Here is a 111,007-nt window from a genome sequence, read left to right as displayed (position 1 = left end):
GTTATTTACCGTAAATTAAACAAACATTTTCATTTCCAAAATGTGTATATACCATAAAATTTAATTTTTACTGTATGTAGTATGGGAACTTACTGTTAACCAATTAATCGGTTTTTACTATAGTATTTTAAGTCTTTTACCACTAAATTTAAATTATAGTGTCATTGTGCCAGTAGTCTATATAAATTCTGATAAAAAAAAAGAATTATTGCAGATATATTTGTCATTTATATACATGACAATTATACAATCTTATTAAAACATGCATTTTACATCTTAGAATATTAGTGTAATAATATGCTTATATTAATAAAGGATTATTAATAGGGTTTAAGATCATTCATCTTTTATTAATAAGAGGGGTTTAGAGCAGATCTGTTTTAGCATTTTTATGCTACACTGGACATAGGCTACAATCTCATTCCACGGTTTAACAATTTGGCCATTGATTATTTTTTTAATTATTTGGTCAATATTGTGATCTTACAAGCCATTAGGTAAGGCTTTTTCCCCCATTGCAGTTGGGGATATTTTTAGAGACACATAACACAGGCTATTTAAAAACAAGCGCTCTACTGATGAGAAATAATTATTTTTTCTTTTAAAACACAGCCATTGACATAAGCTTGCTGACGGATGCTGATGCTTTCAATACCTCAGAGACCAATGATGAATTACTGCAGACACACAGTGCTGAGCATGCAAATATGTCCAGCTACTCTGATATTGCAGCAGGGGAGGGCAATGTGCTTAGATCTTTAAAAAAAGACACCCTGTTTGACTATCTCACTCTGAATTAATTTTGCTCATGATGATTAATAATTTGTCTCATTAATGTTTAATTCATCATATACACTCTATATATAGCAATTATATATATATATGTACACAAACATAGGTTTGTGTATGTGTGTGTTTGTGTGTGACCTAGGACTACAAAAAGTCTTAAGTCGCTGGGGTATATTTGTAGCAATAGCCAAAAATACATTGTCTGGGTCAAATATATAGATTTTTATCTTATGCCAAAAATCTTTAGGATATTAAGTAAAGATCATGTTGCATGAAGATATTTTGTAAATTTACTACCGTAATTATATAAAAACTTAATATCTGATTAGTAATATGCATTGCTAGAAAGTCATTTGGACAACTTTAAAGGCAATTTTATCAATATTTAGATGTTTTTGCACCCTCAGATTCCAGACTGTGTCTCAGCCAAATATTGTACCAACAAACTATATATCAATGGACAGCTTATTAATTCAGCTTTCAGTATGATTTATAAATCTTAGTTTTGAAAAATTGACACTTAAGACTGTTTTGTGGTATATATATGAGTTCTTTTTTTCTGTTTCTTGTTATCTTTCTTAACCCATTTGCTTTTTTTGTGTCTTTCGTCAATGAATATAGTCTAGAACATGAAAAGCACTTCATTTGAGAGATTATATGTAACGAAGAGCACTTCCTCTATGTTAATTCATTGCTGTAGCTCTAGGGCTATATGCAAAGCAAAACGGATCCACGTTTGTTTCTAAAATGATTAATCTAATTTCAGAAGTATTTAGCTAAAAATTTTTGTAACAAACAATTTTATTCCTTAACTTACTTTATTATGAAAAGTTATTCCTTTTAACTTTCAACTAGATTTAAAATCTAGTTGAAAGTTAAAAGGAAAAACTTTTCATAACCAAGGAAAATGTTCTTTAGCCTTGTAGTCCGTGTTTGTCTGTGTCTATGTGGCTTCCAGATGGCAGGGAAGAAAACAGACTGTAGCTGCGGTGGATGGAATCCCTGATGATCTGGAGAGCTCTTTGCCGGCAGCGACGGTTGTTGATGTCTTCGATGGCCAGTAGCCGAGTTCAGTGACGCACTGGGCAGTTTTGACTACCCGCTGAAGGGCTCTCCGGTCTGAGGATGTGCAGCTGTCATAGCAGACTGTGACTGTGACTGTGCAGCAGGTCAGAAAGCTCTCATGAAGTTCTCAAGAGTTGGGCGGGTAGATTGAGCTTGAGATGGTTATTATTTGAAGATGTACAGTAAATGGTAACTTGAATCTTTCCTGTCTTTTATTATGTAATATTATACTGACAGACCCATTACACAAGTATCTAATGTATGCTTGTGTACATTACACATAATCATATAATATGAGGTGCATGCATGTCCTTGTATATGTTTTTTTTTTAGGATTTACTAAACAGTGTTTGTGATGTATTTGTTTGTTATTGAAGAATTGATACACATTTTGTCCTGTCCGATAGCCACAAATCAAGTTAAATTGCTCCATCAGCAAAGGACACTTAATTGCTAAAATGCATTTATGTCACCGATGATGGATTTTTGGTAAAACAAGATCCTCCAAATCTTAATAAGTACACCTTTCACCTCAATCAAAACACTTAACCTTGAGCCTTCACTCAGTCTTCAGACTGGTATGAAAGACAACACAATACATTTCAGTATGCAAATTTCTAAAGCATAATGCCATAGCTCTTTTAGTTACAGGAAGAATGAGACGCACATACACTTTCTCTCATTTTCTCTCCCTCCCTGAACTATCACAGAAAACGCAGGACAGGCCTACCTAAAGATGGAGTCGATGTGTCTCAGACGTCATGTCTCCTGTCAGACACGTTAGCTGAGAGACAGGAATGGCATGGCCGGTGAAGCCCCAGTGAGCAGGAGGGGTCATCCTTCAGCTCAAAGACAGGCTGAGAGACAGCCACATGGCACACATCTCCAAATGACAGCCTGTCACTGGCAGGAGATCCACCATACGGCCCTGTCACCTCTCACCTGACTGAACTCGGCCCACTGTATTCTCACACTAAGGGGAAACTGCGTCACTGTCAAACTAATGGTGGTTAAAGGTGAAAAATTTCCATTTTTGTCATAAGCCCCATCTGTACATTTATATTTTAAGATCAAGACTTAATTATCTATTCAGAGCGGCCTATGACCATGCCTCTGCTGTCATCCTGGATAGGAAGTAGGATTAGTGGAAATGTGAATGCGGTGTGTTCATATTAATGAAACATTTCTCAATGATAACTGCATAAATTAAATCTCTTTCAATAGTGGAGACCGGGGCAAGTTGTCACAAATATAATGAATATTACATGCTGAATATTTTGCAGGCATGGATGAAAACAATATAGTTTTAAAAATCGAACAAATTTATTATAACAGTCAACATTACAAAACACTGACAATCTGTCAGCAACCGTCTTTTAAAGCATCAGACAAAACTACATTACAGCTTATAATACACAGAACTTTATCGTGTTAATGCTAGTTGTTGTGGCTGAATGGACCTTCAATTATTGGTTTCCAAGAAGGTCCAAAAGAGCATTTTCATTGTTATTGCCTAAACATGTTTTAACATTTGGTCGTACAGTTCTCGTAGTGAAACCGTTGCTGTTCAGTGTTGATCCAGGACAGTGGGCTTGTCCCAATGTGGTGCTAGAATGAGAATGTATGTAAACTCAGTGACGGGAGGGAGCACGCTATGTTGGATAATAACATCATATAAAAAGGTAAAAGTACCCTCTACAAACTATTTTTATTGAGACTTATTTATCCGCATGGTTTGCTGTAGCTAACCATGGTAAGAAACACAGGCTGAGAATGCTTTGTAACCATACTGTTTCAAATCCTGTTCACAATCGTTTGCCCAGATGATGGAAAACAACTTAGTTGAAGTGAGTGAAGTGAAGTGACATTCAGCCAAGTATGGTAACCCATACTCAGAATTTGTGCTCTGCATTTAATCCATCTGAAATGCACACACCCGGAGCAGTGGGCAGCCATTTATGCTGCGGCGCCCGGGGAGCAGTTGGGGGTTCGATGCCTTGCTCAAGGGCACCTAAGTCGTGGTATTGAAGGTGGAGAGAGAACTGTACATGCACTACCCCCACCCACAATTCCGTCCGGCCCGAGACTAGAACCCACAACCCTTCGATTGGGAGTCCAACCCTCTAACCATTAGGCCACGACTTCCCGTTACACTGTGGGGTACGTTGTCTAATTGTTGGGCATTTAATGAGGTTGTTGGGCATTTAATGAGGTTTCAGCAAAATATATTCACTAAAAAGATTAGAAAAACACCAAAAGATATAATGCACAAAACAATTGAACACACGTGACAACTTGCCCTAATATATTTGAAGTATGACTAGTTGGATGAAATCAACAATCATGTAGGAAAGTGTGTTTTTATCATGTAATTTCTTTTCACAAAGTCACATACACCTGGAATGCTTCTAGGGTGAGTAAAACATGGACAAATTTTCATTTTTGGGTGAACTAACCCTTTACGTATGAGCAGCTCAGCAACGTGATCCGAACCTGTTTCAAGCTATCACAGACAATATGATATTTTCAAACCTGTTTGATATTATCTCCACGTGATCTCGTAATGTGAGTGACAAAATGGCAAGGTGGAACTTATCCAGCCAATCACAGTGTAGATGGTATAAACAGTCTTATCATTCATCTTTATGAACAGAAACGAAAAGCCAAAAATTCACCAAATCAACTAGAAATAAACAAATTAACAAATGCGTATATTTTGTGCATATAATATCATTTTTCATTGTGCTGTTTAATTACTTCCAACTATTTCTGCAGTAGGCTGACAGTCCACGTCTTCCAAGCCATTGTTTCTGCCATAATCTCTTGTCTTGGTTTCTTCTTTCTTTCGGATAAAATAACTGCACAGACCAATTGAAGGGCCAGTTTACCGTCAATGCTTGAAGAAAGGACCTATAATTGCTGTAATTTCTTTTGAGAATTTATGTGAGAAAACGTATTTTTGCTGATGGCTGGAAAACGCCTCTTCACTGAATGTTTTGTAGTGGGTGCTCCTCGTTAGCATTGTGTTGTGTAGAATGCACGCAGCTATGACAAGACGAGGACCGATGAGAACAAATCTTGTTGCATAGTGTGAGAAACAGTGATTTGGCTAGTCTTTCAATCCTGTAGTGTGAGCCCGGCTTAAGATAGAATCTTTGTGACAACTAGCCCAGTCTTTCCTGCATGTTGCATAAATTAGACACACAGTTATGTTCCTAATGAAATGCAGATTGTTGTATTGGAGGCAATACTTATTTCATTTTATAGCCTAAAGCAGTTACACTGAATTATTGCAGGGTTAAGAATTAACATCCTGATTGTGTCACTGATTAAGGAGTGATCAACACTTCCTAGAGGAAAGGCTTGTAATCTCTTTCCCTGATCAATAACAAGTCAGAATGAATTGATAAAAGCAGTATTTGCAGATCCTTTCTCCAGTTTGTTTTAATCAACATCATCGCTTTCTCTCTGTTTTTTAACATTTATAATACACCCAGGTGCTGCCATCCCCAACACATTCACCTCACCATAGATCTCTTCAAAACAGATTTGTGAGTCTGTCCGAGACAAATAACCGGAGTTGGAGAAGGTGAGCCATGCTGTTTTGACACACTGTTAGAACATGATGTTACAGAGTCAGACACCTGACTTGGGAAAAAGGTCATCTGTTCATCATAGATCAAAGTGGAGGACAGCAGCTCTCAAAACAGTGGTGGAAAGCGGGCAGGAGGAGATAAAATGAAATCTTCACAACAGGACTGATGGACATGTGGCTCAAATACACCCTCCTGTGAGCTGTAGGGAGGGTGGGTGTCCTGCTGGCAGATGTCCCTTCTAGTTTCAGATGCTGCTAGACAAGATTGCTCTGAGGTGGAGAAGACCAAAGCGGTCTGGGTAATGAGACCTTCCTTAATGTTTGCCCTGACATCGTGCACAAGCACAAAAACGACAACACATATTTGACTAGTTACGGCCTTTTGGGGATTTTAAAGTGCTAAACAGAATAAACTTAACAAAGTAACAGACGTATTTCCAGAAATCAAACAACGAGCAATTAAATAAAATTTGCTGCTTTTAATATGTATAACAATCAGTACATTTCATAATAACAAACCGATTTCGATTATACACTATTTTCTTTAGCTCGTTTGCAACTGTGTTGTGTTTAGTGCAACATATCCATTTGCTCCTGACCTCAATCAACAAACCCTCTCCATCCCATTCAGTGAGGACCAATACAAGGATGTCACTGGCAGACCTTGCCTTGCATTTGATTTATGTTGCTCTAAAAGTAAAAATCAAAGATCCTCTCTAATGCAGCTCTGTGGCAGTGGGATGATATATGATGCAGCCGTGCAGTTAAATGAGAGCACTATGTCTCTGCCTGCGTTTTAATGGCATGGTCAGAACTCTGACCCCACATCTGAATGACTTTACAGTACTTAAAAGGACATCCTCAGACAGTGCTGATTTGTAAAAGAAAGTCTTCAGGACAAGCTTGTTTTGGCCATGCAGTTTTTATTACTCAAGAGACTCAAGAGAGTTTTCAGTAGAATTTGTGATTAAGTGGCTTAGAATAGCAAAACATTGAGAAAGAAACATATTTTTTTCATTCCTGTAGCAAATGCTTTTTTGTTGCTCATTGTTTGATTTCTGCAAACAAGTCTGTTACTGTTTAACAGGTTAACATATTCAAAAGGAAGTAATGATTCAGATTTGTCTCTTTTTTTAACATTGAAAGAAACTTTGATAAACATGATTATGGAATAATACAGATAATTATGTTGCACTCTTACAAAAGTATGAGTATAGTAATATTTAGTAGTATTAGTAGTATTTAACCTTATACACAAAACGTCAAACATAACTTTCTTAAACACTTTACAATAACTTTCAAGTCCTAAAGTAAAGCATTTTGATGTAATTTAGTCTCAGAGGGTTTCCTTAACTATATAGTAAAAGCATGAGGCTTTCTTCTGTTTTATGATTTTAGCAAATCTGCTTATCTAAACATTTCAAATATCCAATCATGGTAAAAGTGCACTTTTAAATCTGTAATAGTGATATATATTTTCAGTTTTATTCACACATCAATCAATCTCATGTAATCATGCAAGGCTAATGATAAAAAGGAAAGTCTTATTTTGATGAAAATTATTAAAGACAGTGCATAATAATAAAAAATAACCATTCACTGACATACCAACCATTTAAAATATGCTTAAACGTTGTTTAAGCATATTTAAAACAACAACAACAACAAAAAAATCTCCATTGTTTTTTCTGGGTGTGTCCATTAAGGGGTTAAGTTACATCCTTCCTTTCTGTCAGTGTAAGCGGTCTAGTTAATGCGTTCTTAAGTGACATATTGGCAGTGTCTCAAAACCTCATGAGCAGACTACCTAGACTGGATTTTGTGCATTATATGTGCCGTGGGAATTAACGATAGGACCACAGCACGCGTTTCGTCTGCTATTGTTAATTTTTTGTCAGTCCACACTTTAAACGCGGCGTCGCATCTCTACGTTTTCACCGTCTTGCGCCATCAGCGTTAAACAGCATGTAACTTCTATTAACTTCTTTAATTTCGACTTTAAACCCTCGCGGTCAGTGCCATTCCGTTGCCTTGTATCTAGCATTTTTTAACAACGACAGACGTGTCAAACGCCCCCATACTTTCTGCGCGCGGAAGAATCAGTTGCCGCGGACTTTTGAGTGACGTGACGAACTCGTAGCGAGCGGCTAGACGTTTACTGTCCTGCCGCTGTTTTCCTCATTACTCCAGCAGACGGGCTTTAAACAAAGACTACCGGTTAAAACGGAGCACCTGGCTTTCTCCTATGCCTAATGGGAAGTGTCGTAGCTTTTGTGACTGCGCCGTGCTGTTGTTAAATTGTGATTGGTCTGGTTGGGAGCATATATTGTAAAATATCGTTTCAGGTTGCGTTATAGACACACAATCTGCGCGCAAGTATGCCGAGGAGAAAACAGCAGGCGCCCAAACGAGCGGCAGGTAAGTTTATTAAAGATGATTTCATTAGAGAGGCTACTCTTGTACATCTGTGCAAGTTTTTTTGTCTGTTAAAACGGTTATGTAGTCTACATTTGGTTTATATTGCCTTGCATTTACGAACTACCATAAGGAGCGTTTAATTGTGTGGATTATTATTTTCGCGCATAACTAATTTTCCTTATTCTAATTTAAGTCATACCTTGTTTTTCATGTTAATGGATAGGCTACTTTTAAAAAATGACCATGCTTTTAATATTCAACTAAAATTAATTAGATGGAATTTATGTGGCTTCAAGACAATTAAAAATTGTCTAAGTGGTGTGACTGTCTGAATATTGTAAAAACAAAATATAAACAAATAAATAAAACAAAAAAAATATCTCTAAAAGGAATATATTCGTCAAGACATAATCATGTTTCTGTTTATTCTTTCTTCCTTTTTTAAGGGGTGAAGCAGTTTTTTTTAAGTATTAATATTTAAAAAACTTTGTGGCATAACAAACAGTCAGGAAGCCATTTTGTTGTCATGTGACAACAAAACCATAAACTAGAAAGGACCAAATTACACCCTCATCTGTATATCAAGGTCATTAATTAGTTGTTATTTTGGATATTTATTATTATTATTAAAAGGCTAATTGGTTGTACTACAGTACAAATAGGTGAACCCTAGTGGAACTTGACACTTGTAACTCAAAATGCATGATATATTTTTTTTTTAATTATTAAAAGAAGTATTATTAAAATTATTTTAAAAATATATATTGCATTAAAAGCATTTTTAAAATGTTTTCAAATGTTGATTAAAATGTACATTATATTCAGGGTAAAAGAAAAGTGCTTTAGTAAAAATTTTATGTTTAGTATAAACCACAAGCATTTTTAACTATATTATTATTATTTTAAATGTCTTTTTTTTTTATCAGCTCAGACCTTATGTCCTTATGAAACATTGACACATACATGGGATATGTGTACATTTTCCAGACTATCTTAACTTCTCTGAAGAGTTGGGAACCACTGAAACTGCCTTAATGTAAACTCAAACATTATCTGTCTGCTTAATAGAATAGATCCTATCCTATTATTTAAAAGAGGAGGAGTTCTAGGGCATTTTTATATTTATAGCAGAGCTCTTTGAAACAGAGATACAAAGCCATTATTATATAGCCTTCACTGTTTGTGTGTGTGTGTTTGAGGCAGAGATGATGTGGAGTTTAATGGAGGGGTATGGCTTGCTCTGTTAGACTGGCCTGTCAGAACAGCTTTGTCTCATGTTGGATTTAATTGTTATCCTTGTGACAGCCTCATCCATCAAAGGCTTTAATGGTCAATCAGACCAAGGCCATGTGAGTGCTCTCCTTCTTTTTCCCATAAGCTTGCCTAGGCTTTTATTTCATCAGTATGCTCATCCAAACTTCACTCATAGGCGCTGTGCAGAGCGGTGACCATGTGGTTTACAAGTGTGAGTTTATGGTTTACAGGTATGAAAACATTTAGTCATATACTGAGCCACTGGAAGAAGGACTGTTACTTTTAACTTATTGATTCTGATGCATCGTTTTCTCTGTAGGTGATGAAATGCTCCATAGCAATCTTGTAGATGAAATCTTAATGAGAGTTTATAGAGAAATATACTCTTTCCCAATCACTCTCTCTCTCTCTCTTACCCTAAAGGTTTGCACAGCTCTGTAAAAAGAAACATTTTGCTTTGCTTAATTTGAGTGCACCTAATTAGCTGTAAGCCTGATGGATTCCTGACAGGTGCAATGATTGGAGTTGACAAGTTATGCGTCTGTCACCAAGTCATATTAGGTTTGTGCTCCCTTGATGTAATCAAGTTGATATTAGCCACTCCTGCTGGCCTTTCCTATTGCCATAACCCAATTTAGCACCTTTACTTGACAAATGAGCTTTTTGGTGCCAGTCTAGAATCTATATGATTCTGAACTGCAATGAGAAGACAAACATGTGGAAACACCTACAGTCCTTCTGAGATTAATTTTTTTTTTTTTTATCTGTCTTTGAGCCACTTTTGGAAGGACAGATATTAGGCATCAAATCTATTTTGAGAGTTGTACTTTGATTCAACTCAGTTAGATCTCTCTCCATCTGTGTGTGGGTTGATAATGTGAGTTAATCGGACACGCCTCCGCAAATCCCACGGGCCACCCTGGCCAAAAAGCTTCTCGGTTCTCAGGCTCTTTTGGGCGTAACTCCAGGCCCTGCCTTCTCCCTCTTTCTAAGGGTAAAATCAGTTGCTGTCAGATCTAAGGTGCGAGGCAGGTCATCCGGACAAGCTGCCATCAGTCATGCATGGATGTGACGCAGGAGCTGGGCTTGATGGTGGTGGTGATGAAAGGGCAGGAAACCATAGAGGCCCAATATTCCCTAATCCCAACCAGTGTCAACATACCTCTCCAGCCAGGCATGCCTGTAATCACTGCCAAAAGCTTCAAAACCGCTAGAACCCCATTGATTTACGCAGCGGCTGAGACAAAAGATTAAAGTAATCTTACACATTCCTGGGTACACATTTCACACATGCACACAGACGGTGTGTTCATAAGTTTAATGTGTTCACAACTGGTATTGATGTTTTAGTTGTGATGGACAGTTTACTTTTTCAGTTTAAAAGGATCATCACCATGCCACACTTTGGAAGTCAAAGCTAACTAGTAGATGTAGATGTCTTTTACTAGTCAATGGTTTAAGAGCATCCATGTTTAGTCATTAAAATGTTTGTATTTGTGATTTCCAGAGACTTACTGACCTTGACACAAAGTTGTGAAAATCATTTTAAAACGTTTCACAGATAAAAGTTTTTTTTTTAAATAATAATTTTGTATTTTTCAGAGAAAATGTATTAAAATACACCACAAATTACATATATTTCATTATATGCCTCAGACAAAAACAACACATTGATCTACTCTCCAAAGTTTCATTTGAACTAGCACTCTATTGTGGTTGTAAACTTATATGAATGTAACTTTGCTGTGTTGACAATGAAGACATCAATCTTCTGTTAAGAAGACAAGAATCCATCTCTTTTCTCATGGGAGGTGGCTTTTAGCTTGCGGTCCATTTTAGAAAAATGAGTCAGTCTGGTCCTCCGGGGTCCAGAAACCAAACCCTGGTGGAGAAGATCAGCACAATGCCAAACCGTCAATTACCCTTTCAACAGAGCCGTTAATCACGCTGCCACCCTTTACTTCTGGCATCCTGACACATGTCATCTATCACGCAGGCTTTCCGAGACGCCGAAGGAGGGAAGAAAGAAGAAATATTGTTGAGAATTAGACAGAAAAGGCTGGGGAGAAAGTTGGGAAGTCAGAGATACAGGTCAAATGTTTAAAAGCAAAATGGAGTCGGTGCTGTATAGGTTTTGTCATTAGACTAAAAGAAAGTGACACAGGCGAGAAAATTTAATAAATTGTCGCACTGCTGAGTTAAGCTGTTAAGTCATTAAGTCATTGAAAGCCCTGTTTGGGTAGAGACCTCAGCCGGTGACAGACAGATATATTACGTGCTGAGCAAGTGAAACAACAAATGAGTTCTAATTTAGCTTAATGCATGATAATTTCTAATTTAACAAAAGGTGGGAAAGTCTTGCATTACGCATTTTGAAATTTACTCCTGCCAAAGTACTTTTTAAATCAGTCAATCAGTCCATCAATCATCGACTTTGTCTGTCAAGCATGCACGGCTATGCGTGCATCCGCCTTAGTTTGTGGGCATTCACGTATCTGGACATTTGTATGTGTTCATGTCTGTGCATTCCCATCCAAGCTTAAAATGACATGCATCGCTCAAGTTCAGCTGGCCTGTAAATGAACTCTAGCGTTCTCTCCCACAGCTCTAGCACTACTCCATGATGGATGCTCCTTTAAAGAAAGAGATTAATGAGAGGTAGGCGGCTTAGAGGACCATTTATCACAGTGAATATTATTTGGACGGCTGTGTAAGCCTGTAACCTGAGAGTTAGAGAGGCATAGACAGAGCACAGGGTCTTAGATGTCCTCTCTATGATGGATAGCTTTGCTTTCTCTTTGTGTTTGTTATGAGACACCAGCTGTCCACCGGGTGGTCATTGCCGGATAAGATTGGGAGTTTGGTATTGCATTCCCAACGAACCCTTCTAGTATTCTCAGTGAACTCAATTCCTAGTTATCGGAAGCTTATTAAAAGAGGGTTACTCTGGGACAAAGCCTTGCTTGAAAGGTTGGGGGTTGGTATGTGACAGTCTGGGAGATGTTTTTTTTTTTTTTTTTTTTTTGATGTTGGTTTTTGCCCCAACCTCCCCCAACTTGTCCCTGCAGAGTAAAATTATTATGAGTGCCATCCATCTCACTGAGTTCTTTGATGCTGGGCCATCATCTCAGCAGCTGCTGGCTTAGATACACACAGAATTGTTGCCAATCACTCTTGGCAGCTGAGGCACATCAGACACACTGTTGTCAAGGGGGAAAAGGAATCAAAGGCACACAGAGTGATAATTAGAGTGATATCTCCCCTGAAAGGACATTTGTGGTCGCTGGAATTCCAGTCAGCAGAGACTGTTTGCCTTCCCGTATTTACTGTAAATGGTCAGTTTTAAGTTTCTCCAGCAGAGAAAGAGAAATACTACAGAAAGGGCAAGACCCAGGACAACATTATGCGCCCACAGTTCATTTTCTTTCTTAATTTGACTGCCCACTTCCACTGACTAAAAAATTTGCACATTTCTTTGCTTCATTTGCAGCAAAGAAAATGCTATTTTTGGCGTGGGGGCATCTCAACATGTTGCCTGAATGCTGCTTTATTTTGATCAAAGTGTCATGTGTTGCACATTAGCATGGCCTCAAGCTAGAACAATTCTCACAGTTAGCCTCAATCTGTATCTCACTATGAGGTTGTGAGTGAGTCATGTGAGCTCTGAGGATGAAAAGCTGCAGTATTTACGGACAGAAAGCTTGGTTTAAATTGAGCAATCATCTTATTGGGTGTTATTGCAGAGTTACAAGTTCTAACAAGACCAGTGTATGGCATTAAATACAATGATGTAAAGATGATCAACCTCTAATGTAAAAATTAGATGATCTAGACAGTTTAGGGGATCCCATTAGATGGGATTAACAAAATATGCATACTTTTAACAGTAATCATGTACAGTCTTAGAGTAAGCAATTATGCACTCACATTAACCAAAGGTTATTACGTATGGAATTGGATGTTCCAATTCAAATGTTATTGGTGCTCTTTTTGTCTGTAATGTGGAGTGGAAAAATGACTGATCATATGGAGACAAATGTAATAGTTACATAAATCAAACAAGGCAAGTGCCACTAAAGTCTCCTGGATTTTTTTAACTGCTAGAACTCATTGCACACATCACATTTTTATTAGCTTAATAAATCACCAGGCTGTCAATCAAGCCTTTTGAGAATAATTGGTTATGGTATGTGCCTCCTGAGATGGATTATAAATCATTCAAGGTTAAAGATTGTGTTCAAATTTAGTGGGCTTGGGTCTTGATACACAAATACACATTTGTGAGGGTATATGGTTTCTTCTTAGGTTATGCTCTAAAGAGTATCTTCTGAACTCTTCCAGCCCCTACATTTTATATAAGGGCAGACTTGTGTTATGTACAGTAACAAAGTTAGTGGGTTAAAGCTCACTTATTCTGATTCACCTCAGGGTTATGTTATATCTGCTTTACATTTTACTTGGTTTAAAATCCTTTCAAAAAAGTTACACTCTTGTAATCTTTGGCATTTGTGCAAGAAAAAAGCAATTTGCCATTGTGGACCCTCAGTGTGTCACCGTAATTGTCTCAGGGATATGAGAGGGCAGGAAAATGATCATGTCATTGTAGTTACACCTGGTTCACCCTCTTTTCGAGCTGCTTTGGAGTTCATGCCAAATCAGGCCGTTCAAATGACGTCTTTTGATCAAGGCTGTCGGGTGCGATCAGAGGAGATTGGCAAGTAATGGATACCTAGTGACAATCCAAATCTACAGAGGGGATAAGACTGGCCTGCACCTGCCAGTTATCCTTTAGAGCCCCCATCCTGCGGGCCGCTTGGCTGACAGCCAGTGAGAGGCTAAATGAGAGAAGCGCAAGCTTGTGAGATTGTGTATTATCATTTGAAATGAGAGCTATTTGTGCTTTAACACTCTTGTCAGGACTGTGGTGGATCTTGTAAGAGAGAGAACGGAAGAGAGACCGTTAGCATGCCACAGTGCACTTGAATCGCACATGTGGCGGCACACCATGTTCGCTTGTAATTCAAGGCCTGCTGTATTTCAAAACGTCTAACATGTCAAGCATTTTCCTTTTGACATGAACAACATAATCACAAATGCACACACAAACAAGAGTGAATAGAGTGGGACAGAGATGGGGGTTGGTATGGCTTTCAAGGGGGCATTTGTTCCACTTATGGAGTCAGAGTGACAGTGTCAAACTTGCAGGGGACAGGCTGTCAGGAGACAGGATCGTCAGTCCCAGAGGACGTTGGTGGATGGGCTCTTTTGAGGGTGTGAGGGCAGCTGGCAGAGAGAAGGGCGACCGTGTCCCCTTGGATCTGTCATCTGGAGGTGCTCGAGCAGACACCTTTCTCACAACACGTCACCTGTCCAAGGTGAACAGTCGTCAGGTGGGATTCAAAGTGACAGGTGGCTTATGTGCCGCCATCTTATGTCATTCCCCTTAACTTCTCAATCTATCTATCCACCTTTTCCCTCTATCTTTTTGTCTCTTTATATGTGCACAGGTATGTTGAAATGTGGAGAGGTGGGCCGAATGGCAGCAGGTGCAACATCTTGTAAATAGCCTGATTATATGCTTAACTGCAAACAATTATATAAAAATATTTGAAGGTTATTTCTTGGTCCTCTGTAATTTGTTTGTGGATGCTCCAGTGTGTATGTGCCATTCAGAATTGAAGTGTTGCCTTTTAGATTGTAATTAAATTCTTGAATTTGATTTGCATTTGAACTGAGACAGACAACAGGATACAGAATTGCGATTAAAATTTGCACTTTGACATTTGTTGGCCAGGGTGGAGGAATTCTCCATTTACCAGGATGATTTTGCCTGTATTGCAGATTAACATCTTGTGGGATATGGCCCATTCATTTAAATTCCAGAATAATACTATTGGGTTAAATGATTGTTTTGTGTTTACTTATGTGGCATTAATTTCATTTTTTTTCTCTTTTTCTCCCTCTAGCTTATGATTCAGAGAATGTTAAGGAGAGCACAATACAGACTGAAGACACTGGAAGTGATTGCTCAGTGACCAAGAAAAAACAACAGGGGGAAAGTGATTTGGGAGAAGACTTCATTAACCCAGTAGATGAACAAGATTCCCCTACTGCTGAGCTGTCAGGCCATGATGTTGACAATGAATCGCACACAAGTGAATCTAGTGACCCCACGTCAGATGCAGACAGCAGCATCCCGATCAAAAATATGGAGGAGGCCACAACAGACTTTTTAAAAGACCATTCTGAGGACCATTCTGAGGACAGCCTAGAACAGATGAAGGCCATTTACAAAAGCTTCCTTAATAATCCCTACTTGTCCTTTTTGAGCTTGAATTCCTCTCAACTGCATGCAGATGAACAGCCAGCCAGTAGCAGCGGTAGCAGTAGTAGCAACAGCAGTCCTGGACGTAACAGCTATGACTGGCATCAGTCTGCTATCGCAAAGACACTCCAACAGGTCTCTCAGAAACAACCTGCTGCACTTGAACCAAGTATTTTCTCCACTGTGCAGCTCTACCGCCAAAGTCCTAAACTCTATGGATCCATCTTTACAGGTGCAAGCAAGTTCCACTGCAAAAGCTGCAGTGCATCATATGACACGCTGCTTGATCTCACAGTTCACATGAATGAAACAGACCACTACCGTGATGACAACCTTGAAAGTGCTAGTAAGGGTGCTAAGTCATGGTCAAAGCCTCGGAAGCGCTCTCTTTTGGAGATGGAGGGAAAGGAAGATGCCCAGAAAGTCCTACGCTGTATGTACTGTGGACACTCTTTTGAATCCCTGCAAGACCTCAGCGTTCACATGATAAAGACTAAGCATTACCAGAAGGTTCCTCTGAGAGAGCCAAGAACTGCAATTGCTGCTAAAGTTGTGTCTTCCTTCAGGAAGAGGGTTCCAGTGGAGCTGTATGTTGCAAAATCTTTGCACACCAAAGAAAAAACAAGAAGTCCCAACAGAGGGCAGGCCAGTGATACTTTTCAGATGTATTCTGAACAAACCAACAAAGACGACTTGATGGATCAGAAAACAAGCCCTGGTGTGCATTTCAAGTCCCAGAACCTCAAACGTAAGGAGAGTGGGATTTCGCATGACTCTTTGCAACAGTTGAGTGCTCCTGCGATGTTGACTGGCCACTTTGCCAGAGTCACCCAAACCTTGCAAAAGACAGACAAGCCTCCTCATCCCAAAAGTAAGTCTGAGAAGTCTCAGTCAGATACACAATGTTCTTCCCCTCTCCTAGCCACAGGAATCTTGGAATCATTGTCCCTCCCTTCTGTAGCACCTGGGGACAAAATCAAGACACAAGAAATGACTTCTCAAAAAGACAGTGATTGCAAGGATTCTGCAAATATAAATGATGCCAAGCAGAAATTCAGCATATCATCGAAGTCTGATTACCTAACTGAAGATGATCTAAAAGAGAGTCCTAAAATGGATTTTGATATTCTAAAATCACTGGAGAATACAGTTACATCAGCTATAAACAAAGCACAAAGGGGTGCCCCGAGTTGGGGTGGTTACCAGAGCATTCATGCAGCTTATCAGTTACAAAACCAACTGAAACCTGGTCTAAACAACTCAGGCTACATTTCTTCTTTAAAACAATCTAGCAGTAGTCAGGAAGGGCAGTCCATAGACAAAAGTCATTTAATCTCTCCTTGTACTTCACCAAGATCTTCCTCTACCACAGTTAATATCCAGAAGGAGGACAAACTGGAAAAGAAAGTAACAGAAAAGATTTCTGAGGCTGACAGATATAATGACTTGAATGGGCAAGGATCCTTACATCAGCAACTGCTGAATTCCAAAGGAAAACCACTAATGTCAAAATCTCCAAGTCATGAGAGTGCATTTACATCTATGTGCAATGTCTCTGAGGGTCACACAAACGAAAGAGAAATTCAGAAGCACACACAAGATTACAGAACTCACCCCACTTCAGATCTGTATGATAATGCTGGTCTACTCTCTGCCCACCCTGAGCCAAAACAACCCTCTGTCAGTCCTCTAAGTGCCCTTCAATCTGTTATGAACCTTCATCTGGGTAAAGCTGCCAAACCGGTAAGGCCTGTCCAGGACCCTATGAGCATGCTTCTCAGGATGAGCAACAGCATGGCAGAAAGGGCCGCTCTTGCCGGTCCATCTGGACACTCAGCGAAACTTAGCCAGTTGCATTCTGACTGCCCTGAAATTAGCAGAGACCAACCGATAGACTTGTCCAAAGGCAAAAGTGAACAGTGTCTCAGAGCTGCTGCTCTCCCAGGTAAAGCTTTGAGTTCCTCTGTGTCTGGTGTATCTGTCAGGGAATCGGCCAGTTCTGAAATATTATCAACCGCGAGTCCTTTGCGTGAAAATGCCCTCTCTGACATATCAGACATGCTACGCAATCTCTCAGATTCTAGAGTTTTGAAGTCCCCAACGCTTTTATGTAAGCCAGAACAGTCAGAAATCGAGGGTTCTCACACTTCAGATGAGGCAGAGGATACATCCATGGTGCACAAACGTAAAGGTAGGCAATCGCACTGGAAGCCCCAGCACTTGCTGATTTTGCAGGCTCAGTTTGCATCCTGCCTCAGGCAGACAGCTGATGGAAAGTATGTGATATCAGACTTGAGCTCCCAGGAAAGGATGGTCATATCGCATATAACAGGTCTATCTATGACAACCATCAGCCACTGGCTTGCCAATGTGAAATATCAGCTCAGACGAACAGGCAGAACAAAGTTCATTAAGAACGTTGACTCGGGGCACCCGATTTTCTACTGTAGTGAATGTGCAACACAGTTCCAAGTTCGTTCTACATACATCTGTCACCTTGAGTCACACCTTGGGTTTAAAATGAAAGACTTGGAAAAACTTACTTCTAAGGATCTGAACAGGAGGATTACAAAGCATTCTAAGAGCCCTCCCATGAAACCTGCAATTCCTCCTGTACTGCCAGCTAGAGGATGTCAGGAGCAATTGCCACCGGTGCCAGCACTGTAATATACAAAAAAAAAAAAAAAAAAAAACATGTATAAAACAATACAGTTAACACAGTATGCCAGGATATTTATTGTACTCTAATTTGAGAGCAGATGGATCGTAATGTAAAGATTCATACAGTTACTCATATATTGTTGCATTAACAGTTGGCCTTGTAGGCTAAGCTTTTAAGATAATGAATATTGTAATGGTAAATTAACTTTAAAAACCTGTTTAAAGTTAAGCTGGCTACCACCAGTTTTACCAAGTAGATACACAGTATAAGAAATCTATTATATATAAAAATGTCTTAAAGTTGTGAACAATCTTGAATGCTCACGATGAACAGCTTTTTGGGGGAAGTTTCTGCTCCGATGAGAGAAGAATGTAGATTTGTAAATAGATGTTATGTTACACATATTTTCCAAAATATCTCACTTTTGTTATTTCATTTTTGCCTGTGATAATACTTAGTTTTTTTGTGCATAAGGAATTCCATTTATTTAAATATGTATAACTAAAGAACTGTATATAATACTTAAGTCCTTAACATTTTTGTCTATATAAATTGCCTTTTTTTACAGATGTTTTTGTTTTCTCAAAATATTTGTATAACCTGTTCATTTTCATTCTTGCCAGATTTGTTAATCAGACTATTTAACCAGACATTTTTGACAGTTTTTATTTACATAATTTTTGTTGAATGTTAATACATTGAATGAGGCATGCCATCTATATCTGTAAATGTATACAAAAAAATTGTGATCTTTTAAAAGAAAAATGCAGTTAGGAAAGAAAACCAGGCCTATTTGTCTTTTTTTATATACATATACTTGACTTCACATTTAATTCTTTTTTAAAATGTGTAATTTTAACCTAATACCAGTATTCTAATAAGACATTTAAAAAGACCATTGTTTTTATTAGTCATTCAATAGAGTCGAAAAACACTTTTTTCCAGTAGTGCATCCTTACACTTGACCGGTCCTAGTTGGATGAAGGCTTTCTTTAAATTAAAAATTTTATATATTATAAATAATCTCCCCATTTTGCTGCAGTTACTTCCTCTTTGGTGCATATCTTTTAACTCTTACCATGCCAAGTCTAAACATTCAGTCACATGTTCTCTTTGTCATCTTAGTTTGTTTCCCATCAAGTACTGGCAGAATTAAATTGACGTTGTTGTGTCTTTTTGTTTTGTTCCTCTGGTACGGTGAATTCAGTGGGGGTAGTCACGCCTCAGTGGTAATAAAATAACAGAGAGAAGTGCTCCCTGTCAGAGTCACATCAGCCTATGTCATCGCTCTAATGAATATCATCTAAATTGCTTTGTATATCTGAACAGTTTGGATGTCAATCTAATTTGAGTGCATGCACTGATGGGAAGGGGCCCAGACTAATGAGAAGAGAGCTACGTTTGACAGTGCAATAAGCTTCAACCTGATCAGACAAGTTTGAACAGGAATTCTGACACATGTGCCAATCCCAAAAAAAAAAAAAAGAAAAAACTTGACGTGAAACCAGTAGCTTGAATTTTATGTGAAATGCTGTACAGACTGTACTGGCATCATCCTTATTTCTTGTATGAAGTAAGCTGTAGCATATAGGCCAATACCTGACAAAAATAATATATGGATATCAAACACACATTTTCATAAACATCTCAACATTTAACTTGTAAAGGAAAGCTCTGTTTTGGTGTAATTTGCAGTGTTCCTTGGAACATAGTCATGCTTAACCTGAAAATAAATTGATCACTGAGCTAGCACAATCTTCATCTCATCATGACCTCTTGGAAATCATGTTCACCCGCTACTTGAGTGTCAGTTCATATCGTAACCAGACCTGAGTTGACGTGACAGTTTATGACAGCTCCAGAGCACTCATGGGACAGAATTGAGGCAGCTGCCCACAGAGTCCACACATACTGAATTATTCTCAGCACAAGGGTATGGGTTAAGGTCATTTTCCTTTTCTTAAAGAATGGGAAAATAGTCTTAATGCTGAAGTACAGTCAGTTTAGATCAAGTTGGACAATGTTTGTGCTTAAATGTTTTAAATAGTATTTAAACACAATATTGATTTAGTCATAGAAGGTTGTGAGTTAAAAAACGTATGAAGAACTATGGTGCATTACATCCACTTCCATCAGCCTAATAAACTAACTCAAGAAAGTTGTTGTAAGTCCAAAATGTTTAACAGCTGGACAGGGAATATTCTGAGCAGCTGAATTGCTATTCACTAGCATTTCCCCAGACAGCTGTCAAGAGCATTTTGGCATGATATCTGACAGATTTGCAAAAGACACTCGTTTCAGGGCATTACACCATACATTGTTAATTTAATGCATGATGACACGAACAATTATAGTGAGCTACATGCTCAAATAGCATGTCAAAAGCTGTGTATCAATCCATTTGATCCTGTTTTCCAACACCTTAAGTGATACCTTAAGCAATATTTCTGACTAGGAGAGAAGTGCTGACCAAGTAAAACGCTTGAGAGGACCACACTGGCTGATCTAGCTACATTTGCAAGAAAAGGAAGGTCTAAAACAAGATCCGCTGGGGTATAAATAAGAGCATATATTTCATTTTTATACACTAGAGTGTACCAACAACCCCCAAGAGAACTGAGCTGGATATCTCACTGAGAACTAGTTTCAGTTTTGTTCAGTTTCTTTTTTTTTTTTATTCCCTACCTCTCTTTGACAGAATTTAGAAACAAGAATCTTTCTAAGATGTGACCCTTGGGTGTGCCACCCTACAGAACCTTGTCCTGCAGCCAGTATTTCTGGTCAACTTTATTTTGTCAGATTATGTAAGGATGAATATACAATGGGGACAAAAAGTATAAGAGCATAATCAAAATGTGGACTTAAATAAAGATTTTGAAAATGTTTTTATAATGAAAATAACAACATGAGAAATATTTAGGATTCTAATTTCATTTCATGATTTGCAATAAAAACTTTATTTTAAATAATTAAAAAAAATAAGCATTTTCAGATCTTTTTGGATCTCAAATTTTCATTCAGCATATCAAACTTTTATTAGATTTGCTTGTTTTGCCATTGTCCATTTATGTATGGATTTGAATTTAAAAAATACATTGTTTAAATGTGAATATAATATAAAATAGAAGCATATTACAAAATACTTTTTTGTCTATCGTTTGACTTGAAATGACCTCATTTTGAGCAGAAATCTCAGACATGTCAAGATTTCAGAAAGAAGCTGAACATTGTAGCATGCTAGCTCTCTACCACCGCCAGAGTTGTCTGACATGGTGGCATGACTTCTGACATTGTGTATTCAGAATAATCTGACAAGGCATCCACTCATGTTGTGTCAGGGCTTATTCGAAATTTGGTAATGGTCTCATCCCTGTCCATCGTCCCTCTCTGCATGTCTCAGCTGTATGCATAGGTGGTGTTTAGATGTGACATCTCAAAAATACATGAGCTGAGCGCTTCACGCGACCTCCTGGGCCACGCGTGCCGTCCGGAGATGGCAGGGGACACGATTCAGTGTGACACTCCTGGTTGGAGCTGCCAAACTGCCACTTCCTGTCCTCTTTATTCACACATTGAGGGAGTTGAAATACAGTGTTTTGAAAATCACTGATCAGACATCTGTCTGCTTGTCTGGCCCTTCTGTTTGACTGTCATGATCATGTTTGGCCACCTCTCATTTAACGTCTATGCCAGCTCTGATCTGCATTACAGAGCAGCAGATACCAGCCATGTGCTATTGCATTTAATGGCCAAATCAGCTATTTTCCGTCCTAATTAAGAAAGTTTAACAGATAAAAATAGAGAAGTAAATTTAAAAGAACAAATAAAAACAATTAGTTAATTTCCCAGAGGACTGTTGATTAATCTCTGAGAATCAGATGTAACAAAATCTAATCTAGTAAAATAAATATTAACACTATATAGTCTAGCTTCACACTATTTGTGCGGTTTAAATCCGTCTGAACCAGACGTAGTACGCCATATTGAATATAAAGAGGCTGTGAGGGATAGATTTTAGGACTGTTCAGAGAGAATATTTTTTTCCAAATCGACTGCAAGTAAATTCAATTTAAAAAAAAATCTTGAGGTTTGTTTTTCCGAATTTCATGTTTCTTTTTCTTTTCTTTTCTTTTTTTTTTTTACGCAAAAATGTGTTCTCGAGGGCCGCGTTTTTAGAACGCCTTCCCAGAACGTGATAAGCCGCGTGCGAACGCAATGGTCAAACATGTTTGTAAACCGCGTTTACATAGAGAAAACAATGGAAAACTAGCGAAATTAAATGCATAAAACATATTCTGTGTGAACGGGCGTAGTCTTTACAATGGCACGCACTATATATAAACGTCATAGATCACAATTTTCAGAAAGACATTTCGTCATTTGAACAATCGGTAAATTGTTAAAAAAAAAAAAAAAAACCTACGCCTAACCTTCACAGCCTTGTGTTCATTCCGGTCAGAAAATTAAACGTGGCACTTCCGGACAAATGTGTAACTGATAAATAGGCTAAAGTTACTTCATCCAGTCAATCATGTTATATTTTAGTTGTGGCCTAATATGATTCAGACAGCATAAACATGAACACAAACCCACCCACAGACTCTCAAGCTGCTGTCCCATACCTTCAACATGTCAGCTGAGCACAGAAGAATGACAGAGAGACGTGATAACATGTTGGAGAACACACACACTACATCTTCGCATGCAGACATCAAAGAGGTGCAGAATCCTGTCAAAGCTGTGAACATCATCAGGCTGTGTGCTTGGCAGGGTGAGTCCTTCCCTCGTGAAGAAATGCCCCAATAATAACGTGAGCTGTAAGAAAGAGGTGTCAACTCTGTCCATCAGGATATTATGTTTTACCTAAGAAGGAATTCACAAAGGAAAACATCTGTAATTATTATTATTATTATTATTTTTTTTTTAATAGATAATAGCCTAACTAATTGTGCATTTATAAATGGCTAGAATCCTGAACTAATGAAACCTTTGTATACTGTTCTGAAAATCTTGGTGTTCCCAGTCATTATCACCAAATCTTATATATATTATTTTTGTCAACTTGCTTTCCATTATATAGCACAAGCTTTGGATTTCTTTTTGGAACTGACTGGTCGTAGGTCTTATTAACAGAGCTTATGCACTTCAATGTCTGAGTGTGATCGCATTACCAAACACTATTTCTGACTGAAAATATCCATGTTTTTGGGGGAAACTTGTTAGACCCTGTGTGAGCAAAGTCAGTACATTTTAGTCCAGCATGATATCATTCACATTTTCTAGAAAAATAAAATCCTCTCTTGGTCAAAATTACCATAACACAACATTAGTTTGATTAAATATCATTTACTTCTATATGATTAAAACAGTATTCCAAATGCTTTGAAAATGCATGAAATGTGTTACCTTTCATAAAAATGCAAAAGAATAATCCCACCTGGCCTTTGTCTTATGGTACCATAATATGTCAAACCAGTTTATTTCAACTTAAACTTGCCTTAAAATAAAGTAAAATCTTATTTAAAACTATTGGGGGGAAATAATTTAGATAATAATATGACCAATGGAAATATTCAATATGAATAGTCCTACCATTTTCTATTATTGTCTGTTTTTCACAGAATGCATGTATTCACTTACCTATTATAAAAACATAAACTCAAAAACAATATATTTTTCACTTGATTTGTGGCAAAAATACAAAAAATGTAGAGAGAGAAATATAGGGTTGTAAAAAAAAAAACTAAAAGGACAACATAATTGCAGAAAATTCTGATTATTGCTAGTGTAAATTACAGAATAGTACATATAGAAAGTAAGATTTAATGTTGCCATGTAAATGAACACAGTAAAATTCCTCTCATCATTTTACATTTTCAGTTTATTATGAAGTATATGGTATAGTGTAACTATCTAAATGCATTTTACCTCTGTTGATGCTTTACAAGCCAGCTAGTTACTACAACAAATGTATCCTGAAATAAACAAACTCAAGCAGCAAGCGCAACATGCTTGACTCTGCCAATGTGATCTGACTTGACCCTGTGACAGGTGTACTTGTCAAGGACGAGCCTGTCCCTTCTGATTTCATGTCATGTAAATGTACAAGAGGCATTTCTATTTACTGGACTTTTGCGTGGCAGGAATCAAAATCTTTTTTTAAGTCAAACCTGTCTAAATATTTGGGGGGGGGGGGGGGGGGGGGGGGGGTAAACATAAACTCTTTTGATGATTAGACAACAATTCAACAGCAAATATTATAGATCATGATTAATAATCCACTGCAGAGGAAACATGAAATGCAGACATCATTAACATTGACTCCAACTGTTGCAAAACCCATTGTGACACTCTTCTGATTAATGTGAGCTGGCAGACATCAGCGTCAGCTTTAATCTGAAGGCGATGAAAGGCTTTGAAAAATGGCCAGGATATTGTAAACTCTTTAAAACTGCAAATGCCTCACCCAGACAGATTTAATAGAACCTCCCTCCCATGCACTGACCCAATCATGGGATTTCAACTGTGATATATTACAAAACGGAAGATTGCGTATGTCAATTTTCTGAGCATACTTTAATAGGTTGTTTGATTTCATCCTCGTGTTCTGTTGAGATGAACGTTACTGTCATGTTTAGAGTACAAGTGTAAAAATAATAATATATATTTTTAATTTAACAATTTATTATTTTCCAATCAAGTTTCACAAAAGCCAGCATTGGGTCACATTATTGAAGCTTCATGTCAATTTTAAATGAACAGACATGCATTTTTTAGAAATGGGATTGGCATCCATTAAAGTAACCTTGCTTCTGTTTGAGATAAATTTGACTGGGTCCATAATCAAAAAATAAATACAAAACATTTAATAAATTAATAATATTAAAATCATAAAAAAAATAATTAAGCAGCATTTCTTAACCAGGGGGCCCATTAGGGGGCCTCAACACTCTTCCAAGAGGGCCATAAGACATTAATAAGACAAAACAAGATAAACCCTTTATCAGATGTTTTTCTTGAAAATCATGAATATATGAGCAAGTTCCATTTTAAAAGTGTGATTTCTAGACCTGGAAAGTTATGTAAATTGATTAAAAATCTCCATTTCTATAATGAATATACTTTTTCTAATTATGTCAAGCTGTAAAGTATTTTATCAGGTGGAAACTAAATAGATAAATACATTTATATATATATTTAATGTTATTTTAAGGCTCGCTCACACCAGGATTGCTAAGTATAAAGATAACTATATGTTAATTATATTAGCATCCACACCAGTGCATAACATTCTGCTTATAATATGCAACAAATGCAGTTTTGTCATCTGCCACTTTAAATGCTCAAGCTCTTCAAAGCAGGATGGATTCTGATTGGCTGTTCAATGTTCTTTTTGTTCATTAACTAGAAAAAATAAATCATTCTGAATCCAACAATATAATTCCTCTAATTCATTATTATAGTTGTGGTTTAGACTTCCCTATTGTCTTAGAATTAGAATGATTATTCAGTCGAAATTGTTATCATTTATACAGTTATCAACCTTGGTGTGAACAGGCCTTTAATTCTTTTTTAAGTAGCATGAAAAAAGTAAAAAGCTTTTAATATTGCTGTAGCCAGTGGGGGGCCCTAGAGTCAAAATGGTTAAGAACCACTGCTGTACATTTTAGGTCTGAAAATTTTAGCATGTGAAAACTCATTGCATTTATAGTCAGTGAAGAACGCATGCATTAACATTTTTTTTGTTTTGTCTAAAAATCTGGAGTAGGCTGAAATTTTGAGGCTGGCTTTATTTTTATGAACTATTGAAAAACCCCAAACAAAACATGAGGGTTAAGTAATATGCTGTGTGGATACAAATATACACTTAAAGTTTAAGCTTCTTTTTAAGCGAATTACAAAAAGAACATTAATATCCTCTGCATTATCAGAACAGGGTGAATACACAAAACGTCTATCACTGATCTAAATGAAGAAAAGTCTTATAAAATGTAGGTTGTTAACTATGAAGTTATGAAACCTTTAGAACTCAGAGTACCCCACGTTTCATCTGTTTATGCAAGGCTAGCCCCCAACCCGCCACCTCCTCTCACATCATCATTCACAAGAAGTGTTGCTATGACAGCGGGATATTGACAGGTGTGACAGAACTTTGATTGCAGCGTCAGCCTCCGAGCTGGGGCTTGTCATCTGTCAGGTGTGAGCAAAGCTCTGTTGGGCTGATGACACTTACAAGAAAGAGGGAATGTTTTAAAACACCTAGATAATGCCTTAACTGTTGGTCCTGTATGGACATCCTACATTTGAGTTTCATCCATACACCAAAGATGCTACTGAGATTTCAAAAACCTTAATGAACTTGACACAGCCTACAAACTTCAGTAAACCCGTTCTAGGCAACCAAAAATTATTCAAATGCAAGAAATCACTTACCAACTATTATCTGAAGTAAAAATATATAAAAATGACTTATTGTCTGCTTAATTAACTCTTTAAAATTTCCTCGCAATCTTCTCATGCACGTTTTTGAATGCATGATTGTTTAAAGGGTTAGTTCACTCGAGAATGAAAATCGGTCCATCTTCTACTCATCCTCGAAGCATCCTAGATGAATCTGAATTTCTTCCTTAGAATAATCCAATCGGAGTTATATTAAATTGTGCTTGCTCTTCCAAGACTTTGCATGGGGTAAGCGGATGTTTGTTGTCAACAGTTCAGAAGACATTTAAATTGTGTGTGTATTTACAAAAATGCACGGATTCACTACAGGGGGCCATTATTCACCCCCCGGAGCTGTGTGAGGGACGTTTTATTACAGATGCGCACACTTTATTTCACGTCTTCTGAACTCGAAATTTGTGGGTGAAGTAACCCTTTAAAGACCTCAAGAGAACAACGCCTACCAGGTAACAAATAAAACATTTGATTGGCTGATCAATCAGTCAATTGAAAGTATTCCCTAGAAAGTAATCACGTATAAAGTATTCACTAGTCAAATTCATAATGGACTGAATTATTCCCTAAATCATATGTTTATAATTGTTACTACCATGTAATTTTTTAAGAGTTTTTTTTAACAACTAAACAAATTTAAGCCATAGAAATTACAATATACGATTTATTTTTTTATGTACTATAGAGTATACATTTATATACATATTTTAATGTTGTGTGTACAACCTGTTCGAAAAACCATCGGACTTTCAGTGCATTACACAAACTAATCTTTCAGACGTAGCTTTTTTGTTGTTGTTGTTGTGAAGTGGTTTGAAATGAATTGCTACGGTCAAAGAGATTGCTGACTTTGACTGTTATTACTTTAGTGACAACACCAGTAAATGTACATTTCTACAGTGCTAGCTTATGACCATAACATGTAGTATAATCTATGTAAATAAAATAACTACATCTTTAAGTCGGCTATTAACCCATGCCTCTCCATTCTAACATTGCTGAAACTGAGCATTCAAACAATACTGACAAGCAAATACAAGTAGCATGAGTAGAATGTTCTCCATTATTAAATTTAATTTCTCACTTTGCTAACAAAAAAAAACCCCTCTGTGCCAAGCATATATATATGTGAATGTAAATGTAAATCTAATAGGATATGGCTCTGCCCAAATCAGACTTTTAAGAAGGTGCCAAGAGAAGACAATGTGAATGGAGGAAAAAGATGTTTCCCTGCCACCAAAAGTGTTTGGAAGCTTTGACAGGCACATCTCACACAGGCTGACAGCTCTGTCAATAGCCCCAGGATGGCAGGTCTGATTGACAGCTAGCAGGTGGTGGCTGAATGGAGTTGTCAGGGCAACTGTCAATCAACAATATTGCCATGGAAACAAGGGAGGTAACACAGCTGCCCGTGGTGATCTATTGTTTTACCAGTCAAACACATGCATAGTGGAGCACTTTTCATTGCATATCTCCAAAACGAATGTAATTGCTTAACAATTTTATCACAACGATTTAATATAGGCTATACATTTAGACCAAGATGCATTACATGCACAGTAATATTAGGGAACAAGGATCCATCGCCAGCATGAAATATTCTTCATGCATACTGCTGCTAATTCCACCAGAGCAAAATCCAGGGCAGGTTTGTCATTCAAGTTTAAATTGATACTCCCCATCTGGCACCATTAGATGTGTTAACTACACAACTAATTGGTGTGTAATTGCCTTTAATAACTGTTGCTTTGAGATGAGTATCAGATGTTTCAATTATGGGGTGAAATAGCAACTCTGAGGCACTATGGTTTGGTATAGCGGAGTCTAATGATGACACATCCAGACTGAACTCAGTCGCTTTGGATAGACTCTGACCCCTAAAACAGTGGATCAGCATGAGAGACCAGCTGGACATTATAGAGCCTCTGGGCCTAGAAGTGATTATTAGTGCCATTCTTATCAGTGACTGTTTCAGTAACACAGATGCCACAAGCCCTTGACACGGTGGTATAAACTAGAAGGAACCACGGTAGCTCTACATTTATTACTGACACACAAAATAAATGAAAACACTGACTCATGAATGAGAAATAAAGTAATAGTTCTTACTAAAATGAACATTTTGTCATCATTTACTCATTCTAATGTTGAACCAACCGTGTTTGACTGTATGTCTTCTGTGGAACACAAAATGAGACATTTAGTTTAAAGTTAATGCTTATAATTTCAGTAAAATGGATCTTAATGGAGAACAGCAGTTAAAAATTACAAATTGACAAGCAATGTGTCCGACAGAAGAAAAAATCATACAGGCTTGGAACATCATGAGGGTGAGTAAACAGATCTTGTTCAAGAATAGCACAATATTGTGACTGTAATTAAATGAGGGATAGAAGTACTGTAGGGCAACTGCAGTAGATAAAAACGCTTTCTGAGAAAAACTAATAACCTTAAAATTTGTGAAAATAACCCGATATAGGACTGTTATACAGTGAGTGTCCTACAGCCTCGTTTTCATACTTGTTCAAATTCAATATGGCGTCGGCACTGATAGACTCATGCTTAAAGGGATAGCTCACCCAAATTTGAAAATTCTTTGAATAAAGAATATATATATATATATATATATATATATATATATATATTAAAGCATGCATTCACCACCCGGAGCCGTGTGAGCCATGTTTGATTAGGAATGTGCGTGCTTTATTTGACGACTTATGGACTGTTCAACAGCAAAACCTGCTAACTGCAATGATAGAGCTTGGAATAGCCAGGACAATTTATATAACTCCAACTGGATTCGTCTGAAAGTCACATATACCTAGGATGCTTCGTGTGTAGGGAAAACACACTCTAATTATTTTTTTTGGGTGAACTAACCCTTTAAGTGAACTAAATTAATAAGGAATGTGCTGACGGCAACCCAAGCTCGATTCCCATCTCCTGGCACTTTACAGATCCCGTTACCCTCTATCTCTGCCCAATGCTTTCCTGTCACCTACTGTCCTATTGCATTAAAAAGTAACTTAAAAAAATCTATATGGTGTTTAACCTGATTAAGGTCTATGGTGAGAGATTATCATCTTTTCATTGTACTGTTTCTTTAATACCCACTGTTTCTCTGTGAAATATCTCCTAGCCATTTGAAGCATGAAGATCATGCTTGAAAAAAATTTGATTTGAGTTGATCATTCAGTCTTTCTGGACAGAAATTAATTGAATGGAGTACACTGCATTCAGCCCAGCTGCTGACTCAGAACCTGTCCACATCCAAATGTCAATGTGCTGATGGATAAGTCTGCAGTCAAACACAAGTGACTGATACCGGTGCAAACAAAGGCATTGATGGAGGCAGTCCTCCTCAGAAGTACTCAGTTAGAGCCTTTAAATGCCAGACGTAATAATGGAGCACTCTGAGTCATCTTGTTTTTGGGTTATTCTGACACACTTGTTTCCAAGAAGGCTGAACTAATTTTAGATATGTAGATATGTGCTTGTGATTGATTTATTGTGACTTATCGCATCACAACACAAATATATAATCTAACAATTAAGTTAAAGACACCCCGTCATACACACACACACACATATATATATATATATATATGCATGCGTGTGTGTATTTGCCCAAAATGTATATTAAAAATAAATACTAATTATTTTATAAACCTATTTTATTACATGCAAAAAAAATGCTTATATAAAAACACTAAATCTGACCAGCCTAAAAAATTTGGTTGGTAACATTTACTTCACATTAGGAGCCCTAGATTCAGGAGCAGCTTGTTTTGCCTTTGATTTTTATTTTTTTAAAGATAAAGTAAAAGGCTTTAGCGCCCTCTAATGGTTCTAAATGAACAACACCATGATGACAAAGAAATTAGCAATAGCTCAATCAATAGAACAGCGACTTTTTCTTGGTCAGAAGTGTTTCCTGGCCAGAAGTGAATGCACTAATTTATCTCCTGTGTAGAACTGAACCCAATCGAATAATGTTCCAATAACCAGCCTAAACACTTGCACAGTCAAAATATTTTTCCCCTTTTAAGTTACATCAAAATTGTCTGGAATCACAAAAAAAGCTAATGTACAAAGCCCAAAACTCTGTAAACAATAGAAAAGCAAGATATAAAACGAGATAAGGGAGAGTCAGAGACAAAAGTTAAGAAGGGACAGATTTTTTTTTTAAGCTGACAGAACTGGCAGCTATTTCATGGCCACCATAGGTCAAAGTTGCACATAAAAGTCATGAATTAACAAAATGAGAATAAATTGATGAAGCATTTTCCAAAATAAATCACATCATAGACCTTGGACAACTTAATGTCACTAGCACTACCGTTTTGTTTGTTCTGAAAACATTTTAGCATTTTATTTATTTTAAATAGATTTGAACTATTATTTATCTAAACTAATACACACAAAAGATACCAACACATGCAACTATTTCAGAACTTAAAGGGCTAGCTCACACAAAAAAGAAAATTGTGTCATCATTTAATTAACCTCATGACAATCCAAACCTGTATGACTTTCTTCTGTGGAACAACGACTTCATTCAAAATAACTGTGTTGCACAGAAGAAAAGAGGGAAGTTGATGATGACAGTTCTCATTTTCTCGTGAACTATCTCTTTAAATAAATCATCTGGCATAAAAAAAAAGCAACAAACATTAGGGAAATCATTGATCATCTCCATAAATTATGAGCTTATAGACTTATAGAGCAAATAACATTTCCAGGGTGAACGGCATGTCACAAAAAACAACAACAACATGACAGTATAGCATGGGGGACAGAGGAATAAGACAGCCATTGAGAAAGTTAGTCTATAAGTGTTACTGTTGTACAAAACCGAATTCAGAAGCTGTGTGCTGATAAGATGATCTCTCATTTCTGATGCAACCGTGTAGCTTTAAACTTGGACATCCTCTTGGGTGGCTCCTGAGGGGCTTCGGGGCCCACCTCCTCCAGCTTTCTCTCAGGGATTGTGGGTAGGGCAGGAGGAGCGATGGTCAGGTGTGGGATGGAGCAAGGCAGGGGATCCTTTTCAATCACTGTGCCTGTAAAAGCCTAAAACACAAAAACATTTAAATATTTAATGAGAATACGGTTATCCTAGAAAGACATGATTCCAAATTCTGGACTGAGCAGAAAATAAAAAATACTTTTGGTGCTACTGAGGAGGGAAAATACCAAAATGTATTTTCAATGCTTCAAAATATACGGACCCTCTGATGTCACATGGACTACTTTGATGATGTTTTTCTTACCTTTCTGGACACACAGCTTCAATGGAGGGACTGAGAGCTCTCGGACTAAATCTAAAATATCTTAAACTGTGTCCCAAAGATGAACAGAGGTCTTACAGGTTTAGAACGACATGAGGGTGAGTTATTAATGACAATTTTCATTTTTCAGTGAACTAACCCTTTAACTCCACCTAATATAAAGTACTTTCTCAGGTACAAGATTTAAACCATGAAAGTTCACAGTTTTTGAAGAAAATGTTTATTTTTTATTTTTTATATCACACTGGGTTGAACACATAATTCACAATAAGATTAATATCATGCAATTTGAATATGGACTGGGTGAATTTCCATGTCATGTAGACTTTAACTAAAAGCAGTTAGTCTTCTGTACCTCAAAGCGTCCATTAGTGCGGGGGCTCGTTCCAGTCGGGCTTTCCTCCTCTGTGATGCCATCGCTGGTATCACTGTGTGTGGCGTCATCATGGCTCCACGAGCGTCCAAAAGCAGCACGGCGCTCTTCGAAGTCAGCTGTGCTGCTCTCGCTGGTGTCACTGCACACGCTGTTCTCGCGGCTGCGGGACTTCAAAATGGACTTGCGTGGTATTGGCTCTCCATTCACCAAGTCCACAAACACCCTACAAACAAACATGTGTCAAAATGTAACCGATAAAAACAAACAAACAGTGAAATACTTCAATAAAAGTAGATGAATGATGTTTCCCATTAAGCTGTCACCTATAAATGTCCGCTGGGCTTTTGATCTTGTAACTTTCATGAGGAGAATGGCCGTTGCTTTTGCCACTTTGCTTTTTTCTCTTGGCTTGCACCTTTTGTTCTTTTCTTTCACTGAATTTTAGAGTGGTGTTCTTGCCTGTATTTATCCTGACCTTCACAGGGAAAAGAGAAGATGGGAAGAAAGAACAATGCAAAACTTTTTATTTTCTAGACAAACAGGACAAAGTAATTCAATGCAAAAATATATACTACCGTTCAAAAGTCTGGGTTCTGTAATATTGTGTGTATTTGTGTGTTTCTGAAACAAGCATCTTAGATTTACCGAGGCTGATTTCATTTTTTTTTTTTTTCAATGTCACATGCTCCATCAGAAATCATTCTATACTGATTTGTTGAATTAATGTTGAAAACAGTTGTGCTGCTTAATATGTTTGTGTAAAACACTACATTTTTTAGGATACTTTAATGAATAATAATAAAATAAAAATCAAAACAGCAGCATTTATTTGAAATGGACATCTTTTGTAACATCATTTTAAAGGGTTATGCAGCACTCAAACCTTTTTGAATTCTGCAGTATGAGAAAAGTAGATAGTTGGAAGACCATTGCCTGCTTCTTCATCACAATCTTCCTCCTCCTCATCCTCAGGGTGCGAGCCATTAGTGCCGTTCATCTGACTTGTGACAGATGATGGAACCCAGCCATTTTCCTTCTGATGGCCATTAACCTGGACATCACTGCCTCCGTCTGCCTCCTTCTCTTCCTCTGAGGAGGAAGTGGTGTCTTCTCCATTAGTGTCTGTGCTGTCCAATCTAGGGGAGAAAATAGACCAAATCTATGAGCATACTATTAAGGTCATTATCAATGTAGGGTGCCTTTTGGTGCCCTGTACATAACTAATTTGCCATGATAACTTAACATAAAAATTACTATGAAAGGGTGTTATATTAGGCTGTTTTTATAGTCATAACGTAAGCATTACTTGGCTCTTTAGATACATTTTTCAAGATATTTGTTTAGTTTTGTGTAAGAGGATGCATATTATTTTGCCATGTCCCATTTGCTATGGCTCATTAAATTTGAAAGATAATAGGATAGTGTCAAATCATAAAATGTAAAAAATATTGTTCTCCTATTAATATTTTGTTAAATAAGAGATTACTCAATTAAAGTGTATTGATCATTTGGTAATTAAAACTATATTTTAATTTAATTAAAAAAAGGAGTTTGTCAATGTCCCTTGAATGGTTGTCCACCCTGTTGTATTGGGGAATTTGCCCCTTTAAAAAAAGGCCATCCCCTTTAGTGACATCAGGACAACAGATTTATTGTCTCTTCAGTGGCGGGAATTTTAACGGAGGTGAGTAATAAGTTGGTGACTTTTCAATTGACAAATTTTCTTTGTCTGAGTTTGCTTACTTGCTTTTCCAAAGCTTGACATGTCCACCCTGTTGGAATAAAGTATGCCAGAAGTTTCAAAATAAGTAAGTTTTAAATATACCAAATTCTCTTCAACGACCAGATTAACTATTTAGCAAGTCATATGTAAGCTAATATGCTAAAATGTCCACCCTGTCAGCCACTTAGACTCAATAGGGTGGTAATTAGGGGGGCTGGGGTTTATCAATGTGATTGAGAACGTAATTGTTATTTTTTAAGAAGTTGAATAAATGTTTCATTTTCATATTTTGTTATACTTTGTGTGTTGTGCATTATTAGTCCAGCCCCTTCAACATGCTGGTCCATTTTGTCATCTCGATATTTTACAGTAATATTTTAAATAATAGTTTAATATCTATATAATGCAGTGTGTTCAATAGCTAGGTGTGGGGGCGATAAAATCCAAAGAAAAACTGCATCCAAAAATCACAGTTTTCTCCAAATCAGACAAAATACATGTGTGAATTGTATGAGTATCTTTAAAAACATTTGGTTTACATAAAATGTACTTACAATTTGAAAGCAAACAAATAGCCCTCTTTAGAAAAGGTACATCATAGCTTTCATAAAATATAATTTGCATTTTAATTTTGCAATGAAAACGTATTTAACAATATATATGTCCATGACAGGGTGGACATATCTTATGGTTTATGCTTTGAATAATGGCCCATAATTATATAAAAATGTGTGGGAGCTAAGCTAATATGTTTCTATAGTACTTGAGCATCTACTATTTATGACATGACATAAAGCAAACAGGAAATTAAAACCACAATTTTTGAATATTGTGAGGGTTGAAAGGCACTCTCTTTAACATGTTTTTGCAACAACTACTTTCTCTGTATGCTTAACTGCATTTTCAATTTACCTAGAAATGTATGCATAAGTGGAATGACAAACAGGGTTTTTCTACACGTTTAGATCAATAAATCCCTATAAAATTCCTGAACATTTTTTTAAGAAAGTTATATAATTGGTTTATCTGGGGTTGATTTCCAATTTATTGCTATGCACCAATACTTTATTGTATTTTTTTGTACTGTTTTTGAAAGAAGCCTCTTATGCTCACCTAGGCTGCATTTACTTGATTTAAAAATGCAGTGAAACCAGTAAAAGTGTAAAATATTACTACTATTGAAAATAACGGTTTTCTATTTTGACATTTTCAAATGTAATTCATTTCTGTCATGGTAAAGATGAATCATCAGCAGCCATTACTTCAGTCTTCAATGTCACCGGATCCTTCACAAATCATTTAGTGATCCAAGATAAATTTCTTATGATTACAAATGTCAAAAGTCATTGTGCTGCTTAATATTTTAGTGGAAATTCTATATTTTACCGGTATCTCTTATCTTGAAGCTCCTCCTGACGTTCTATTTCATCAAGTCGAGCCCACAGCTCCTCCTCTGACAGCACCCCTGTCGCTCTCTCTTCATCACTTTCTTTCTTCTCCTTGTCTTCCTCCAGCTCCAACAAATACTCCTGTTTAGGTTTAGAGTTGGGTTTGTGGGCCAGACGATGTTTTCCTGTGAAAGCACAATAGGGGGGTAAATGATCAACAGAAGATAAAACAACCCTAAAACACAGAAGTTAACATGAAAACTAGAATTACCTTTGGTGACTACTTCCTCATTTATAACTTCTTCTCTAATGTCTGCAAAATCTCCAGTATCCTGTTATTTAAAAAAATAAAAATAAAAATGGTAGACTTGATTGTTTCTTCCAGAAGAGAAAACCTCAATATAAGGTCACACATGGTTAGGACACTTACACCAGTCAATTTTTCAAGATCATCTGTAAAGTCGGCTCTGTTCTGAAAGTTCTTCATCACTTTCTGTAAGTCATCTAGTGTATTATTGACATCTGGAAAAATAACACATCAGGTCAAGCTGTATGGATTATTCAAAAATGGTCAATGGAAAATCTTATTAGAATAAAAATGAGCTCACGTTTCTTTCTGTGTTCCACAAGAGCATCAGCTTGTTTGGCAGAACACTTTGCAAACCAGTTATCCCCGAGGAGAACAGTTAACTCATTAGTGTGAACTAGCTTTCCCGGCATGAAAGCCAAGGGTCCAAATGGTACCTATCATGTTAAAAAAAAAACATTGAAACAATCAGGGCTTAAAGTAACAGTGACACAGTGACATTACTTTCTTCATGTTCAAATCTGACAAATAAAGGCCTGCTCACACCAAGAATGATAACTATAATAGCACCAAATCAATTGCCACATGCATTAAAGCGCACACTGAAATTATACTGCCTGTCACTTTAAATGCTCAAGCTCTGATTGGCTGTTAATGTTTTTGTTGTACATCAGCTAGAAACAATTGCTCAAAGTGATTCCAACTATATTGCTTCTTTATGTCAATATCATAATAGTCCTGTGTGAACTTTCCTATTCTCGTAGAATAACAATGATTATTAAAACTTTATAGTTATACCTATCATCCTTGATGTAAACAGGTCTTAAAACAAGCTAAAACGGTGTGAATAATACGCTGATAATAATTTAATATTTTGTTGCTCAGGCATAAAAAATGTTTGTGTGAAGATTAATTTGGGTGCGTCAGTAATTGAAAAGTGCCACCATACCATAATATCATAAGACAACTTGTCAGGCAAAGTCCTGAGGCGGTCTTGAAGAGATTCATAGTCATTTTCCACTTTTTTCCTGACAGTCAGAGAGAAAAATGAATCGCTTAAAAGGAAATTGTTGGTTTGTTGATATACAAGTGCTATTTTTGTTCCACCTACTGACAATCTTTTTAAAATAGAAAAAGGAATATAACAAAAGCCTATGGAATCTTTCATAACCATCAACATATATACAGTGATTCACAATATAAATAGCATTTCCATTTCACATGTAAACCTTCAGGAACCAATGAATAACAAATGCCTAGCTTACATGCATCAATGAATAGTCCCAGCCTGAGAAACACTGACATGATGCATTGATAATAACGTAATGCATGTCTGAAACGAGACATGTTAAATTGCACGAGGACACCCACCAGTGCTCAATTTGACTTCTGCAATCTTTCACCACCTGTTGTGGAAACAGACACAATTTGTCATTTCATAACAGCTGAGATTCCCAAAATGCCACAGACAACCAGTGACAATCACTGCTAAACTATCTGCATTATTCTAGTAATGTGAATTGGCCATTAAAGAGAGAATGAATGAGATATTGAGACAAGGTACACTAATACATGTTTATGGCAATGTCTGTCAATAACAGTCTGTAGACTAAGCTAATAAGTCCCATTGCAAAAAATTAAACCCTTTTTAAGTACATTAGCATTATTTGCCATATATTGTGAATTATACATTGCATACCCTTGCATTTATTTTATTATTGGAACTCACTTTGATCTCTCTCACTCTCTCAACCATCATTAAAAATTATTCTTTTTTTTATTACAGCAATAAGAAGGATATAGTTTTGGCATTATGGCAACCAACATCTAATGTACTTGTATGTCAGTTTTTTTTAATGATCTTAATGCTACTAAAACAATTTTTTTTCCTTTAAGAGATTCACCCACCAATACAACAATAGAAGGCATGTCTGAAAGCATGAGCAGACATGCATTATGTTTTTTCTTTTCTTTTTCTCTCTCTCTACATAAAAGACGTGTTGCTGAGGGCAGTGCAACACAGATCTTTCCAGATCTTCTAAATAAAAATCTTCCAGTCTTGTTGATTTTAAATGAAGCAGCACAAATGTAGCTTTCATATGTGGCTAGCTGAGGTTTATCCTCCAATGTCAACACACAGGTAAAAGAAGCTGTTTGTTTGCCTTTCACCTACTAATGTCACTCAAAATACCATGCAAACATAAATAGGTCAGTTAACCCTTACCTTCACATGGAGTCATTTCACAGCATGTAAACTACCTAACGTTACTGTAACAACAGTACTATAAGCTTTTGCAGCGTGGAAAACGTGCTGGAACAAAGGTTGTTTTGTAGCTACTATACATTAATAATTTACTGTTATAACCACTGAGATACATTGCTTATAAATATGCACGTGCATTTAATTACAAAGTATAAGAAACACATACACTAATGCAAAATAACAGTTTGCAACCATCTAGAAAACAGCAACACGTGACACACACAGAACTTTCCAGAAAAGGAAACGCGTTCCTGCAAAACCAACATAAACATACGACAAATGCATAAATGCTGATGATTGATCACGTGCATGGACATTAAACTGTGATATCTGCAGGAATGCACTGGTGGTAACTTATCGTTAAATGAAATAAACTTTACTCCTGACCTTTTTGTGCTCCTCTTTTAACCTCTCAACGCCTTGGGGCAGATCTTTACTCGGTTTGACTTTTCCAGTTGCAGCCATTTGGTCGTGCAAGGATGTCATCCACAATAAAACAATGCTTTTTTGTTTAAAGATCCAAACACTGAATGCTCAGGGGTTTGAAGTCCTATAGAAATGTTTATGAATGCAATTGGATGTGTTGCACTCAATCTGTCGCCTCGTAGTCATCAATGAAGCAGAACAAGTGGTCCAGTATATCGAGATTGAGATCATTTCACACGTGCATGCTACGATGTCGAAGTTATCCCGAAATTTCCTCTCGTTTAAAGTCCACCGATGGCCTGTTTGCCATGCGCCATGTTCATCTAATCACGGATGTAGTACGTTACTTATCTCTCCCCCTACTACAACGATACAAACACGTGATTGCCTCCTAATTAATTTCACTTTCATTTATGAATAACAAATCCAAATTTTAAGAGAAAATAAATTTCCTTATCCAAACTCAGACTAAAAATAACTGTCAGCATAAAATTGTATAAATAAGACAACGTTATTCTCCTGCCATGAGTAATTACAATAGACTGTATAAAAACAGGTAATTACTTACGAGGAAAAAAAAAAAATTCAAGTAGTAACCATAAAAGGTTCTGTTAATGGCAATATCTGTTTTTATCAAAAACGTAGATCGCTGGATAATGCCTTTATATGACCGGAGGAGGGTCGTGTAAACAGCTGACTATATCATGTGACAGGAAGTTGTAAACGTTAAGGAAAAATGTAACAGAAATAAATTATTTTTCTTTTCTTGTCAGTGTTGTTTCAGTTTGAGACTTTTCAGAAATGTCTCATCTGAGCTGCTTTATAATAAACCCCATTATAAATAAATAATTCTACTATTTTATTTTCACCCGGTTACTTTTATTTTGAAGAAAAGACAAACCGTCCTCGGTGTCAGCAACGTTTTCCGGAATGGTCTGTCTTCACCCTATGATCCTCACATTGAAATGTTTCTAACTGCTTAAATATATTTCCATGTGAAATTCGAATTATTTATTAACATAAGAAATTATTAGAGTGCTGGTGAGTACTGACCAGAGTACTGACTGAATCCTTTTTTTTGTTTGTTAAAATCATAGTTTGGTCATGTCATTGGAAAAAATGTAATATCAATAAATATATAACTTAGAGATAACATTTGATCATTTATTTAACTCCTATTTAATATAGCTGCTTTAAAAAAATGCATTAATGCTTATTTATATATTTGTACATTTAAATGTGTATTCAGATTAATAAGTCAAGACTCGTTCAGTAGTTGGCTTATGTATGTTCATTGCATTATTAATTATTTTGTATTTGGTTAAATTTTTTTCCCCCAGGTGACGAAAGAAGCTTTTCGGTCAGTCATGTTGAGGCACTGCAGAACATTTTCACACTGTGTCTTTAAAAGTCAGACAAATCATGTTCTTTCAAAACCAGTTAGGATTCTTTTGCCCTGGTCACCATTGACATGTACCACTTCTCCACGTGCTCATTCTACCAACATCAAGATGCGCTCATACTTACAGTACATGAAAAGGAAAGTCAAAGGTGCACCAGCTCCTCCATATGATCATGTGTGTCAGGTTGGAGATCCTGTGTTACGTTCACAGGCTGCGGTGGTGGAACCCGGAGCCATTCAGAGCCCAGAAGTGCAGAAGGTCATAAAGACCCTAGTCAAGGTGATGAGGAAGCTTGAGTGTGTCGGCCTGAGCGCACCCCAGATTGGTGTTCCTCTACAAATACTAGCCTTGGAGTATCCAAAGAAAATGCTGGAGGATAGCTCAATCGCTTCTGTTGAAGCTCGGGGTTTGGTGGCAGTGCCTCTTATGATTTTTGTAAACCCACAGTTACGTGTACTAGATGGACGCACCGTCATCTTCCAAGAGGCCTGTGAAAGCATCTGTGGGTTTTCAGCATCTGTTCCACGCTACCTGTCTGTGGAAGTCTCAGGTAAAAGTGAAATAAAATGCCATCTAAAAAACATGTATTATTCTCTGAAAGTATCAAATCAAAACAGATGTTTTTCTTCTTTGGAAAGGTCTTAATGAGAAAGCAGAGCCTGTCAGCTGGCAAGCGAGTGGATGGCCAGCCAGAATACTGCAGCATGAAATGGATCACCTTAGTGGAGTGTTATATATCGATCGCATGGACAGTAAAACCTTCATCAATGTAAAATGGGAAGAGTATAATGAATAAAGCTTTGGGAACTTCATTGCAACCTCACCTTTTGGATTCAGAGAAAATAGATGTTCTTGTCACTCCTGTGTTATTAAAAACAAACATTTAATCACATGTGACAGTCAAACCTAAAAAAAATGTTTCTCATTGGGCATTTAAAAGCAAACTAGATTAGACTTTGGCTATGCAGATAGCATTTGGAAATAACCACAACAACATCTGTAATAGTATGACATTTTTTTGTAATATAGGGTGACCTTTTATGTCCTTTTATTTCTAAACTGTTTCAAAATTGTTTAAACTGTTCAGGTTTAAGTTTTGTTTTCCTATAGTTTTCATACTTTTTGATGATAATGAATGAAAGTATTTCAACCATTTGTGTGCAGGCATTGTACATAATCGACCAATCATGGCACGCAAGAAGGTGGGATCTACAGAGTACAGTCAAAGCAATGCAAATACATCTACATATGTACTATAGAGAACACATCGGTTAAAGAAGAAAGCCAAAACCTGGACATTTTAGGCAGTTTAAAAGGACATATAAATATGAGAGTACATATGTGTAATAGTAATATTTAGAATTTAATTTGAAATAAACAAGCATGAATTCCATTAAACAATCATAATACCAAACATGTACATTTTATTTATTGATTATATGGCAGTATATCACTCTAAACCACAGTTATTGGTTTGAGTTGTTGCTAAGACAGAAAGCCATAATTTTCCAAAACACATTAATACCAATAACTGTCTGAACCCATCAAATATTGGAGTGGCCATCACACAAGCTCACCAATAAAAGTTACAAGCCATGTTACTGTATGACATATAGATTAGAAAGAGATGGTCGAGTCTACAGTGAACTTTGTTACTTTCTTGTAATATTTGTCTCTTAATACCATATAAAGACATTGCTGATATCAAAAAGCAAAAGTGTAATAGATTGTCATGTTTCTATTTCCAAGTATTTCAGACTTGTTATGCAACTAGCAAAATAATAACAGGCTTAATTTGGAGATTAAAAACAGTGTCTTCAACCAGACATGGTCAACGCTGACAGTTGTTTTTAAACAGAGGAAGGTCTGAAGAAAGACTTTCCACACTTACACATCATGGTATATTTATAGCAACACAGAGTGCAATACACATCACCACAATACCTGCATACCTGCAAGTTGCTATGGTCCCAACAAGAAACACAGAATTTTTTAACATTTTGAATGTTGTGTTTTTGAGAGCAGTGTACTCCACCAGGACACCCAGAGAAATGAAAGACTTTACAAGTGAGGCATACAGTTTCAGGCAAAGTTTGTTCACCCTTCCAGCAATAATCGTGATACAGTATTAGTCTTTCTAAATCACCCACTTCCTGGGAGAACTGCTGATGATGTGCAGCAGAAATACTTTTGTGCCTCTTTTGGCTATTCGCTTTTTCTCCTTGAGGGGGTTGTATTTTTCCTGTTGGTTGCACGTTGTGTTGTGTTAAATTGCACTTTTGAATAATATTACAGTTGTGGTCATGGATCAGCTGGCACTCATAGCACACCAAAAATGAATCAGAAGTAGAACCATCCATACAAAAATGTTTTTTCAGGGAATCTTTTGATTTTTCCTTTGCTAATCTAATCTGGTCTTGTGTTGAATAAAGCTCTTCAACTTTGTCTGAGCATAGTGCTAAAGTATGTCCTTTAATTTTGCACTCTCTGTAATGAGAACACTGTGAACTGTGCATGTCTTTGCAATTTTCACACTCGTAAATATATAACTGATCTGGAGTGATACACTCACACAACAGTTTTGCTGCTGCTTGTCTCTCGGCATCACCTTCAAGTTGATCTTCAGCAAATCTTTCCATTAAACCTGGACTGATGAGTGAGTTTCCCTGCTTTGAATCCTCATTATTCCCCATGTTTGACTGTGAGGGCTCTCTCTGTAAAGTCTTGCTTAAAGGCTTCTTTTTTGGTTGCATATAAGAAGAGTCAGGTGGCAAATCAGAAATGGACATCAAGTGAGAAGCATCTGCCTGCTCTGTGTACAGATCCAGCTCAGCGTCTATGCCACCAGTCAGGATGGTGTCTGAAATACTAATAGCATTTGACTTTCTCTTGGTGTTCTCTAATGCTATCTGAAGACTGTGGCCTGCCTGCCTCTCCTTGACTAGCTGTAGAACCCACACCACATCTCTGTCCACGGATCCCAAGGCCGAAAGTAGCAGCTGGCATTCCATCCGAGCAATGAAGAAACCACATGCAAGACTGAGTAAAACATCAGCAGGAACTAGTTTGGAGTTCAGCACCAGCTCTTCTTCTTCATTAGGACTTGAAGCTTGGTATCCAAGCAAACCAAACAGCTCTTTAGCCTGCTGAAGTGTCAGTGCAGGTTTGATCAAATGGGTGAACATTCCTGAGAACATCTGGTGAGGAGAAAGAGACTATTTAAGGTAGTGAAAACTAACAAAATGTAATTGAAACTAATATAAATCTGAAGGTGGGGCACCAGTATTTCCACATACATACCTTTACCACTCTATACTCTCTTCTCCACGGGTAGGCGTAGAGATTTAATGCCGCAAGCTCCAACACTTCAAACGCCTTGGAAAGTTTCTCAAGCCTCATTTGGCCAGTTTTAGAGAGAAATGTATGGAGAGACTTTTCCATCACTGCCAGTGAATCTAATCCATGTAGACTGTGCATCTTCTGGGCATTGCCATTGTGAAGCAGCATCTCAACTTCCTTACAAAAATCCTCATCCTTGCATACCAAACTTTGATCCCCCTTCTCAATTCTTCTCTCCAAGTTAGTCTGGTACCTATTGATGAGACCATCCGCTGTCTTTTTATGAGCAGAATTCATCCTAGAAGAAAGAATATTGTACGTTTATTTACTGACAACCAACTTATAATCATTAAACATGCCAATAATCACAAGAGATATAAACAAACAATCACGTTTCTATTTTGCATTACGTCATTAACGTGCACAGTCGGGTAAAGAGAACTAAAAACTACTATATGAAAATGTCATCTAGAGATGATATATATAATATAATATAATATATATATATATATATATATATATATATATATATATATATATATATATACACATATATAAAAATTGCATTCAACATGACTAGTAATTGAATATATAAGTGAAAACTTAGACTATTAAAAACCATCTCTAATGCTACTTATAAAACAACAAAGTGAAAGTGATCCAAGATCACTTTCCAAGATCGAAATTACAGTTTCGTCAGATTATCTACAAACACCGTTTTAAAGAATTCTGTAGTTATAAAATATAGATTTTTAAATGAATATTTAATGTATAGCACATTGTTGGACAATAAATAACAGAAACTACGCTACATTTTAAACACTGTGTATCTTGTGCCAAACAAAACCACCCCCACCTATATTTTTCTAAACTGACTCGTTCAAATTAAAACAACAAAGCTCTCGACACACTAACGCCGTTCACTTTAGACTGTACGAATTAAATAAACTAAATGTGTTACCTGATCAACGTTCAACGCCCAACAAACACACACACAAAACACTGCTTTGAAGAACGTCGTTGTTTCCTAGTGAAGAAACTTTTTTTGACATCACTTCCGTATTCGCCTCACGTGAATTTTTTAGGGCTGCAATGTCGTCAAATTTGTATCAACTAACAAATACATAAAAAATTAATAAGTCAATGTAACATTATAAAAAATAAATGAAGTAAAAAAATAATGAAATAAAATCGGCAAAACAAACAAAAAAAATCATATATGAAACGTATTCCATACACTGGATTCCATATCAATCTTGAGATCACTATTTCTTATCTATTAAACAGAAATTCCTCTCATTTTGTGAATAAAATAATTTATACAAGTTTGAAGTTTGCAATGATTACTCAATTTAGTGTGAGTGCCAGTTATTGTTCACAAGAGGGCGCTGTAATATATGATAGACACTGTTGGTCATATCAGTTCTGACCATAGACTATATAAAAACGGTTCTGACCCTGGTATCAAACTTAATTATTAGAAACATTTCTAATGGCAATATGAAAGTACTGTTATTCATAAGGATTTTTATCAGTTCAACATTTATATTTGTCCTGTAAAATAATTTATTTGGAACTGTAATTTATTTGTGATAAAGAATAAAGGAATGCATAATTAGGTGGGCGTGTAATTCTGAAAGAGGAGTGGCGTTCCTGCTGCGGTTTGTTTTAAAGATCTTGAGCAGCATGAGACATGAAGCCCATAAAGCATAATCAATCTCAGACGTGTGTACTGCTGCAGCGGTTGTGTGCGCGATGTCAAACGGGGACAGGGTGGTTTTAGCGCTCGGTGGAGCTGGAACTGTCGGCTCCGGGATAGTGAAAGCTCTCCTGGACAGAGGTAAGAGCGTATTAAGTATTTACACTAAATATATATAATAGTAAGCATTTATTTTTATTTTAAATATTTATTTTAAATATTATTTATAGCAACAGTAACTATTTATTATTATTATTATTATTATTATTATTATTATTATTATTATTATTATTATTATTATTATTATTAAGCAAATAAGAAAACGCCCTCAACTGCCCAGCTCTGATTTTTCAAAACATATTCCTTAAAATTGTGTTTATAAGTATTATATTTCAGTGCAGTTATGATTAGGAAAATGATATATCCACTATTATAAGATGTTTTTAGTTTAAATTCAGATCTCAAAATTGATTCAGTAATTTAATTCTAAACAGATTGAACTATTTATTTCTTTAACTTAAAATGAAAAAAATAAAATTCTTTGCATAAATGTATTTTTTGAAAGTTCTGCATTGCATGTGTGGTAACTATGCATACACTCATTTAGGTTTCAAGGTTGCAGTGATCTCCAGAGACAGCAGCAAGTTGGAAAAACTCAAGGACTTTGTTTCACCTAGCACAAAAAGTAACCTGACCACTTTAGTGGGGAACGTTGGTTAGTATTTTTTGCATGTTTTTATTTTTTTTATCTTTGAAACTCTAGGTCTCATTGATTTTGGATTGACTGTGACTGATGAAATACTCTGCTAATCTCTCAGGCTCAGAAGAAGGAGTAGAGGAGGTGAAACAGGCCTTGCTCAAGTCTGTGGGTAAGATCACAGATGTGGTGTCCTCTCTGGGCTTCAGCTGGTGGCAGGGAGGTCCACCTCACACCCAACCCCTCAAAGAACTGCACTGGGTGAGAGAGCAGCTTATACCCTTGCAACCCCACTACAATAGTAAACTCAGTATTGATCCCTTTCAGCGATTCTTTACACTTGCTTATATGACACACAACATTTCGCCATCCCCATTTTGAGTTATAATGCAGCTTTCATCCTTGCGTCTGCTTCTCCAGATGATCCCTCATCACTTGATTGCTCAAAACTCTTTGTTTTTGATCAACAGGTTATTGAGACTCTGCTTTTCAGCACCTTTGTGTCTTGGAAAGCGTTCTTTCCCCTGGTGAGAGATGATCCTAACTGCACCTACACGTTCATCACAGGTACATCATTCTTTGCCGTCCAAAACATATATTTGGTTAAAATTATGTAGTTATATGTGGAAAATAATTGTGAGTGTATATAAATGAGCATTAAAAAATCTAATTGAGTCCACATTCATCACTCAGCAAATTCAAGACACAAATCAATAAAACAAAATCAATGGTCAGATAGGTGTTTACATTTTTATGAACGGCAACAATGCATATATTTTTCAAATTATAGTTCCATGAAGAACATTTACCATTCATGGTACTCATTTTATTGCACAACAGGTTTATTAGGAAAAAATTAAGTCAGGTTATAAAAATGATCTTTACACTCGGGTTCTTTTTTTAACCTGAAGAACATTTATCCTCCATGGTGGAACCTTTCCAATTGACATTTTTTATTTAGTAGAAACATCTGGCTTTGTCTGATCAAGAGCAGTGGAAATAAATAGAAGAAAATGGAACATACATGTGACCCTGGACCACAACACCATTCATAAGGGTCAATTTTCATTTATCATATGACATCTAAATAAATAAACCTTCCATTGATGCATGGTTTGTTTGGATAGGACAATATTTGGTTGAGATACAACTATTTGAAAAACCTGGAATCTGAGGGTGCAAAAAACAAAAAAATCCAAATATTGGAAAATCGCCTTAAAAGTTGACCAGAAAAGTAAAAAAAAAGCTTTTCGTGTATTTATGGTAGGATATTTACAAAATATCTTCATGGAACATGATCTTTGCTTAATATTCTTATGATTTTTGGCATAAACGAAACACTGAAAAAAAAAACACTGATTTCGACCGACAGTGTATTGTTGGCTATTGCTACAATATATCCCAGCGACTTTAGACTTTTGTGCTCCAGGTTCGCATATACATACACATATTTTCAGAGAGAGATTTCTATAAGATGAAAAAACATAAAAAAATCTAAATAGAATTTAATGGTCAGTGAATTTTCTCAATCCATTGACCATTAAGCAGGCAGATGTGGCAAAAAAAAGTGAATGACTTCCCCTGCTTATCCAGGAGGTGCTGGAGAGAAGTTGCTCATGCCGGGCACAGGGTTCCTGACCGTGGGGGCAGCCAGCGCTCTGGCGTTCTGTCAGGTTCTGCGTGAGGAGTATCCAGACGTGCCATGCAAACTCAACCAGGTGTGTCTCAGCAAACTCTCCTCAACACAACGACAAGCTTATGGGGTTATATTCTGACCATGACATGCACACTCGCTTAAGACGTGCTTAATTAAATGTCATGAAAGTATTTCCTCGTATTTGTTCCTCTATGATGCCTTTCATCTTTAACATATCCTCCAACAGGTGAAAATCAATACGGGTGTGGCGGCCCCAGACCGAATGGCCCCTGGATACCTGAACCACTTGGATTTAGGGGAAGCCATGGCTACTCTGATAGAGCGCCGCAAAACGTCCCACACCATCTTCCCCGTTAGCTGTCCAGCCGATCTAAAAACTGTTATCTTGGAGGGCAGTCTGTAAGCAAGGCCCATCAGATTTTCCTCTGTATTAACTTCATCCTGTTAGTATGCGTGTATTGTTTAATTGCATGTCAACAAAACATTTCTGTATTGCAAATCCCCAGCTTTGTCATAGTACAGTCATAGCCTTGAAATACTCATTGTGCTCAGAACGAATCAATATAACAAGCAGTGGAATGGCACAGATGCTTTGGAGTGCGGCGGAGCGTAAACGCAGCCCCAGATATGTAAGCTTGACATGGAAGAAGAGAGACACGTGTGAGAACGGATGTAAAAACAAACTTGGTCTTTTCCACGGTTAGAGAAAGTAAAAAAACATGGCAGGTTGTTGGCACACTTGCATCCCCGTAGCGTGACTCCCTGCCCTTGTTCACTCAAAACTTATCTGGCTGTTGCTTCCATGGCTCCAATTATTCCCAGCCGTGTGGTCCATAATAAGTTTGTGAAGGATTTCGAAAATGCTTTAGAAATGGCTGGCCTTTAAACTGGATGACTTTGTTTGTTGTTATCATGATATTTGCATAAACGCTTTAGTGATATGAATGTAAATTTGCTATTAAAAGAATCAGTGAAGAAAGGAATGGAGGTGAGAAGGCTGTGGTTTTGCTTTGCATCAGCTTCTTAAAGAGATAGCTTGCTTAAAATTTAACTTTTTTAACCTCCATGTCATTCCAAACATGTATGACTTACATTCTTCTGTGGAACAAAAAAGAATATTCTTGAAGAAGGAAAACCTTATAGGTTGGGAATGACAGGAGGGTGGGTAAACTATCCCTTTAAATCTGAAGTATAGACCAAAAATTCTGTTCACCCCACCAAAACATATTCTCTGTTACTCCGTTTAGTACTTGTCTGAGTGAAAACAATTCATTGGCGCATTTATATTGCGTGTCTGAGGAAATTAAAATAACAATAAAAAAAGAGAAAATCTCCCAGACTCCTCGTTTCTTTGAAGTAGCAAACAACGTGACCTGAGCCACAAAGCCTAGGGTGTGATATGACTTCAGTCGCCTGGATTTCATTAAAATCTGGCTTGGAGTTCTAATTTCAAAAATAGTTTGGGAATTGAAAAATTGAAAACAACGGAAAACAAAGTATCCACTTTGGCAACCAATGATGTCCCTTTTCGTGAGACGGTACACTTTGAGCGCCAGAAAGACATTGTTTCTCATCAATTATTTTCAAACTCCAAACTCATACTTGACGTGAGTTCACCACGAAATGAAAACTGTCATTATTTATTCACTCTCATGTCATTCCAAACGGATTTGGTTTTCTTCAGTGGAGCACAAAAAACTGATATTCTCAATGACATGAGGTTGAGTGAATAACAGGTTTCAGTTTTGGGGGAATTCATTCAAATTTTACAAACAGTTAAAAAGAGAAACTGTCAGGGATGCAAAATCTCACAAAAAGTGAGACTGAATAGTTTAATGATGTTTTATATGCATTTTTGCACAATCTAATCGTCCATTTTTATAGATCAAATTAAATGCATACAGATAAGGGTTTGCAAACTTTCCCCAACCACTCTTGCTTTGTTTTGGTGTTTAACCCCAAGGCTTGTCACAGGTTATTTGGGTGCCAGCTCCAAAACACAGACAGGAATTGGGGCATTTATGTAGAGGGACAAGACAAGTGGACTGGAAGAGATTTAAAAGGCCGCCCATAGACAAAGTCACACAGTGAAGCCATTAGAGTAATCGTCATCCACACAGAGGGTATTCTAGGACAGAGGTTAAGCCTCCTGATTCAGAGTGGCATGTTTTCTCCTTAGGCCCGGAAACTTTCGGAACAATCCTGCCATCTGCCCATCAGGGAACTCTGCCTCCCTCTGAGCAATCGCTTCCCCCAACGATTTCCCCGCCCTTTGAATTTTAAACAATCGATTGAAAGGTATTATAAATCATGGAAGATTTAAGAAGAGGAAAACAAAACCACCCAAAAGGGTTACATATGTCTTTATTGTTAGAAAATTCACATGCTGTGCACTTTTAAACCATGCCCATGTGCATTATCCAATCCTAATGATCGGGTACGAAGAACTTGGGAAGGTTTTGTAAAAACAAAACAAAATACATGGCCGCTGTCTCTGAAACAAAGAGATTCAGGCTACATTCACATTACAAATCTTGAGCAACAAACACACACACATTCTGCTCAGACAAAACATAGAAATATATACATTAATGCATTTGCTCATACAAATGACTTGATTATTCCCATTTCCTATTCAACCTCATTAACTGAAGACAGACGGTTCAGCAGCATTAATGTTTCTTGCACATCCAAACTTTTTTTTTTTCACATTGATTTCACTACTTTGACTATTAGAGTGGAAAGCAATTAAATAACAAATTAAGATATTTTAAAAGAAATAGATAAAACCTATACTGCTTAAGAACATGATGCCTGTCCGCTTAGTGGTATATTTACTTGCAAGAGAAATGCAGAGCTCGGAGTAACAACGTTTAACAGATCCTTTAACAATTTTTCTCCATTATGTTACAACAGTACAAAAAGCTCAAAATGGCTAAAACTCTGAGCTAAAATACAAAAACTCAACTAGTGTCTCTTTTTATATTGTTTAATAAATAGGGTGTTACATGATGATAAATGCTAGTAGTGCTTTTGTCTTTCATTTGCATTGATAAAATGACTGAGAAATATATGACCAAAAAAAAAAAAAAAAGAAGTCAATGGGATACATTGACATTTGTATAGATATAAAAAAAATAATCAAATTTCAACTAACCATTCCATAAATCCTTTCCTAACATCTGGCTCATTTAATCCCATTCAGTCTCATAAATACATTTTTTTTTTTTGCTTGGGCTAAAATACTAATCATAATTCTAACAACATTCGGATTAACCTCCCTTGTAGTGCCCAAACACAGCGAATAACCTTCTCCAGTCCCTTCAAAAGCAGTAGATGGGAAAGATTTGAACAGAACTGAAGTCTGGCCTGATTTGGGACTTGAACAGGCCGAGCAGAGGAGATAGACCAACTCCTGAGGACTGTCAAACACGATGAGATCTTTCCGTCAGCTAAGGCACCTAGAACCAAAACACAAACGGCTCTAATTAAACTGGATGAACAAGAACCATGCAAGCCAGCCAGCTACTCTAAGATTAGAGACTGTTAGAGAAGCAAAAGCAAATGAAAGTGTTCTGCACCACTCTGGCTGGAAGCTTGTTTGACGTTTTGGCACGTTTAACAGTCTCTGTTGGCTAATCTAATTAGAACTTAAACCACCGTAGACTATTATTATATCAGTAACGTGACCTTGAATAGAAACTTCACCCTGTGGGCAAAAACAAACAGCAACATTTCACTTCAAGAAGTGAAGTTCAAAGTTCAGCAAGGTCAATGTAATTTATCCATCAAGGTAAGAGCAACACATCTGGCTGTGATCCAAGGGTACCGCCCAGCCCCTCCCATTCTATTGGTTTCATTTAAGCTGCTCAGTGATGGATGATGAAAGAGGAACACATTTCAACATGAGACGCGATAGCGTAAGTGACAGCTGTAAAGACACCACACTCTTCAAAGTAAAACGTTTGGATAAACATGGGTAACAGGGATTTTTTTGTTGTTATTTTCAGATAAATAGAAAGTAAAAAAAAAAAGAAAAAAAAAAAAAAGAACGTCCTTTGAAATAGAGCTTTTTTTTTTTGGTAATGTGAAAGAAAGGAAGAACAAAATGACAAAGATTTTCATCTAATTATGAATTGGGATGCTAATCTATGTAGCCTACATGTAGGTAGCTGACTTGGTTTCGAGTCGGTGTGTATCACAGAGTATAAACTTGTGATTGGCTTTACCTACGCCAGGTGGCTTTGGCAGCCGGGGGGTGGAGCCCCACCCGAGAGCAATGACTCAACGTAGGTCAGCGCGCTCTGCATTGACGTCAGGCAGTACCCTTCCTCTCCGATCAGATACCTGTAGACATAAATAAACACTTCATTAACGCTTCGGCTCACAAGGGAAAACAAGATCTCTTCCACTGAGGGTCAACTTCAAGTGAACCCATCTGCTAATGAGACTAAGACACGAGATCAAGCTGAAGCCAAGAGCCAGTGTGTAACATGTTAGGGAATGTGATGAGAGAACAGAAAGAAAGGGAGAAATGAAAAAGACAGTATGAGACAGATCATTCGGTTCATTAAACTAAGTTTGCTCAAACACAATCATTTTGTGCCCTCAAGTCATTTCAAACCTGTGCCATGAAGTCATATTTCATTTGAGACCTGCTTGAGGGGCAGATGATCAATAAATAGCTTAAATTTGTATAAAAAACAAATCTCTCATGATTTAAAGCAATAGTTCATCTACAAATCAACATTTGCTGAAACTTTACTCATGCTCAGGTCACCCAAGATGTGGATAAGTTTGTTTCCTGATCAGAACAGATTTGGAGAAATTGAGCATTACATCATTTGCTCACCAGTGCAGTGACATAAATAATGCAGTCAGAGTAAAAACAAAATTACAATAACCCACAAGAATCCAGTCCATCAATTAACATCTTGGGAAGCTGTACGTTTGAAAGAAACACATACATCAAGGTGTTTTAACTTTAAACCGTTGCTTCTGCTGCATGTTAGATCTGATATCTTTCTCCCGATTCAGACAAGAATACTTTTTCACTGGAAAAAGCAATATTTTGGATAAAGAACTCATATTTTAGCCAGCAGCAATGGTTTGAAGTTGAAAATGTCTTGGATACGCAGCTTTTCGCTTCACAAAATCAGGTGGATTATTGGGATGTTTTTAATCAGCTGCTTGAAATCTCATTCTGAAGGCACCCATTCACTGCAGAAGATCCATTGGTGAGCAAGAGATGCAATGCAAAATTAACATTTTTGCATTTATATTTCAGATGGCCTGAGAGATGGACCACAGTACCTTTTGATAATTTTTAATCCTGCTATTATGAACAGTTTGTGAACAGAAAAAAAAATTAAAAAAATAATTTGATGAGCTATTCATTTAAATCAGTCTAAGACACATGCATATAGTCCAAATGAAAGGAAACCTGTTAACTGTGCCTGAGAAAGAGTACACTTCCTATCAGAGCTTTCTTCACACGCTGCAAAGGCTTCCACCCTCAGATCCAAACCACCGAGCAGCACAAACATCTAAAGAGGTTTTATTTGTATTTTCATAGGGAGAGAAAAACCCAAACCAGAATATACCCACAATTCCTTGTTAAGTACCAATCTAACCAGCCTGTAAAAATGTCCAGTTTTATACTGATAAACAGAGCTCAGGGCTGTGGTCTGAGTAGACACGCAAGAGTACAGTGCAGGAGGGGTGACATGAATACCCATAACACTGCTCAGGAAACAGGTCAAACAGTCACCTAAACGCACTGAGATCTCACTGTTGTGATATCCTCTGCTAAAAAAAAAAAACAAACATAAAAGATGACATCAAGGTTGAACTCATATCACCAAGAACTGTAATATTTGCTTATGGGTTTATTCCAACATATTTAGACTGGAGGGTATTTTTCTAGCTGACATATTTATGCACAAAATCTGAGACATTTCGATTATTGGAAACAAGTGAGCTCGTGTTCTGTCGATACTTGATACGTGCCCAAATGACAGCGAGACTGGCACTTAAAAGGATATGACGAGCCAAATTTCCAAACAGCATCACCTACCCCAACATTTTCAACAACTAATGCCAAAGATTTGACAGACTGTCGATGGGTTTTATAGGCCGTCTGAGATTTGCCATTTTCTATTGCATAATATTTAGTCAGGCTGGAATTGCAGATCTTTAACCCATTATAACAATATAATTTAACTCATAAACGACATACATATACATATCGTATTTTCCGGACTATAAGTCACACTTTTTTCATAGTTAAGCTGATCCTGCGACTTATAGTCAGGTGCGACTTATCAAAATTAATTTGACATGAACCGAGAGAAATTAATCAAGTTAAAACACTACCGTCTACAGCTGCGAGAGGGCTCTGGCGGCTGTAGATGATAATGTTTTCTCTTGGTTCTAAATAAATGCGACATAGTCCAGTGCGACTTATAGTCCGAAAAATACGGTATATATCATTTAGCCATATATGTATCAACTGGACAATCTTTTACAAATTTTGTGTTTGCTTTTTGATCTGATAGTTTCATGCCAAGTCTAAAACGAAGAACTGGATACCATTCAAAAGTATCATAAACAGCACAGCATTGAGAAGCAATATTTTTTTAAATCCAAATCAGCTTATTAGAGACTAGAGTATTGGCTGATGAACATTTAGACTAGTGGTTTTCAACCTGTGGTCCGTGGTATTGCAGGTGGGCCGCCAATTATTTTCTGTTCATTTCCAGTCCATTCTAGGGCTGTGCGATTAAAAGAAAACGTCCTAAAATCACGATTTGAGCGTGCGCGATTTCTAAATCGCTTTATACCACAATTTTCCGCGGCCCTGACCTCCCGTATCCGATCCCATCAAAATGCATTGCGCCTAGCGCGAGAACAGAGACTGGGCATATGCCTAACTCCAGGTTCACACACTGTCTGTGATGCGCCTTTTTTCTGAGCCAATGTTGACGGATCAGAGCGTTCTCACTGCGGTAAAAGTCTAGAAATAAAAATGTGCGATAATTCATGTCTAACACATGAGCATAGAGTGAATTTGTTAGTGAACAGGATGCAGTTTAAGTGAGAGGAGACATGTTTTAAGTGTGCACACTCTCTCCTCGCAAAGCAGTGTGTATCTGAGCAAGCATGACTGGTTTTGTAACAGAGCAAAGGAAATCTGCTGCGAACAGATAGATTCGCACTCGTGCATTATTTTAATGTGCTTTCGCGTTATATTTATGCGCTCTCACTGCTGACCGCATACACTGCAAACACCTGAGGCACCGCTACAATTAATGAGCTCTATGAACAATGCATGGCAAAAAAGAAAAAAAAAGTCCCTGTATACAGGATTTTTTTTTTTTTTTTTTTTTGCCACAAGTCTATACATTTTTTTACATCTTCACTATAGTGATAATTTTGACTTATGTCTGTTCTAGAGATGACTTTTTGATAAAGCTCTGATTGGTTTTCTTTTGGAAATATGTTTCAAATTAATCCTGAATGCATTTATGACTGTAAAAGCATATCGATGTGTGTCACAATTGCAAAATTGATAAAAAAAAAAAAAAATCGCGATAGTTTTTTGTTTGTCCATATCGCACAGCCCTAGTTTATTCAATAAATACAGTTTAAAATCTAGCTCCGGAGTACTAAGTTATTAACCCAACAATAGCGGGGTCAGTTAATTTTTTTGAAGTGGGCCGCGCAAATATATGTGTTTGGTTGTGTGGGCCGCGAGTTGAAAAAGGTTGGGAACCACTGATTTAGACTAAATGACCTTTTGGTACATAGTAAAATAAAGTTAATTTTAAATTCCAATATTTCACAAGAGACTTCTTTAAAAGCATTACAAAAAAAATTTCTCATTGACCCTTCTGTGGTTACTTGCAACTGATATCACATCCTAATGGTCACGTCATTCTTTATAACATCTAAAATGTAAAAAGGGATTGACTTTACAAAAGAACGTTACGAGACATGGCCTGATGGGAGGCACATGCACAGTTGAGTACAGAGTTTGGGCCTTCTCTCACTATTCTACACAACTTTCCACGGCTCATTTTCAGTTCATAACTGCAGAGAATAGAAAGTTCAACAGCACATTATATTGAAGACGCACCCCTCGTGAATGAACTCTTCCAATGCAGCACATTCAGACACCAGCTGAGGCGTTTCACTGCGTAAAGCCACGAATGCCAGAATGGGCAACAGGTCATCGGCACCGCTGAGAAAGACAAAATGGGAAAAACACACAAAAAAATTTGATTAGATGAAGTAAACAAACAAATCCAATTAAATTTATTGGCAGAATAAGCTGTTCTCAGGAAGAACAGATAAACCCCATGATTCGTGCATCGGAGGGACGTTTGCGTGAGAAAATAGCTGGGTGTCCCCTTTCCTGCCGGACTGCAGGACACCTGATATGTTTCATACAGGTGAGAATAGCTCTGAATACCATCATCATCTCTGTTCCAACACAGTTTCTGCTGCGATCAAAATAACGCTCATTCAAGGCGTGCTGGCATGACGTGGCAGTTAGCTTGTTCAAGCCTGTACAGTATGTCAAATGATGGCAAAATCTGAGCATATGTTGAAAAGCTTTTTCAGCGAGGGCAAAATTGGACTGAATTTAACAATGTGAACTTGAAGGGTGATGATGGTAATGAAATTTGTTGCAAAAAACAAAAAGAGCAAATGCATGAGCTTTGTAAGAAACGAAAAAACAAAGATGTATTATAGACCAATACACCCCCTCTAGAGAAAAGACAAAAGATTAATACAAAGATGGACAGACAGAGGAAATGACTGCTGTGCAGAAGGAAACATCAATATAAATTTAAGTGCGACTGAATGTAATCCAGAAAGGAGGAGAAGAAAGTGTGCGAGCGAGAAAGAGGAGAGACAATGGAACAGAACAACCGAAAAAAAGGGTGAGAATGGCTAAATTGTTCATGTTCATGCATGCATGAGGACATTCATTCTCCCTCACAACCAAACACAAACTTAAAAGCAAAACAAAGCCCGAATGCGCCTTGGCTGTGCTACCAGGGCAAAATCAGGACAAGTCTCACAATGACACATTTCCTTTCGGATCGCTGATGCCTTTATAGCATAATCATTTTTAAACCAAAGTTCAAGCACGGGACTGAAAACACCCAAATAATGCTAACGAACCAAAACCGTTGGAAAGCAACGGTACATTGTTCTGGTAAGAATAAACAAACATATGAAAATTAGGGATGGGCAGTATAACCAAACCATCTAATAGCAAAATCATAAATAGTATAACAATACGGCTTTCCAAAAAATAAAAAGGAAGCTTTAAAGTTTATTGATAATTAAATAACTATCATTTAATTATTAATAAATTAAACTCAATTAATACAAAATATATAAAATTTAACTACATAAATATTTAACAACAACAAATATTAAAATTAGTTTTTAAACAAATTTAGGGATTTGCAATTAATGGATTTTTTTTTTCAATTTTGGATTTCAATAATAAAAACAATAATTGAGGTAAACAATTGTGCCACATTCATGCTTACCTTTCTTCACAGCGATGCAATTTTTTTTTCCTCTTTAAAAGCCCAAACTTAATATCAAAATAGTGTTAAATAATAAAAATAAAAATTACCCTCTAACAATTGCATTCTCTATTCTATCTTTTTGTTGTCCTATTTATTATGAAAAAATAAACGGACAAACTAAAAACCCATCTTATTTGTAATTAGATAGCCAAACTGCACATTTACATTTTGTTGCTCTGTTTTGACTGCTTTTGTCCTCATTTGGATAAAAGAGTCTGTTAAATGATTTAATGTAAATGTGATTTTTGCCATAGTTGATCAGTCCTATATACAAATATGATTAATGCAAATGAGATGTGACAAGACGGTCTGCACTCTACACTTCTGCCTGCAACATAGACTGCTTTGCCCCTGGTTTTTAAATTACATCACCACAGACATACTGAATAATATGAATAGTACGGTATGTATAACTGTCTGGACCAGTTGATACATTTCTACACATTTCACATCGGCTAAATGTTCTTTCTTAAGGGAAAAAACACAAATGTGAGTCATTGTACAAGTGCTTAAACAACAACAAGCATCTACATCAGACATGGGGCACCAAAACGCTGAGCGTGTGCGTCACCAGCGAGCCAACGCTCCGCAAACTGTGATGCAAAGAGACATGTAGATATGACACTGAAGTGTTCATTCTACCCTTGCCTCCTAGAATGAAGCACAAAATCAAGAGAGAAAGATGAACAGGCAGCTTGTGTTGATGGGTGTAGCAGGGCCAAAAGGTTTCAGACATCAGAACAGCCCACATAATCTCCCAGCGCAGAACGCTAGCGTGAGCTCGCACTTTAACCATCAAGATCGCAGCGGAGATGGGAGGAAATTTAAGATGTTTTCCAAAAGAGTGGAGCAGATGCTGAGGTCTGTGGGAGAATTACCACACGGGAATCTGAGCCAAGTGCATTCACTCTGATAAACCTGAACAAACCCACACGGTCTCTGGATTTTACTCTGGTGGAACACACCCGTTCATGCTGTAAATCCGGAATTCAAAGTTTTTGGAAATTAGATGAGCTTCAACTAGAACATAAGCAGAGCCGCAAGTCTCTATCTGCAATAGATAAGGCTCACTTTTGGTTTGCATTACTGGATCAATTTGACACTCAGACCCTCTCTCAAAGTGCATCAAGGCCAAAGTCTGCTCCAGACAGGGTGACCCACTTAGAGAGGAAGTCAGCTCCGAGCGCCCCGCGGGGGCCAGAGGGTCAAGACAGAACCCCTGCTGAGCTTTGGCCTCCGTGAGGTCTGATGAAGTCTGACACAAGGCCAGCGGACAAGCAGGAGATTGCTCTCAGGACTCTGAACTCTGACAAAGTTCCTTCGTGACTCGTTGTACTTTTCTGAAAGGATGGAGCTTCACAGGAACATAATAGTTGTTATGTTTAGACTTGTGCATACTCACATTGCTGCTGATTTGGTCTGAGGATCATTTTCTTGCAGGAGGCAGTACTCTTCAGCACAGCCACAGATGATTCGTAGAGTTCTCACTGCAACGAAAAACAACTGAAATCAAAAAACAATTAAAAAGGGTGACAGGAAACATTGCACAAGTGTGCACATTTAAACTATAAGGGTACATATAAGCATTGATAAGCACTTTCAAAGCGATAGTTCACGCAAAATTTTACAATTCTGTCATTACTTACTCATTGTCTAGGGAGGATATGAAAGCTCTCGGATTTAATCAAAAATACCTTAATTTGTGTTCCAAAGATGAATGAAGGCCTTATGGATTTGAAGGGACATGAGGGCGAGTAATTGATGAAAGAATTGTCATTGAGTGAACTGTCCATTTAAAATTAATATGCACCCTTTAGGGGTTAATATGTTTTCAAACAATGTCCAAAAGATTACATTTATGAAAACCTTGCTTAAAAAAGGCAAAAATATGGAACCAAATTTCTTTCACAAACAAAAAAGATTTACCAGAGCATTATTTTGTGAAGGAATAATCATGACGTGTCAAAATTATAATATCAAGTCATCTTAATTTCAACTGTCAAAACCATGATTTTTCTTCATCAACTTTAAACATTTGAGATTTGTAATAATTGATAAATGCAATGTCAGAATTTTTACTTTTTTTCTGAGCAATTATTACTCTCTTTAAGCTATGCAGCTAATCAATATGATTTAGTATGTCTATTTTTTACTATCAGACTTTTGTTCTGTGTTAAAAAAAAAAAAAAAAAAAAACATACTAGTCACAATTACGGCTTCTTAATTCATAATTATCATTATTAAAGCATGATTTTTAGGGGGCAGGAATAGTTTTCTAAAATGTTACAATACTTTCTACTATCCCAGTTTAATACAGAGATAGCAAGAAGCGAGCCATTTGTAAGCGGATTCTTTTTTTTTTAATGAGCGTTTGGTAAACCTGCTTGAAAACATCTTATTTTTACAATTCCATTTGGACACAGAGGTCCCGTTTAAACCTTAATGTGTTTTAGTGATTGAATATCTATCCGATTTATTCAAACAGTTCCATTTAAACTTGGCCACAAATGTGTCTCTGCAAAAAGAATATAAATCTTTAATTTAAAAGATATGCAAAAAAAAAAAAAACCTGCTATATTAACGGTTCACGTCAACGAAAACATGTGCTTGCACTGTATTCATCATCAGATAATTTCAAGATCAAAGACTACAAAAGGGGAGAGCACGGCATCAGCAATCATAACAATTTAATCTCAAATTTTATTTTGTGTTGAGCTTCTGCAATGTACTTTCAGCTTAATTTGTAGCTTTGCAAGCCGACTTGAAGAAATATTCAGCTACTCATCTGTGGCAATACAGGTTGCATTAGCACTGTTATATCTTGATATAACGTCATATAGCCTATTACACGCTTACACACGTTTTTTTTTTTTTTTTTATATATTTGGGAGAGGAGTAACATTTACACAGGATTTCAACAACCAGATGCATTTACACTTGTCCAGGTTCGTCTGGAATGCATCCCAAACCACCTCCTGAAGTGTTTTGAATGATCAGATTTCAATCTGAATCTCTCGAAAGCGTTTTGTAGGGCAATGTTATCCAGAAATAGAAAATGCTTGAAGTGACCAGGTATAAACATGCCCTAAAGTGACAGACACAAAGGGTTTGTGGTTTAAATTTATGCTCTTACCAATACACTCCAGTTTCTTCTGAGGACAATAGTCTCTACACAGAAGCTTCAGCTCCTGCACTGCTGACTCGTATGGATAGGAACCATGCAGCACAGCTGGGTCTCTTGGGAACAATTTAGATGGAACACCAACATCACCAGGTGAAACATTACGATGAAGACGCATGCTGCTCTCAACAGCCAGCTCCCGTTCTCGATGCACCTTCCTAAAGCATCACAAAAAAAACCCAAGTCATTTATATGCAATTTGCTAAAACATACAGCATCTAAGAAAGTGCTCTCATGACTTTGTGAGCAGTTGTAAGGAACTATGGTTATTTTCAGCCATGCTCTAACCAAAGAATAATCCCTATGATACAAATTGACAAATTAAAATGGGACTACTGAATTTTAGATTAACAGTGCCATCTACTGCTCAGTCTTGATAATTCAAATAATGATTCAACATGACTGGGCTAACTCTGCCATGAAAAGCAAGTTATTTGAATATTCTATTTTTGAATAAGGAAAAACAAATTACATATATTTGTATTATTTAATATTAATAAATAATTAAATATTAATAAATTTAAAATATTGTATTTACTTCACATAAGAAAAAATATTTTAAATTGAGATCTGTGCAACAGGGGATTAAGTACCTAATTCTTTTTGTACACTAGTCATGAAGTTAAAAATTAATATTTTTTTATTTTTATTAATTATGTATTTGTATTTAATCAATTACATCAGATTTCGTGAGACTTTTCAAAAATAAATACACACACATTAACCTAAAGACAAAAAAAACTCAAATCTCCAACTATTACTTTTTGACTTACCTAAAAAGTGCCAAAAGAGGGCACCAAATAGGCGTGAAGAAGACTTCCTCTATACTCGCCACACATTGGTCCTTAGAATTTGCAGTGTTGAGACATTCAAAAGAGAGAAGACACAGAGACAGCAGGCGATCTGTTTCACACAAAGATAAATCCATTTACCATAGACAATCAGGCAACTGGTCAGACTCATAAAAGGACTTTTTACAAACACATTTATGGTGGATTATGATGCTCAGGCATTGGTTACACCCTGACGCAGTATAAACACATGATACATCCATACAGATCCCACTGGCTATAACAGGGGATTTCTAAAAATGCTGAACTCACGCTGCACTCAATCACACAAGAACAAACACATACTTACCGATAGCATTGTGGATGTCTTTGACGATGGCCTTCAAATGTTCCTTCAAAGCCCGCTCCTCAAGATGATTAATATGATATTTGAGGTCTACGCGTGTTGTGTCAAAGGTCACATCAGAGTCCATATCATCACCACTGTGAGAAGAAACCCAGTCCAGCTGAGTAAGAAACTTCTCTAGATCCTCAAAAGAGTTCTCCCTATCTGTGGAGACCAGAGTTGAGGACTCGTCTGGGTCGGTCTCGGACTGTGTGTCGTTGGCGTTGAGGTCGTGGGATGGGGAAAGGGAGATGGAGGCATCAGATAAGCTGTGTGTCATAGCAGATTTGAGCGGGCTCTGCTGCGGAGAGATAAAACTGTCAGACAGGAGCAGGCTTTGGGCGCTGTGCGAGGGCTTTAAGGCCAGTGAGCGACCAGGTGCTGTGTTCGGAGGAACACCCTGGCTCACTATAGGATACAGTCTGTTATACACCCGATACTGAAGCTTCTTCAGCAACTTCATGACTGGATGGTCTGGGTAGCTGAGATTGGAAAAGAAAAGAACCAGATGACACAAGATATGGAAGAAACCCTTTTATGCTTACTGATGATCTGACAGCATGAACCTACCTGAGAAGACACGAGATGAGACCTGAAACCAGCACTGGATCATTCGGATTCTTTTTCAGATTAGCTTTCCAAACTTTTGGCCATTCCTATGATTAAACCAATAAAATCTTTATTTATACATGTGTACATACACTAATGTTCACAGTCAGCATGATTTAAAAAAAGCAAAAGAAATAAACACTAATTCAGCAAGGATGCATTACACTGATCAAAAGTAAAGACATTTATTGTGATACAAATGATTTCCATTTTAAATAAATGCTGTTCTATTCATCAAAGAATCTTGGAGAAAAAAGCATCACAACTGTGATAATAAAAATTGTTTCTTAAGCACCAAATCTGCATGTTAGAATGATTTCTGAATGATTATGTGAAACTGAAGAAAATTCAGCTTTGCCATTACAGAAAAAAATAAAGTTAAATATGCAGTTGCAAAAATACACAAAAGATATCATTTAAAAAGCTACAATATAAATAAACTTACATGATCTTGCTCATATTCAAGTACACTTGCATACAGAACCCGCTGCTCTTGTTCCTCAGGTGTCATGGTCCCACAGTTTGCAAACCTCCTGCAAAAACACACAATTGCATGAGCCCAAATTAACACATAGTATTCATTTATGCATTACACAGGCAGCTTAAATGTGTTTACATAATGCCTTTGCTATTACAAGGTATTATGTCATGCACAACACACAACAAATTTGAAACAGGCAAAACTCATACAAGATTTGTAAATAAATAGCCAGCTAAATATCTTCATATGCCCTATGGACCAGAAAGGCTCACCTGTTGGCTTCTTCCTGCAACCTGAGTCTCCTTTCCTCCATTTTTCTTTGAAGCTGCATGAACTCAGGAAAATCTCCAAACATTTGAACAATTACCACACTCAGAAGAAGCTATCAGCAGAAGGCAAACCTTGCTCACAGCACATTGATTAAACATTCAACCAACACACTTAACATTTGGTTTTTCACATGCAGACATGTGAAAAACCAAAAACTAAACTTTAAGTGTGTTGGATGTATGTTTAAGAATGAATGAATGAATTAAGAATGAATCCGATTTCACTTAAGCTACATTAAATTCTTCAGGAGGTCACAGAGGTGTTGACTCGTCACTCATTCATCAAAAGCATCTCAAAGTTCAAACATTGATGAACTTAAAATATACATCCAAAACCCATTGGTAATCTTATGTAATAACCTCAACAACAGTGTATTTAATTGGCAGAAATTACTGATGGAAAGAAAATAATTAAACAGATACGATTGGAAAAACAATCCAAGTACGGCCACCAGATTCACAAACGACTACATTTTAACACCTGCCTAATTCCAGGCTGATTTAACAACAGAACCTTAATGCAAAGCCACACCTACAGAAATTCTTAAGGATACTGCATCTTGTCTGGCTTTAGCTATTTTTAGATTCTCCATCATCTGCCTCTGGAGTGAGAGGGTCTATGATTAAAAAAAACAGACCAGTGTTATACAAATAATTACTTCAGTTTCAACTTGATTAACATTTACTCCTTGGAAGAAGCAAAAAAAAAAAAAAAAAAAAAAAAAAAAAAAAAAAGTTACTTAAAAAGTTAGTGCATATAGTTTTAAACACGCAATTAAACAAACTGACAGCACACTAAATATTCAGAAAACCTCCACCATATCCACAAAAACGAAATGACTTCAACTGGCCACCAGTTGTTCCCTAAATGTAAATCACACATTTGCACATAAACGGATATAAAATAATCAAGTAATCTCAAATGAGCTAAAAGTCAAACATACAAAAAGTATTGTATTAATTATTATTAAAGTTAAAAAGCAGCATGCATAATGCCAAATTAGTAAAAGCAGATAAGATGGGCCATATGGCAGAATGAAATTATTTTCAAACTTAAAATTTTTTCATATATTGTATCATTTTACGCAATGGATTTTTAAACGGAAATGATTCATTGTAATTAACGGAAGAAAATTTAACATACCAAAAAAGTGCAGTTTTAACCCAAACCATAAAAGGACTTAATACGTAACTCGTTTGAGAGGCATTAGGTATCTTGCTTTGTCACCACGCGAATACATATATAATATAATATCAAAACGAACCTTCCAGAAGGTCTTGATTTTTTTCCAGTATAATCGGATATCCACTGGCGTTTCTCTGTGTCTCCGGATCATTCTTGAGAACTGGAAACCACGCACTATTTGTGCGTTTAAACAAACTTACCGTAGAAGTAAATGCGATATTGCTCTTTAAAACTACGACAGTACTGCGATAGCGACCTCAAATTATTACATATGAATTGCCTTTGTCTGCGTTCACGGCTCTAATCACCGGACTGGCTCCCAAAACCACAGCAGGCGTCGCGGCGGTCGCTACACATGGACGTGAGTTTAGTGACTCGCGCAAAGCCATTTAAAACAGGAGGTGTGGCGTCTGACGTGTTCTGCGCATGCGCTCATTAAGGTAACAGATCACGTGCGTAAACATCTGAAATTGGGTCGAATAATGAGTTCATTGTTTACGGATTTTCCACACACATATACAATTTTATACATATTTTGAAAGCTCTTGAACACAAGGTATAAATAACAATGTGAAATTTGTTTAATCTTTCTTTTTATTATAATTTTTTTTTGTATTATTTTCCTGCAGTGAGCATACATAAGCAAATGATTTTATTCCAGACTTACCAATGAGGTTTTTTGTGTGGCCTGACCAGGGGTAAGTCTTGCCAGCCGAGCTTCATAATTAGCCTTAAGTTTCTGGTTGAGACGTGACGCTTCCTCAATAGGCGTTAATTCCCTGTCACACACATACAGAACTTCTTATTGTGTACATACTGTGCATTAGGGACAGAGAGACTAGAAAAACATGATGTGCTATTAACATTCTTCATATGGATGCAGAATAGATTTGTTCTCTATCACAAAACTGATAGCCTTGAAAGATCAACTGACTGGGTCAACGTTCAGTGGAAGTGCATGTAACTAATTATGTGCAACGTGAAGCATCATGTGAACCATTTAAAAAATGTGTGACATATATAATAAATTATTTACAATAGTTTTTTTGTAATTTTAAAGCAAAATCTTCAAATTTTGAAGGTCTCTTTTTCCTGCGGAGGCATCATCCAGAAACTAGTTGACATTATTGCTTTTTGCTTTCTTAAATAACTTTATTTGAATAACATCCATTAAAATTGAAACATCATATTCAGTTTTCAAGTATTTGACAGAGGCTATCGTGTATCTTATTCAAACGAGCATATTATTCTTTAAGAATCTAATTTAACAAAACAGGGGCATTCATTATGGAGCAAGTTAAAGTTAATTATAACACTTTTATTTAATGTAGAGCTCTGAGATCGTGAGACATGACTTATGAAACATTTATTAGCCTATATAATTATATAACAGTAATGTATAGTTTTCAATGTTATTTACTCATGTGTTTGTTTGTTATCTCATATGTCTTTGTATATCATACTATATTTTGGCAAAAAGATGTGAACGATTAATGATATTGAGCTCCGTACCCATCATTATGTAGGTACTCCCACATTCTGCTGTTATGTATACAGAGGTTATGAAACTCAATTTTTCACTGACTTACTTTCGGTTGTCTTGTAAATCCATTGTCTGAAGCTTCTGGAAGACTTCAGGTGGCAGGAAGGGGGAGTCAGTCTCCCCTCCCTCAGAGAGGACTCTGCGATGTCTGGTGGGCTGCTCTTTACTTTTGGTCTCAGAAACCAATGAAGATGCATTAGGTGTGTCTACAGGAAGAGGAGTTTTTTGTAAACTGAGATATAATACCATTCAAAAGTTTAAGACGTGAAAAGTTAAATTTGTAATTTATCCTAAAGGAATTCATTAAATTGTTTAAAACTGACAGTAAGACATTTATAATGTTACAAAAGATTTCTACTTCAAATAAATGATGTTCATTAAAGAATCCTGAAACCAAAAATTTTTTATCATGGTTTCCACAAAAATATTAAGCAATAAAAATGTTTTCTAACATTAAGCACCAATTATTAATAATTAAGCATATTGAAATGATTTCTGAATCAGAATCAGAATCAGAATCAGAATGAGCTTTATTGCCAGGTATGTACACATACGAGGAATTTGTTTTCGTGACAGAAGCTCCGCAGTACAACAGAATGACAGCGACAGAACATAAAACACATAATAAAAGAATAAAAAATACAAATAAGTAGATAGTGAATAACAATATACAAATGACAATTGTAGGCAAGTATATTACAAAATGAAGTTATGTATGTACATATATATTGTGTGCAAAATTTAAGTGTATACTAAGTATGTGTGTTAGATAAATAAAGTGTGTGTGTATATAAATATAAAGTGTAGTGTGTCCGCCGTTATTATAAGCTGTTCATAAGATGGATTGCCTGAGGGAAGAAACTGGTCCTGTGTCTGGTCGTTCTAGTGCTCAGTGCTCTGTAGCGTCGACCAGATGGCAACAGTTCAAAGAGGGAGTGTGCTGGATGTGAGGGGTCCAGAGTGATTTTGACAGCCCTTTTTCTCACTCTGGATAAGTACAGTTCTTGAATAGATGGGAGGGTTGAACCGATGATTCGCTCAGCAGTCCGGACTACCCTCTGTAGTCTTCTGAGGTCAGATTTAGAAGCTGAGCTGAACCAGACAGTTACTGAAGTGCAGAGGATGGATTCAATGATGGTGGAGTAGAACTGTTTCAGCAGCTCCTGTGGCAGGTTAAACTTCCTCAGCTGGCGGAGAAAGTACAACCTCTGCTGGGCCTTTTTCACAATGGAGTCAATGTGAATGTCCCACTTCAGGTCCTGAGAGATGGTGGTTCCCAGGAACCTGAATGACTCCACTGCAGTCACAGTGCTGTTCATGATGGTGAGTGGGGAGAGTGCAGGGGGGTTTCTCCTGAAGTCCACGATCATCTCCACTGTTTTGAGGGTGTTAAGCTCCAGGTTGTTGAGACTGCACCAGACAGCCAGCTCTTTTACCTCCTGTCTGTAAGCAGACTCGTCACCGTCCTGAATGAGGCCGATGAGTGTGGTGTCATCTGCAAACTTCAGGAGCTTGACAGAGAGGTCCTTAGATGTGCAATCATTAGTGTACAGGGAGAAGAGCAGTGGGGAGAGAACGCACCCCTGGGGAGCTCCGGTGCTGATTGTACGGGTGCTGGATGTGTATTTTCCCAGCCTCACTAGCTGCTGCCTGTCTGTCAGGAAGCTGTTGATCCACTGACAGACTGAGGTGGGCACGGAGAGCTGATTTAGTTTGGGCAGGAGGAGGTTTGGGATGATCGTGTTGAAGGCCGAGCTGAAGTCCACAAACAGGATCCTCACATAAGTCCCCGGTCTGTCTAGGTGTTGCAGAACATAATGCAGTCCAATGTTTACTGCATCGTCCACAGACCTGTTTGCTCTGTAGGCAAACTGAAGAGGATCCAGCAAGGGCCCAGTGATGTCCTTCAGGTGGCCCAGCACCAGTTTTTCAAATGACTTCATGACTACAGACGTTAGAGCCACAGGCCTGTAGTCATTTAGTCCTGTAATTTTGGGTTTCTTAGGGATGGGGATGATGGTGGAACGTTTGAGGCATGAAGGGACTTCGCACAGCTCCAGCGATCTGTTGAAGATCTGTGTGAAGATGGGGGCCAGCTGGTCAGCACAGGATTTCAGACAGGCTGGTGTAACACAATCTGGGCCTGGTGCTTTTTTCCTTTTCTGCTTCCGGAAGACCTGGCGCACCGCATCCTCGCTGATCTGAATTGCAGGTGTGGGGGAGAGGGGGGATGCAGGAGGTGAGAATGGTGAGAGTGCTTGATTGGAGAGGTGTTCAGGATGGGTTGCAGGAGCTGTTAATGGTGTGAACGGTAGTTTGGAGAGGCATTCAGGGCTGGTTGCAGGAGTTGTGAAGGGTGTGAATGGTTTTGTGGGGAGGCGTTCAGGGCAGGTGATGGGTGTTCTTTCAAACCTGCAGTAAAACTCGTTCAGATCGTCTGCCAGTCGTTGATTCTCTACAGTGCTGGGGGGTGGTGTCTTGTAATTGGTGATCTTCTTTAGACTTTTCCACACTGATGCGGAGTCGTTGGAAGTGAACTGAGTCCTTATTTTTTCAGAATAATTCCTCTTTGCCACTTTGATCTCCTTTTCCAATGTGTATTTAGCCTGTTTATACAAGACATTGTCCCCCTTCACGTAAGCATCTTCTTTGGCCTGACGGAGCTGTCTGAGTTTTGCAGTGAACCACGGTTTGTCATTATTGTAAATTAGTTGAGTCTTTGTAGGAATACACATATCCTCACAGAAACTGATATATGATGTTACGGTCTCTGTGAGTTCATCCAGATTTATTATGTGAAACTGAACACTGCTGAAATTTCAGCTTTGTCATCACAACAGTAAATTACAATTTAAATGTAAACAATATTTCACAAAACTAGTTTTTTTTTTCTTTTACTGTATTTGAAAAATAAATGCAGCCTGACTTCGTTCAAACCATTAAAAAACTTCATTATTCCAAACGTCTGAATGGTAGTGTATAAATAATATTTTTAAAGAATTGTCATTATGTTGAATACTTACAAGTAGCACCTTCATAGACACCCTTATTAAAAACCAAGAATAAAGTAAATAAAGGCTCACCTGTCGGTTTGGAATTATTTGCTGCAGTAATAGCTGGAAAGGCGGTCTGTTGGGGACTGGACAGAGAAGTGGAGGAAATGACAGCTGTTGGGGACTCGTGCTTCCTCATGATGCATGATTTAACCCTCTCTAAACATTGCTCTACTAGTTTCACCATCTTCTCCAATTCCACCGACTCCATCTCTCCCTCCTCTGCAAGAAGAAGAAGCGCATAATAGTCATATGTCACATTCTGTCCATAAAAACAGAACTTTAAATGTAGAGTAGGACAGTGGAGTCACTAATCAACCAGGCAAGCTTAACATAAGTCTGAGAAATTGAACAAAGGTGATATATAGCCTTATCTTAATAGGGCTTTAATAATCATTTAATGCAATCTACAAAAATTAAGATAAATTTGACCCTGTGTGTCTTGTTAATTAAATTAACTTTGATGTCATGATGAAGCACACAAATGTGTGACACATTATCACATACAATCTCTTCCTTAAAAGTTCTCTCTTGAAATAGAAAGCCAGTTTACACCACATGACAATGACTAAAGCAGAGGAAATAAATTGCATTGCGAAACAACCTTTGAAGCCTGAAAGGAAGCACACATTTAATTTGAATAGAAAGGTTGAAGAGATTTCTTAATTAAGTATGATGACTAACTTACGTTTAGATGTGGCATCTTCAAGCAGAGCATGAGAGATGTAGTTGATACTTCTCAAATATTCACAGTACGCCTCCTATAAAAGAAAATTAATAATCACAGTGCGTGGCAGGAAGATTTAATGGGATGTGTTCTGTAACCTAGTGCCATAGAGTTATGTTGAAGTCTTTGCTAGGTGTCCTGTTCTGGTGTATCTTGAATTGCCATAACCATCAACAACAAAAAAAAAAAAAAAAAAGAGAAGAAAAAAAGAGAAACACAACATGATTTATCAACGAAATTTCATACTAGCCATGATGAATCTTTAAACAATCTAAAACCAGACGAAGCTCTTCATATGAGCATTTATATGATTTTATCCAAAGACATTATCAGGATTATTATTGAATAAAGTTTACATTTTTGTGTGGAAAATCCATATACTGTATAAAAACGGGAAATCATTGGGGTTCTCGTCGTGATCATCGACTTCGATCAATGTTTACGCTGATAAATGACGTCACGCTCACATGCATTTATTGGCTAAATATGACCATATATGGACTAAACAATGCAGGTTAAAATATTTAAACATCTGTACCTTGTGTCTGTTGCCGGTATCCAGCTGAATGGCAACTTTTACAAGTCTCATGGCGTTCTGCAGCGGTCTCTGACTGCTGTCACTGACAGGAGCGGCCATCCTGCCAAAACAATCGCGCGAGTCTGTCGTCAATCCGCAACAACCACCTAGTGACGTAATTACGGCGTTTTCAAAATAAAAGGAGATGAACTCATAGCTAATACCTGGCATACGTTTAAATAAACAAAGAAAATACAGCACACTTATAATAGTTGTTTGACATTTTTGAATTATTACTTTTGAACTGACACTTGAGGTATGATTGTATGAATTAAAAACAAACAATAATAAAAAATAAAAATGAGAATTAAATGTGCGTACATATTATATAACTGAAAATAGAAAGAAAATTTTTTATAGTGTTCATAATTATTTATTTTCATTTGTTATACCTTAAATGGACTCTTTGGAATGATTTATATTTTGCGTTGTTACAAAGCAATAAATGCAATGACTTACTAACAAGGTAATAATGTAGTACTACCATATTTCTATAAGTGATGAATGAGTGAAGTGCTGGAGTTATAGAAAACCTGAGATGTCACAATGTCATGCCGTGTAAATTTTAGTATTATTTATACTGTACATTATAAACATTTTTATTTTAGTTTGTTTTATTAATTTTTGTCATGTACTTTGGTCAGTTTCAATTGTTTTGAAATATTTATTCCTATATAACTAACGTTTACTAGTTTTTTTTCCCCAAGTCATTTTAGTACTTCAGCCTGAACTTTCAGTTAGTTGTTAAAGCATTTAAACATTTCTGAGTTTTTTTTCTGGGGTTTTCCCTACATAATATTTACATAATTTCTGCTTTATTTTAATTACTGAAAACTTCTTACTGTTAACAATAACATCATCAGAACATACCTGAAGATACCAAACTTAAATTTTTTTAGACAAAAGACCAACACAGCAGGTACAGTAAATATTTCTTTTTAATACTGTCACAGCAGTTTTTACATTGGGGGAAACGGGGAACAATTTGCAGTCTCTTTAAAAAAAAAAACACACTTCCTCATTGGGGCCACACACATACAGATGGAGTGGTTCCTCCTTATGTGGCAAATTTCTTTTGTTTGATGGGTGCAGGCAACTGAGTGGCGACGTCCTCTAGTGGGCGCTCAACCACCACCAGAGACTGATCCGACATCAGCTCAACAAACAGGATATCCTAAAAAACAGACACAGAGTTAAGTAATACACTTTTTATCCACATTTCTGGGGAAGAAAAGTATATGTGGCTCACACACACACACACCTTGAAGGTCTTGGAGATTTTAAAAGCATGGCTGTGACATTTCCTCTGTTCTTCCGGGAGGCTCTTCAGAGTCAGCTGATTGTAAAATTGAGTTTTGTCATCAGGAAGTGGCTAGAAAAGAAACACATTAAAGTACATAAATTGATTAAACACATTACAAAAATCTAACTACCATTTGAAATATTATATATAAATACAGATAAATCTATTTAAACTACTTAACTTAATGATTGCTATTGGGTTGTGAAGATACTTTCAACCAGTATAACAAAAAAACGTTTCTGAAGAAAATCACCTATTGCATCCTTTAAATAAGATTGGCAAATGCTTTCTGAACTTGATTCTTTCTCACCAGGCTTTTGTCAATGATGCAGAGCATGTACATATCATGCAGGATCACATGGGATGGATTTTGTGGGTTGAACATCACATTGAGACACGGTGTGTCTCTTTCCAACCAGAAGCGATGAAGGCCCTTCCTCTGCACTGTTCTACTCCAATCCGTGTACTCGTTCTGCTCTATGGAATACTCACACATCTGTGGTGAACAAGAGCACATGAGACCAAGAAATACAATCAAACCTACTACTTCACCCTTACACTATTCAATGCAAGTTGTCATGAGCGCTCAGTGATTACCTGTTGATCTGCATACATGATGAACAGACAGTTTGTAGTTGGGTGAATACCCATGGCGGTGACGGCAGAGCTGTAGACAGGAACCGTGCAATGAACCTGAAACGTATAAGGTCGTTGTTAAACATCCATCTTCGGTCTAATGTTTCTATAAGGTTACATAAACATTCTGGTCATTGAACACAACACACCCTCCGTGTCTGCAGGTTGTAGATGTGAACCTCGTGGTCACTGTTTGCAGAGGCCAGCCATTTGCCATCCTCACTAGCAGCTAATAAGTGAATGGCCTGATGGGAACCTGAGGACGACGAATGATTTTATGAAAACAGTCGTGTTGCTAAATATTTTTGGAAACTGTGATTTTTATTTTTCAGGATTTGTGAATGAATGAAAGTTCAAAAGAACAGCATTTATTTTGAAATATAAATATTTTGTAACATTATATGAAAATGCATTTCGATCAACTTAATGCACCCTTGAAAAATTAAGTATTAATGACAAAACTAACGTTTTTCACACCAAACCCTATAGTCCTCTCACCTGACTTAGGTTTAAGGGTTCCCACAAACTTGCATCCTGATTGGCTGAGAGAAACTAAGTGCACTGATGACTGTGTGGAGGCGGAAAACAAATAGGAGGAGTCTGAGGAGAAGCAAAGCTGATTGGCTGAGCTGAGTACCTTTGGAAGCTTGGATATCTGAAAGAAGAGAAAAAAAAACAAAAACTGTTGGTCTACTGTTTAACTGTTTTCATGGGGCCTTATCTGAGGTCATCAGATTCTTCTAAATTCAATGAAAATCTATGCATTTCTTTAGCATGCTTCAAAACCATGTAATGTGTTTTCATGCAGCTCTGTGGAAATCTGTAGTACCTTGGTGATGCTGACATTGTTATTGTCAAAGTGTAGCCTGTAGAGCCGTAGACTGCTGGCTGTGGAGTACACAATCCACTCTCCACAGGGAGACACGGCACTGCAGCCGATGTGATCCTCACCCTGCAGATAAACATCACAGCTCAATCACTTCATTCGTTTGAGTGTCACAACTCTCACCACACTCTGCTTAATGTTTTACAGATGACTTTTCAATAGGTATTCTGTGAAATTATTTTAATCAAATGACAATTTTCACAACAAGCACTTGTACCTTCACTTTCAAATGAAGCAGCTTCTCTGGATTTCTTTTTACAAATAAACTGCTTCCTGGTGTGGCTGACAACAGAAGACCGATAGTTAACATCACAAAAGAAATTGACATTTCATGCTAAAAATAAACACTAGAAATGATTTCATGTGTGATCAGTCAAAAGTTTGAGAGTCTAAAAAAAAAGACACTTGACTAAACTTGTTTCTCATTATTTTAAGTATCGCTTTTCTGCTTTACATTAGTTTTATAAAACATTCCATCATGAGCTGGACCAGAAATAAACAATTTCTGTATGGGAATGTTGTATAAAAGCATTCCAGAACAAATGTCATGAAGAAATAAGACAAAGCTAAACAAGAACAAAGACTGCTTTCATTTGATTAAATATTTTTAAAATTAAATGTTATTTTTTATTACATTTTAAAATGCCATTTGTTTTGTCATATGACCCTTCAGAATTCATTCTAAGATGCTGACTTGGTGTTTAAAAATGTAAAACTAAAATCTACTCACATTTTTTGTATAAAACATTTTTTTTCAGGAATCTTTATTTAATCTTTGATTAAATGTTAAAAAGATCAGCAATTTTTTCCTAAATAAAAATATTTTGTTTCATTTCGATTGTCTTTTAATAATAATAAATAACTGTCCATTTTTATAAATTTATAGTTACATTGCTGAATAAAACTATAACCTCTCTCAGAAAAGAAAAACCTTACTAACTCAAAACGTTTAAATGGTAGTTTAATTTCCTTTTTTCCACTTATGCCATTTCGTAGCTTTTAAATACTTTACTATTTTTCTAAAATACTAATAGTACAAAATGATTAGGAGTTTCCAAACATTTAACTGGTATTTTATATTAATCTTCACACTGAATATTATCCTCACCTTTTCCTTCACTCTCTCCCAGTCTCCAGAGCTCCAGATGACCAGAGTACTGGAAAAGCATCAGGCCTGACTTCCTCGCACAGGACACCAGTTTCCTCTGCAATGCAACAGAGCACAACAAGTTCCTCCTATTAAGAATCAATTACAAACATGCTGTCTATGTAAAAGTCACAATACTCACATGTGGAAAGTGAATCTTCCTTAAAGCCGAGGCCGCTGATCTCACTTCAATCTTGTCTAATAAAGGTCTCACGACCAGCTGTGCATCCATACCTGAGATGAGAATGCTCTATTAAACTATTTTAAACAAAAATACTTCAGTCGTATCGTATGATGATTTGGCAGCTCTGTTTGAATAGTCTAAGAATAAACTCACCTCCTGAAACCACAGCTGTCGTGATCTCTGCCACTGCTCTGATGTCATGTGTGTGGTTCTTAAATGTTCTGGTTCGGACCCATTCTTTGTCATCCTTTCCCAAAACCACAGAGATGAACTGAAACTGTACCACAGTTCCTTCTGAAGTCCCGGCAACAAGGCTGTCCTCATTCTGCCATTCAAGAGGTATGATAAGATGTTATCCTGTACATATTCTTACAGTACAGTTAGGCAGAAAATATTTTTAATGTTATTAAGCATTCCTATTTCTAATAAATGCGGTTTTTAAACACTTTTTTTAAACAAAAATTCATGGGAAATTTTTTTTAACCAGGTTCTACAAAAACATAACTTTTTTTTTTTTAACACTGATAATAAGAAATGTTTCTCGAGCACTAAATCTGAATTTTAGAATGATTTCTGAAGGATCATGTGACACTAAAAACTGAAGTAATGGCTGCTGAGAATTCAGCTTTGCCATCACAGAAAATACATTACATTCGAAAGAATATTAAACTTTATAAGCTGTAATAGAATTTCACAGTTTTTACAGTATTTTTGATCAAATAAATTTAGCCATTCTTTCAAAAACCTTAAAAGATATCAATGACCCCAAAGTTTTGAGCAGTAGTGAATAAAGTCATAAACGTCATTTTTCTCACCTGAGAGATTGATAATGCCAGCACATCACATTTTGTGACATTATGGCTTTTGATTAGTGTACCGGTTTGATCATCCCACAATTTGACCATTCCCACAGAGTCTCCACTGATGATTGTCCCATCCGAGAGGTAGACCACACTCCACACCACACATTCCTTACTGCGGGATGTCCCGACCCCTCTGTCAGCCAGCATCCTGTGAACAGAGTGTCCTAGAAAACACATTAAACACTTGATTACATTCATATTTCCAGTTCTTCTACTAACTCTACTTAACTAAATACAGTAATCCATTCTAGAGGAATGACGCCATTTACCTGTCTCTACATTAAATATCTGGATCATATCCATCATTCCAGCTGCTATTTTGGAGCCTGATGGGTGCCAGGACAGAGAGATGATGCGGCCTATGGAATAGGTAATCAGGTATTATTTTTTTTTATTCAATAACAAATTATATTCATCTGAAAGTTTAAAATAGAACCACAGTCTTACTTTTTTGTCTATCCAGATTTCTCTCAAACTGTATTTTGTCTTCATTCACCTCAAACAGTTTCACAGTTCCGTCTTCACAACCAACCTACAGATGGCAAAAAACAAAAACCTTATTTTTCTGAAGTACACTTCAGCATACATTTAAACAGAACATATGACTGGAATATAATTAACAAGAACGTACTTACATGACAACTGAATGTATTGTTTATTTACAATTAAACAAATCATTTGTTAAAATTAGAATTTTATTTTTTTATCTAATGCAATGACATTTATACATTACCCATGGCTGATTTTTGTTACTGTACACATAGTAAACATACCGCTAAGTGTGTTCCTTGCTGATTGCCTGTTATAGTCCAGATTGGCCCTCCATAGGCATCTACGGTGTATTTCACTTTCTGGTTTGTCAAGTCATACTCCGTTATTCCACCGTTGAGTCCTGCACTGAACAGACGCTCCCCAACCCAGGACAGACCTTCAATCCCACACTGCTCTCTGCCAGGGATGATCTGTGGACAAAGGAAATGTAATTATTACGCATATTTAACAAAGTGATTGCTGGTCAAAAACCATTTTATCAATGTAGCTTTAGTCCACAATACTAAGACAGAGTTGTCTTATGAGCATCTATTTGATAAATATTACTGAAGGTACCTTTTCTTGGAAAAATCTGTCTGAAGAGTGGAAAACCTCCACTGATCCGTCAATCCTCGCCACTGCCATCCTTTCAGTATCTCGATTATAAGCCAAGGCTCTGATTCCCGACGGCATATAATCAAAGAACCGAACACGGTGAACTTTAAACTCCCCCATCGCTGATCTGAGATCTGTAGACATCACGAGAACATTGTTTTAGTCAAAGAAGAGTCTGCTATTTTGATCAAATAACGTTAAGTTAGTTGAATCAGTGCGAAACGTTACTGTTCACTAACGTTACAGAGACCCCGAACGACATTATAACCCTAAATGTTTACATAACTGCAAATGTAACAGTGTATATACATCATAATTTGCTTTTTTTAGACAGTTCGACTAAGCGCCTCGTGTTTTAGTTAGTCTCTGAAAATGCCTTTCTGAAGTAACGTTAGTTAACTTAAGTTACGTTAACTACTGATTTAGGTGGCACATACATCATGCCGTACGATCCGAGAAGAACATAATGCAAATAAAAAAGTACAATCTCTTTCCTTACCTTCTTTTCTTATTTATTATTCTCTTTTAGATGTTTTACCACTCAGAAGAAGCGCACACGTTGGGCTGCAAGACACACCACGTTGGTTACCCCTGACCCGGAAGGGAAGCGTCATGAATTTCAAAATAAAAGTCCAAATATTTAAATATAATTGTTTCGATATTGTTGTATTTGTGCATTATGCCAGTTAAAACTATAATTAAAATGTAGCTAAGATTTAATTACATAAGCTTTATAAACAAAGTTACGTGTGTAAGATATAAAGATATTAAGAACTAGAAACGTTAACTTTAACTTCTTGTTCAATTGCAATTATTACACATTATCATGCATTTAAACGACTCAGCTTACAAACAGTAAAAAAGGGGTGGAAAACATATAAATAAATAAAAAAAATTAAACAGATAAACAAAACGTACCGGGGAGGTAATGATATAAAAATCTAAATAGCTACTATATGACCAAAGTATATATACATATACACACACATATATATAAAAAATCCCTTATATCCCTATATAGTCTTTATGGCAAATACGTCTCACCATTAAAGGTATTCCAAAGAAGAAGAAGAAAAAAAAAAAGGTTCCAGGACTGTCCATGTACATCCTTACTTTAGCAACGATTGTTTAACCCTTTCATAATTGAATTATGATAACCTCAGTTAGGACTCAGTTTTTCCTATGTGTTTTTATTGCACTTAGGGCATGAAAAACAAGAATTGATTTTTTTTTTTTTTACTAATTTTTCAAAGAGATCTTCAGATGTCCACTTGAGTGGACAGCATGGTTATGGTTTAAACTGAAGATATATTATATTAAGCATAAGACAATAATCAAACAGATAAAGTATGTGAATTTAACAAACTGATCAATACAATTGTATAAAATCATGTGAAATCTATATAATATATATACAAAATATACATATATATGCGAAATATTGCATATTCATATAAGTTGCACTTTGCGTATCTTTGATATTAGAACATGAGGACATGATTCCATCAGAATTTTCTACAGCCTGTCAAGGTACAACTGTGGAAACTGTTCTATAGCCCTCCTCTGAGAAAACCTAGCGATACTTTTTTCAATCTCATCTGAAATGATCAGTGTTGGGGGTAATGCATTACAAGTAACATGCATTACGCATTTAGATTACTTTTTTGATGTTACAAGTAAAATAATGTGTTACAAGTAACATGCATTACCTAATCAGATTACTGTTTGATCTAACAAGTAGTTAACTACAAGTAATGTGCATTACCTAATCAGATTACTTTTTGATGTAACATAAAGAAACACATTACAAGTAACATGCATTACGTAATCAGATTACTTTTTGATGTTATGAGTAAAGAACACATTACAATAATGCACATTACACAATCAGATTACTTTTTGATGTTATGAGTAAGGAAAAACATTAAAAGTAACATGCATTACGCAATCAGATTACTTTTTGATGTTGAATAAAGAAACGCATTACAAATAACATGCATTATGTAATCAGATTATTTTTTGATGTTATGAGTAAAAACGCATTACAATAACGTGCAATACGAAATCAGATTACTTTTTTATCTAACAGGTAAAGTAATGTATTACAAGTGTCATACATTATGTAATCACATGACCTTTTTCGATTTCAATGAAAATTACATTCTAATAATACAAATACATTTATTTACAGTAAAAAAGTCACTGCAGATTAAGTTCTTAAATTTTAAGTTTCAAAAATAATATTCACATTATAATTATGAATTGTAGCTGAAATATAGCAATTGATGCATAACGTCCTCTACAGTGGACATGTGATTAATCAGAATTTTCTCTCAATCTAAATTCAAAACTTGGAAAATTTTACTGTGATATGATTCATTAGATATTGCTTGATGCTGCAATATTTATTTTTACCTACAAGAGTCTCCTAGGATAGAAGGAATGGGTGGATATAATGGAGCAACTTATGTCTAACCCTTGGGCATCTTGGTTTGGAGGGAAAAAAAATTTAAACACGACAGCTTGCCACATGGTTCCAATTTAAAGGATGATGCACCAGGGTCCAATGAAGAGGCTGATGTGCAACTTTGCCATGAAAACCCATGCAAATTAAAAAAAAAATGCTTTTTTAATAGCTTCCACTGTAATGACCACTATGCGTGAAAGGGTTAAAGGGATTTTGACTCAACAAAACCTTTTTTTTTTTTTTAAACAAACTTTTATGAGTGTTAAAATAAAAGTAAATCTTCTTCATGATAATCAGTGGAGTTTAAACTTACTTCCCATAAAAGATAAAAAGGTCTTACAAACACTAAATATTGTAATTAATACATGTATGATAACAAAATAACTGAATAAAGGTTTCATGAGAGTTATTACAGAAGATCCTTTTTCATATTTTTACCTTTTTAAATTGATGTGAATAATGATCGCTGGATAAAATCCGATGAGTTATTTCTTTAGCTAAGATCAAGCACAGCCCATTACGTTCTGATACACATGAGCATGAGTCATGACACAGATGTATTTTATCAAATGTTTTATTTGGAATTACAAGGCAGTATATGCAGCACCAGTTTCAAATGTTTTGATTTACTGAAAGCATTGTGTATTGTGGTTTGTCCCACTCGTCAGATTTGTATAGCTTATCAGAGAGCAGTAGAGTAAAACATAGACCTGCACAACAACAACCATAGTAAATGATTGGAGCACCATATGAAAAACAAATAATTTGGAGTGGTAGACGGGATCTAACTGTTGCCTGGTTATGTTAAACTATAGCTGACGCAAGCACCTACATTATAAAAAAAAAAAAAAAAAAAAAACTTTAAAGGCGAAATATAATTGTGTGGTATGGAATTTAAGTCCTGATGGAGCATCTCTGTACCAAAATTTAAATCCTCACAATAACCAAGCAGTTAGCATACATTAACTAGCTGTTTTTGGTGTTTACAATGGAAAAAAAGTTCAGACTCAGCAGCATAAAAACCACACAGAATATCCTCCTTTGACACAACTCACATATAGTTAATTCAGCTTGTAGATGTAGAAGACATATTATTGTATAAGTTCTTTGATACTTTCTGTGGTCTGTTTTTGGCTTTTATACGAGGTAGGACATTTTAGCTTTGTATTTCTGTCACTCCACATTAAGCACCTAAGAAAAAGAGCACCAGATTTGAACCGATCTCTGGTTTAAACTGAAGAGAAAGGCTTGTGCAGTTCTGTTGGATTTGATGGTTGGGGTTCAGAAGTCAGCGGTTAGTGGTTACTTCAGTCCTGATTCCTGAACAGGAACCTAAATGAGACAAAAGTGCCTCTTTTAATACATTAAATCACAAAACATGTTGGGATACAGTGGTGAAACTCAACTCACCTGTCTCAGCCCACATGCTTGTGCTGAGGTTTCTCATAACTCACTGCATTGTTGGAGTTACTTCCTGAAGAATAATGATTAAATTCATTGTCATTTTATTAATAATGGCTGCTTTTATTCTTCCCTTTCCTACAGCTGAAACACAAAATAAATTGGTGGTCGTACTAACCTAAATAATCCTTGTAATCTTTGAAGGACTTGTGTCTCAGGCTACGTCCATCTAGAGGAAGAACAGTTAAATGTCTTTAATATTTTTGTTTAAATATATTAATTATGCAGTCTACTGTAGAATGTGTGAATGTAATCCTGCTTAGAAATGTTTCTAAAACAATGTTTATAACCACCATACTATATAACCTACACACTGTGTGAGTGGACGGAGTGATGGATGTATGAATGAAAGTTTGGATGAAGGAGCCCCTTCAGACCTGAGTTTCCACGCTGTTTGATGCACTGGCCTCGGTTTGGGATCCCAGCTGAGGGGTTTCCAGGGTTGATAATGTGGCACTCGTAACCAGTTGGGCAGAGCAAAGGCTCATCTCCATCCTCTGTGGTGCTACAGGCCTCAGCTACACATAAAGAAAGTCAAGCAAGTTACTGGTGTCTCCCACTATGTGCATATCTGTGTTCAAGCAAGTTACCAGTGTGTTCTGACACACAATATCATTTATTGGTTGGAGCACCAGAATGTTTTATTGCAGGCAAAGTGTTCACATAAGCCTTGTCTTTTCATACTTGATTTAGTAATAATAGTAAACCAACTACAGATGGCAGTGTTAGACTATTTTAACAAAGTCCATGCTACTTTTCAGGGCATTGAACATTGTGGTTGCATTGCTGTCTTTGCAGGGTCAGAAAGCTCTCAGATTTCATCAAGATATCTTTATTTGTGTTTTGAAGATGAATGAAACCCTTAGGGGTTTGGGATGACATGAGTGCGAGTAATTAGTGACAGAATCTTATAGACTATTAGATAATAGCAATTTAGGTCAATCAATTACCAAGCAATGCTTAATTTAGTTCAGTCTGGTGTGTAAAACGATTTCATTAACAATTAAAGAAAAACACTTAAGCAAAACATGGTCAGGTCAAAGTGTCTGAATAATTTTTGCTCTCAAATTTAGCTCTATGTAGAATTTTTGATGGAAATGAAAACAACACTGTGCGAGATAGAAGTACAGTCTGTTCAATGGATTGAACATACCAATTCCATTAATTGTACTGAAGGACTTTCAGTACATAAAACTCCAGAAAACAGCTTTGAAAGCCGTTCCATGGGATCTAGGACCTTTATACAGCACATGCCATTGTAAATACTGTAAGTCTATCTCTCAAGCCTTGTTTTCATTTGTGGAAAAGTCAATATGGCGTCTACAGTGACTAAGCTCTGGGTTATTAATATTGCTCAAAACAAAATGAAATGATGAGTCAGTATTCAATCACTGATTAATCGATACCCACCCTGCAGAACTTCTTCTGGTCCATCTAAAAGCCAGCCGTTCCCTCCTAACCAACGTGGCTTGGGCTGCACCAACCAGTCCAGCACTGAGCAATAAGAAATCAATACACAATATCAGTATGGCTAAATGTACTCATGATCCACTGTATAAACATCCAGCTCAGTAACTCACGAGAGGATCTATTCATTTCAAATCCATTAGCACTATGCCTTGTAATAATGCTAAAGCGGATATGTGTGTCTGTTGGTTATATTGATTTCGGAGCAGATCATGGTATGTTTTCTCACCGGGTGGAGGTTGAACTGACTCCAGGCAGGCGTAGATGCAGCCGTTGTAACAGCACCGTTTGTGTCTCTCACACTCAGAATCGGACCGACAGCCCGGGACCTCACAGGCTCGCTCAGGCAGCATCTGCGGTGGAGGAGGACAGCGGTCGTTCTTCTGGTGCTGAGCGGCCTGAGGATGGTTGGGGTACTCATAGTCCTGAGAGATTGATAGACAATATATGTAAGGATAAATTATAATGAATTTCTTATGTTTTTGAAAGAAGAGTATTGTGACAAATTATTACAATTGAAAATAACTTACTTTCTAAACATACATTTAAAATGTTACTTATTGATGTCAAAAGTGAAATTTTTATTACTCCAGTATTCAGTGTCACATAATGCTTCAGAAATCATATGCTGGCTTGGTGCTCAAGAAATTTCATATTTTTCTGCTCAATATATTCGCGGGACACATTATATACTATAGTTTAGGGTAAGAATAATTTTTTATTATTATTATTTTATTTCACAAGGATGCATTAAATGTATCAAAAGGGACAGAAAGCACATTTATATATATATATAATATATAAATGCGGTTTAATTAACTTTCTATTTATCCAGATCATGGTTTTCACTTTAACATTCTAGGAAAATGTTTAATAATTAAGCACCAAATCAGCTATATTAGTATGATTTCTAAAGGATCATATGATCCTGAAGCCTAGAGTAATGGCTGCTGAAAATGTAACTTTGCCATCACAGGAATAAATGTCATTTTAAATATATTCAAGCAGAAATAAAACAATTTTAAATTACAACAATATTTCACAATTTTACAATTTTATTGTGCCTTGGTTAGCATAAGAGAAGACATTTAAAAATCCAAAAATTCCAAAATTTGTCCACTGGTATGTGTATGTATATTATTTTAAAGCTTCCACTAAGAAAACAAAAACAAACAAAAAAACTTGCACAAAACAATAAGCCTAATAAAGTACATTGGTTTCAAATCAGAAGATTTCTGTTCCTATGGATGATATTTTGCATCTATAAAAGCCTGTGACACTGTTTTCTCTCTGATTTAGCACTGTTAATATAATGGGTACACTGTTCAGGAACATAATGCCTCTCACAGAGAGGCTGGGTTTGAAGAAAAAAAAGGCTTTTCATCCAAGTCTGGGCCTTTCTACTCAAGTTTTCTTCCTCCCATGGGTTCTGCAATGGAGTCATAGATCTGTCTGAGCCAGGATTCAGTTTGCACTAGAGGTACTGTTTAGGGGTGCATTTTGTTCTGAGAAACCTCCTCCATTCTCCCGCTCTTGCTTTTCTTTTTACAGTTCAACTCTACTTAAGCTCATCAGTTCTCTTGCTACCCTGGCCAAGTGTATATTAAACTGCTGTTGAATCTCCAGACCAGAGCTGTTTAAGATGCAGACATGCATCAGCTGGAATTCAGCACTTCATTCTTCTCTACAGAGTCTTTTATTAGGGCCCAAGTCGAAATGTGGCTGTGATTTTGTTTACTAATTAAATTATGGGTTTGAGAACTAACTGCATGCATCTTAAAAACTCTGCATGTTCACTTGGCTGGAGCTTTGCTTTCAAACAAACTGTTAAAATAAAAGCAAATGTCTGGCATAAGCCCATTGTGGTTGTTGCAATTAGGAATTAGGTTAGATAAAATGTTATTGTCTTTTTAAGAGTACAAGAAAATTTTAATTCAGTATTCATTTAATATTTTCAATATACTAAAAAGTTACTATAGGTCTTACCAAAAGTGAAGTTAGAAAGATTTTTGAAATAAGTCTCTTTTGCTCACAAAACGCTGCATTTATTTGAACAAAAATACAGAAAGCACAGTAATATTGTTAAATATTATTACAGTTTAAAATAATCTGGTTTAATATATTTTAAAATATAATTTACTTCTGTGATGGAAAAGCTTCATAACTTCAGTCTAATGACACATGATCCTTCAGAAATCACTGTAATATGCTGATTTGCTGCTCGAGAAACATTTATTATCATTATTTTAGAAAATAGTGTACATTCACATTAATGCATTTAGCCATTTATTAGAAATAGTTTTTTTTTAGTAATATAATTATTAATCTCAGTTTTGATCAATAACAGAAATGAATACATTTCTTTTAAAAAAAAAAAACTTATTGACCCCAAACATTTAAACAGTGATGTATATTAAATAAATGTTTATGTTTATGTTTATTAAATATACTATATATATATATATATATATATATATATATATATATATATATATATATATATATATATATACATGTGACCCTGGATCACAAAATCAGTTATAAGTAGCATGGGTATATTTGTAGCAATAGCCAATATAAATAAATGGAAATCAGTAGATTTACATTAATGGAAAGCTTATTCATTCAGCTTTCAGATCATGTTTTTTTTAAAAAAAGAAGACCCTTATGACTGGTTTTGTGGTCTTTGGTCACACACACGCACGCACACACACACACACACACACACACACACACACACACACACACACACACACACACACACACACACACACACAAACTTGTCTTTCTTTGATACCTTTATGAATGTATCCGTTGCATAACAGCAATGGCCTGTAAGACTTGGGTCTGCAATTCATGAAGTTTAGATCAATATTTTATGATTTATGACTGCCATCAACATGACAGTAATTCAGCATGCTGTTTTACCAGTGCTGACAATAAAAGTATCAGTGACCGTTAAAATCAGTCGGCCTTTGCTTATCTAACGAACAGATTATTTCCCAAGTGTCTCTGGATGAGGCAAAGAGGAAGTGGTAGTGTAGTCTTCCTGTCTGGAATAGGTCCCCTGATCCTGTATATGTCTTTCTGCTTATCTCCCCTAGATCCTCTGTTCCTGCATAGAAGATATCAGTAGCTTACATAACAGTTTGTTCCAGTCCCCTGATTTGATCAGGCAACAATACTGATACTTTTATTAACCACACAGGAACTTTGTTTGATGCTGCTTTTACTGTGTTTTAACACAAATCTAAGCAACATGTGTGAGATACAGAGTGTGGACCCAAACCTTATAACTCATTTTTTTCTTGCATGTTTGGTGAAAAATGCCTGCACATTTAACTATGAGGTTATGCACTGCAAAATTACACTCCCTCACCCTCCAAGGAGCCACAAAATATCCTTCATTTACCATCAAAATGCTCCACCCTGTTACTGCTCTACATCCTTCAGGTTCACTGACTTGAGGCCCCTATTAGTATTGACAATAAGATTTGAACTAAATACATGTTGACATGGTTAGTACTCTGTAGTGTGGTCTTCCAAGCAATCATTAAGATAATTATGAGAGGAAAACTAAATAGGCCCTTTTCCTCTCTCTTCCCAAGTTCCTCCAGTGAGCTGTGATTTAAGTCTAGACGTCTGCACGTTCATTTCCTGCTGAGTTCTGGGTATTTTACATCTTCTTATGTGCTTTGGTAGCTTGGCTCGGTCTGAACTGAGTGGAGTGAGTAAGACGGGACCTGTAGATGATTGACAGATCTGAAGATGGGACTAGAAATGTTGATGAGGGGCAAGGTGAAGGTCACTCATTTCAGTGTTTCACCTCTTTTCCTGATAAACCATGATGAATTACGGTAATCCCTAAAGGCTTTGAGGAAATGTAGCAGCCCCTTTGATTTTGAATAGCTTAATATTGACATGCCATGAGATTAGCTGCCATGTACTTGTTAGAAACATTACTTTCCTTCCCCTTAAATTAATTATAATATGCATCGTGTAGTGTCAATCGGACAGGTGTCGATTTTAGATTTTTTGATCATACCAGACCAGGTAGACTTCAGATATAAGTCCTTAATGAAATGTTCATGTGTTTTATCTAAACATTACAAAATAAATGTTTTTTTTTTTTCTCCAATTTCTAGGTGTGGTTAAACATGGTCTTCTCAGCTGACTGGGATTACTGTTGAACTCTCTCTGCTACAGAACACATGACTGCTGTTCAACTGCTTTAGCCTGATCCCATGTTGGAAATTAGCTAGTTTAAACACAACAACAGTCAAATTTTTCCTTAATAACTTATACTGTAGCTTTAGAGACAAATTGTACTTTTGGTCATATTTTATCACACCTCAGTTGAACTCTCCCCATCTGCTCTGTCTGTCCCATAAGTAGGGTTGAATCATTTTAGTAAATCAGTTTGTATGGCTCATTTAAATAAACAATTTGTTGATCAAATTAATGATTCACAGATTCATTTAAAACCTCTGTGTCTTTTTTGAAACAAAATAGGTAATGCTGCTGTGCTGTTCACAATTTTACTCAGTTATAAACACAACTGTGTTTTGTAGTTTTGATTCAATCAATCATTGGTTGATTGATTGGTTTTTGTAGTTTTATTAGTTATTTATTATCATTTACAAATCATTTTATGTTTTTGAAAAGGATTCGGTTGTTCACCAAGGCAGCATTTATTTGTTTGTGAAATTTTATTATAATTTAAAATAACCCTTTTTTTAATATATTTTTTAAAACCAAAATTTTTTAATTAAATAAATGTGTGCTATTCTAGTCTGTTCTATTTTTTTTATACCACATAAAAATATATAAAAGGGTAATATCATATGATAAAGATATCGACTCCCTTAATGGCTTCCATATACTCTATGTAGCTTCTTTTTGTTAGTAGCTTAGCTTGGTAAACTACAGTTTCAAATTAGCTTTTTTAACTGAATGATGAAATTTTTTTCATAAGTTCCAGGGCATTAACTGATTAATTTAAGCTGGAAGTTAATGTTTAATATCTTACAATAGATCTTTATGGTCCAAAACACTACCCAGATTGAAATAACCTGCCATTAAAGCAGATCTGCATTCTTGTCTATGAGCAAATACAACCTGAAAGAGGATGACAGACACTTCACATCACCTCAGGAGGTTGTTGACAAGTAGCTCTAAAACAACTGTCATCACCTCTGTCAGCTTTTAAAACGCTCTCCCTTGGCCTGTTAGTCATCACTGTGCTCCGAGATTGATGGGGCTGTGAGGGTACATCCGAGCTGAGATGACCCCTCACATGTCTTTACTTGTTCAGCAGAAAAAACGCTTTCTGTGATGACTATCTTTGAAAAGATCAATGAGAAACATTTAGCTCTATAACCATACCTTTGTACTTTAGCAACGCAAACCCTCATGGATTGATAGCACTGTGATATTCATTCATTCTGAGGTATTCATGAAAGCCTGAAATGCTCAGCCACAAGCATTTTTACCAAACACAGGATAAACAGTCCTTGGTTTGCAGTCACGAGCGAGCTGGGAGCCAGTTGGACCAGGATGGCTTTTGGACTGCTTCAGGCCCACCCAGAAATTCCAGCTCAGCAGAATGCTGGATCAAACCCACTTTCTCTCTCCCACAACAATTCTGTTACAAAACCCTGAAAGTAAGGCACAGCTCACCTACTTCTCTGACCCTGTTATTACTGCTTTTTTCTGAGAGAAGTCACATCAGTGGAATGATCTCAATTACCCTCAATGTGAACCTAATTATGATTGATTGTTATAACCGCACTGTACTGTGTCTATCCATGCATCATCAGTTCACACCAATGACTCTGCAGAAAGAGAGAGTGAAAAACAGAGGACAGCTAGGGAAGGAAGCAGATGTTACTTGTCATAATGTCAAACGGAATGATAAATGAATCAATTGGAAATTAGTGTGAGAGGCCTTTTAAGGACAAAACCGGATAGATGTACGTATGATAATGTAACCGAGAGGTTACTTTGGGCACGGTCCATTTCCTGTGGCATGTGAATGGATTTGCTTTTAAATCTTGTCAATCTCAAATTCCGCTGTAGAGCCGTAATCAGAATGACGCTGGAATTCAGTAAGTTGGGAAGGGATATCCATCTGGTGCAAATTCCATCTTGCCATCCCTTGTTAATTGTTATCAATCAAACGTATGCTTATCAGGACTAATGAGCAGAGGCCTAGAAACTTCCCGCCTGAAATGCCTTTGTTGTGCGCACACACACACACACACACACACACTACATACATTTGAGCATTCAACCCTAACCACAGCAACTCCACTGGAGTCACAGAAACACAGTGTATTCATTACGTTTTTTTTCACTGTATAATGGACCTAAAAACTCTTAAAAGCTCACAGATGATGCCAACCTCTGCCAACACTGCCTTCACTAACAACAATAACAACTAAAGAGTGCCATGCATGATATGGTATGACCATTTTCTTGCTCAAGTGTACTTCAGATGTCATATTAGAGTGCATTTCTGCATGTTACATTCTTTTTATAGCATATTTGCAGTAGGCTATATGGTGATCTGAAAATAAAATCTTGAAAATGTATATATATATATATATATATATATATATATATATATATATATATATATATATATATATATATATAACTTATATATACTTCTCTACAATTCAATATTTGTGTTTTTTTTTTTTTTTAAGAAATGAATATTTATATTAAAAATATGCATTAAATTTATCAAAAGTGACATTTATAATATTACAAAAAAGATTACATTTTAAATAAATTCTGTTAATTTGAACTTTCAATTCATTAAGGAACCCTAAAAAAAGTATATAATATTTTATCAACATTTTTTAAGCAGCAAAACTAGACTGATAATAACCATAAATGTTTCTTGAGCAGCAAATCAGCATATTAAAATGATTTCAGAAGAATTAAGTGACACTGAAGACTGGACAAATGATGCTGAAGATTGCTGAAAAAATGAAATTTATAATAGTTTTTTTAAATTGTGACAATATTACTATTATACTTTATTTTTGATCAAATAAATGCAGCCTTGGAGAGCATAAAGGGCTTCTATCAAAAATATTTTAAAATGGTACCAAACTACAAACTTTTGAACAGTAGACTAGATTTCTTCTACTCACAGAAATAGATTTTATTTTCAAGAAAGTGACCACATATATAAATGCAGCCTTGCTGAGCCTAAGAAGCCTCTGGTGTCCAACATGCACACACACACGCACACAAATGCATTCAATCCTTACCTTCTGGTTGAGTCCCCTCTTCCTGATCATGTGTGCATTTCCTGAAACAGATGCCATCAGCAGAAAAAAACTGACCAGCAGAACCGGGACAAACCCAGTCCGGATCTGACAGCCCAGCATGGTCCCGCTTTTTCAGCCTGAGTGTCCTTCTTCTTCTCTCCCAGCAATCCTCAGACTTTTGAAGCTGTTCCCCTTAGAGGTGATTATGTTGTGGCTTCCTCCAGCATGTATGTACTAAAGGTGTCTCTGTCCTGTTGCAGTTACATGAATTCCTCTATAGGAGAGTTTCTAGACACATAAAGAACACTACGAAAGGAGAAGTGAGAGGAGAAGAAAAAGAAAGAGAAAAGGAAAGAGAAAAAGAGACAGCTGTCTATGCATCGGTTATTCTGAGGAGAGGGTTAAATGTGTCTACTGACACGAAAAGCACATGGTTACTCTGAGAGAGGGAGGGAGGGAATGAGAAGAGAGGGAGGGAAAGAAGAGGACAAAAAGACAAAGTTAGGGGAATTAGATTTTCTTACACTTCCTTTGGCCAGCAATATTTATCAAGTAATTTTATGACAAACTTGTGTCTTCATCTGGGAAATGCATCTGTGAAGCAGGACTAAACAAAAAAAGCAAAAAAGAAAAGAAAAAAAAGAGCAGTAGAAAATCTCGTATTTCACATATTTGCTTGTGTCTTAAGAAAAAAGTTATTCATAGTACAATTATCCTGAGGTTTCCCTGCAATCTGTGAGTTTGTGTGCTCATTCGCATGGGATAAAACAAACTGGGTGAACAAGCAGAAAGAATGAAAGCATGTGGTGAATCTGAGGAAGGGGCCACTAGTCTTTGAAAATTCATGTTCCCTCCTAAAGTAGGACATCCCGCCTCCAGCCCCACACTCTCTGTACCCTTCTGTACCCCTGCTGCAGGGGCTGAAAAAAACGAAGGAATGCCAAGTCCATTTTAACCTTTAACACCATTACTTTTACTGGATGAAGACACCTGTGAAGATTTCAGGGTTTAGACAAAATAGACTATATATTTCCTGGAGAACAAAAATAATAATATTTAGGGAATTTCATTATATCCCACAGGTAAAGGTATCTGTTTATAAAAAAAAAAAAAAAAAAAAAATATATATATATATATATATATATATATATATATATATATATAATATCAAAACATGTGTCTGTTTATCTCATATTTCAGATTTATGCTTTCTATTAAAATGAATGAAACAGTTACAAGTTAAGTGATGTTAATATAGTCAGGTATTTATGCAAGTTACAGCGTGTACATTTGTTACAGAGCAGTAATTTGTAAAAATATCCAAAGTGGTGTGTACAGATTTGCATTGGAAGTTAATGAGGCAATGTTCTGGAAGCTTTAACAGAAATGTGCAGTGTTTAGGGCTTTTCACACTGTGCATAAGCCTATAGTCGTTCTAAATTTAACCCCGGGTAAGTTTGGTCTACTGGAAGCTCTTAAAAGAGGTAATTGCAGCCTGTAATCTCACAATTTAAGTTATTTCTTGTGATTTTTAAGTTTGCGGTGTGAGATTGCTGCTGCTAACATACAGTCAATCATGAGCCTCATATCCACGTGCTTTGGAAAGTCACAGAAACACTTTGTATGAACAGTCTTTTCAGCGTTTAAGGGGGAAAAGTTAATTTTCTGCCCCATGTATTAATTCTTTCTAACAATATTTGTTAGTTAAAAAAAAGTTAGTTAACCCAAAAATTCTGTCATTATTTACCCTCATGTCATTCCAAACTTGCATGACCCCCATTCATTTACCACACAGGTTAAGATAATTTTGATGAAATCCGAGAGCTTTCTAACCCCGCCAGCAAAGCAGTTGACATGTTCAAGCAGCGCCGTTTCTAGACAATTTGACGACCTAGGCTAAATCCCTATTGGCCCATATACTGTATATATATTTTCAGACACCAGTTTCTTGTCACATTCAAATTGGTCATAGTAACTAGCTAATTTTAAATAGCTATACTGCTACTGAATGTCTTCATTTTAACTTCCATTTTAAATAAATTAATATCATGTAACAATCAAATAGCCTACATAAACACTAAAAGCTAAACACTAAGGCAAATATTTATTATTAGAAGTGTTTTGAAAAATAGAATTTGCAGTTTCTCGTCCTATATATACGGTACCGTTTTTTCCCACTCAAATCCATAAAACTTAAGGGCAAATTAATAACAAATGTAAGAAAGAATGGCTAGTGAAATATCTGCATAAAAACACTTGAATGTCAGGACTGCAATAAATGAAGTGAATGCACGTCTCATCTGATGTGCAGATGCTCTGATTCCTTTGATCTATGATTTTTAGGATTTTTGTTGAGCTCTGGAATAATCAGCAACCTGCTGAAGCTATGATCTGCAAAGATCAGACCAGGAACACAGCCTCACAATGAAAATGAAACACTTTTTCTAATAATGCATCTGTTGAGCAAGCATGAATCATGTGACTGTAAAATTCAATCAGATGTGTGTGAAAAAACTGAACATGTTTCTGTGCTCTATTGTTGCTCGTCCTGAAAATTGACAGTGTTTGTGAGGTTGTTGCCTTTTATTATCTGTACAACATGATTTGTGTATTGTGGAAATAAGCTTTTTTGATTTATGTGTGGACAAAAGAATACAGGGGGCTGACATTTCTGAGCTCTGTAAAGACAGACAATAAATACGCAAGAAAGAAAATGCTATGATGTGCATAAAGTTCCATTCTCTCTTTTTATGTCTCTTTCTTTGAAAAAAAATACCTTTGATTCTTGCATGTGGGTGCATGTATGTGATGTGGGCTTGTGTGTGTGTGTGTGTGTGTGTGTGTGTGTGTGTTGTCAGGCACTTGAATGTTACACAACTGGCTGAAACCTTTAAGCCATTCTACTGTAGCAGAATTATATATTCTTCCTGCAGGTAAATATTTTCTCAATATAATTCTCAAAATAAAGGTGCTTCACGATGCCATAGAATAACTTTTTTGCCTAAATGGTTTTATAAAGAAACTTTAACATCTGAAGAAACTTTCTGGTTTACAAAATGTTCTTTTTATAATTTTCAGACCATAATAAAGTTAAGAAAGAGATGTTTCTTTAAAGAATCTTTGACTGGATGTTTTTGTGTGGTTCTTCCATGGTATCGCTGTGAAGAACCTTTTAAACCTGCATGTGTAGCCACAACAGTCTGTGTCAGTTCTTATAGGCTCATACCAACCTCTCCACAGCTGTTCCTATCAATCCTGTTCAGGACAGCCCCTCTCATTCGACCCCTTTAGGCCCACCCAAAACCATGCAGAAAATGAGAGAAAGAGAGAGTGAGCGAGAGGTAAAGGAAAAGAACTACACCTCTTGGGATTTATCCAGTAATCCCTCCAGCTTTCCAGATTTTTCTTCTCCGACTTTGATTCGTCGCAGCTTTGAAGTTCACTCTCTCTGTAAGCAGTATGTCTCCTTTGTTTGGCCTCACTGCATAGTGCATCCTTTTCATTCATAATACATATCCCACTGATATAACTTTTTATGAATGACCATAAGGATTAATAATAGACATGGTGGCCTCAAAAGCTACATTTCAAGGAATATTATGCCCAAAAATGAATATTAAATTTTGGTTTTATTGGTTTGTAGGAGCCATTTGGTTAAATTTTTTGTTATCCAATATAGGTTTATGAGTTTTTACCTCATTTTCTGCGTAGACAGAGCACAGCCTGTCCTTTCTGGTGCAATAATATCCAGGGCTACATTTCCTTAAAGTATTGTTAGTAAATTGTAGAAAACATTGCTTACGATGCTTTTGGGAAAACACAGCTTGGGTCTGTCTGTGTTTGCCTATCACTACTGAAACATTATGTTTGCTGAGTCTGTACATACAGTCTGTGCCTATTGTAGTTTCCTAATTTTCAAAGAGCTGGTAACATTAATCAGGTGTTCTGCCACTTTGTATTTTCTGTTCAGAGGGAAACATTTCCATTTTGTTGTCATTTCTGTTCAGTTTCTTAGGTTCCTTTTATCTTTATTATTAGATTGAGTCTAATTTAGTTTTCATCTTGAGGCTTCACTGAATGTTGCCATCGTGCATCATTCTGGCTGTCTGTTTCTGGGCTTACTGCCTAACCTGGACCACACCAAGGTCAAAGTTAAGAGGCCTGGTTTTACAGAGGAGATATGGCTGGAAAAGAGGATCTGGGATCCGTTATTTCACTTAACTCCATCAACTGTTTCCAATTAGAGACTTCAAAGGACTCATCGCCTCAACCGTGTTTAAAAGAAAGGATGGCTCAGGTCAGAAGAAAACAGCATGGGTCCCATTTTCTTTACTTACAGCATTATTTCTTTTCTCTTTGGGAATTTACTGATGGGATCAAGTGTATATGTAACAGTGTATGTTGAGTTTCTACTTGAAATGATAACTTATTTTACAGTAAAATGTAAATTATAATAAAATGACAAAGAAAAATATAAAATAACAATAATAAAATATAAAAGGATAAGATCTGTTAACTAAAACTAAACCACAAAAAAAAGAAGAAGAAAAGAAACCTGGAAAAAATATTTATTTATATATAGAATATTAGAAATGAAACTAAATAAGACTAAAGTGAATTTGAAATACTAAAATTTCTAAAATCGAAATAAAAATAAATTGAAGCCAAGTACAAATATGAAACCTAAAACGAAAAATACAAATGGCAAAAGCACATTACAAGTTAAAAGATAATATCAGGGAAAGTCAAAACTGTGCTTGTGAACAGACTAAAATGTGAAGAATTTTTTATTTGTATGTCATTGAAGGCTCTTATTGTCAAGCATAATGTTTGCTTTCTCAGGTTCTTACAAGCATATTGAATTTTTTTTTTTAGTTTGAAAAGCCATTTATCTGTGATACACACAGACCAGCATGCATAAAACACATCAAAGTGCAGATGCTGGGAAAAGATTATTGTGAAGATGGGAGATGAGAAATATGCTTTGATATCTTATAAAGATGGTTTGGCTTTGAACGGTTAACGTTTCATCACACAGTGTAAACAGGAAAGATCTAGACACTACTATCTGTTGTGTGGTTTTCTTCAGCAGGATGTGGCTGTGTTTTTAGTCTATGCCTTCAGAAAGACATTTATCTCCCACAGATCCAAGATGAAGCTATTGTAAGAGGAGTTTTTTTTTATTTTTTGCAAAACAAAATGCACTAATACCTTTTTCTCGATTTATGCTCTCTTAAATGTGCACTCAGTAACTTTTATGTTGTACTGACTGATGTGACAGTTGCTCCTTGAAAAATAAACAGTGTTCATTAGGCTGTTTTAATCAAATATGATTTTATACATAAAAAACATTGCTTATTTATAGCATGCATAAAATAAATAGAGGAAAAAGTCCATTTAGGTATAACTTTCACTGTAACCATCCATCCTGCATTTCCCTTTCCTGACCTTTAGAGGGCAATAAATGAGAACATTTTCCGAAATGTGGGATTTAGATGGCATCCAGACCTCGGGACTGCACGTTGAACCCCCCAAATGAATAGATAAATAAAAATCATGTTTCAAACCTAAATTTGTGTAATTTTGGACAGACAGACTAAAATGCATTCTTAATTTCATACAAGAAATTGCAGCAGATGTTGTTCTTGACTGCATGTGATCATCTTTGGCTATAGGTGCTCCATCAGTCCATTAAGACACTCCCCATTTTCCAGATCAATAGATCTGATGAAATACTGCTTGTAATGTCATCACTGTAGGACTACACTACACTACACTTTAGGACTTCCCAGAATCCATTGAATCCTTCACTTAGGTGGGAAATGTCTGTTCACTTAGTGTCATTAAGAGTGAGAGAGTGAATGGACAGACAGTGCATGTCAGCATTGAGAACATGTTGTCAGTTTACACCGTTCACTTTTGACAGTCATCTCTAATTATAATCTCTGCTTACCTGACTGCATTTGTGGCGAAACACTACACATTATGTTAGAGCCTCCTCTTACTAACTTTTTCTGAAATTGAAATTTCTTGGTTTCAGATCCTCATGTCTCTTTCCGTTCTCCAAGTTGACATCTTTACCCTTTCCCGTCCCTTTTTTGTTCATCTGCTGTAACACAAGCAAAAAGAGGGCGGAGACAAGAATAGTCACACCCGCCATCAGAAAACCAGCTCCATAGTCACTCATTTTGTCTATGAAGATTCCTGTAGAAACAGTAGAAAATATTTAATAACAGTCAGTTAAGTCTGAAACGGAATTTTCTCTTAAAACAATAGTTCAACATTTGCAGAATATTTACTGACTCTCATCCAAGATGTAGATGAGATTTGGAGAAATTCGGCATTACATCAGTTGCTCACCAATGGATCCTCTGCAGTGAATGGGTGCCGTCAGAATGAAACTTCAAACAGCTGATAAAAACATCACAATAATCCACACAACTCTAGTCCATCAGTTAATGTCTTGTGAAGTGAAAAGCCAAGTGTTTGTAATAAACATCCATCAAGACATTTTTAACTTCAAAATGTTGCTCTATTCATAATATTGCTTTCTCCATTAAAACACCCCCATTGTGTCTGAGTCTGGAGAGAAATATGCACATATCAAGCATTGTTTACAAGCAAAAACAGCCCTAGACAGTATTAAACAAGTATGTTGGTAGATTTTGATGTGAGAGGGCAAAATACTTTTTCACTGGAGGAAGCATTGTTTTGGTCAGATGTGACGGTTTAAAGTTAAAATGCCCTAATGATGGATTTGTTTCTTACAAACATGCATATTTTCACTGTACAATACATTAATTGATGGACAGGCATTATGTGGATTACTTGTGGATTATTGCAATGTTATTATCAGCTGTTTTAACTTTTATTCTGACGAGATCCATTAACTTTAATAACATTAACTAAAAATGTCATTTTTACGTAAACAATCAATTGAAATATCTGTAAAATAAAACCACAAACCACAAATCTCTTAAATGGTCGAATTTCTATAGAGTAAAAATATTAAAAATATCGTAAGTAGTATTTAATATTATGAAAATGTCATTAGCTTGCAATTAAAATTTAAATATTGACATTATCTGAGCAAAATGAGAGTGTGCTGATGGCATCCAAAACTTGTTGAAACAATTCTAGGATGTTCTAGATGGTTGCGCGTGCATAACAGTGACGCTTGCCCAAAGACCACTTATTAGCCCGCAGTTGTTCGTGCATCTTCCTACCACATGTTTTCAGACCAATCTGAACATTTCCCTTTACATTTATTTTAAATGATCAATCAATTAAAGCGCAAAGGAATAGAGCGCCTGTGAAGTCAGTGATGCAGTGATAATTTGAGATGTCTTTTATAATGCCACAGTAAAGGAGTTTTCCAACCTGATTAAAACTCACTGAGAAAAACTGCTGCAGAGTTAATTTATGGTGTAATTACACTGCCGGTTATGAAGCCCAGCAGACTACACTCTTAACCTGCAGTGCCTAAAATAAAGGCGCTCCTCTCCTCCCAAACATCAATCTGTGCTCTATTTAATGGACTAAAACCCCAAGAGATTCATATTAAGTACATTAGTCTTTCAGAATACAGATATAGATGTAGTTTTGGCAGTCAATGCCTTTAAACGGACGGATGAGATTTTTCTGGATGATTTAGTGTTGAACTGCTTCTGGTGTGGGAGAGGTTTTTGGCTGCTTGGAGTGAAAACTCTTCCAGCTTGTGCCATGTTTTGGCAGATGTATTTGAGAGAAAAGGTGTTAGGTAAGAGCAAAATGTCATTGTTTCAACATTATAGAACTATCGATTTGAAGTTTCCCTATCAGAGCCTTATTGTCTAGCAATCAATTACAGCTATTACAAACCCGATTCCCAAAAAGTTGGGATACTGTACAAATTGTGAATAAAAACAGAATGCAATGATGTGGAAGATTCAAATTTCTATATTTTATTCAGAGTACAACATAGATGATATATAAAATGTTTAAATTGAGATAATGTATCATTTTAAGGGAAAAATAAGTTGATTTTACATTTCATGGCATCAACACATCTCAAAAAAGTTGGGACAAGGCCATGTTTACCACTGTGTGGCATCCCCTCTTCTTTTAATAACAGTCTGCAAATTTCTGGGGACTGAGGAGACAAGTTGCTCAAGTTGCTGAATGCTGCCCCATTCTTGTCTAATACTGGCTTCTAGTTGCTCAACTGTCCTAGGTCTTCTTTGTCACGTCTTCCTGTTTATGATGTGCCAAAAGATTTCAATGGTTGAAAGATCTGGATTGCAGTCACATTTCAGTACCCGGATCCTTTTTCTATGCAGCCATGATGTTGTAATTGATGCAGTATGTGGTCTGGCATTGTCATGTTGGAAAATGCAAGGTCTTCCCTGAAAGAGACTACGTCTGGATGGGAGCATATGTTGTTCTAGAACTTGGATATACCTTTCAGAATTGATGGTGCCTTTCCAGATGTGTAAGCTTCCCATGCCACACGCACTCATGCAACCCCATACTATCAGAGATGCAGGCTTCTGAACTGAGCGATGATGAACAACTTGGGTTGTCCTTGTTCTCTTTAGTCCGGATGACATGGCATCCCAGTTTTCTAAAAAGAACTTCAAATTTTTATTCGTCTGACCACAGAACAGTTTTCCACTTTGCCACAGTCCATTTTAAATTAGCCTTGGCTCAGAGAAAACGACTGCACTTCTGAATCATGTTTAGATATGGCTTCTTTTTTGACCTATAGAGTTTTAGCCGGCAACAGCGAATGGCACGGTGGATTGTGTTCACCGACAATGTTTTCTGGAAGTATTCCTGAGCCCATGTTGTGATTTCCATTACAGTAGCATTCCTCTATGTGATGCAGTGTCGTCTAAGGGCCCAAAGATCACAGGCATCCAGTATTGTTTTCCGGCCTTGACCCTTACGCACAGAGATTGTTCCAGATTCTCTGAATCTTTGGATGATATTATGCACTGTAGATGATGATTATGCACTTCAACCTCTTTGCAATTTGTCTCTGAGAAACTCTCTGATATTGCTTCACTATTTTTTGCTGCAGTATTGGGGGAATTGGTGATCCTCTGCCCCTCTTGACTTCTTTAGAGACGCTGCCAAACTGAAAGGCTCTGTTTAGACCCAATCATGTTGCCAATTGACCTAATAAGTTGCAAATTGGTCCTTCAGTTGTTCCTTATATGTACATTTAACTTTTCCGGCCTCTTATTGCTACCTGTCCCAACTTTTTTGGAATGTGTATCTCTCATGAAATCCAAAATGAGCCAATATTTGGTATGACATTTCAAAATGTCTCACTTTCAACATTTGATATGTTATCTATATTCTATTGTGAATAAAATATAAGTTTATGAGATTTGTAAATTATTCCATTCCTTTTTTACTCACAATCTGTACAGTGTCCCAACCTTTTTGGAATCGGTTTGTATATACAATGTTGTTCTTGGCTGGTTGTTTGTTTGTTGATTTATTGGACACTTTTGCAGAGCTCCACTGATGTACAGTATTATCACACTACTGTTTGTGATGTGCTACGTACTGAGCAGTGGGCACAGAAAAATCACAGCCAATGAAACCAAATAAATGGTTTAAATTTGGTGAGGGCAGTCAAAGCGTGGCCTGCTATTGAAGCAGGAAAAGCCATTTATGCAATGACCAATAATCCATGAAATTAACACAATAGCCCAGTGCATTTCTCTGATAGGCAATGTTTTATGGGACGATAACATAGTATTCCTGAGTCCTGTCTGGCATTAATGAGAAACCTCATCAAAGAAATATGACGAAGAAAGGGTATGCATTAGGATTACTGATAAAGAGCTTTACAAAGCTACTGTACAATGGCAGACTATAGAGTAACTTCCTGATTATAACCAAATTATTATATGTAATTATGGTTACACACACACACACACACACACACACACACACACACACACACACACACACACACACATATATATATATATATATTAGGGGTGTAACGGTTCACAAAATTCACGGTTCGGTTCGATACGATACACTGATGTCACGGTTCGGTTCGGTTCGGTTCGATACGTTTTAGATACAGCAAAATGTAAAAACATCTCAACTTTTCAGAATGCCGCAAGCGCACCGCGGGTCATGTGACAAGAACCAACCAATCAGCTTCATCCTTTCCCGTAACAACGTTGAGAGCTCAGCCAAGATGAAGGAACAGCTGATCATAGTTGTATATGGATTGCAATTTTGAAATAAATTCAGTAGCAGAGCTACTGCAAGCGATTTTTAGAGCTGCAAATCCATTTATCCTTCGCTGAAATTTCCGCGTCTCATGGAGAGAGCACGTCATTGTTGCTTAGCAAAGACAGACGCCTCATGAGAGCTTCTGCCCGAGCGCTTTGGAAAGGAGGAGAAAGACGCGCTTAGCGTTTTCCATGCGTTTTTAGGCACGATATGTGAACGGCCCCTAAGGCGCTCGCTCACTCAGCACGCGCTGAAGGCTCGTTGCAAAATGTCTAATGCATTTAACAGACCAGAAATATAAGATCCTAAAATAACCAACAGGTCTGGTGTTTGGGTTGGATTCCCTGTAAGCTATAGTTTCTAAATGCTGCAGGGATAGTTTGCTGCGTGCATGTTTCTCCTTTTTTTCGTATTTTCCCAGATAGTACTGACGCATATATCCCAGATATTCCCGCTGTTTTTTTTTTGTTTTTTTTTTGTAATCCCGCTGGTGTACCCTGTCATGTTGCAGATGCGACATACCGTTGTTTTTTTTATCCACCACTCTCTTGCCATCACCATTATAGCTTAAAGGGAATCCAAAGTGCACCCAAACACCAGACCTGTTGGTTATTGGAGGATCTTCTCATTTCTAGTCTGTTAAACGCATTGGCTATTTTGCAACGAGCCTTCAGCGCGTACTGAGTGAGCGAGCGCCTGCTGAGTAGCCTAACATAAACATATAAGATGGTGTTTTTTTCTTCTTCGGGAGTGTCAGGGGCGTTGCCTGTTACGTTGTTTGGGTTATTGGGCTACCTTGTTGAACGCATATCATTATATTTCTTTCTCTCTCTTTTTTTTTTTTTCAAATATAATTAATTACTCCAACGAACCGTTCGGTATACATAATGCGTACCGCGTACCGAACCGAAAGCGTCGTACCGAACGGTTCAATACGAATACGCGTATCGTTACACCCCTAATATATATATATATATATATATATATGTATATATTAAAATAAATGTATGCATTTAGCAGATGCAAAGCGACTTACAGTGCATTCAGGCTATCAATTTTTACCTATCATGTGTTCCCGGGGAATCGAACCCCCAACTCCAACCAGGGGTTTCAAATTTATTATATTATATTATATTATTAGTGGTTTATCTACATTACACACTCATCAAATAAATATAAACAAATATAATAATTTTGATGTCATTGCTTAGGATAGTCACTAGTGACCAAATTTCTGTAAACATCTCACCTGCCAAAGGTGGACCAAGGAGGCCACCACTGCTCCGGATGAGCATGAAGAAGCCCAGAGCACTTCCCAGCCTCTCCACCCCCACCACCTCAGCGAGTACCGTGATGTGAATGGCCACAGTCGCTCCGAACACCAGTCCATAACCCGCACTGAACAGCGCTAGCTGGGTGAATGTGGTTGCAAGCGGGCAGAGCAGCAGAACAATGCCCAACAGAATCACTGTGACGATCAGCTGATGGACTGTCTTAACCAGCCGCAGGTTAGCCACCCACCCAAATACCACCCGGCCTAACAGGTCCAGCACAGCAGAGATGGACATGAGAGCGGCCGCCTGGTACTCCTCCACTCCTTGACTCCGGGCATACGGAACCAGAAAGAGAGATGGAGCGAAGAAGCCGAGAGCAGCAAAGACACCAAACATTGAATAGACCATGAAGCGAGCATTAGCGATAAGAGTGTAGTCCACGTAACGAATGATTTTGACCTTCAGTGGATCTGAGTCTGACCTATTATTTGAACTTCTAGAGTCTATGTGAGGTTGAGATAGCAGCTGCATATCCTGCTCTTTCTCCTCGAGCTCTTTAGGAGGAGCGTGTGTGTTGAGGGGTCTCAGAAGAGCTCCACACAAACACAAGTTGAGCTGCAGAGCTCCCAGGATAAGCATCGCTCCCCTCCAGGAATACTGATCCACCATGAACTGGAAGGATGGGGTAAGGATGAAGGTGAGGAGGCACTCTCCTGTGCTGGCAAGAGCATTGGCCACTGGCCTTCGCTTCTCAAAGTACCAGCCCAGCATGGTCACAGTAGGGGTCCAGGTCAGCGCATAGCCAAATCCTGCAGAGGACGAAACAAAAAGGACATTCAGAGAGCAAAGCAGGTGGATATACCTGAGCAAGCATTTATTCCTCTGACAAGTCATTAATTTTTCAAGGGTAAAACAATGCTGACATGCCATTGGTTACATAGACAACTGTATTGTAAGATCATAGGCATTTATGACCATCTACTAACACTGAATGTTCGATTCAGAAGTTTAGGGTCAGTTTGATTATAATGTTGTGTTTTTTAAAAATACTTCTCTTATGCTCACCAAGTCTGCATTTATTTTATAAAAAATATGGTTAAAACAGCAATGTTGTGAAATATTATAACGATCAAAAACAACTATTATCTATTTGAATATATTTCAAAATGTAATTTATTCCTGTGATGCAAAGCTGAATTTTTTCGCACCATTACTCCAATCTGAAGTGTCACATGATCCTTCAGAAATCATCCTACTATGTTGATTCTGTGCTGAAGTTTTCTTTCTTTCTTTCTTTCTTTCTAGTGTGCTTTATCGGTCTGACAAAATCAGTAAATGTTTAGTGTTTGCAGTTTATTTTATGCAAAAAAACATCATTGCAAAAAGAGATAATAGTAAGATAATAATATGTAATAGTAAACCAACTAAATAGTAAAATAAATGAAAAATAGGTTGGTTAAGATACGAAGAAAGTGTCAGTTAATGAAGTAAACTACATGAATAATGATCTAATTAACAAGTAATTAAGAAAAAATTAAAATTTTTTAATCAATAATTAGACTAAATGTGTCAACAGTTTTAGTGAACTTTGTTTCTTTCTTAGCTTTGCCCCTACCATTTTCTAATTTCATCATATGCTCTGCTCTGCTGTGTTCTTGAATCTGAGTGGTTCATGAATAAGATCCTATACAGCTACTATAAATGGCTAATGATCTTTTCAAGTTGTGAATCCTCACTGAAACATTGGAAACATGAATGTGTGTGTGTAACTACAGCCATATGCTCCACTGCTGGCTGCACTTTTACCTGTAAGGAACCCCACAGTGATGTACAGCTGTAGCAGATCCTGGGCATATGACCCGGCCACCATCCCAATGCTGCTCAGCAGACCCCCCGCCACCACCACTGGCCGATGGCCGAAGTATGCACTCAGTGCAGAGCCTACAGGGGCTGAATCACAGACAAACACGAAGCACACCGTCATGACATACTGTACCACCAGGAGCCAAGTGCTCCATCAGCCCAGAAATGAAATTATACTGGTAGAACACAAACCCATATTTCTAGTCCCCTGCTCTGTTAGATTTGTTTCAGCCACACAATGTTTTAAAGTCTGATGGTGCCAGAGAACAAGATCATGTCTCTAACAAATATTACAAGATTAAGGCGAGCTTGTGTGTTGGCATGCATCTTAATCACAAATAAGATCAGACAACAGTTAAGATCATGTGTTTTTCACAAATCACATCTTCGTGGTTTGCAGCTAGCTTAGATTTTGTGTGAAAACCACAATAACATTGTTAAACAATGAATATTAACATAATATCTGAATAAAAATATTAGTCATATAAATTATTTATAACTTTTTTAAAAAGATGAGAGAACATAAGTGTAATAACAAATACACACAGTCACATCTTCATTTATAGGCAAAGTGTTTGTGGCTTTGATTTTGTATTAAAATTGAATTGTGGAACTGTGCAAAATAACATTAGTGCAAATAAATTCAATAGGGGATATTAACAAATAATACTTCAATTATACTCTCTCTCACTCTCTCTCTATATATATTTTTTTTTTTCCAGATTTTAAGATGTATATTATTGTTTTAAATCTTTGCAGATTAGATTTTGTGCAAACATTTAACAAAATAGCATTAGTGCAAATAATTCTTATAGCACATTCTTTTTTTTCAATTCTTTTTATTATTTTCGCATTCTATTTGTTTTCTTTTTATTTTCTATAAATTAAAAAGGCAAATAAAGGCCTCTAATGCTAGCTTGCTCAATTATTTTTCTTTTAATTTATTATATAATAATAAACTTTGCTATGTATACTGTGTTAAGCTAACTGAGACTTATAGCACTCTTTAGTTGATTTTGATTGCTTCCATTGTCCTCATTTGTAAGTCACTTTGGACAAAAGCATCTGCTAAATGGCTAAATATAAATGCAATATTTCATTAAATAAATTATAATATTAAATTCATAAATAAGAGAAAAGATTTTACAAGAGAACATTTTAAAAGATTAAAAGAACAATCTTATATGATCACATGTGACCGAGTTTTCACTAAGTCATATTTTCATTTTGAAATTCATAAACATATCAGTCTCATGTATGACATAAAAAGGCAAAGGTGTGTGCTGACAGCGGAAGTGGAGTAAACCCCCTGCTGGTTGAAACGTTCAAGTGCCACATACCCCCAAAATGTACAGTTGCCACAGAGATGGATGTGATCCATGAGCTTGCAGTCGCTGTGGTTGCAAAGTAGCAGTGGATTTCTACGAAGAACACACCGAAGGACTTGATTACTCCGAATGTCAGCCCAAAGACAAGGAAGGTGGAAAGCACAATGAACCAGCCATAGCCTCCATCCAGGGGACCTGCAGGCTGAACTGTTCGGCTCTTCCTTTGTAGATCCATTGGAAACTCAGGAGAGAAGTTCAAAGCATCACCTGCAATCTAAAAATTAGATTCAGCATACATCATCATCACTATTTTTATATCAATGGAATGCATAAATCCACACTGCCTAGTCAGCACTGATGTTCTCTGAGCTCAATAACACATGAGATGAAAGTGATATAATTCATCACTTATTAACTTTAAGTGTCCAAACAGCTGAAGAATGATTAACTACTACAAGCTGTATTCAGATATTATACAACGCTGATCTTATGCTTTGTGGACATGTGTTTATCTTTGAGTGAATGAATGCGTAACCTACGTCAAGACACTTACAAGAATTTAGGACACCCTGTAAACATGTTTTCACTTGGCCATCTGCATAAGGCCAGCACACATAAACAGTGAGAAAACTAGTTCTTTTTACTGCCAGAAGCAAATGTTAACAGTCAGCACTGAATCAGTCAGCTGATGGTGGTCTCTTTCATTATCCACATAGGGGTGTTTTCTAGAGCTGCTGACATGTTTCTCTGTCCTGTTTTATGTCCCATGTGTCTATGTATAGGTGTGAAGAGCTAACAGCATGTCATGCAGGATAGACGTTAGGACAGGTAAACACATGATGATCTGTATATCACCCCAGCACATAACATGAAACTTAGATATGCAATGAAGGACAAATGAAACCCATTTCAATAACCATTGTATAGCCTATATGATTTTTTTTTCATATTATTTTGTGCATTTTCTTTATTTACCGGTTATCATCAGGGCGATAACTGAAATAGATAAGAGTATTAATCATCATTTAAGGCTGTTTTTATGTGTAAAATACAGTAGAGCTATTTAATCAATACCTATTTTAAATTTTAAATTTAAATGGTCGAAAAACATTATTTAAAAAAATCTAAGTGGAACACCTTGCCATTTCATATAATATATATATATATATATATATATATATATATATATATATATATATCATGAATGAAGCAATCATTTAACATACAATAAGCATCTATATTCTGAATTTAATCACAGAAGAAAAGCTTGCAGGGAAATTACGTCTGAAAACCAAACATGATCTTACCTCTCATGGTGTCTGCCGGCTAAAAAAGCCTCCTCTTTCCCACTTCCATGTTCTGTGGCTTATCTTCAGTGACACTGCATAATCATGACCCTGTACATATAAATACAAAGGTCAACACAGGGAACAAGTAGAAAGTGGGAGGTAACCTTTATATTTCATATAAGAGAGAGAGATTTGGGAAAAGAAAGGAGAAATTGTAGTATTATTATTATTTTAAAAATAAATGTACTGTATTTTTATTAACAAATATTCCTTATTTACAACTTTATATTATATTATTTTATATTATATTATATTATATTATATTATATTATATTATATTATATTATATTATATTATATTATATTATATTATATATATTATTGCAATTCTTACTTCCGATAAAATGGTGGTGCATTTCCTGACCGTCCTCTATTAGAGCATGTAAGAGAGTTTATCTTGTTATACTGCAGGAGTTGCACAACTACTCTGGCCGAGCCTCACTGGTCCAACGCTCAAATGATCGCTGGACCTGAGCATTAATAAGTTGTTTTATAAATGAATTACTCTGCACAGTAATGTGCAAAGCACATCATTCTCTAGAGCATAATAACAAGATGTGCCGAAAATAATTTTGTCACTTTTTCACTGAAATCACTTTTATATCGTACCCTGCTAGGTTGAATATATCTTATAATACAGTTAACCAATAGAAGCAAATGCATAGAAAAACACATATTCTTTATATCATTTTAAACTTTCCTTATGCTAAAACTGATGAGACTTCTGGTGCATTCAGCACTTTAAACCACATTTTGTTAGATAAGCTAGAAATGTGCATCGTGTGATAGCATCTAAATTAACTGCTTTTATTCAACTCAAACATAATTTATAACTGAATACATTAGCCAACACAAATGAAAATAATTTCTAAGGATCAGATATAAAAGAAATGGGTAAAAACTGCACTATAACTGACCAAGAAAAAAGAAATGTAAAGACATCGGCTTTTCTGATTGACTCTAATATGGTACATAATTCCTTTTCACTCTCATTCCTTTTCACTCAATAGCTCACAAAGTGCCTATATAATAGTAGGATTTTCGGGTAAACCTTTGACCTCCAAAGAATTTGATATGCTGTTTGTAAGTTCAGTTCTCAGTAATGTTATCCTGACTAATTGTGTTTCAAATTAGCATCGTCCAAGGTCATCATATAGGTCACTGAAACTAGTTTGGAAAACATTCAGAAAACCATTTTTATCTAGGTGCAAACCTGTAATCTTGAACTACTGACACTCTATTTCAACTAAAATTGATGCATAAACAGTACTTTACCCTGAGAACCAAAAGCAGTTCAGTAATAGCCTGAATCTCATCTCTCCGCCACTGCTTTGAGTTCATTGATTAGTGGAGGTCATTTAAGCTTTCTCTGATGTTTGATCTTCACTGCTTTAGAGCAGTGTTTTGAAAAACAAATTAAAAGGAAAGAAAATTAAATAAGCTCGGGCCCAATAAAAAACTTGTTTCAGTGATGTTATCACTCTCCCTCTTTATGCATGTAAAGTAGAAAGTGTTTCCTAAAAGGAAGGTTAAACTGTCAAATGTGCATTAAAATTGTCAGCTTCAGATTCATTCAGCTGTAATTTTTGCCTTCTGGACAGGCACTTACACACTATTCATTACGAAATAGATGGTGATTAATATTACAGAGATGCTAAAATTAAGTTTGCATTAAAAAAAAGAAGAAGTGAATAGTAAGAAAAAAAACGACACCAGACGTGTTCAGCATCCAAAAAAGAAGAATATGCTGATATGTTAATGTGACACATATATGATGATACATGTATATAAAATCCTGGAGTGGCAGTACATTGGACAAAAAGATGAGAATGCCTTCATCTGCCATATCTAAACTGATTTCAGCAATGAAAGTCGTAAAATATATGCAGATATTCTAAGATATATTACTGAAACTAAAACGTCATAATAAACTGCACTACATCTGTCCAACTGTCTTCTGTCTGAATGATAAATATCAACTTAATCATCAAGCACTACATAATAATATGAAATAAGCAGCCGCTTTCAAGAAACATAGCATTCAATTGTTAGTAGTATTTTATACTTTTTTAGTGGCATTTTATATTCACCAAAGCTGCATTTGTTTAATTAAAAAATGATTAAAACTTAGATAATATATAGCAATATTTATCAGCAATAACTTCAGTCTTCAGTGTCACTTGATCCTTCAAAAATAATTCTAATATGCTGACACCTTCATATTTCCTGAAAACCGTAACGTTTAGGACTATTTGATACATAGAAAGTTCATAAAACAGGATTTTTTACAATAGAAATCTTTTGTTACTTCAATTTAATGCACCCTTTCTCAAAAGAAAGTATTATTCATTTCTTTAAAAAATTTACTGACCCCAAACTTGTGAATGGTATTTCTTGAATACAGAGGCAGAAGGATAACTAACTAACTAACTAACTAGAAAAACTTATCAACAAGGTTAAAATAACATTATGCTAACATTATCAGCTACTGTACAGTAAAAAGGTAAATGTTGCATGTCCTGTTTAAAGCTTCATAAGTTGGATGGGTGGAAATCTTGGATGAAATCCAATCAAAAATAACTTCAATAACCAACCGTCAGCAATTAGTTATCGAATACTGTGCAGTGCCTGATTATTTGTGATCTTTTACTCTCTGGACATGCATCAGACTACCCTTGGTCATCAGACCTTGGCATCTTGTTTAATGATTTCAAATTCCAGGCATGAATTTCGACACGTCTTATGAAGTAAAAACTTAATCAGACTGATTCTCATGTTACTGGATATACCAGCAGGGACGAAATGACTTTCAGATTAATCTCTGTTTGGGTGCTGTGACCCACAAGGTGTTAAACAGAAGGTTAGCATTAGCTGAGCCGTGGATCATTCATCATAATAAGGTCTTTATGTTCAGGATCCCTCTGATAGAATGAAAATGTAAAAAGACACTAATTAAATAACATGGACACGATAAGTGAAGTATTAAGCCTCCAAATGGTTGAGAGAGCAATATAAGAAGCATATTGTGGGGGTAGAATAACATGTTATGACGTTGAACTGTATGTTTTTACATTGTCATTGCTAGAAGGGCATTCTCTTCTGGCAGTGCTTCCACTTCAGTGGCTTTCACCCAAAAAGCACAGGTGTCTCTGCACTTACCCAGATGGCTTTGCTGTTGATTACAAAACCTGGGTATGACAAAAAGATGAGAAGCCAGCCATGCAGGATCTCATTGGAATATAAAGATCATCTAAATCACAATTCCACCGAAAATGCTCTGTTAGACTACTATCTCTGAAGCTTCTGTTAGAAAGCATATTTTTTTCCAGAACGAAGACAGAATGCACATAATGTTTTCTTGGATACAAAGTTGCTGGGCAATTCTGGAGGTAAATCAAAGTAAATCGAAATGTGCTGTGGTTGTTTCAAATAAAACATTTCTCTATTTAGTTTTTGGATGAGCTGTCCCACTAGAGGAACAAGCTTAATATAAAATGCGACTTGGGCTTAAAGGAATAGTTCACATTGTTCCATGTTTATGTTGAACACAAACTAAGATATTTTGAAGAACTTTGAAGAAAACCAAACAGTTGTTGGTGCCCACTGAATTCCAGAGTTGGGAAAGAAATGGAAGTCCATGGGGATCATCAACAGTTTGATTACCAGCATTCTTCAAAATATCTTCTTTTATGTTAAACACATAGACTGTATAAAAACATGGACATAGTGTCCGTGACGTCACCCATAGACTCCTGAAGTGTGCTTTTGAAGCCTAAAGTGTGCAGAGCGGGCCGTCGCCGTCTTGGCAGCGTTTCACTGCGTGAATCTCCCATACAATCAAAAATGGGCAAAAAGGCGGGAGCTACTTGCTGAGGCCACGCCCACCTAGCACGGCAGTGTCAGCAAAGGCAATCCACCTGTCACTCAAGTGGCCACACCCTTAATTATGCAGAACTTTAAGTCTTAATATAATTTAAACTGATGAGTTATAAAAAAAATTCACCCTCCTCACAGTTGTCATGAAGGGAAAAATTAGCTATTTAGACCAAAATTATTTTTTGCACCAGGCTGTGGTGATTGGGCTCGGTTAAACATAAGCAAAAAATTCATTCAGGTTTGGAACAACATGAAGGTGAGTAAATGATGACACCATTTTTTAAACTATATTGGCATATTCAAAATCTTTTCTGTATAATTAGTAGCCTATATCAGAGTTCAAAATGAACTGAGAAAGTCAGTTAAGTTCCTACTTCAAATTGAATGTAAACAGAAGCAAAATTTAAGGAGAACTTGAAATCAAATGAAATGCATATATCTCTCTGTTGAGCATGTTCCCAATTCCCAGTTCTTAAATATAAAGTCTTTATGAGGTACATTCATTCAGAGATCTGTTTTTTTATTTGCTAATAATTACTATGCACTGCATATTTTTTATGCCACTAACACTGATTCTATTCTGTTGTTTTCATCTATATAAGGTGTGATCCCACTGGTGCCCCCTCTTATAGTCATGCTTATGTTTTGGTGTACATAGTGACCATCTGTGCTCCTCAAGAGGATTTGGTGTCATAGCACCAAAAAACATCCCTTCCCCCATTATACTTACACAGCTTAGCATCACACACTGATGGAAAAATAACAGAAGAGAAAAAGACAAAGCAAAGCTGTTTGCTAATGTGATATAAAGAAGCAAGAAGTCTTACCTGTAGCCATCAGGTGTGTTGTAGCACTAAGCCTCTGGTCTGCGGTGATGATGTCAGAACTCCACAGGTAAAACCAGATGATGAGGAAAAGGTGGAGCTTATGTAAATGAGACAGAAGACAGAAGGGCTATTATATCTGAGGTTTATTATGGCTGTATGTTTAGAATACTGAGTGGTGTGAGAGTTTCCTTTGCATGTGTGTTGCTTACGTTTCATCTGAAAATGTTCAATTCCAGGCTTGAATTTGTCTGGGACATTTTCCTTGTACTGTATAAACAATGACAAGGTTTCTGCATATCAGATTTAAAAGTAGAAAGTTATGAAGTGTATAAAACATAGATGAATAAAACATTATACAGTAAATCAACAAGCTTGACAAGGCTATTCTGTATGAATTATTGAGAACCAAACCTGCGAATATAATAATAATAATATATATATATAAAAAATTATGATAAAAACATAAATAAAATAAAGTAGGAAAAAATAAATTATTAATATGATACAAAAAATACATATAAACATATTTATCCAATTTAACTTTCTATTGTAGCTTCTTGTATTCTTTTTAAAAAGAGCCTAGCATTCTCTATTCTTTTTTATTCCACCTTCTTGCTTTCTTTTTATTATAAAAAAACAAGCCTCTAGTACTAACATTATCTCTTCTTTTTCTATTCTTTTGACTTGTTTTATTTTTATTTTAAAAAGTCCCTCTAACACTAGATTAACCGGCTAACCGAGCCTTGTCACAGCACTCTTTTGTTGTTTTTAATTGCTTCTGTTGTCTTCATTTGTAAGTTGCTTTGGATAAAAGCATCTGTTAAATGACTAAATGCAAATGTAATTGAAAAGTGGCATTTGGCTATCTTTATACTGACTGTTTAATGCTGCTCAGATGTTTACAGTATGTACATTATTAAGGCGGATTTTTTCATACATATATATATATATACTGTATATATATATATATATATATATATATATATATATATATATATATATATATATATTAATATTATTATTATTATTATTATTTTACAGATGTTTTACCTGAATTGTAAATTTTGCTAATTGGGTTGTGATTTAGGGTTAATGAAAATGTCTGTAAAACTACTGGATGATGTCCTAACAGAAAATTACCATTACATTTTTGTTGTTATTTGTTTACTTTTACAGTGTAGATCATAAACATTTGATATTTTAAATGTAAGTTTTATATTTGTTCGAGCACCCATACAGTTTATTTTAAGGATGCTCTTTTTACCACAGCCCCTGCAGAGTGTTGCACTGATCTATATTTTGAACCCTTCATTCATCACTCAGGAGTTCAACCTCACCATCTGCCCAGCATCACGAATAGCACTCAAAGTCCAAGGCATTCTAATTTACACGAGCACAGAGAGATTTAGTCAACAAAAAACATACTATACAGCCAATCAAAATGTCAGTGTGGACGTGTTCAAACGCACATATGCATGCACTGGAAAACTAATGCAAGATGATGGTTTTCTGTGCATTTCCAACCGAGCGAAATGAAAGGCCCATCAGGGGGTTTATTCACAGTCTGTGCTGATAGTTTGGATGATCAAGACTCAATCCAGCCCTGCCACAGCTGTGAGGACACAAAATCTTCTTCTACCGCTTTTCCCTATCTCGGGATTGATCACAAATTGCACTGTATATCTAATATAGGAAGGATGGGGGGGGGGTAATCCAACTGGACTACTTTGTTTTCTCCTACCATGGTTATGTTTAAAGATAAATGGGGCAGTCAAATTGGTGGCTCGACTGATTCTGTG

At 36.5% G+C, this 111,007-nt stretch overlaps 9 protein-coding genes across 17 annotated transcripts; 3 read left to right on the top strand and 6 right to left on the bottom strand.

Annotated features, from left to right (window-relative positions):
- The first annotated feature begins 7,160 nt into the window (after positions 1 to 7,160).
- On the top strand, positions 7,161 to 19,377 carry tshz3a (teashirt zinc finger homeobox 3a). Of its 2 annotated transcripts, none has more exons than XM_052583101.1 (2): positions 7,161 to 7,867; positions 15,088 to 19,377. In XM_052583101.1, exons 1-2 carry the CDS (start codon positions 7,828 to 7,830, stop codon positions 18,111 to 18,113), a joined length of 3,066 nt encoding a protein of 1,021 aa, XP_052439061.1. In that variant the 5' UTR covers positions 7,161 to 7,827; the 3' UTR covers positions 18,114 to 19,377. The 2 variants fall into 2 exon arrangements, with proteins under 2 accessions (XP_052439061.1, XP_052439063.1); XM_052583103.1 differs by lacking the exon at positions 7,161 to 7,867 and adding an exon at positions 14,410 to 14,511.
- Positions 19,378 to 30,582: 11,205 nt separating this feature from the next.
- uri1 (URI1 prefoldin like chaperone) lies at positions 30,583 to 38,978 on the bottom strand. 2 transcript variants are annotated; one of them, XM_052582927.1, is made up of 11 exons: positions 38,301 to 38,978; positions 37,022 to 37,056; positions 36,600 to 36,678; positions 35,952 to 36,087; positions 35,774 to 35,865; positions 35,615 to 35,675; positions 35,342 to 35,528; positions 33,116 to 33,368; positions 32,556 to 32,707; positions 32,212 to 32,455; positions 30,583 to 31,638 (listed from the first exon to the last, which is right to left on the bottom strand). In XM_052582927.1, the coding sequence occupies exons 1-11, from the start codon at positions 38,397 to 38,399 to the stop codon at positions 31,456 to 31,458; spliced, it is 1,521 nt and encodes a 506-aa protein (XP_052438887.1). In that variant the 5' UTR covers positions 38,400 to 38,978; the 3' UTR covers positions 30,583 to 31,455. The 2 variants fall into 2 exon arrangements, with proteins under 2 accessions (XP_052438887.1, XP_052438888.1); XM_052582928.1 differs by having other exon boundaries at positions 36,916 to 37,056; positions 38,301 to 38,977.
- Positions 38,979 to 39,160: 182 nt separating this feature from the next.
- On the top strand, positions 39,161 to 40,554 carry pdf (peptide deformylase, mitochondrial). 3 transcript variants are annotated; one of them, XM_052583070.1, is made up of 4 exons: positions 39,161 to 39,272; positions 39,680 to 40,021; positions 40,190 to 40,292; positions 40,381 to 40,554. In XM_052583070.1, exons 1-4 carry the CDS (start codon positions 39,270 to 39,272, stop codon positions 40,536 to 40,538), a joined length of 606 nt encoding a protein of 201 aa, XP_052439030.1. In that variant the 5' UTR covers positions 39,161 to 39,269; the 3' UTR covers positions 40,539 to 40,554. The 3 variants fall into 3 exon arrangements, with proteins under 3 accessions (XP_052439030.1, XP_052439028.1, XP_052439029.1); XM_052583068.1 differs by having other exon boundaries at positions 39,164 to 39,272; positions 39,680 to 40,292; XM_052583069.1 differs by having other exon boundaries at positions 39,226 to 39,380; positions 39,680 to 40,292.
- A 532-nt stretch (positions 40,555 to 41,086) lies between these two features.
- On the bottom strand, positions 41,087 to 44,149 carry spata2l (spermatogenesis associated 2-like). Its single transcript, XM_052583067.1, has 3 exons — positions 44,043 to 44,149; positions 43,043 to 43,379; positions 41,087 to 42,939 (listed from the first exon to the last, which is right to left on the bottom strand). Exons 2-3 carry the CDS (start codon positions 43,376 to 43,378, stop codon positions 41,593 to 41,595), a joined length of 1,683 nt encoding a protein of 560 aa, XP_052439027.1. The 5' UTR covers position 43,379; positions 44,043 to 44,149; the 3' UTR covers positions 41,087 to 41,592.
- A 603-nt stretch (positions 44,150 to 44,752) lies between these two features.
- On the top strand, positions 44,753 to 48,466 carry si:dkey-238o13.4 (uncharacterized protein LOC560780 homolog). The gene is made up of 6 exons (XM_052581790.1): positions 44,753 to 44,921; positions 45,388 to 45,495; positions 45,599 to 45,738; positions 45,948 to 46,044; positions 47,071 to 47,195; positions 47,361 to 48,466. The coding sequence occupies exons 1-6, from the start codon at positions 44,837 to 44,839 to the stop codon at positions 47,535 to 47,537; spliced, it is 732 nt and encodes a 243-aa protein (XP_052437750.1). The 5' UTR covers positions 44,753 to 44,836; the 3' UTR covers positions 47,538 to 48,466.
- Positions 48,467 to 49,481: 1,015 nt separating this feature from the next.
- Positions 49,482 to 69,733, bottom strand: vps9d1 (VPS9 domain containing 1). Of its 3 annotated transcripts, none has more exons than XM_052582559.1 (16): positions 69,569 to 69,733; positions 68,992 to 69,064; positions 68,334 to 68,525; positions 65,297 to 65,456; positions 64,375 to 64,486; positions 63,076 to 63,138; positions 62,465 to 62,517; positions 62,157 to 62,244; positions 61,673 to 61,758; positions 61,067 to 61,584; positions 60,700 to 60,829; positions 59,879 to 60,084; positions 58,148 to 58,232; positions 55,272 to 55,376; positions 51,364 to 51,481; positions 49,482 to 50,595 (listed from the first exon to the last, which is right to left on the bottom strand). In XM_052582559.1, the coding sequence occupies exons 1-15, from the start codon at positions 69,665 to 69,667 to the stop codon at positions 51,364 to 51,366; spliced, it is 2,088 nt and encodes a 695-aa protein (XP_052438519.1). In that variant the 5' UTR covers positions 69,668 to 69,733; the 3' UTR covers positions 49,482 to 50,595. The 3 variants fall into 3 exon arrangements, with proteins under 3 accessions (XP_052438519.1, XP_052438518.1, XP_052438520.1); XM_052582558.1 differs by having other exon boundaries at positions 51,368 to 51,481; XM_052582560.1 differs by having other exon boundaries at positions 51,368 to 51,481; positions 68,992 to 69,182; positions 69,569 to 69,710.
- Positions 69,734 to 70,527: 794 nt separating this feature from the next.
- Positions 70,528 to 76,395, bottom strand: utp4 (UTP4 small subunit processome component). Its single transcript, XM_052583113.1, has 17 exons — positions 76,272 to 76,395; positions 75,734 to 75,906; positions 75,400 to 75,588; positions 75,074 to 75,158; positions 74,896 to 74,985; positions 74,579 to 74,790; positions 73,917 to 74,088; positions 73,722 to 73,813; positions 73,541 to 73,637; positions 72,650 to 72,714; positions 72,376 to 72,498; positions 72,045 to 72,201; positions 71,696 to 71,802; positions 71,508 to 71,603; positions 71,221 to 71,406; positions 70,869 to 70,979; positions 70,528 to 70,781 (listed from the first exon to the last, which is right to left on the bottom strand). The coding sequence occupies exons 2-17, from the start codon at positions 75,890 to 75,892 to the stop codon at positions 70,665 to 70,667; spliced, it is 2,058 nt and encodes a 685-aa protein (XP_052439073.1). The 5' UTR covers positions 75,893 to 75,906; positions 76,272 to 76,395; the 3' UTR covers positions 70,528 to 70,664.
- A 2,402-nt stretch (positions 76,396 to 78,797) lies between these two features.
- wfdc1 (WAP four-disulfide core domain 1) lies at positions 78,798 to 89,548 on the bottom strand. Of its 2 annotated transcripts, XM_052582471.1 has the most exons (7): positions 88,451 to 89,547; positions 81,397 to 81,592; positions 81,111 to 81,194; positions 80,078 to 80,218; positions 79,819 to 79,869; positions 79,650 to 79,713; positions 78,798 to 79,571 (listed from the first exon to the last, which is right to left on the bottom strand). In XM_052582471.1, exons 1-6 carry the CDS (start codon positions 88,568 to 88,570, stop codon positions 79,655 to 79,657), a joined length of 651 nt encoding a protein of 216 aa, XP_052438431.1. In that variant the 5' UTR covers positions 88,571 to 89,547; the 3' UTR covers positions 78,798 to 79,571; positions 79,650 to 79,654. The 2 variants fall into 2 exon arrangements, with proteins under 2 accessions (XP_052438431.1, XP_052438432.1); XM_052582472.1 differs by lacking the exon at positions 79,819 to 79,869 and having other exon boundaries at positions 88,451 to 89,548.
- A 3,671-nt stretch (positions 89,549 to 93,219) lies between these two features.
- Positions 93,220 to 109,256, bottom strand: si:dkey-246g23.4 (uncharacterized protein LOC559426 homolog). Of its 2 annotated transcripts, none has more exons than XM_052582469.1 (6): positions 109,209 to 109,256; positions 104,465 to 104,554; positions 103,170 to 103,431; positions 101,773 to 101,916; positions 99,942 to 100,775; positions 93,220 to 94,654 (listed from the first exon to the last, which is right to left on the bottom strand). In XM_052582469.1, exons 3-6 carry the CDS (start codon positions 103,390 to 103,392, stop codon positions 94,455 to 94,457), a joined length of 1,401 nt encoding a protein of 466 aa, XP_052438429.1. In that variant the 5' UTR covers positions 103,393 to 103,431; positions 104,465 to 104,554; positions 109,209 to 109,256; the 3' UTR covers positions 93,220 to 94,454. The 2 variants fall into 2 exon arrangements, with proteins under 2 accessions (XP_052438429.1, XP_052438428.1); XM_052582468.1 differs by lacking the exon at positions 109,209 to 109,256 and adding an exon at positions 104,840 to 104,958.
- Positions 109,257 to 111,007: the final 1,751 nt, after the last annotated feature.

The sequence above is a fragment of the Carassius gibelio genome, chromosome B18, assembly GCF_023724105.1.
Source record: "Carassius gibelio isolate Cgi1373 ecotype wild population from Czech Republic chromosome B18, carGib1.2-hapl.c, whole genome shotgun sequence".
Taxonomy (NCBI): Eukaryota; Metazoa; Chordata; class Actinopteri; order Cypriniformes; family Cyprinidae; genus Carassius; species Carassius gibelio.
Note: the sequence above shows the minus strand (reverse complement) of the source record. Positions and strands in the feature narration are given on the sequence as shown.

Bases quoted from the DNA above. Each gene is read 5' to 3' on its own strand.
- tshz3a (XM_052583101.1), top strand. From the start codon at position 7,828: ATGCCGAGGAGAAAACAGCAGGCGCCCAAACGAGCGGCAG. The intron at 7,868-15,087 runs GTAAGTTTATTA...TTCTCCCTCTAG, and splicing joins GGCGCCCAAACGAGCGGCAG to CTTATGATTCAGAGAATGTT.
- uri1 (XM_052582927.1), bottom strand. From the start codon at position 38,399: ATGACATCCTTGCACGACCAAATGGCTGCAACTGGAAAAGTCAAACCG. The intron at 36,679-37,021 runs GTGGGTGTCCTC...TCTGACTGTCAG, and splicing joins AGAAGTCAAATTGAGCACTG to GAAAAAAGTGGAAAATGACT. The intron at 31,639-32,211 runs GTACAGAAGACT...TTTGTGTTTTAG, and splicing joins GCACTAATGGACGCTTTGAG to GCTTTTACAGGCACAGTGAT.
- pdf (XM_052583068.1), top strand. The intron at 40,293-40,380 runs GTAAAAGTGAAA...TTCTTTGGAAAG, and splicing joins CCTGTCTGTGGAAGTCTCAG to GTCTTAATGAGAAAGCAGAG.
- spata2l (XM_052583067.1), bottom strand. From the start codon at position 43,378: ATGAATTCTGCTCATAAAAAGACAGCGGATGGTCTCATCAATAGGTAC. The intron at 42,940-43,042 runs GTATGTATGTGG...TCTCCTCACCAG, and splicing joins GAGAGTATAGAGTGGTAAAG to ATGTTCTCAGGAATGTTCAC.
- si:dkey-238o13.4 (XM_052581790.1), top strand. From the start codon at position 44,837: ATGTCAAACGGGGACAGGGTGGTTTTAGCGCTCGGTGGAGCTGGAACT. The intron at 45,739-45,947 runs GTGAGAGAGCAG...TTTGATCAACAG, and splicing joins CCCTCAAAGAACTGCACTGG to GTTATTGAGACTCTGCTTTT. The intron at 47,196-47,360 runs GTGTGTCTCAGC...ATCCTCCAACAG, and splicing joins TGCCATGCAAACTCAACCAG to GTGAAAATCAATACGGGTGT.
- vps9d1 (XM_052582558.1), bottom strand. From the start codon at position 69,667: ATGGCCGCTCCTGTCAGTGACAGCAGTCAGAGACCGCTGCAGAACGCC. The intron at 58,233-59,878 runs GTAAGAGCATAA...TTTTCGTTGCAG, and splicing joins GAAGAAACTGGAGTGTATTG to TGAGAACTCTACGAATCATC. The intron at 51,482-55,271 runs GTGCGTCTTCAA...TTATGTCTACAG, and splicing joins GAAGAGTTCATTCACGAGGG to GTATCTGATCGGAGAGGAAG.
- utp4 (XM_052583113.1), bottom strand. From the start codon at position 75,892: ATGGGGGAGTTTAAAGTTCACCGTGTTCGGTTCTTTGATTATATGCCG. The intron at 74,791-74,895 runs GTAAATGGCGTC...TGTGTTTTCTAG, and splicing joins GATATTTAATGTAGAGACAG to GACACTCTGTTCACAGGATG. The intron at 70,980-71,220 runs GTGAGAAAGAAT...TTTCTTTTCTAG, and splicing joins GCATCATTGACAAAAGCCTG to CCACTTCCTGATGACAAAAC.
- wfdc1 (XM_052582471.1), bottom strand. From the start codon at position 88,570: ATGCTGGGCTGTCAGATCCGGACTGGGTTTGTCCCGGTTCTGCTGGTC. The intron at 81,593-88,450 runs GTAAGGATTGAA...TCAATCTCTCAG, and splicing joins AGAGGGGACTCAACCAGAAG to GACTATGAGTACCCCAACCA. The intron at 81,195-81,396 runs GTGAGAAAACAT...CTTATTGCTCAG, and splicing joins GTCAGTTCAACCTCCACCCG to TGCTGGACTGGTTGGTGCAG.
- si:dkey-246g23.4 (XM_052582469.1), bottom strand. From the start codon at position 103,392: ATGGATCTACAAAGGAAGAGCCGAACAGTTCAGCCTGCAGGTCCCCTG. The intron at 100,776-101,772 runs GTAAAAGTGCAG...CGTCCTCTGCAG, and splicing joins CACTGTGGGGTTCCTTACAG to GATTTGGCTATGCGCTGACC. The intron at 94,655-99,941 runs GTGAGATGTTTA...CTGTTTCTACAG, and splicing joins CCTTGGTCCACCTTTGGCAG to GAATCTTCATAGACAAAATG.